The sequence below is a fragment of the Heptranchias perlo genome, chromosome 32 (assembly GCF_035084215.1).
Source record: "Heptranchias perlo isolate sHepPer1 chromosome 32, sHepPer1.hap1, whole genome shotgun sequence".
Taxonomy (NCBI): Eukaryota; Metazoa; Chordata; class Chondrichthyes; order Hexanchiformes; family Hexanchidae; genus Heptranchias; species Heptranchias perlo.
Window position 1 is genome coordinate 30928260 of NC_090356.1, and position 144179 is coordinate 31072438.

The 144179-nt window shown below is 43.2% G+C and overlaps 1 protein-coding gene across 2 annotated transcripts; it reads left to right on the forward strand.

The window, feature by feature from the left end:
* The first annotated feature begins 906 nt into the window (after window positions 1–906).
* On the forward strand, window positions 907–95576 carry zbtb40 (zinc finger and BTB domain containing 40). Of its 2 annotated transcripts, none has more exons than XM_067970689.1 (18): window positions 907–1006; window positions 4748–5564; window positions 17079–17212; window positions 22059–22257; window positions 35365–35504; window positions 37854–38046; window positions 41892–42028; window positions 45963–46161; window positions 47890–48026; window positions 54396–54567; window positions 56075–56497; window positions 58507–58713; window positions 59337–59501; window positions 61444–61658; window positions 74960–75122; window positions 79657–79743; window positions 86009–86238; window positions 91092–95576. In XM_067970689.1, exons 2-18 carry the CDS (start codon window positions 4799–4801, stop codon window positions 91293–91295), a joined length of 3771 nt encoding a protein of 1256 aa, XP_067826790.1. In that variant the 5' UTR covers window positions 907–1006; window positions 4748–4798; the 3' UTR covers window positions 91296–95576. The 2 variants fall into 2 exon arrangements, with proteins under 2 accessions (XP_067826790.1, XP_067826791.1); XM_067970690.1 differs by having other exon boundaries at window positions 86009–86226.
* The last annotated feature ends 48603 nt before the right edge of the window (window positions 95577–144179 follow it).

The following is a 144179-nucleotide window of genomic DNA, read 5'->3' on the forward strand; positions in this document are numbered from 1 at the left end:
TGACATTCAATGGCAATGTGACTTTCAAATAAAACAGTTGGACTATAACCTGGTGTTGTAAGATTCCTTATATTTGTCAACATCCTGGGGGTCACCATTGACCGGAAACTTAACTGGACCAGCACATAAATACTGTGGCTACAAGAGTAAGTCAGAGGCTGGGTATTCTGCGGCGAGTGACTCACCTCCTGACTCCCCAAAGCCTTTCCACCATCTACAAGGCACAAATCAGGAGTGTGATGGAATACTCTCCACTTGCCTGGATGAGTGCAGCTCCAACAACACTCAAGAAGCTCAACACCATCCAGGACAAAGCAGCCCACTTGATTGGCACCCCATCCACCACCCTAAACATTCACTCCCTTCACCACCGGCGCACAGTGGCTGCAGTGTGTACCATCCACAGGATGCACTGCAGCAACTCACCAAGGCTTCTTCGACAGCACCTCCCAAACCCGCGACCTCTACCACCTAGAAGGACAAGAGCAGCAGGCGCATGGGAACAACACCACCTGCACGTTCCCCTCCAAGTCACACACCAGCCCGACTGGAAATATATCGCCGTTCCGTCATTGTCACTGGGTCAAAATCCTGGAACTCCCTTCCTAACAGCACTGTGGGAGAACCTTCACCACACGGACTGCAGCGGTTCAAGAAGGCGGCTCACCATCACCTTCTCAAGGGCAATTAGGGATGGGCAATAAATGCCGGCCTCGCCAGCGACGCCCACATCCCATGAACGAGTTAAAAAAAAACACACTGTTCCTATCCCTGACACTCTGTCCCGGTCCCTCACAGCCCACCCCTGTCGTTCACACTCCTTCTTGTCTCGCTCCATCTCTCCCTGTTCCTCACACTCTCTCCGCCACGTGACTGCAGGAGGCAGTGCTTCCGGTTGGGAGGTGACTCTGACCGGAAGTGGTGTGCGGCTGTCCGCCGGCCGGCCGCCGTGAGATGCCCGGGAGCGGAGAGCTGCGGAACGGGGGTGGCGGCGGGGCCAGGTCAGGTCAGTGCGTGGCGCGGAGAGGGGCGAGGTCCCGGCGGCTCCTGTCCGTCATCGTTACCGGGGTCCGGGCCCACCTAGCCCGTAGCTATTCAACTGCGGGGTCATCACAGCCGGGCCCTCCCCGTAACCCGGTCAACAGGCCGGGCTCAGGCCCCTTGCTGAAATCAGCAGAGCCCCGGGCTCCCGCCTGGGCCTCCCCCCCAGTCCATGTGGTCCCCGGGGGCCCGGCCTCGTTTAATGAGGCCCCGGGGATGTGGTTTCCGGGCTCCCAATCGCTACATCGCCTTAAAACCCAGCTCGGGCCGGGGCCTGGGGCCTGGGTCGCTGGTGACAGGAGGCACCGTCTGCAGCATCGCGTCAGGCAGCTCCTGTAGCGGCCCTGCCCGGTAATCCTACCGGCCGGGGAGGCAGTGACTCCAGCCCCAGCCCCGGGGGTGACCCGACCCGCGTCGGTACAAAGGCTGAGGTTCGTTAGTGACCAAGTCAGACCGATACTGGATTTACCCTGGGAGACTAGGCTGTAATTATCAATCTATTATACATTTTAATAAATGGGAAATTAATGATTTGTTATGTGGTGATTCGGTACCGTGTGTTTCCCACACGTTATTTTTGATTTTTGTCTCAGCAGATTGCTGCCATTGTTGACAGTCACTTGCAAATACTGGCCTAGTTAGTTGAATCTTTGTTGCCAGGGCTAAATTTCTTTCCCTCTGTTGCACTGGTGCACCAGAAGTTGACTATGTAGTGTTCTGTATCAAGGCTGTGATGAGGTTGGGAGCCGCACAGCTCTGGCAGAACTTGAACTGAGCGCCGGTGAGGAGTTATACTGATCCTGCTTTCTTAAAAAGATTATTGGTCTATGTGCAGTTGAACTATACTTCATTTTGCAGCGATTTGATATTTCGGGTATGCAGTTTATACTAGACATTTCACAACCACAGCATTCTGTTTGACCCTGAGCTAAGCTTCCAACCTCACATCCTCTCCGTCACAAAGACCGCCCACTTGCAGCTCCATAACATCGCCTACCTCGGCCCATACCATGGTCCAACAGCCCCTGGAACTCTCATTCATGCTTCACCTTTAGATTTGATTACTCTAATGCTCTCCTGGCCTCCACTTTCTGTTATCCCCAGCTCATCCTAACTATGCTGCCCGTGTCCCACCTGCTATCACCCCTGTCCTCGGTGACCCGCATTGGCTCCTGGTCCTCCAATTTAAAAGTTTCCTCTTGTTTAAATCTCTTCATGGCCTGATACCTTCCAACCTCTGTAACTTCCTCCAGCCTTACACCCCCCTCCCTGAATGCTCTGTTCCTCTGACTCTAGTCTTTTGTGCAACCCCCCAAACTTTGCCCCACCATTGGCAGCTGTGCCTTCAGTCATCGGGGTTCCATGTACTGAAATTCCCTCCTTAAACCCCTCTCCCTTTCCTCAAAACCCACCTCTTGGACCACGCTTTTGAATCAGTGTCTGATTTTTCTTACAGTTCTGTAAAGTGTCTTGGGATGTTTTTCTAGGTTAAAGGCATTATAAAATTCAAGATGTTATTGTATATTGAAGCTAGATTTCTGTTAATCTGTAACAAGTGCCAATTTTGCACGGGTTTTGTTTGCTTTGTGTTAGGGCAGTTGAGGATTGCGCCAACATGTTAGTTTCAGAACTGTGCTTTGACCAAATTTGCAGCCGTTCCATTTCTGAAAATGTCGTATAGTCAGGGTAACACACTTTGGTGTCACATCACTTCTCTTTCTCTTCCCCCTCTCCTCCTCTCCTAAGTCCTGGTTTGATTGTATAATTGTTATAATAGAGAGTGCTCTATTCAAAGTACCTTTGAACAGAACTATCTTCACAGCATTTAAGGTCAGGTTATGAAAAGCCAATTTAAATTCAGCAAACTTCCCTGGTTTAGTTAGCAGTTGCAGCTAAACAGAGAGAATTTCTAGCAACTGAAGCAGAATTGCAAGAATTCATTTTAGGGGTTTCCCCCTCTGGCAACTATTCCCGTTGAATAGGATCTTCTGTTTTATAAAGGAATGGAGATTCTACTGAATTGCTCCATAATTACTAAACATTATAAAACAGATATAAGCACAGTGGTTTCTGTTTTTTTCCCTCTTTCGAATTGCGGTTAAAGACAAATTCTGTACAAGCTCCCTTCTGTCCCCAGAATGACATCATGAATAATCTGTGCTGCTCTTGGTCCCCGTTTTCAGTTAAGTTGTATAAAAGATTTGCTCCTGCGCTGCCTCTAATAAATGTTTTAACACAGTAGGAAAGGGTGACTGCAACACATCAGCAAGTGTACAGATGCCTCCCCTTATAACATTTTAGTAATTTTAGTTCAATTCAGTAGCAAAGACTCCCTTTTTAGTCTAAAAAGAGCACTAAATTTTGCCATTTTATTCTGTGTCACATTGTGTTTATTGAGCTTATGTAAGAGGTAAGTTTATACACTGAGTCTGAAAGAACTTCACACACTTTTGTACTTTTGCAGTCCAATGACTGATTGAAGGATGTTGCTGGTGTGTTGTTTTGTTGGTATTGGTTGAGGGAGGAATGTTGGTAAGGTACAGAACTGCCTGCACTTTCAACACCTGAACACGCAAACAGAGCCTTGGTTTAATGTCCCACCTGAAGGATGGCACCTCCGACAGTGCAGCACTCCTTCAGTACTGCAGTAGAGTTTTAGTCTAGATTATATGTTTAAATCCTAATGACCAGAAGCAAGAGTCTACCAACTGCCGAACTAACCCACCTACATGGTTACACAATTACAGTAAGCGACACTCAGTCCTGTGCCTGCACTGCAGTTGTCCATAGTTACTAAATCCTGAAATCTCAAGAGAAGCAGTGAAAATTTTGAATTACTCATAAATATCAAAACAAAAATGTTGTCCTGTAAGTTCCTTTTAACTTTTCAGAGAATCCAAATAACGGCTTCAAATTCCTAACAGGTATCTCGCTTAAAGGCATTTCATTTAAAATGGCTTAAACGCTGGCATTTCACTTCTGAAATTCTTGATGATTATACTGTGAAGTATGATTTTAATAGTGCTCAAAATGAAAGCTAGACCTGCCAGACACACACGTGCAGTGGTTCAGTGCAAGTGGGAGCGTGACTGAGCACATGCCCGTGCCTGTACCTGCTTACTGCACCGTACAAGTTGTAACATTAGCTTGTAATGGAGCAAAAGATTAGGTTATAATTTTAACTGGTTCAGTTCTGGAGGTGAATTGACACTTGCAGCAGGTAATATTGCGGGTGGACAGTTCTGGTGCAAGTGATTGCTGAATGAGAATCTGCTGTGAGTGACATCAGACAGTATTTCAATATATGTTAAACAAAAGCAAAATACTGCAGATGATGCTGGAAATCTGAAATAGAAACAAAATGCTGGAAACACTCAGAAGTCAGGGCAGCATCTGTGGAGAGAGAAACAGTATTTCAGGTCGATGTCCTTTCATCAGAACCCTGTTCACCTTCATTGCCCCAGTTCTGATGAAAGGTCATCAACCTGAAACGTTAATTCTGTTTCTCTCTCCACTGATGCTGCCTGACCTGCTAAGTGTTTCCAACATTTTCAGTTGTTATTTCAATATATGTACTCTGATAAATATTTTTGTGGTAAACTGATTTGTTATGAAATGAGAATCAATTGTATTGATGTGTCGAGAGTAGTACAATTGTACTGATGTGTCATAAGGTTCATCCAAGATTTTTCTTTATTGTTTAAAGGTAGCGTCTGGAAGAGTGTTCCTGAGGAGAAGTTTGAAGCCTTCTGACACCATGGAGTTGCCAAACTACAGTAGGCAGCTCATGCAGCAGCTGTACACCCTGAGGAAAGAGGAGCAGTTCTGTGATTGCACCTTACTCATCGGAAACACTCAATTTAGAGCGCACAAACTAGTGCTGGCCGCCTCCAGTTTGCTGTTTAAATCTCTGCTGGACAACACGGACACAATTTCCATTGACCAGGCTGTTGTCTGCCCAGAAGAGTTTGCTATTCTTTTGGAGATGGTCTATACGGGAAAAGTTCCACCAGGGAAGCACAACTTCACAAAAGTGGTTTCTGTTGCTGACAATTTGCAGATGTTTGATATTGCTGTGAGCTGCAAGAACATAGTGGCAAACCTAATGAAACACAGTGTGGCAAATGAAATGCAGGTTTCTAGACCTGCTATAGATGAAGCTGTACAGGATCTTGTTGCTCAAAGTCCAGCGGACACAAATCAGCACTGCGCAGCCCAAGAATCAGACACAAATGTGGAGTCTGCTGCTGCTATCACTGAAATAGCCGAGGCAGCAGAACAAAACCTTTTTCTAGAAGGATTAAACTGTGCTGGCGCAGTAGGCTTTGAAGACACTGGAGGTGTACTTCCCTCTGAAGAAAATATTCTGTTTGTTGATCCAAAGCAAGATGCTGAGCACCAAGAAAGTTTACCAGAAAGCAATATCGATAACATCCAGGACGTTAGTAATTCCCCAGGTTGTACTGAGGGTGAAGAGATGGTTAGTGAGCCGCCCAGCAAGAGAGGGAAGCTCACAATACCAGGTACAACACTGGTGCTTGGGTCTGAATTTATCTGTAACCAAAGTCTCCAAATGATTATCAATGAAACAATGTTCAGTGAGTTTCAGTCAGTAAAAAAACGTAGGATTTATAGGAAAAGTCTCTCAACCTCTCCCAATCAGAGATGGCAAAGAGCCCTGACATGGTTGCTAAACCAACAATAAACAGGTGTGTGGCAGGTCCTGGTTCTTGTTTAATGGTTCAGGTCAGTTCTGTAACAATATTAATATGCCCTTGTCATTTATAGTTTTATTATTGGTTGACAACTTTGGGTATGACGTGGTGACCCTGGTGCTGTTACTTATATTCTGGGAATCAGGAATGCAATATTAGTAGGCAATGTTGAAATAATTCCCCAATTAAATAAACGAAAGAGCTTGAATTTTACATCCGCAGGATGTCCTAAACATAAGAACATAAAGCCAGTGAAGTACTTGTGAGGTGTAGTTACTGTTGTAATGTCAACAAAACTTGAATTCATATAGCATCTTTAATGTAGAAAAGTGTCCCAAGGCTCTTCACTGAGGTGTAATTTAAAAAAAAATGGATGCTGAGCCAAAGGAGGAGATATTAGGAGGGGTCAGCAAAAGCTTGGTTGGTTTTAAGGAGGGTCTTGAAGGAAGAGAGGGAATTGGAGAAATGGAGGGGCTTAAGGAGGGAATTCGAGTGTAGGGCCTGGGCGGCTGACGGCATGGTGGAGTAATGTGAGGGAGGACGCACAAGAGGCTAGAGACAGTGGAACAGAGAGTTTTGGGGGAGGTTACTGAGAGAGGAAGGCATGAAAAGGATTAAAATACAAGCATGAAAATTTTAAACCTGAAGAATTGGGGGACTGGGAGCCAATGTAGGACGACAAAGGCAGGGATGATGGCTAGCAGGACTTGATGCAGTCTTGGATACAGGCAGCAGAGTTTTGGATCAATGGAAGTTTACAGAGGGTGAGGAATGGGAGAGCATCGGATGAGGGTTTCAGCACAGATGGGCTGAGGTGGGGGTGGAAGGGAGCGATGTTACAGAGGTGGAAGTAGATGGCCTTTGTCATAGAGAAGATGTGGGGTCAAATAGGACACCGAAGTTGTGAACTGTCTGAGACATGGCTGGGGAGGGGAATGGAATGAATGGCATGAATGGCATAGGTATGGAGTTTGTGGTGGGGCTGAAGACGGTTTTGATCTTCCCAGTGTTTAACTGGGAAGAGAGGAAGTATACTGCTGGATCTAATAATGGGAAATGAACCAGAACAAGTAAGAGAAGTAAGCATAGGGGAACATCTAGGCAATAACATAAGAACATAAGAAATAGAAGCAGGAGTAGGCCAATCGGCTCCTCGAGCCTGCTCCGCCATTCAATAAGATCATGGCTGATCTGATCTTAACCTCAAATCTAAATTCATGTCCAATTTCCTGCCCGCTCCCCGTAACCCCTAATTCCCTTTACTTCTAGGAAACTGTCTATTTCTGTTTTAAATTTATTTAATGATGTAGCTTCCACAGCTTCCTGGGGCAGCAAATTCCACAGAGCATCGGATGAGGGTTTCAGCGCAGATGGGCTGAGGTTGACAATAACGATCACAACATAATAAGGTTTAAGATAAAGATTGAGAAGGACATTAGTAAGACAATAACCAAAGTAATAAATTGGAAAAAATGATTTTCATGGGATGAGAATGGAACGAGGGAAAATAAACTGGAAAAGTTTACTGATAAACGAAGAACTAGAACAGCGGTGGGAAACATTTAAAACGGTGATCAGTAAAGTCCAGGAGAAATATACCTTAATAAAAAACAAGGACAAACTAGCCAGTAATGACACACCATGGATGTATAAAGAAATAAGGGCAAAATTGAAACTGAAGAGAACGGCAAATACTAAGTACGTAGACAACAAAGGAGAGAATGACAAAAGGGAATACGAAAAGGTTAGGAAAGAAGTTTTTAAAAAAAACATTTAGGAAGGCAAAGAGAAACTACTAAATTAAATTATCAAGGAACATAAAAAGAAATAGTAAAGTATTCCACAGACACACAAATAATAAAAGAAAAATCAGGATAGGGATAGGGCCACTAAGGGATACACATGAGAAATTCATAGGTAATGACAGTGAAATGGCAGAAATATTAAATAATTACTTTGCCTCAATATTTATCACGGAGACATACACGGTGGGCATGACATTAGAAGAAGATCAAAACAGATATAAAGAGATTTAAGATAGAAAGGGGGGAGATAATTGATAAACTAATCAAACTTAGAGAGGATAAAACCCCTGGCCTGGATGGATTGCATCCGTGCGTATTCAAAGAAGTTAGGGAAGAGATAGCAGAGGCAGAATTACATATATATATAAATTCATTGGAAAAGGGAATAGTGCCCGAGAATTGGCGAACAGCGAATGTGATTCCTATATTTAAAAAAGAGATAGAACAAGTCAAGGGAACTATAGACCAATCAGCTTAACATTGTAAAAGATGCAATAGAAAAACATCTAGAAACTGAAAATATAATAAAGAATAGGCAGCATGGATTTCAAAAGGGAAGGACATGCTTGACCAACCTTTTTGAATCCTTTGAAGAAGTAACACAGAGAGTAGACAAGGGTAATGCAGTAACTGTAATATATTTGGATTTTCAAAAGGCCTTCGATAAGTTACCACATAGTAGACTCGTGACTAAGGTCAGGGCATGTGGAGTCAGGGGACAGGTAGAATGGATAGCAAGCTGGCTATCAAACAGAGTAGGGATTAAAGATAGTTCTTCAGACTGACAAAAGGTGTGAAGTGGTATCCCACAAGGATTGGTGCTGGGACCACTGTTGTTCACCATTTACATAAACGATATGGACTCTGGAATCAGAACTGCAATTTCAAAATTTGCGGACGAAACCAAATTGGGGGGAGTACTTAATACCGAGGAAGACTGCAACAAAATACAGGAAGACATCAATAAACTTGCAGCATAAGTGTGTAATTGGCAAGTGAATTTCAATATAGATAAGTGTAAGGTATTACATTTTGGTAGGAAGAATAAGGGGGCCACATACTGCTTGGATAATCAGAGTCTAAAGGGGGTAGAGGGGCAGAGGAATCTGGGGGTACAAATACACAAATCACTAAAAATAGTGACGCAGGTTAATAAAGCCATTTTAAAAAAACAAGCCAAGCACTGGGGTTCATTTCTAGAGGGATAGATTTGAAAAGCAGAGAAGTTATGTTAAACTTGTATAGAACCTTGGTTAGACCACACTTGGAGTACTGTGAACAGTTCTGGTCTCCATATTATAAAAAGGATATAGAGGCACTGGAGCAGGTACAAAAAAGATTTACTAGGATGATACCAGAATTGAGAGGTTATACCTATCAGAAAAGATTGAACAGGCTGGGGCTCTTTTCTCTAGAAAAGAGAAGACTGAGGATGACCTGATAGAGGTCTTTAAAATTATGAAAGGGTTTGATAAGGTAGACGTAGAGAAGATATTTCCACTTGCAGGGGAGACCAGAACCAGGGACCGTAAATATAAGATAGTCACTAATAAATCCAATAGGGAATTCAGGATAAACTTCTTTATCCAGAGAGTGGTTAGAATGTGGAACTCACTACCACAAGGAGTAGCTGAGGTGACTAGCATAGATACATTTAAGGGGAAGCTAGATAAACACATGAGGGAGAAAGGAATAGAACAATATGCTGATGGGGTTAGATGAAGTAGGGAAGGAGGAGACTCGTGTGGTACATAAACTCCGGCATGGTCCTGTTTCTGTGCTGTACATTCTATGTAATTCTGCGTAACTGGATGAATTTGCAGCTCGGCCAAAACTGGATGTTAGAAAAGCAGACTGACCGCATAGAAGCGGTGGAGAGGTAGAGCTGGGTGTTAGCAGAATGCATGTGGAAGCTGACCCCAGTTTGCCAAGGAGCAGGGTGTAGATGAGGAAGAGGAGTGGGCCAAAGATAGAACCTTGGGGGACTCGGGTTAAGAGTGGAGGCAGGAGGAAAAGCCATTGCTGGAGATGCTGTGGCTGAGATCAAGTAGGTAAGAGTGGAAAGAAGTGAGGGCAGTCCCATGGAGCTGGACAATGGAAAGAGGTGTTGGAAGGGGATGGTGTGGTAAGCTTTGTCAGGGGCTGCTGAGCATTCAAGGAGGGATATTGCATTGTGGTAGTGGTGCCAGAGAATGTCATTTGTGACTTTGGTTAGGGCTGATTTGTGCAGCAGCGTGGAAGAGATTCTTACTAGAGTTGCGGAAGAAATGGATTTGGGATGTGACAACATGTTCAAGAACTTGAGAGAAAATGGAGCTTGGAGACGGAGTGGTAGTTTGCAAGGATGGAAGGGTCGAAGGTGGATGTTTTGAAAAGGGTGTGATGTGGTTTTTAAAGGGAGGGGAACAGTCCCTGAGGAGAGGGAAGCATTTACAATGTTAGCTATTATGGGGGCTGGGAATGGAAGTGGGTGGTCAATGATTTAGTGGGAATCGGGTCAAGGGAGCAGGTGCTGGGTCTTCTCGAGGACATGAGCACAAAGAGAGCATGGAGGTAGGGATGGGAGAGAAACTAGAGAGAGGTGAGCGTTCAGAGGAAGGTCAGGGGACCTGGGGGGAGTTTGGGCTTAGTGAGAAAAGGGAAGGGGAAGCAGCAGCATAGGCAGCTGAATGGATAGTCTTTGGTGACAAAAAAGTCCATGAGCTCCTTGCACTTTTTGGAGGCGAAGCTGGAGGGGGTGGGGGGAAAGAGAGTGTTTTAACGGGATAGTAGGTTGTGGAGTAAAGAAGCTGGGTGTTACCTCTGCTGACCAGGATGATCCTGAAGTAGTAGTCGATCTTGGCAGAGGAGAGTGAGGCCCAGTATGCCTGATGTGGTCTAGCCAAATCTAGTAATGGATGGCTATGCCAGTAGTTCGCCAGTTACGCTCAAGTCTGCAAACGTGGCAGCACATATGTGCACGGCAAGATCCCACAAACAACAATGGGATCAATTATCTGATAATTTGTTTTTAGTGGTGGTGGTTAAGGAATAAATATTGAACTCTCCTGTTTTTCTTCAACTATTGCCATGAGATCTTTTATGTCCACCTGAACCAGCAGATAGGGTTTCGGTTTGATGTCTCACCCAAAAGGTGGCACCTTCAACAATGCAGTACTGAGGGACTGCTACACTGGAGTGTCTATCCAGACTATGTGCTCAAGTCTCGAGCCAAGGCTGACCTGCGCTACCTCATTGCTCTAGCAAAGAGCTCGTGCAGATACGATGAGCCAAATGGCCTCCACTTGTGCCGTAAATTTATACGGGTTCATGGTTCTTCTAACAGGATCTTTTCTTAGGCACCGTTTTCAAAATTGTGAACCATTTTAAAATTATAAGGTCCAAAGAGAAGCTTGCCAGCTCTACGTGTGAACTGGTAAACTGGCTGGTATCATAAGTTGAGTAGACAGTACAAGGCGCATGGTTAAGATTCAGTTATTGTTGGAACTCTTAAATGCACGCTGAAGGAACTTTGCACATTACACAAGTGCAGTCAACTGGAGGAGTGCAGGTCTCCCTCTGTTGGCCATACTCTAGTTCTGTAACATCGTAGATGATGAAATGTGGGTCGATGAATGTACTGCTGGATTCAAGGAGGCTGGATTCAAGGAGGAACCCTAACCCTAACCCTAACTTTCAGGTCCCTGTGTTTCCACTAATGAGCAATTCCACAGTGGAGTCCAGTGTGACCAGCTCCCAAGTAAAACTCTCAGAGGCTGCTCTGCCCAGACAGGAACAGTAAAAATAGGCATTATAAAAGCACCTGTGTTGTGGAATGTAATACTGGATTGAGGAAGAAAAGTTAGCCCAGTAATGAGATTCTGTCCCTAAATGTTTTCACCGTGCTGTGTATAGATGTGATACTGTTGAACATGCTGAGGTATAACATCATTACTACACTGCTTGCTTTCCCCACCCTCATTCAATTAAGATACTTCTCCTTTGATCCTAACCAGCCTGTCTAAGTGCAATATTAACTATCCAGTGAACACCTAGTCAGAGTCTACAGTTAGATTCAACTGTCAGTTGGTGAAATTGTCTTTGAGTAGACAGTAATGCAAGTTTGATAATAAAGTTGAAGGATTGAGGGTTTCAGATAGGCTCGAATGACAAGTGTTCTGCAGCGATTTAATTCTCATTATTCCATGCTGTGAAATAGCATTCTGAATATCTGCAGAAAGTTCATTGTAATTCAAATAGGACCTGATCTTAAAGAGGGCTTTGCCCTACCAAATAGGGTGGAATGGTTTGATTATCCATCATTCATTGTCATTATAGGACAGTGCTATGCTTGTATGTACCAGTGTGCTGCACCATGGGATGCTAGAGTGTTGAATGCTTCTTAATGATCTTCGGCAGGATATTGAGGTCGAGTTGAGCAGACGACAGGGTGAACTAGGGTAAACTATTCCTCTCCTACCAGTAGAAATCTTTTAAAAAAATATATATTTTTGTGATAAAACTTTTTGTGTCTGATGTGTAGGTTGAGCCTGTTGTCTGCATCAGGGCTACCTTCTTCCCCATTTGCTGTTTGGATCTCTGTTTAGCAGCCCACTGTCCTCATCGTTGTTTGAATCACTGTTGAACAACTAACTGTCCGGGAGCTGTCCAGGATTGCTGATGAGCCTACTCTAGAGAAAATGTTGAAAGTGAAAAGAGAGAGAGACCGACCCTGTTGAGTGGGAGGTAGATGCAGTTACCTGCCCCTAATTAAAACATTCAATCGTGGAAGAATTTGCCTTGGAGTGTTGGCCATTAAGATGTGATATGGCAAATATCTATTTTGGCCTCTGCTTCAGAAGGGTCAATGGTACCACACTTGGCCTGTACACCCGGTGCAGACCTTGATGTTGGCTGTTAAGCAGCATGTAATCTGACTCGGCCTATCTTGGCCAGCCATTCTTGGAGGTTTTGAGGCTGATACATTAAACTAAGGCCCCGTCTGCCCCTCAGGTGGATGTAGAAGATCCCATGGCGCTATTTTGAAGAAGAACAGGGGAGTTTTCCTGGTGCCCTGGCCAATATTTATCCAATCAACATCACCACGGCAGATTATCTGGTCATTTATCTCATTGCTGTCTGTGGGACCTTGCTGTTTTCAAATTGGCTGCCATATTTGCCTACTTTACAACAGTGACTACACTTCAAAAGTACTTTGTTGGCTGTGAAGCACTTTGGGACATTCTGAGGATGAGAAGGGTGTTGTATAAATGCAGGTTCTTTCTTCTTACTGACTCAATGCCTTGTAATTTTCTGATTCAGATGGAGAGAGGGGTGAAGTGATGTGGTTTTCTGGCACTCTGATCCTTCCTGGGATGATTAATACCAAAATAGCGTTAGTTTAGGGTGTAGCCCTATGGGGTGTAGAACTGTAATGTAACTGCGGAGTGAAGTTGCTGACATTGCATTTTGGGGAGCGATGTGAGACTGTCTTGAAGAGGTAGCCACAGACTGCTCGGGCCTCACACTGACTGAGGTATAACTGCGGCTAGTGCAAAATGAACTTTAAGAAGTTCCAAGATGGTAAAATTTTAATGTGTTTCGTGATTTGTCACACTAGCTCTTCATCCATTTTAAAAAAAGTAACCAGATTTTAGATGATGGTGAACTGGACTGCATTTATGCGATTGGAGGACAGTGTCAAACTGGCAGTGTTCTGCCAGCTCTGATGTGGTATTCTATGTCAGTAGCACAATACCTTATGTGAATGAATGCCCTGTACTAGCAGACACTTTACAGTGGCTTGGTTGCATTGTACTTTCACAATCTGTATTTTCTGCTGTCCCTTTCACACATTCTTTAATTTATTGAGAAATGCCATGAAAATTCTACACTTGGCTTGAAATATGGGCTGGGGGAATTGGAAGGGAAAGAAATATCTTTCCAATACTGATGAAAATAGTTTTCAGTAAAAGTATTTTTCTTTCTGTCAGCGCTCGGATATATGCAAGTGAAAATGAACCAGTGACATTTCTGTGCTTCAGCATTCTTAACTTACCAACCTAAAGGGAACACTAAAGTCTTTTATCAATTTATAAAGAGTAAAAGGATAGGCAAAGCAAGGAGGGCTGTGGATGTTCAGTTGTTGGGTATGTTCAAGACTGAGATTGACAGATTTTTGGACACCAAGGGAATCAAGGGATGTGGGGATAGGACGATAAAGTGGAGGTAGAGGAAGAAGATCAGCCATAATCTTATTGAATGGCAGAGCAGGCTCGCAGGGCCGTATGGCCTACTCCTGTTTCTATTTCTTATGTTCTTATCACTGGTTAGGCCTCAACTGGAGTATTGTGTCCAATCCTATGCACTACACTTTAGGAAGGATGTCAAGGCCTTGGGGAGGGTGCAGAGGAGATTTACCAGAATGGTACCAGGATGAGGGACTTGTGAAGAGACTGGAGAAGCTGGGATTGTTCTCCTTAGAGCAACGATGGTTAAGGGGAGATTCAATAGAAGTGTCCAAAATTATGAAGGGATTTGATGGAGTAAATAAGGAGAAACTTGGCAGGGGGCTGGGCATCAGAATATAGCATTAAAAAGGAGAAACAAGGTGCACAAAGAATTGGGAGAGACAGATAGCACTAGAATAAGAAATAAGCCACCAACTAATTGGAAGCATATAGAGGAGCAAATTTGTAGGGAAATTAGAGAGGTGCAAAAACTATAGAGTAGTGATAATGGGGGTTTTCAACTATCCTAATATAGACTGGGATAGTAATAGTGTAAAGGGCAAAGAGGGGAAGGAATTTCTGGATTGTGTTCCGGGGAACTTTCTTGATCAGTATGTTTCCATTCCAACGAGGAAGGAGGCATTGCTGGATCTGGTTCTGGGGAATGAGGTGGGTCAAGTGAAGCAAGTGCCAGTGGGGGAACATTTAGGGAACAGTGATCATAGTATCATAAGGTTTAGATTGTTTATGGAAATGGACAAGGAGCAATCTAGAGTAAAAATAATGAATTGGTGGAGTGGGTTGAGAACGGATCTGGTCCGGGTAAATTGGAATCAAAGATTGGCAAGCAAAATTGTAATTGAACAATGGGTGGCCTTTAAAGAGGAGATGGTTTGGGTACAGTCTAGGTGCATTCCCACAAGGGGAAAAGGTAGGGCAACTAAAGTCAGAGCTCCCTGGATGATGAAAGAGATAGAGAATAAGATGAAGTAGAAAAAGGGGCCGTATGGAAGATGTCATAGAAAATAGGAATAGGAGTAGGCCATTTGGCCCTTCGAGCCTGCTCCACCATTCAATATGATCATGGCTGATCCTCTATCTCAATACCATATTCCCGATCTCTCCCCATACCCCTTGATGCCTTTTGTGTCTAGAAATCTATCTAACTCCTTCTTAAATATATTCAGTGACTTGGCCTCCACAGCCTTCTGTAGTAGAGAATTCCACAGGTTTACCACCCTCTGAGTGAAGAAATTTCTCCTCATCTCAGTCCTAAATATCCTACCCCGTATCCTGAGACTATGACCCCTTGATCTGGACCCCCTAGCCAGGGGAAATATCGGCCTTGCATCCAGTGTGTCTAGCCCTGTCAGAATTTTATATGTTTCAATGAGATCCCCTCTCATTCTTCTAAACTCGGGCGAGTCGACCCAATCTCTCCTCATATAAACTAAATGGTACAATTCTAAAGGGGATGCAGGAACAGAAGAGACCTGGGGGTAAGTGTGCACAAATCTTTGAAGGTGGCAGGACAGGTTGAGAAAGTGGTTAAAAAAGGATAGGGGATCCTAGGCTTTATAAATAGAGGCATAGAGTATAAAAGCAATGAAGTTATGTTGAACCTTTATAAAATACTGGTTCGGCCACAACTGGAGTATTGTGTCCAATTATGGGCACTGCACTTTAGGAAGGATGTGAAGGCCTTAGAGAGGATGCTGAACACATTTACTAGCATGATTCCAGGGATGAAGGACTTCAGTTACATGGATAGACTGGAGAAGCTGATGATCTCCTTAGATCAGAGAAGGTTAAGAGGAGATTCGATAGAAGTGTTTGAAATCATGAAGAGTTTAGATAAAGTAAATAAAGAGAAACTGTTCCCATTGGCAGAAGGGCCAAGAACCAGAGGACACAGATTTAAGGTGATTGGCAAAAGAACCAAAAGGCGTCATGAGGAACAGCTTTTTAATGCAGCAATTATGATCTGGAATGCGCTGCCTGAAAGGGTGGTGGAAGCAGATTCAATCGTGGCTTTCAAAAAGGAATTGGATAAATATTTGAAGGGAAAAAATTTGCAGGGCTACATGGGAATGGGACTAACTGGATTGCTCTTAAAAAGCCGGCATGGGCTCGATGGGCTGAATGGCCTCCTTCTGCTCTGTAACCATTCTATGAAACTATTTCCACTGGCAGGAGGGTCAGTAACCAGAGGACACAGATTTAAAATAATTGACAAAGGAATCAGGGGAGATGAGACTTCTTTTTAACGCAGCGAGTTGTTGTGATCTGGAATACACTGCCTGAAAAGCAGATTTAACATTAACTTCAAGATGATGAATACTGATGTTGTGTAACGGTGCAGATAGGGTACAAGATTAGGGTTGGTGTGAACTGTAAATCGAGACATGGCGCACCTGACTGGAGCAAAACGGAGCGAGATTCCTTGGAGATAATAGTCCTTCACTACTTTGGTTTGGTGCCACGTTGTGTTTGAATCCGACGCAATATGAATCTAGCCCCCTGCCAATTGCTCAGGGACCTCCTGGGCACTTCTTAAAACATACCTGACCTGAATTTAAATATTTATGGAGGATGGATTCTCCTTTCTGTGGTCTGTAAAGATTTTCATTTCTGTCTGGAGAACTCGCTGCATGTGTGTATTCAGGAACACTCAAGGCTCCGTCTTTGCAGACTATAAGATTTCCAGTTAAGACAGGAGCCAAGCAATAGAAACAATTCTGCCTGGCTGGAATCCAAAACTTTGTTCCTGGTCTAAGATCACGAGCTGCAGTGTAATAGTTTCTGTGTGTTCGAGGTTCCGTTGTTCACCTTGGGCACCCACATTGGCTGGTTAAAAGGCAACTGCAAATGCTCTTTTTTTAGCTAATCAAGTGCCAGAACTATAAAGATTGAGGTAGTTATGTCATAGTTACAACCAGGTTAGTATCTTACACATTAACACAGTGCAGTTCTCACCTGTCTGATCAGCCCTGGGATGAGGTAATTAATCAGTGGTGAGGACAAGTTAATGCACATCATGATATTGTTTTCATGAATACTTTCACTTCAAATGGCTAAATGTTAACAGGTTTAGTATTTTTTTCAAAATCTGCAAGACATTGACATGGGTCTTGAGCGGTCAGTTTTTGGAGCATTAGGTGAGTGTATACTCTATAGATTTGTTATACGTGATTACATTTACCTGCTGTGTTTGTGCCACATTTAGCTTGTGCCAAACTTAATTCAATTTTGCCATAATAACATTCAATTTCTGCAGCAGTAATGCTGTGTTTGTCTCTTTTGGGCAGAAGACCTCAGGAATCTCACAGAACAGGAGTTCCTCTTGCAGCATAAAAATGATCTTGCAGAGGCTGTCCAGGACCTACAGGCTCTAGTGGATTCTGTGACTAAATGTGATGACATCCCAATGCCAGAGAAAAAGGTATTAATCTATATTTTTTAATATCTGCTTTTTAAATGATTGATTGTTTTCTTTTCCCCATTTGCCCTCTCTTTAGGAACATCGGAACAGGAGTAGGCCATTTAGCCCCTCGAGCCTGTTCCACCATTCAATGAGATGAAGGTTGATCTGTGACCCAACTCCATATATCCACCGTAGCCCCATATCCCTTAAGACCTTTGGTTAACAAAAATCTATCAATCTCAGATTTAAAATTAACAACTGCCGTTTGCAGAAGAGAGTTCCAAACTTCTACCACCCTTTGTGTGTAGAAGTGTTTCCTAACTTCACTCCTGAAAGTCTTGGCTCTAATTTTTAGGCTATGTCCTAGACTCCCCAACCAGTGGAAATGGTTTCTCTCTATCTACCCTATCAGTTCCCCTTAATATCTTAAAAACTTTGATCAAATTACCACTTAATCTTCTAAATTCCAGGGAATACAACCCTATTTTGTGTAATCTCGCCTCGTAATTTAACCTTTGGAGTCCAGATATCATTCTAGTAAATCTATGCTGCACTCCCTCCAAGGCCAATATATCCTTTCTGCAGTACTCCAGGTGTGGTCTAACCAGGGCTTTGTATAGCTGTAGCATAACTTCTTACCCCCTTGTATTCTAGTCCTCTAGATATAAAGGCCAGTTTTCCATTAGCCTTTTTGATTATTTTCAGTACCTGTCCATGACATTTTAATGATCTATGTACATGGACCCCTAAGTCTCTTTGGACCTCCACAGTTTTGAGCTTTTCACCATTTAGAAAGTACTCTGATCTATCCTTTTTAGGTCCAAAGTGGATGACCTCACACTTATTTTATTTGTTCATGGGATGTGGGTGTCGCTGGCGAGACCAGCATTTATTGCCCATCCCTAATTGCCCTTGAGAAGGTGGTGGTGAGCCGATGCCTTGAACCGCTGTAGTCCGTGTGGTGAAGGTTCTCCCACAGTGCTGTTAGGAAGGGAGTTCCAGGATTTTGACCCAGCGATGATGAAGGAACGACGATATATTTCCAAGTTGGGATGGTGTGTGACTTGGAGGGGAACGTGCAGGTGGTGTTTGTTCCCATGTGCCTGCTGCCCTTGTCCTTCTAGGTGGTAGAGGTCGCCGGTCTGGGAGGTGCTGTCGAAGAAGCCTTGGTGAGTTGCTGCAGTGCAGGAGGGCGAGTTGCTGCATCCTGTGGATGGTACACACTGCAGCCACAGTGCGCTGGTGGTGAAGGGATTGAATGTTTAGGGTGGTGGATGGGGTGCCAATCAAGCGGACTGCTTGGTCCTGGATGGTGTCAAACTTCTTGTGTTGTTGGAGCTGCACTCATCCAGGCAAGTGGAGAGAATTCCATCACAATCCTGACTTGTGCCTTGTAGATGGTGGAAAGGCCTTGGCGAGTCGGGAGGTGAGTCATTTGCCGCAGAATACCCAGCCTCTGACCTGCTCTTGTAGCCACAGTATTTATATGGCTGATCCAGTTAAGTTTCAGGTCAATGGTGACCCCCAGGATGTTGATGGTGGGGGATTCGGCGATGGTAATGCCGTTGAATGTCAAGGGGAGGTGGTTAGACTCTCTCTTGGAGATGGTCATTGCCTGACACTTGTCTGGCGCGAATGTTACTTGCCACTTATGAGCCCAAGCCTGGATGTTGTCCAGGTCTTGCTGCATGCGGGCACGGACTGCTTCATTATCTGAAGGTTTGCGAATGGAACTGAACACCGTGCAATCATCAGCGAACATCCCCATTTCTGACCTTATGATGGAGGGAAGGTCATTGATGAAGCAGCTGAAGATGGTTGGGCCAAGGACACTGCCCTGAGGAACTCCTGCAGCAATGTCCTGGGGCTGAGATGATTGGCCTCCAACAACCACTACCATCTTCCTTTGTGCTAGGTATGACTCCAGCCACTGGAGAGTTTTCCCCCTGATTCCCATTGACTTCACTTTTACTAGGGCTCCTTGATGCCACACTCTGCCAAATGCTGCCTTGATGTCAAGGACAGTCACTGTCACCTCACCTCTGGCATTCAGCTCTTTTGTCCATGTTTGGACCAAGGCTGTAATGAGGTCTGGAGCCGAGTGGTCCTGGTGGAACCCAAACTGAGCATCGGTGAGCAGGTTATTGGTGAATAAGTGCCGCTTGATAGCACTGTCGACGACACCTTCCATTACTTTGCTGATTGGGCGTAGACTGATGGGGCAGTGATTGGCCTGATTGGATTTGTCTTGCTTTTTGTGGACTGGATATACCTGGGCAATTTTCCACATTGTCGGGTAGATGCCAGTGTTGTAGCTGTACTGGAACAGTTTGGCTAGAGGCTTGCCTACATTGAAATCCATTTGCCACAGTTTTGCCCATTCACTTAATTTATTAATATGTCTCTGTAATTTTATGTTTCCATCGACACTGCTTGCAAAGCTGCCTATCTTTGTGTCATCAGCAAACTTGGATATGTGGCTCTCTATCCCATCATCCAAGTAGTTAACAAATACAGTGAATAGTTGAGGTGCCAACACAGATCCCTGTGGGACACCACTAGTCATATCCTGCCAATTTGAGTACCTGCCCATTATCCCTACTCTGGCTCCTGCCGCTCAGCCAATTTCCTAACCAGTTCAATAATTTGCCCTTAATTCCATTAGCTTCAACATTAGCTAGCAGGCTTTTATGAGGGACTTTATCGAATGCCTTCTGGAAGTCCATATAAACAACATCCATAGACATTCCCCTGTCCACTACTTTAGTCACCTCTTCAAAAAATTCAATCAGGTTCGTTAGACATGACCTACCCATTATAAATCCATGATGGCTCTCTCTCATCAGCTGAAAATTTTTAAGGTGTTCAGTCATTCTATCCTTAATTATAGACTCTAGTAATTTCCCGACAACAGATGTTAAGCTAACTGGTCTATAATTCCCTGGTTTCCCTCTCACCGTTGTTACATAGCGGAGTGACGTGCAATTTTCCACTCTAAAGGAACGGTTCCTGAATTGAGAAAACTTTGGAAGATTATAGTTAGGGCACCTGCAAAGTTCTCCTACTTCCTTTAAAACCCAGGGTTGGAAACCATCTGGTCTTGGGTATTTGTCATTCTTTAGTAGCATTATTTTCTTCATTACTGTTAATTTGTTTACGTTAACTATGATGAGTCCCTGTCCCTGATTCAAAATTAGTATCCTTGGGGTGTCCGGCATGCTATCCTCTTCCTCTTCTGTAAATACTGACACAAAGTAATTATTTAACATGCCTGCCATTTCCTTATTTTCATTTACAATATCAGCATTATCAGTTTTTAAGGAGCCCACATTGCTCTTGACCACCCTCTTTTTCCTAATATAATTGTAAAAAATTTTTGTTGATTTTGATATCCCTTGCAAGTTTCTTTTCATACTCCCTTTTTGTAGCTCTTACTATCGGTTTTGTCACCCTTTGCTGTTCTTTGTATCTCTCCCAATCGCCAGGATCTGTGCTATTGTTTGCATTTTTGTATGCTTTTTCTTTTAGTTTTATGTTGTCCCTTATCTCACCCATGGCTTTTTTTTGGCAAGTAGGGCTCTTGCCCCTTAGGGGTATAAACTGGTTCTGTATCACGTTAAATTCTTTTTTGAATGCCTCACACTGATCTTCTGTCGTTTTACCCATTAACAGATTTGCCCAGTTTACTGTGGACAGTCTCTGTCTCTGTCTCATCTCGTTGATGTTGGCCTTTCCTAAATTTAGAATCTTAGTAGCTGTTCCTTGTTACTCTCTTTCAAACACAGCATTGAACTCGATCATATTATGATCGCTATTAGATAAATGTTCACGCACCTTTAGGCTGTTAAGTAAATCTGGCTCATTTCTCATTATTAAATCTAATATTGTCTGCCTCCTTGTTGGTTCCAGGACATATTGTTGCAGAAAGCTGTCCTGAACATGCTCAAAAAATTCACTACCTTTCTGATAGGAACTCGTCTGTTTGTCCCAATCTATATGAAAGTTAAAATCCCTCATTAAAACCACTCTGCTTTTGCTACATGCTTGTCTAATCTCTGCATTTGTACATGCTGCCACTTCACAGCTGCTACCAGGGGGCCTATACACAACTCCCACTACAGTCTTAAATCTTTTTCTGTTTCTTAATTCTATCCATAAAGTCTCCACTGCCTGCTTACCTCTCGTTATATCCTCTCTTATCATTGAAGTAATTTCATCCTTATTCACTAAGGCCACTTATCCTTCCTGTAAACTTTAAAACCTGGTATATTCAGTTCCCGGTCCTGACTGTCTTGCAGCCATGTCTCAGTAATGGATACCTGTTGTACCCTTTAAGTTGAATTTGCGCCTGCAATTTCTTCAATTTGTTCCTTATACTCTATGCGTTTGGATAAAGAACGCTTATTTGGGCCACGCACCCTAACCCATCCTTCTGCTCTAATGTTGTTTTTCTCTCACATTTCTTATTTCTCTCTCCTGATTTAATTACTTTACATCTTTCTCCACCTTCCCCTCACATGTTGATCACCTTTGCATTGAAAGATGATGCAGCCGAGATCTTAGTCTCACCCGCTGCTTCAAGTTGAAATGTGCTTTCTGCCCTCCATGGAAGAATGGAGGAAACTCCTCATATCCGAGGCTGGCAGTGTCAAGTGAGCACTGTGTAGTCAATATTTCTATCACCATAGCTGCATCACTAGGCTTCCAGTATCATGGGAGTATGACAGAAATGTACAAATGTAAATTACTTACCTGTGTAGTTCCTGTGAATAAATTTGTGGCAGTGCAAATAGTTGAGTCACCTGGAAAAGTAGTGTGGAGATTGACCCAAGTATAACTGGTGTACACCTGTGTTCTGCTTCAGGTATTCTTAGACTGCTGTAAAGAAGCAGAGAGCAGTGAAGTTTTCTGCAGATTGCTGGACAAAGTCACAGAAGAGAAGACTTTGCAACTAGAAACCCTGCTATTTGTGCTTGAACAGAGCAAAGAAGCTTACCCCAGACTGCAAACTGTGCTTCAGAATTTAAACCGAAACCTGCCCATAGAGCATTTAATATTAACTGGTGAGTCCTTGCATTAGTAACTGGTTAGTCACAGTACAGGTTCTGTACAAACCAGTAAATTGGTGTGTTAAATTGGGGGTTCTATGTATTCAGTGAATTAACCTTTGTTTTGAGTGTAGATTGTGTAATCTTTCTAAGAGAAGATTGTTCCAGAGAGGCAGTAACTCACAGGCTCATTGCATGTGTTGAAAGAAAAGGCTTGTTAACACTACAGCTTTTAATTATATTTCCTTCCTAAAGTGCGGTGCCCAGAATTAGACACAATACTCTAGCTGAGGCCTAACCAGTGATTTATAAAGGTTTATCATAATTTCCTTGCTTTTGTACTCTGCCTCTATTTGTAAAGCCAAGGATCCCATATGCTTTTTTAACAACCTTATCAACTTGTCCCGCCACTTTCAAAGATTCATATTTAATTGGAATGTGACAGCCCACTGCTCAATATAGCATGTCGAACTGCATCAGGTTATTTCTGTAACCTCCTTCAACCATCCGAGAACTCTGCGTTCCTCCAATTCTGACCTTTGGTGCATCCCCCACTTCAACTGGTGGCTATGCCTTCAGCTGCTTAGGCCCTAAGCTTTGGAATTCCCTCCCTAAACCTCTGCGCCTCTCCACCTCTCTCTCTAAGACACTCCTTAAAACCTACCTCTGACCAAGCTTTTGGTCACCTGTCCTAATGTCTCGTTTGACTTGGTGCTAATTTTTGTCTGATTATACTCCTGTGACATGCCTTAGGACGTTTTATTATGTTAAAGACGCTATATAAATGCAAGTTGTTGTCAGGAGTTAAGTTACCAGCAAAGTCTGAAGGAACAGTAATAAGCATGGGATTGTTTACTCAATCCACTGAATCGTCATCTTCTTTGATGTTTCCACAGTACCTGTGATTAAAAAATGCCACATTATACTTGCCCTAAACTATACCAGTATTCAACATTTGCATGGACTTGAACTCAGATGCTTAAATATGCCTCTGGGATCAGATATCTCTGTACTTCTTGTGGTCGATCTTCTTTTACATTTTGGACAAAATCTCTTCAGTTCCAGCATGAAGGAGGTTAGAGTGCTGGACTACCAATTTATCATGTCACTGAAGAGATTGTGCAAAAATATTTATCTCCTTTTCTTTCCTTCCCGCTCCACAAAAGTGGAAGGATTCACAGGCGTTGGCCACTCTTGAGCAAGTTGGTGTGTGTTTTCTTTGTTATTCTCCCCAGATGTGCTGGGTTGAGATGTAAAATTTGCTTTGTGAGGAAATGCCCTGATTCTGCTAAAGAATGATGCAGAATGTTGGTACATTAACAAGTTACGTCACTGCTCCATTGAGTCACTAGTTCAAATCTATAATTATACTAAAAATTTTGCCTGTGTGCGCATTTCTGTTGTCCCGCTTTTTTATGCATGCATTTTAGATCAACACTTAACATTGAACGTGCCTGTGTAATCATTTATAATTGGAATTCCCTATGTAGAGGTCCTAGTGATGCTGTAGTTGCAGTCTGTGGTCACTAGCTGGTGCTGTAGCTCTACTGTATTCTGTATCACTGTATCCCATGACACACCACAAGCAATGCCATGGGAGATTGAATAAGTCATATATGTATATATACAATATACTTCTTAAAATAACTGCTTCTTTGTATCAATGTCAATTAAAATTATGGAAAAGGAAATTAGGGAAATTGAAATAACTCATAATTTCTGCTGTTTAACAAAGTTTTCACATTTTGTAGCCAGAATAAATACTGACATTAGTAGTGCATTGGTGGTGAGTATTTCTTTTTCTTAGGACTGTGGGCTAAGTTACAGTAATAGCATATAACTAAATTTATAATTAAGTAATTAACAAAACTTTGTTAAGTAAATTAAACGAGGTTAGTACTTAGATCAAAATTATAAATAATTTGATTGACGTAATTAATTAAATAAATACTATAGATATGGCAGGGCAGGGGATGTGTTGCAGCTGCAACATGTGGGAGTTACTGGACAATCTTGTCCGGGGCGACCACATCTGCAGTAAGTGTCTGCAGCTCGAGGAACTTCGGCTCAGAGTTGAGGAACTTTGCAATACATCAGGGAGGGAGAAAGTTATCTGGACATTTCGTTCCAGGAGACAGTCACACCTCTTAGACTAAATACTTTAGATTTGGCCCGTGGTCAGGGACAGGAGAATGTGACTGCGAGTGAGGCAGGTATGGGGATCCAGGAGGTAGCTTGCAGGCGCCTCGGCCCTTGCACTTGTCTAACAGTTACGAGGTTCTTGCAAGCTGTGTGGGCGAGAGCAAGGACTGCAGGGAGGATGAGCAAACTGACCACAGCACCATGGTACAGGAGGCCATGCAAGTGGGGGGAGTAAATAGGAATGTGGTTGTAGTAAGCGACAGTATAGTTAGGGGGATAGATACTGTTCTCTGCAGCCAAAAGCGTGAGTCCCGAAGACTGTGTTGCCTACCCGGTGCCAGGGTTAAGAACATCTCTGGGCTGGAGGGGAACTTGGAGTGGGAGGGGGAGGATCCAGTTGTCATGGTCCACATAGGTACCAACGACATAGGTAAGACTAAGAAAGAGGTTCTGCTGAGAGTATGAGCAGCTAGGGACTAAATTAAGTCAGAACCACAAAGGTGGTAATCTCTGGATTATTACCTGAGCCACGAGCAAATTGGCACAGGGTGAAAAGGATCAGAGAGATGAATGCGTGGCTCAAAGATTGTTGTGGGAGAAGTGGGTTTCGATTCATGGGGCGTTAACACCAGTACTGGGGAAAGAGAGAGCTGTTCCGTCAGGACGGGTTTCGCCTGAACCAAGCTGGGACCAGTGTTCTGGCGAATCGAATAACTAGGGCTGTAGATCGGGCTTTAAACTAAATGGGGGGGTGGGGGGAGGGTTCAGGTGTGGGGGAAATTTAGAACGTTGACAAGAATGGACAAAGAAGTAGTACAGGAAAGAGATAGGGGTAATGATAACCAGAGTGTTACAGGAAGGGACAGAGCGTACAAACATAAGAGTGCACCAGCAAATGGGGACAGAGTGGGAAAAAATGGGAAAAAAACAAAATTAAAGGTTCTTTATCTGAATGCATGCAGCATTCGTAATATGATAGATGAATTGACGGCACAAATAAAAACAAATGGGTATGATCTCGTTGCCATTACAGAGATATGGTTGCAAGGTGACCAAGGCTGGGAACTGAATATTCAGGGTTATTTAACATTTCAGAAGGATAGGAAGAAAGGAAAAGGTGGTGGGGTAGCTCTGTTAATAAAGGATGAAATTAGTACAATAGTGAGAAATGATCTGGGCTCAGAAGATCAAGATGTAGAATTAATTTGGGTGGAGGTAAGAAATAGCAAGGGAAAGAAATCACTGGTGGGAGTAGTCTATAGGCCCCCTAACAGTAGCTACACTGTAGGGCGAAATATAAATCAAGAAATAATGGGGACTTGCAAAAAAGGTAATGCAATAATCATGGGCGATTTTAACTTTCATATAGATTGGACAAATCAAATCGGCAAAAGTAGCCCTAAGGAGGAGTTGATAGAGTGTATTCGAGACTGTTTCTTAGAATAATACGTTGTGGAACCAACCAGGGAACAGGCCATTTTGGATCTGGTAATGGGACAGGATTAGTTAATGACCTCAAAGTAAAGTGATCATAATATGATAGAGTTTCACATCCAATTTGAGAGTGAGGATCTTGGATCTGAAACTACTGTATTAAACCTAAATAAGGGCAATTACAATGGCATGAGGACGGAGTTGGCTAAAGTGGACTGGGAAAATAGATTAGAAAGTATGACGGTGGATAAGCAGTGGCAGACATTTAAAAAGATATTTTATGACTCTCAACAAAAGTATATCCCAGTAAGGAGGAAAGACTCCACGAGAAGGGCGTACAAACCATGGCTAACTAAGGAAGTTAAGGATGGTATCAAGTTAAAAGAAAAGGCGTTCAACGTGTCAAAGATTAGTGGTAAGCCCAAAGATTGGGAAAACATTAGAAACCAGCAAAGGAGGACTAAAAATTTAATAAAGAGGGAGAAAATAGATTATGAGAGTAAACTAGCAAGAAGTCTAAAAACTGACTAAGATCTTTTACAAGTATATAAAAAGGAAGAGAGTAGCTAAAGTAAGTGTAGGTCCCTTAGAGGATGAGACTGGGGAAATAATGGAAAACAAGGAAATAGCCGAGGCGTTGAACAGTTATTTTGTATCTGTCCTCACAGTAGAAGGCACTAAAAGCATACCAATAATAATAGATAATCAAGGGGCAAAGGGGAAGGAGGATCTAAAAACAATCTCTATCACTAGAGGAAAAAGTACTAGGCAAACTAATGGGTCTGCAGGCTGACAAGTTCCCTGGACCTGATGGCTTGCATTCGAGGGTCTTAAAAAAAAAAAGTGGCTATGGAGATAGTGGATGCATTGGTTGTAATCTTCCAAAATTCACTAGATTCTAGAAAGGTCCCAGCGGATTGGAAATCCGCAAATGTAACGCCCCTATTCAAGAAGGGAGTGAGACAGAAAGCAGGTAACTATAGACCAGTTAGCCTAACATCTGTCATTGGGAAAATGCTAGAATCAATTATTAAGGAAGTAGTAGCAGGACATTTAGAGACTCAAAATAAAATCAAGGAGAGTCAACGTGGTTTTATGAAAAGGAAATCATGTTTGGCAAATTTATTAGAGTTCTTTGAGGAAGTAATGAGCAGGGTGGATAAAGGGGAACCAGTAGATGTAGTGTATTTGGATTTCCAAAAGGCATTCAGTAAGGTGCCACATAAAAGGTTACTGCACAAGGTAAGAGCTCATGGTGTTTGGAGTAATATATTAGCATGGATAGAGGATTGGCTAACTAACAGAAAAGAGAGTCGGGATAAAGGGGTCATTTTCAGGATCGCAATCTGTAACTAGTGGGGTGCTGCAGGGATCAGTGGTGGGGCCTCAATTATTTACAATCTATATCAATGACTTGGATGAAGGAAGCGAGTGTACTTTGGCCAAATTTGCTGCTGATACAAAGGTGGAAAAGTAAGTTGTGAGGAGGACACAAAGTATCTCAAAGGGATATGGATAGGTTAAGCGAATGGGCAAAAATTTGGCAGTTGGAGTATAATGTGGGAAAATGTGAGGTCATCCACTTTGGTAGGAAGAATAAGAAAGCAAAATATATAAATGGAGAAAGACTACAGAACGCTGCGGTACGGAGGGATTTGGGTGTCCTCGTACATGAAACACAAAAAGTTAGCATACAGGTGCAGCAGGTAATTGGGAAGGCAAATGGAATATTGGCCTTTATTTCAAGGGGGATGGAGTATAAAAGCAGGGAAGTCTTGCTACAACTGTACGGGGTGCGGGTGAGACCACACCTAGAGTACTGCGTACAGTTTTGGTCCCCTTATTTAAGGAAGGATATACTTGCATTGGAGGAGGTTCAGAGAAGGTTCACCAGGTTGATTCCAGGTATGGAAGGGTTTTCATATGAGAAAAGATTGAACAGGTTGGGTCTATGCTCACTGGAGTTGAGAAGAATGAGAGGAGATTGTGTTGAAACATAAGATTCTGAGGGGGCTTGACAGGGTAAATGCTGAGAGGATGTTTCCCCTGGTAGGGGAATCCAGAACTAGGGGCATAGTCTCAGAATAAGGGGTCACCCATTTAAGATGGAGATGAGGAGAAATTTCTTCTGAGGGTTGTGAATCTTTGGAATTCTTGGCCCCAAAGAGCGGTGGAGGCTGAGTCATTGAATATATTCAAGGCTGAGTTGGACAAATTTTTGATCAGCAAGGGAGTCAAAGGATATGGGGAACAGGCGGGAAAGTGCAGTTGGGGCCAGAATCAGATCAGCCATGATCTCGGAGCAGGTGCGGGCTCGAAGGGCCGAATGGCCCACTCCTGCTCCTATCTGTTATGTTCTTATGCAATACTGTGGCAGTTTTACATTGTTATATTTTTGTACATGTCCAGTTGTTTCAGTTCACTGAAATTAGGAACATAGGAACAAGAGTAGGCCATTCAACCCCTCGTGCCTGCTCCGCCATTTGATAAGATCATGGCTGATCTGTGATTTAACTCCATATACCTGCCTTTGGCCCATATCCCTTAATACCTTTGATTGCCAAAAAGCTATTTATCTCAGATTTAAATTTAGCAATTGAGCTAGTATCAATTGCCGTTTGCGGAAGAGAGTTCCAAACTTCTACCACCCTTTGTGTGTAGAAATGTTTTCTAATCTCACTCCTGAAAGGTCTGGCTCTAATTTTTAGATTCTGCCCCCTACTCCTAGAATCCCCAACCAGCGGAAATAGTTTCTCTCTATCCACCCTATCTGTTCTCCTTAATATCTTATAAACTTCGATCAGATCACCCCATAACCTTCGAAACTCTAGAGAATACAACCCCAATTTGTGTAATCTCTCCTCGTAACTTAACCCTTGAAGTCCGGGTATCATTCTAGTAAACCTACGCTGCACCCCCTCCAAGGTCAATATGTCCTTCCGAAGGTGCGGTGCCCAGAACTGCTCACAGTACTCCAGGTGCGGTCCAATCAGGGTTTTGTAGAGCTGCAGCATAACTTCTGCCCCCTTGTACTCCAGTCCTCTTGATATAAAGGCCAGCATTCCATTAGCCTTCTTGATTATTTTCTGCACCTGTTCATGACACTTCAATGATCTATGTACCTGAACCCCTAAGTCCCTTTGGACATCCACTGTTTTTAACTTTTTACCATTTATAAAGTACCCTGTTCTATCCTTTTTTGATCCAAAGTGGATGACCTCACATTGGTCTACATTGAATTCCATTTGCCACAGTTTTGCCCATTCACCTAATCTATCAATATCCCTTTGTAATTTTATATTTTCATCTCCACTGCTTACAATGCCACCAATCTTTGTGTCATCGGCAAACTTAGATGTGAGACTTTCTATGCCTTCATCTAAGTCGTTAATAAATATTGTGAATAATTGAGGCCCCAAGACAGATCCCTGCGGGACTCCACCAGTCACATCCTGCCAATGTGAGTACCTACCCATTATCCCTACTCTCTGTCGCCTTTCGCTCAGCCAACTTCCTAACCAAGTCCATACTTTTCCCTCGATTCCACGGGCTTCTATCTTAGCTAACAGTCTCTTATGTGGGACCTTATCAAATGCCTTCTGGAAGTCCATATAAATAACATCCATTGACATTCCTCTGTCCACTACTTTAGTCACCTCTTCAAAAAATTCAATCATGTTTGTCAGGCACGACCTACCTTTCACCAATCCATGCTGGCTCTCTCTGATTAACTGAAAATTCTCGAGGTGTTCAGTCACCCTATCCTTAATTATAGACTCCAGCATTTTCCCCACAACAGATGTTAGGTTAACTGGTCTATAATTCCCTGGTTTCCCTCTCTCTCCTTTCTAAAAAAAGCGGAGTGACATGTGCAATTTTCCAATCCAGAGGGACAGTTCCTGAATCTCGAGAACTTTGAAAGATTATAGTTAGGGCATCTGCAATGTGCTCGCCTACTTCCTTTAAAACCCTTGGATGGAAACCATCTGGTCCTGGGGATTTGTCACTCTTTAGTGCTGTTATTTTCTTCATTACTGTTGCTTTACTTATATTAATTTTATCGAGTCCCTGTCCCTGATTCAATATTAGTTTTCTTGGGATTTCTTGCATGCTATCCTCTTTTTCTACTGTAAATACTGACGCAAAGTAATCGTTCAACATGTCCGCCATTTCCCCATTGTCAATGACAATATCCCCACTTTCAGTTCCTAACCACCCTCTTTTTCCTAATGTAACTATAATAGTTCTTCGTATTGGTTTTGATATCCGTTGCAAGTTTCTTTTCATACACTCTTTTTGTAGCTCTTACTATCTGTTTTGTGACCCTTTGTTGATCTTTGTATCTTTCCCATTCGCCAGGATCTGTGCCATTTTTTGCCTTTTTGTATGCCCTTTCCTTATGTCTTATACTGTCCCTTACCTCTTTAGTTGTCCATGGCTTTTTTTTGGCAAGTAGAATTCTTGCCCCTCAGGGGTATAAACCGATTCTGTATCACATTAAATGTTTCTTGAAACATTTCCCACTGATCATCAGTCGTTTTACCCATTAACAGATTTGCCCAGTTTACTGTGGACAGTCTCTGTCTCATCCCATTGAAGTCAGCCTTACCCAAGTCTAGAATCTTAGCAGCTGACTCACTTTTTTCCCCTTCAAACACTACATTGAACTTGATCATGTTATGATCGCTATTGGATAGATGTTCGCATACAGTTAAGTCATTAACTAAATCTGGTTCATTATTCATTACTAAATCTAGTATGGCTTGCCACCTTGTTGCCTCTAGGACATACTGCTGAAGAAAACTATCCCGAACACACTCAGGAAATTCACTACCTTTCTGACGGTTGCTAGTCTGCTTTTCCCAATCTATGTGAAGGTTAAAGTCCCCCATTAAGACCACTATGCCTTTCTTACACGCCTGTCTAATCTCTGCATTTATACAATCTAGCACTTCAGAGCTGCTGCTAGGGGTCCTATACACAATTCCCACTATAGTCTTAGATCCTTTCCTATTTCTCAATTCAACCTGTAAGGTCTCTGTTGGCTGCTTACCTCTCGTTATATTCTCCTTTATCATTGAAGTGATTTAATCTCTAATCACTAAGGCTACTCCTCCCCCTCTTCCATTTTCCCTATCTCTCCTGTAGTCCTTATAACCTGGTATATTTAGTTCCCAATCCTGACCATCCTGCAGCCATGTCTCCGTAATAGCTACCATGTCATACCCTCCAATTTGAATTTGAACCTGTAGTTCATTTAATTTATTCCTTATACTCCGTGCATTTGTATATAGAACTCTTAATTGGGCCACACACCCTTCCCTGACCTTCAGCTTTGATGCTGGGTTAATCGCCTTACACCTTCTAGTTTTCACTTTATCTGTAGTGTCTAAAATACACTTTCTGCTGCTCTACGCTTTTCCCTTTCACTTGTTCTTGAACGACTGTTTGTACTATTTGTATTGTAAATTTCCCCTGGGTCTTCCCCTCTCTTGCTGCTCTCAACTTTACTCCCTTCTGACTCCCCACTCAGGTTCCCATCCCCCCGCCACTCTAGTTTAAACCTTCCCCAACAGCACTAGCAAACACCCCCGCGAGGACATTGGTCCCGGTCCTGCTCGGGTGTAACCCGTCCCGCTTGTACAGGTCGCACCTTCCCCAGAACCGGTCCCAATGTCCCAGGAATCTAAATCCCTCCCTCCTACACCATCCCTGCAGCCACGCATTCATCCGGTCTATTTTCCTGTTCCTATACTCACTAGCACGTGGTACTGGTAGTAATCCTGAGATCACTACCTTTGAAGTCCTGCTTTTTAATTTATCTCTTAACTCCTTAAATTCACCTTGCAGGACCTCATCCCTTTTTTTTAACCTATGTCATTGGTACCGATATGGACCACGACTACTGGCTGTTCGCCCTCCCCCTCCAGAATGTCCTGCAGCCGCTCCACAACATCCTTGACCCTAGCACCAGGGAGGCAACATACCATCTTGGAGTCACGTTTGCGGCCACAGAAACGCCTATCTGTTCCCCTTACAATTGAATCCCCTATCACTATAGCCCTGCCATTCTTCTTCCTCCCCTCCTGTGCAGCTGAGCCACCCGTGGTGCCACAAACTTGGCTCTTGCTGCTTTCCCCTGATAAGCCATCTCCCCCAACAGTATCCAAAGTGGTATATCTGTTTGAGAGGGAGATGGCCCCAGTGGACTCCTGCTCTACCTGCCTAGTCCTTTTACTCTGTCTGGCAGTCACCCATTTCCTTTCTGCCTGCGTAATCTTTACCTGCGTTGTGACCACCTCACTGAACGTGCTATCCACAATAGTCTCAGCATCACAGATGCTCCACAGCGAATCCACCCACAGCTCCAGCTCCGAAATGCGGTTAACCAGTAGCTGCAGCTGGACACACTTCCTGCACGCGTGGTCGCCAGGGACACTAGTAGTGTCCGTGACTTCCCACATAGTGCAGGAGGAGCATATCACGGGTGAGAGTTGTGCTGCCATGACTTGCCTTAGATTTACCCTGCATTCACCTCTCAGACTCTCCTCCCGCTCTCGGTGTCTCCTTTTACACTGTGCTCACCTCTCGGACTCTCCTGCCTCACCTGTGACATTGCACAGTAGTTTTCTCTTGTTGCAGGTCTGCTGCTGCTTTTATTCGCCACTCTCAGTCTTCTGCATCTCAGGTCCACCGCCGCTCTGCGGAAAAAGTTAGGAAAAGAAAGGCAAAGCAGCACCTCCTTCCCCCACTTCACCGAACTCCCACGCTCACCAAACTCGCAGCTGATCACTCTGTGCTCCGTTGCGCTCCGTTGCAGTGTACTGGAACATTTTCTTTTGTGTAAATGAGTATTTATGCTTATGAACTTTTGGCTATTGTATGGAGGCAGTGCAGACTGTACTTTCAAATACAGGGTGAAATATTGGGTAGTATTTCAACTATTCATAATGCATATGCTCTTAACAGATCCGTGCCCAGAAAGCAGTGGGTTGGCAGACAAGTGAGAACAGTTAAGCGATGGTTTTCTTTGGTTTTAAAGTGGGTATAAAAGAAAGAAAGATAGAATAATAGATTTCCTTTTTTTCTTTTTTTTTTAAGTGGGTGTGCTTTTGATTGTTGAAATCTAATCGAAGGGTTTCTCTGCCCTGCACACCCCTTGCTTCATTTATTACATTTGAACTGGGGAAATAGTTTTCAGTTTTTGTATAGCATGTACTTTATAAAAACATCTGAGAGAATTTCTGTGAATTAAAGATAGAGGACTATAGAATGTTTCTTAATTAAGAGTATTAACAGTCATTACATTTTCAATTTGCCTGTGTAACATGGCAAAATAAAAATGAAATAGTTCTAGTAATGCCTTTTAAACTGTGCGTCTTTACAAAACTTAAGTATTTGGTGTATTAATAGTCATGTTGTTCTCACTTTGCAAACACAGAATAAATTTAAAAAGCATAGCATTTTCTACGTGCATAGAGTCATAGAGTTATACAGCACGGATAGAGGCCCTTCGGCCCATCGTGTCCGCGCCGGCCATCAGCCCTGTCTACTCTAATCCCATATTCCAGCATTTGGTCCGTAGCCTTGTATGCTATGGCATTTCAAGTGCTCATCCAAATGCTTCTTGAATGTTGTGAGGGTTCCTGCCTCCACAACCCTTTCAGGCAGTGAGTTCCAGACTCCAACCACCCTCTGGGTGAAAAAGTTCTTTCTCAAATCCCCTCTAAACCTCCCGCCTTTTACCTTGAATCTATGTCCCCTTGTTATAGAACCCTCAACGAAGGGAAAAAGCTCCTTAGTATCCATCCTATCTGTGCCCCTCATAATTTTGTACACCTCAATCATGTCCCCCCTCAGCCTCCTCTGCTCCAAGGAAAACAAACCCACTCTTCCCAGTCTCTCTTCATAGCTGAAGCGCTCCAGCCCTGGTAACATCCTGGTGAATCTCCTCTGCACCCTCTCCAAAGCGATCACATCCTTCCTGTAGTGTGGCGACCAGAACTGCACACAGTACTCCAGCTGTGGCCTAACCAGTGTTTTATACAGCTCCATCATAACCTCCTTGCTCTTATATTCTATGCCTCGGCTAATAAAGGCAAGTATCCCATATGCCTTCTTTACCACCTTATCTACCTGTTCCGCCGCCTTCAGGGATCTGTGAACTTGCACACCAAGATCCCTCTGACCCTCTGTCTTGCCTAGGGTCCTCCCATTCATTGTGTATTCCCTTGCCTTGTTCGTCCCTCCAAAGTGCATCACCTCGCACTTTTCCGGGTTAAATTCCATTTGCCACTGTTCCGCCCATCTGACCAACCCATCTATATCGTCCTGCAGACTGAGGCTATCCTCCTCGCTATTTACCACCCTACCAATTTTTGTATCATCAGCGAACTTACTGATCATACCTTTTACATTCATATCCAAGTCATTAATGTAGACCACAAACAGCAAGGGACCCAGCACCGATCCCTGTGGTACCCCACTGGCTACAGGCTTCCAGTCACAAAAACAACCTTCGACCATCACCCTCTGCCTTCTGCCACTAAGCCAGTTTTGTATCCAAAGTGCCAAGGCACCCTGGATTCCATGGGCTCGTACCTTCTTGACCAGTCTCCTGTGGGGGACTTTATCGAAGGCCTTACTGAAATCCATGTATACCACATCCACTGCGTTACCCTCATCCACACGCCTAGTCACCCCCTCAAAAAATTCAATCAAATTAGTCAGACATGATGAAAATAGGTTGATTATGAAACAGCTAAAGAAAAAAGAAAGAACTTACATTTATATAGCACCTTTCAGGATGTCCAAGGCACTTTACAGCCAATGAAGTACTTTTGAAATGTAGTCATTGTTGTAACGTAAGAAATGTTGCAGCCGATTTGTGCACAGCAAGGTCCTACAAAAAGCAATGTGATAACGACCAGATAATCTGTTTTAGTGATGTTGGTTGAGGGATAAATATTGGCCAGGACACCAGGAAGAACTCTGCTGCTCTTCGAAATAATGCTATGGGATCTTTTACACCCACCTGAGAGAGCAAAGGGGGCCTTGGTTTAACGTTTCATCCAAATCACAGGACTTCCGACAGTGCAGCACTCCCTCAGTACTGCACTGGAGTGTCAGCCTAGATTTTGTTCTCAAGTCTCTGAAGTGGAACTTGAACCCACAATCTTATGACTCAGAGGTGAGAGTGCTACCACTAACTCGAGGTGTGCATACGGTTCTACCGTGGCGGAGAGGGATACAGGTTTATGTTTCAGGCCGAGGCCATGTTGCTGTAGTATTGTGTGTAAGCCAGGCACCTGAAAGGTGGATAGAATTTCAAAGGGAGTTATTCTTAGGCCATATCCAAAAATGTCTTTGCCGCTAGTTAAGTGGGGCATTTGGAGGTAGTTGGGTGAGGGCAAAGGGATTCATATTGTGTTCGACTTGCTTATCATGAAGGAGTGACTTTTTATTTTACTCAACTTGTTGTAGATTGACTTCTGTATCTAATTTTGTATGGAGCTGAAAGACTGATGGATCGTTACTCATTTTTAGGTCGTATTGATACCGAAGATTTTCTGCTCAACCTTTACTTACACAAAGAGGAGGTTCTGGAATGTGTGACAGACTTGAGCCCTTTATTGGAATGTCTTGACTCTGCTGAAGAAACTGTTTTCAATGAGGAGGAGAAAAAGGTAAGTTAAGAGACTATTTGTTTAATCCCAACTTTAATTTTTAAAATGTTTTGCTTTCCCTCTGTGTTGACAAAGAAAGGCAGTCTACACCTACGGCCTATCCTCATCAGTAACCCGGGAGCTGATTGAAGTGACTTTCTTCCTTTAGAAATACAGAAAATTACAGCACAGAAGGAGGCCATTCAGACCATCATGTCTGTGCTGGTTCTTTGCTAGAGCAATTCAAAACTAATCCCACTCGCCTACCCCTTCCCCGTTTCCCTCTATCTACTTTTTCCTTAAAAGATACAATTATTTCTGCCTCAATTATTCCCTGTGGCAAAGTATTACATGTTCCAGCAATTCTCTGTATAAAGACATTTCTCCTAATCTTTCACCTCACTGCCTTAGCGACCATTTTTAATTAATAACCTCTTGTTACTCTCCAACAATCAGAGGGAATAGTCTTTTCCTATTCACCCTATCAAAACCTTTCATAATTTTCAAAACCTCTATTAAGTCTCCTCTTAGCCTTCTCTGCTCCAATAGAAATATGTAAGGAGTCGCACAACACCAGGTTATAGTCCAACAGCTTTATTTGAAATCACAAGCTTTCGGAGCTTTGCTCCTTCATCAGACTTCACCTGACGAAGGAGCAAAGCTCCGAAAGCTTGTGATTTCAAATAAAGCTGTTGGACTATAACCTGGTGTTGTGCGACTCCTTACATTTGTCCACCCCGTCCATCACCGGCATCTCCACATCATGGCCAATAGAAATAGTTCCAGTATCTAAAGCCTTTTCCTCATAACTATAGGTTATCATCCTGGTGAATCTATGCTGTTTACTCTCTCTGGTTTTAATGTCTTCATGTCTTCAGTAGTCTAACTATGGGCTAACCATTGCTTTGTACAAATGTAACATTGCCTGTATCAGTGTGGGTTAGGTGGTATCTTCAAAAAAGTTATCGAGACTGAGTATATTTAAATCTGCTTGATCTGAGTCATTTTCTTGAGGGTATTTATCAACCTATCTTTTTCTAATCGGGGAGGCTTTCTAACGCCTTCAAAGTCAAGCCAGATAGCTTCCATAGACTGAGTTCCCTGTGTATAGATCTGTGGGTATAAACTCATGTCTTACTCTGGTAGTGTATACTGGAGAACTAATATACCATCACTTCTGAGTGTTTTTACATCTACTTAATGTTTTCTTGCAGGAGAATTATTGAGATAATATTGTGAATGTGTGGCACATCCTATTTTGTTTTAAATAATGTTATGCTTGAAAGATTTTGCCCTGTTCATGATGTTGCTCCAAGTTCTTTCAATGACTAATTTGTAACTTGCTGACTTCATTATCATTTAATTTTCTATGTTTAGCAGATGTTTTCAAATCAAAAAATATGAATAACGCCAAGGGAAAATTTCCATTATGCTCAGTGGTCAAACGCAATCCCAGTGGCAAACATAATTTTTCAGGAAACCAGGAGAAGGTTGAATGCATGTGAATCCTATTTAAATAACATAAGCACACATACAGAAGACACATCACCTTGTGCAGGAACAATAATAAACATCTATGGCATGGAATAGTTTATGCTAATGACCTTTAAACAAACATGTTGTAAAAGGGTCCAATAAAAATAGAATAAAGTTTGATTGATTAGATAGAATTTACAACACAGAATCAGGACATTTGGTCCAACTTGTCTGTGCCAGTGTTTATGCTCCACACACACCTCCTCTCACCCTACTTCTTCTAATCCTATCTGCGTATCCTTCAATTCCTTTCTCCCTCGTGTACTTATCCAGATTCCCTTTAAAGGCATTTATGCTATTCACTTCAACTGCTCCTTGTAGTAGCGAGTTCCACATTCCAATCACTCTCTGGGTAAAGAAGTTCCTCCTGAATTCTTTATTGGATTTATTAGTGATTATCTTGTATTTATGACCTCTAGTTTTGGACTCCCCCACAAGTGGAAACATCTCTATATTTACCCTATCGAACCGCTTCATAATTTTAAAGACATCTATTAGGTCACCCCTCAGCCTTTTTTTTAAAAAAAGAGAAAAGAGCCTAGCTTGTTCAGTCTTTCTGATGGGTATAACCTCTCAGTTCTGGTATCATCCTTTTAAATCTTTTTTGCACCTTCTCCAGTCCCTCTATATCCTTTTTGTAATATGGCGACCAAAACAGTGCACAGTATCCCAAGTGTGGTCTAACTATTGGTTAAGCAGTTGGTTTGTGCTCATAAGCTAAGCATGATTTCAGCTGAATTAGACTGGGAGTGTGGTCTTCAGACAGATGTACTTTTTCCACATTTTCTCATTACCACCAAGAAATGTAGTTATGGTTAATATGTTGATGTTTAGGTGATTGTGGAATGCTGTCAGGGAGAGACAGCCAGGGGCGCCATGGCTAAGTTATTGAGGAAAGTAATTGAAGAGAGACTGCTCAGTGCTGAGACTGCACTAAATCTTCTTCGAACAATGAAAGAAGCTTACCCTGTGCTACAGTCCTTACTGAGGACCCTCGCAGCAGAACCAGCAATGACTACAAAGTCAGGTTAGTTACAAAGAGTCTCCTTAAGAGGAGAATGATAATTCAGTGAACTCTTTTTATGTATTGTAGTAAAGTGCTGAGCTGTCATAAAGTACTGTAATTAAATGATAAATTTAAAATGCATACAATAGTGCTTTGTGAGATTGAGCATAGTTTTGGGTTCTTTAATTTTTGTTACAGCCCATGATTTGTAAAAAAAAAACTAGCTTAATTCACAGAAGTCATGTCCCAGTTTAACTTTGATGTGGAGATGCCGGTGATGGACTGGGGTGGACAAATGTAAGGAATCTTACAACACCAGGTTATAGTCCAACAATTTTATTTTAAAATCACAAGCTTTCGGAGATTATCCCCTTCGTCAGGTGATTCACCTGACGAAGGGGATAATCTCCGAAAGCCAGTTTAACTTGATACAGTTGTTACAGATTCTAATAGTTTTGTCTGTGTTTGAGGGAGGGGCCAAGCCAATCAATGCAAATATAAACATCTTGTGGGATTTGTTGATAAATGTTTGACAGTTTAACAGACAGTTATTTTAAATCTGTTTAGATCTGGTCACTTTTTTGAAGGTATTTACGAACCAGTTTTGTTCAGCTAGAGGAATCTATCTGAATCTTTTGAACAGAGATAGTCAGGCCAGATAGTTTCTGTATACAGCGAGAAAAAGGAAGGAACCTCTAAATATTAATATTACTTACATATCCTAGATTAGTGTGGCAATCACAAACTTTTTTTTCCTGAACCAGCTCAACTTAATAACTATTGTAACAAATATGTTCCGTTATTGTTATTTGCTAATTCTATTACTGTTCAATAAATTTATTTGGCGGTTAAAGCCCGAGTCAAAGTCCGCAGTAGTGTTTTTCCATTGCCTTCTGAAGTCAAGTAGGATTGTGTGAGGGAGTGTGATAAAACTACTGGTTGAATTAAACTGAAGAGGGTTCTCTGTTAGATCCCTAGGCATGCTCTGGATTTACCTAGATATCTGAGCTAGTGAAAACACTTTCTGAGACAAAGAGCTAGAGTACACCCATGAGAGTAGTCTGAGACACGGAAGCCAAAAGAAATGTATGGTTAAAAAGATTGGAAACATTACTGAAGATGTAAAGTAACCACTGAGCAGAAAACTGATGTAAGCAACAAGGAAAGTAATAAGGGTAAAGAGAAGAACTTTCCTTAGATATAAATCAGCAGTGGAACCAAGAACAGAGATGACTACAAGATTGAAGAGGTTAAGAAACTGGATAGGCAAACTAAAATAGTAAACCAGATGAAGATTGCAGTAACTATAAAACACAACATGAAAGAGTTTTATAACTAAATTCAAAGTAACCAGGCACTAAAGGAAACTATAGGACTTCTGAATCCCAAGGGTGACATGCTATCGATTGACCAAGAAATGCTAAACAACTTAAGTGTATTTGCAAATCACGAGCTTCTGTCCCAAATACAGAAGTGGAATTTTCAGGGAAAAGTATTAGAATGATGGGAATTACAAATAAAGAAGTGATGGCACTAGCCTGAGGCACTAAAAGTGAAGGGACCAGGCCAGAATGGATACTAAAAAAAAAGTAGTAATGAAATCAGGCACAATCTAGCAAGTGTCTTTGGGGTATCATTGGAATCAAGAGTGGTGCCTGAGGATTGAAGAAGGGCAAACTTCATGTTAATTTATAAAAAGAAGCATGAAGATAATCTTGGGAACAACAGGTTGGTGAGCCTGACCACTGTAGCAGTTAAAACATTCAAAAGCGTTCTGAAGAAGGGGAAATGAGACAGCTAGAGAAATCCAAATAATAAGAGTGAGTCAGCACGGCTAAATGGGAGGGAGATTATGCCTTACAAACCTATTTGAGTTAATCATAGAAATAACAAATTTAGTGGACGGGGAACTCAGACTTTAATAATTTAGAATTTTTGACAGTATCGCAAAAGAGATTGGTCTACAAAGTTGGAAAGCACAGAATGGGGAAACCTCTGAAGTGGATCAGAAATTGGCTGAATCAGAGGAAATTAAAGGAAAGAGGTGACTAGCACTGTGCATCAGGGATCAATGCTCAGGCTGTTGTTTCTTGATACCAATCTGTGGAAACTAGGGAAGTTTCCAAATAACATGGAACTATTGGACCATATACAGAGGGAATTAAATAGTCTTGGAAGTTGGACTGAGAAGTGGCAGATGTTTAATATATGTAACTACTACAAAGTGATGAGACTGGGTAAGGGGGGAAAATACGGTGAATATAATCTAAATATTATTAAACTACAAGACAAAGCACAGGAGAGAAATCAGAGGTACTGCTAGATTACTCACTGAAAAAATCATCACAGTGCCAGCAGTAAAGAAAGCAAACTGTATCTGGATGTGTATAACCAGAGATAGAGCAAACATCCTAGAAGTGGTGATGAACTTGTACAAATAACACTGGTCCTGCCCCACCTGGTCACCATATTACAGTGGGGACATCCATATCCATGCACTGCAGCAAAGGGCAACTAACTCGTTGCTGCAAAACAGAGGCTCCAGAAACTGGGCATGTTACACTGGAGAAAAGAGGGCTCGGGGAGTTAAGCAAGACGATAAGATATAGATATAGAGGTATGAACCATGATACATTTGACACAACAGCAAGGGAGAGACCAACTGAAGCACAGCATGTGGAAGGTGAACAGATGGTTTAGATTTAACTATTTCACACAGAGGATGCTGAATTTATGGAACCCAAGGCCTGGGAAGGCAGTGGAGTAGAGTGGATGGTGTCGGCAAACCTGAGGGGATTGCTTAGATATTTGGTATTTGAGGAGTATGGGCGAGAGAGTAGTTAATTCTTTTTACTTTGGGAGAAGTTCAACAGCCCACACCGTTTTTTTCTGTTCCTTACATTCTGGTTCCCATCTCACCCATTCTATTTCTCTGACATGTTCTAACTTTTAATGTGTTTGATGCTGATAAAATGTTATACTCAATCTGAGTAGAGGGTGCCAGATCTTCTTAAGTACAATCCGATTTTTGCCATTGAACTGTGGCTGCGAAGACTATAGATTTGCTCTCTACTTGTTATTTTGTCGTTCATCCTGGTGAAGAATAGTAAATCGATATATAGCAATTACATTTGTTTTCTAGGGCGATGCATGTCTTATTTGCTGATATTGTGATACATGTTCACAATTCTACAGTTTTCTATGTAAATTAATAGGTTGTGATGATTTTGACAATACAATTTAATTCCACTTTTGGCCAATTGAGCAGTTTTTCTTTATATGTAAAGACTGGAGGAGAGCCAAAGGAAATATATTAGGGATAGATATGTTATATGTGCAAAGTTATATCACTGCAACTTCTGCTTTTCCCCCAATACCTCAAATTTAAACTTCTCATCCTGGCTTTAAATCTCTATAGCCTCACTCTTCTCTATCTGTAACCTCCTCCAGCACCGCAATCATCCAAACTCGCCATTCCTCTGACTGCAGCCTCTTGTACATCCCCCTTCCCTTTGCTCCACCATTGGTGGCCATGCCTTCTGCCGCCTAGGTTCCACGCTGTGGAATTCCTTCCTTTAGCCCTTTCATCTCTCTACCCTCTTCTCCTTTAGAACCTTCCTTAAAACCTATCTCTTTAGTCCAAACTTTTAGTCACTTCTCAGCCACAATCTTTCCTACTTTGTCTCTCTTTGGTGTCTCTCCTGTAAAGCACCATGGGGCATTTTTCTACTTTAAAGGCACTATATAAATGCAAGTTGTTATTGTTTTATTGTCTTAGTAACATTGGTAGATGGGAGATTAGTCTAAAGAAAAAAAAGTGAAGAAGAAAGTTTTGGGCTGGTAAAAGTATTTAAATTTCTCAACAGAAATGAAGAACTCAGAAGATTATGGGTTTGACTTGCTGAGGCGATATCAAGAGAATATCGTTGATGCAGTAACTGAGCTCCAACCCCTGCACAATATCCTGTCTGTTGCTGAGGATATATCAGATGGGGAAAAAGAGGTATGAAATACATTTCTTTTTATATGATCAATTATGATATGGTGTGGCTTAGAATTTTATATTCTTGGTATATTGGTAGATATGGTTCTGCTGCATTTTGGCTTGCAATATAATCTATCTTAGTGAGACAGAGCCACTTTTGTTTCACTCTTCAATCCCATTTGCCCAACTGCCAACAGCTGGAGTGTGTTGTAGGCATTTAAATAAATGACTTGGCTTGTGTGTATTGTAGTGTCTAGAGTTGATGACAATGTAACAAGGTAAATGCATGGAATGAGACTGTAGGAAACAGAACATAGTCACAAGTCAAATAGGAAACATTTTTTATTGCATCTTTTTATGTGAGTTTAAGTATTGAAAGTTAACAATGAGCTTTGTTTAGCTGTATCTTACAGCAATAAAGAGTTCATTTTTATTTTGTGAACTAACGTGTCCAGAGAATGTCCACAATTACTATGACAGGCAATCTCTCTAGATAGGAATAGGCAGGTTCTATGATATACCAGTCAGGACAGAAGCTTTGTGTTAAGGGATAATCAATTTTGTGGTCCCTGGTAGGATATTTCTACAGCCACAGAAATGCAATCAATTGTGAGAGGGTGTCAAAAGCAAACTGATTGCCAGTAGCCTGAAGATGACTGTTCATGCTAAGGGCCAGAAATGGTTAATATCTGAAAAGCCTCAACATTGAGAAGAATCTGTTTTATCATTCAAATGGACCTACTTGAACATTAAAGAAATGACAGACGTAATGGGCTAGCAGCTCTGGAGTCCTTAGTCCCCTTTTGCAGGTGAGGCAGCCAAGAGGGACTACATGGAGCCATCACCTATCTAACCTTTCATAAAAAAACTCAGTTCAAAAACTTCTTTTAAAAAGGACTAGGATTTCTGACTCTTGTTTAAGAACAATTTATTTTAAAAACATTTTTTTTATCAGTATTTATTTTGTGTGGGTGCTTCATCTAGTGTACAGATTCAGACAAAATAGACAAACGTTTGTATATGGCTGTGATCTGTTTCAATATAGACTCAGTCATTTCATCCAGACACCTGAATGATAAGATGAACGATAGAGGCACAGAATTGTGCGATAAGCTTCTGCTTTTTGGACCTTTGCCGTAGGAGATTCACAGTAGCAGCTTCAGTTATACATGTTGTATAAATCACGTATTGTCCTGCTGTGATTATTATGCTTCTGTGCAATTATCTTGTAAATATGTTTTGGTCAGAGCATAATGATCTGATGCTCTGGTATTTACTGCCCCTTGGAATGTGCAGGAGAGCATGGTGGAAATCTCCTGTGATCTCTGCTGTGTAATATGGTATTTAGAAGTCTTGTGGTATGGAATTTCAGAGCGTCGGAGACTCAGTCTCCCTGTGGAAATTTTCTCTTTGCTGTGAACACAAATAGTGTTGGGAGAATGCCTGAATCACAACACGGACTTCGTTGGGTGAAAACACAACATCTAAGTCCATTCAGGCTAATTTGGTGGCACAAAACCAAGGCAATATTATGAATAATGTGGGAATAAAACAGGAGCAGTGTGCTTGATGCAGATTAATGATTAGCTCCAGTTTTTACATGGTTGGTTGTTTTAACTGTTAAGATTGTATTGCTGTGGTCCTGCATAGCTCTGCACAGGTCAGGATAACCTGACCAGCACAAGATTTATGTACTAATTAGAACTGATAGAAAAACAACCTATTATAAGAACATAAATAGGAGCAGGAGTAGGCCACATGGCCCCTCGAGCCTGCTCTGCTATTCAATAACTTCATGGCTCATCTTCTACCTCAAGTCCACTTTCTCGCCTGATCCTCATATCCCTTGATTCCTCTAGTGTCCAAAAATCTGTCAATCTCAGACTGGAATGTACTCAACAACTGAGCATCCACAGCCCTCTGTGGTAGAGAATTCCAAAGATTCACAATCCTCTGAGTGAAAAATGTTTTCCTCATCTCGGTCCTAAATGGCCGACCCCAAATCTGATTATAGAACTCACCCCAGAAATATCTCCAGGATCTCCTTGCGGATCCCAGTTTGAAAATCAGTAATCCAAGGAACAGTTTGTGAAAACAAAATACAGACTAAAGGTTGTTCTTCTATTTTGAGTATTTAATTTACAGTGCTAGGCTCCACACAGAGCCATTTTCTCCTCCACTCCTTACCGCAGAAAAAACTGTTGTGACACAGGATGTCATAATGTTAAGAAGGGTACGGTAATTTAGTGGCTATGGTACTAGCAATCCAAAGGTTGAGTTCAGTTCCGTCATGGCAAGTTGTTTGTGGGATAGCACCATGACAATGAAAACTGCTGGATTGCCATAAAAACCCAACTAGTGCACTGATGTCCTCCAGGGAAAGGAACCTGCCACCCCTACCTGGTCTGGCCTACATGTGGCTCCATTCCTAAAGCTCTCATGACCACTAGAGGTGGGCAATAATTGCTGTCTTGCCAGGGCAGCCCACACCCCAAGAACAGATTAAATAAAAAGCTGATATGTATCTGTTCCTGTTCCTTGCATTTTGTGTATGTTCTGCTACAATGTGCTTCCCAGTTATTTGTGTTTTGTGTTCTCTGAAAAATATTACCCATATTATCGCTTTAATACTGCTCAGTATGTTGATAGAAGTGGTACTCCTAAATATTGTGCAGAATTGTCAACAGGATTTCAGTAAAGCATAATGATGGCATCAGTGCCTGGTTGTGTTTCACAGTCTGCTGTTGTATGCAAGTCCTTTTGAAAAATGTGGAAGCTTTATTTTGCGTTTATATATTGATTCTCCACTGTATTTAAATAGAGAGTGTACTGTTTTTATCAGTGTGTACGACTAGTACTTAAAACCGTTAGAAGGACATCATCCTTTCAAATAATTCCGCAGTAAAATTAATTCAGCCCTGTGGCTTCCAAAAAATGTGGGGTTCCCTGTACAGTGTTTAACACCTGCTAAAAAGGCAATAATTAATGTGCAACATAATACAACATGTTTCTTCAATTTCAATATTCTTAGCATAAGCCAAAGTTACTCCATATCTCGCTACACATTGGGTTGGGGCTCACAGTACCAAAAAGATGGGTGACTGCTATAAGGCTCCTGCTTACCTCAGCTAATCATGAATGCACAGTAGTTAATATCCTGCCATTACTGTGTGTGTGTCTGGTTGATTACTCTTATCAATGTGTGTCTATAATGAATGTTTTTACCTGGCTAATGAATATAATTTGTCTTTTTGTTTTTGTATATGCCAGGGGTGATCTGCTAGATAAATGTATGTCTATCTTGTTAGTATTACAGTTTAAAGTTGTTTTGTTTTAAATGTACAGTAACAATGGTAGAATGCTCTTTTGTACATTTTTTGATTCGTTTGTATCTATTTTCCATATTGTTCATTTAACGTTTGATGACATTCACAGAATGCTTTAAAGTTGTGACAGGAGGATATTGTTTTCTAAAGGGGCTGACCAGGATTTCATATACTTTGCTTTTTCTAACCCATTACATTACCTCACCATTTTCAGTAGAAGTTTCTGCATTTTAAAAAAAATTGTGCGAATTCCAAAGATAGAACCAGTAACGTATGTATACTTTTAATTCAACTTCAGTGAAAGTGTGCCTTGTTTTAAATGGATTCATTTTTGGTGAAGTTCTGTTCTGCTTCTACAATGGATTCTCTATGAGCAAAGTACAGCTGGCGAGTTGGGGCAGTAAATTGCCATTGTTTTTTTACTAATCTTCATTAAATGCTAGGCACAGTAACTCCGGCAGTGCAGTGCCAACTTTTTTGTTGCTTTGGTTGCTATGGTGCGATACACAGCAGCCAGTCAAAATGCAACACACACTCACTCGTGAATTCTGCAACTTCTTCACTGTTGTGAGGAGGTGTTACATGATTTAAAATCATATAATTTTTAACATATTTGTTCCTGACAGAGAATCAAAGATCTTATTAAAGAGAAAGATGTGGTGGATTGCGTCAGTAATTTGATGGAAGCAGTGTTAGAGAAGCAAACGCTGGCATCACTCACTGTCTGGAAGCTGCTCATCCGGATAAAAGAGGGTGTGCCAAAGCTGTGCGCCCTACTAGATGAACTCCAAAAGGAACCTGAAGCTCTCCGGCTCATTTTATCTGGTGAGGCTTCCAATTAGCAGCACTAGAATTAGTGCTTCAGCTAATGAAATAATACATCTAATGCAAGGAGAAGAGGTGGCTCCTGAGTGCTTTCTTTTTCTGTTTTAAAAAGAGCTGGCGCGTTGAGATCAGGGTGATTAACGGTTATAGTGATCAATTATTGGCTGAAGTGTTAAGATTTTTGTTTTCTAATGGGACCGTGCGGTTTGGGAGCATGTAGCTAATGTAGCACATGGCATTTCCCCTAAAAACTCCTATAGGAAGCTTGCATGAAGGAGACGCAGTGTCATATTTACCAGAGGAAACCCATTGCCAGTCCCTTAGAATTCTTCGATCAAAATTAACAGAAATGAATAAAGCAGGAATAAAGAGAAGATTTTTTGGTGGCTTTTTTAATAAAAGTGTTATGAATGATAACATTCTGCCTTTTCTGCTTATATAATTTTGGGTAGTTTCTACCTCCACAATTGTGCATGTGGTGCAAAAATTCCTGGTAAAGCCATGGATTCCACTTTGAACCCACTTCCATTGATATTAGCGCTACATTGGAGTGGACATTGGTGTTGCTGTTTATATCTACTGACACAAGTCTAACAAGCCAGCCAAGAAAGCAGTCATCTGTAGGTAGGTACAAACTGTGGTAGCTGGTGTATGCACCTGTGGGTAGGTATAACCTGTGCTAGTCAGGCTACAATAATTCAGTACACAACTACCTACTGTAAGAGTGGTTGGGGTCCCAGTGGGTGTGGCCATTACAATGGAGTTACATTGAATAATGCTGCCCTCAGAAATTCAGGCTCATGGCTATAAATTAATAATAAACGTTCTAGCGAAAGCTTGTCCAAGGTTCATTTAAACTTGTATAGAACCTTGGTTAAACCACACAGAGTACTGTGCTCCGATCTGGTCTCCATATTACAAAAAGGATATAGAGGCCCTGGAGAAGGTGCAAAAAAGCTTTACAAGGATGATGCCAGAACTGAGAGGTTATCACTATCAGGAAAGATTGAACAAGCTGGGGCTCTTTTCTCTAGAAAAGAGAAGACTAAGAGGTGACCTGATGGAGGTCTTCAAAATTATGAAGGGGTTTGATAAGGTGAATGTAGAGAAGGTGTTTCTACATGTGGGGGAATCCAAAACTAAGGGTCATAAATATAAGATAGTCACTATAAATCCAATAAGGAATTAAGGAGACACTTCTTTACCCAGAGAGTGGTTAGAATGTGGAACTTGCTACCATGTGGAGTAGTTGAGGCAAATAGCATAGACCTGTTGGGCCAAATGGCCTGTTTCTGTTCTGTAATTTCTATGTAATTCTATGCGGATGTGTTTCATGAACATTATTTATATTGTAGATTTTGCATTGAATCTGGTATTGACACTGGTGTAAATTCTCCTGATTTAAAACTATGCTGGTGAATATCAATCATCATCATAATCATCATCATCATCAGCTTCCCTGTTGGCTTTGCGGAATTATTTGCATCTGAAGTAAGTGTGACAGTTCCCACGAGTACCGGTTCGCCCCATTTACACTGTGGGGTGGTTTCAACAACAATAGGAGAACTGTGGATGTGCACCGAGATGTAGATGCAAAGTTTTTCAGAAGCCATGAATGTGATTTTAAAACCCTTGTGCGTATGCAAGTGTTACACGTAATGCAGTTAATTCAAAGTTTGAGTATTTGGCTGTAGGTGCGGACTGACAATTCTTTTTGATCTTTTCCAGTGAGCGATGAGGAGAGTAAAGCCTTAGATGTTTTGAAAAGACATAGACAGCTGATCACCGATGCAATTGATGATATCAGTCCACTGCTGGACTGTTTGTTGCCTGGCGTAGAGAATCTTCCTGCTGAAACAATAGAGGTACTTTATTTCCACACTTTCAGTACCTTGACACAAAAGTTTAATGTGCAGGCAACTTCATGTAATAAAAATGAAATGCAATCCTGAATCTTAACACAGTATGCTGCAACATTCTATGTTATAGTGTACTTATATCGTTAGAAGGAAGTAATATATCAATAATATAAAAATACTGCAGATGCTTCAATTCTGAAATAAAAACAGAAAATACTGGAAATACTCAGCAGGTCAGGCAGCATCTGTGGAGAGTGGAAGGCAGGGTTATTGTTTCAGGTCTATGACCCTTCGTTACAAAATGAACAGCTTATAAGGAGGAACAGAGCCAGGGAAAAGGGGGTCGGGAGAAAGAAAGAGAGAGTGTGGTCTGTGATTAGGTGGAGGATAGGAGATAATTAAATCACAGAAGTGATACCTATAGTAAGTATCCAGTCCTCCTCTGTTCCTGCAGATAATGAGATTGATAACTCTATGGGTATTGCAGGTGCAAACCATTGACTGCCGCAGAACATTTGAGAGGGACTGTTGTACCCCCCCACCCCACACCCAATTTACATTTTTAAATGGAGTTTCCCTCCTCCTAATTTTCTCCCCTTTTTCCTCCTCCTTTTCTGAAGATGGGGACTGTTGCTGAGGGTACAGTTCCATGGGCATTGAAGGTTATTCCTCATGTATGAGTCCAGACCTCAAGTGTTGGCAGCCTGTTTGGCAATCGGTGCATCACAGCTGAGCCTAATTCTGTCCTTGTATAATTCAAGTTATGTAATTTAACCCCTAGTTTTACAACTTATGGCATGTTATATAATTTAACAGCAGTTATATAATTTAACGCCAGTTTATACAACTTAACCCCTAAATATATAGTGTAACCCATAGTTATACAGTTTCACTTGTCATTTAAGAACATAAGAAATAGGAGTAGGCCAATCGGCCCCTCGAGCCTGCTCCACCATTCAATAAGATCATGGCTGATCTGATCCTAACCTCAAATCTAAATTCATGTCCAATTTCCTGCCTGCTCCCCGTAACCCCTAATTCCCTTTACTTCTAGGAAACTGTCTATTTCTGTTTTAAATTTATTTAATGATGTAGCTTCCACAGCTTCCCGGGGCAGCAAATTCCACAGACCCACTACCCTCTGAGTGAAGAAATTTCTCCTCATCTCAGTTTTGAAAGAGCAGCCCCTTATTCTAAGATTATGCCCCCTAGTTCTAGTTTCACCCATCCTTGGGAACATCCTTACCGCATCCACCCGATCAAGCCCTTCACAATCTTATATGTTTCAATAAGATCGCCTCTCATTCTTCTGAACTCCAATGAGTAGAGTCCCAATCTACTCAACCTCTCCTCATATGTCCACCCCCTCATCCCCGGGATTAACCGAGTGAACCTTCTTTGTACTGCCTCGAGAGCAAGTATGTCAATTTTGCCATTGATTATTTAGGCAGGTGTAATAGTGTGAGGTTACCGGAACTCTTTTTATGGTTCTAAGCTATTTATTGCATTTTTAAAATACTGTGCTATTTTTCAACATCTTATCCCAAACACCACCATGTGGTGGAATGCAAAATTAAACTAAACTTTAGTAACGGATCCCCAGCTGCCTGTACGGCACCAGTGATGTAACTTCACAACACTCCACTCTACACATGAACAAACAGCAAAACATTGCGGGTCCTGGAAATCTGAAACAGAAGCAGAAAAGGCTGGAACGAATCAGCAGGTCTGGCAGCATCTGTGGAGAGAACACAAATCGATGTTTTGGACACTTTATCAGAGCTGGAAGATATTACAGATGAACAGCATTTAAAAAAGAACAGAGCAAGGGGGAAGACACAATGACCACCCACACAGGAAAAGAAATAGAATGGCTAAGAAGTGCTAAGGTGAAAGACAGGAGGTGGTTAAATGGCAGAAGTGATATGTGCATGAGAAAAAAGGAGGCATAATGAGAGAAATAAAAGGCGCATACACAGTGTGTGACTAGCAAATGGGGTTGTGGCAAGTAGAAAAACTGGCAAAACAGAGCAGCAGGCCTTAGTGGCACAGGAGTCTGGTGGAAGAAAAAAGCAGGTGGACACACCAGCACAGTTCCCACCAAAGCACCGACCTGCTCCCTACCTCTGTCCCGGAAATGGCGGCATCTACTGCCAGAGAGAAAGTGGGAGCTATAGTTCAGTAGAAACATGAGGTACTCATTGTGTGTTTTTTTTTCCCCCTTCCCTCGTTCTGTTCCTTTTTAAATGCTGTTCATCTGTAGTATCTTCAGTTTGTGAGGAGGGGTCCTGTACCCGAAATATTGACTTGTGTTCCCTCGACAGGTGCTGCCTGAGCTGCTGAGTGTTTCCAGCACTTTTTTACTTTTGTTTCACTTTTCACATGACATTCACTGCCTTTAAACCTCATTCACTGTTTCAAAATCTTGCTGAGTTTTGTTTTAAATGTAAACCACTTGTGCACTTGAATTCATGATTTAAATTTCACTCCAAAATTAAATATAGAGAAGGTAGTCCCAAATATGTGAACTTTTTGCGGTGAAGAGAATTACATAAATGATAGACACTCTCACTGAAACAATTAATTTCTCCCAATATCGATTTGAAGTGACCAGGTCAAACCCTGTGGTGTTGCTTCCGAGGTGCAGAACACGATTGATCCAAATCAGAAGCACCTTACGGCCTGTTCACCAATGCAATCCTTCACAGCTCTCTGTGCAAACTCTCCCAGGCTTCGAGGCCAGTGTAATCACTATCGGGGAAATTCAGAGTGCTCCTGATGTCTCATTCCTCCTAGCCCTGAAAATAACTTCAGAGCCCCATCTCTGCTCCATGGCTCAAAGGGGTTCTCTTATGGCTGGTGCCCTTTTTAGTCACATTATTATCACTCCCCTTCTGCTGCTGATTGGTGGATCTGGCCATGGTTTGGACACTCTTGCTGTAGCCCTTGCAGAATAGAAGTGTGCACCATGGTGTACGTGGGCCTATGCCCATACCTGTGATCACACAATATGCTGTATTAAAGAGATAAAGGCACTCCCTGCAGAAGTATCTACAATATAAAATATTTCTACCTTGTATACTTCAAAAGTTTATTTTTATTTATTAAAAATCTAAATCTTGGGGGTGAAATGATGTTGCACAATATTGCTGTGGGAATGCATTTGAGTGAAATTTCTTTGTCCACTATTTTAATGTAGACGTTAACCTACTTATTTTAAATGGGTGCCTTGTTAAAATGGCAGACAGGTAGATTCTTCCAGCCACAAGCTCCCCACGCTGCTGGAATGTGTAGGCCTAGCCACGCTCTCGAGGGGTGGGAGGAAATGATCACCTGAGGGACAGCCTCCCCCTACGAGGTTTTGTGATGTTTTGGCACTGTGACATCATATGACCTTTTCCCAGTCTGGTTCTCTATATAAGGCATGCCCCAGCAAAGATTGTGAGGATAGCTAGGGTGGGGCTGCAGTATGTGGAGGATACCTTTTAGAAGAAAGACAAAGACTCCATCAAAGATAGGTATCTGTGATGTGTGTGTGCGTGCACACGTTTCCTTCAACTCTCATCCTTATCCTCCACACAGTGCTGGACAGTACCTCACTCATTTTAGACTGGGGAGGGAGCTGGGGAAGGGGGGGTGTGGGAGGTTCTTTCAGGGAGGTAGGGAACCCTACTTTTAGGATACAGAAGTCAAAGTTGCAAGTATCCCTTGCTAAATCTAGGCAATAGTGTTTAGTAGAAGTGTGCAGGTTACTCCAGACAGCTGCACAACAAATAGTATTGATGCCAACTTGTACATGAGATGCCCAAGGTGACTGGCTGGGATGAGCCTTCACCAAACTAAAAAGAGAGTTCTTTCCACCAAGGCAGTAACGATACTGAATGCATTCCACAAGCCACTGAGTAAACAGTAATGTAGTAACTGGCTCACCCTGTATCTTGGACCAAAAGACATGGAAAACTGATTGGATTATCATAAGGAACTGGAATGGTTGACTAGGAGTCGAGAGCTTCAGGTCATCGGTGACATGCATTTGCTTGTCAAGTTCTGATCTGTGAAGAGGAAGGTAAAAGTGTGGCCTATCATTTAAGAGGAACTAGGATTCCACGTTGGGCAAGAGCTTGGGGTGGGTCTGCATGTCCACATGCTTCAAATAGCAGACTTAATAATGTTCTAATAATCGCCCTTCGAGCTAAAATCAGAACCAATAGCAGTACTGTTTTAAGATGAGAAATTTAAGTTCACAAGTGCTCATGGGTTTGAATGAGAGAAGCAACAAACAAGTTAAAACCAAATTTAAGTCCCAACTAGATATTAGCAGAGCGAACGGGATTCAAGTGCTCAGTGTCCCATATAAAACAGAAAATTAGTGTAAGTTCCAATCAACCTGGGAATTACTCCTTTGAACAAAAACAAAGACTCTGCCGAAAGTAGATGATCTTTTCATACAAAAGATACATATTCATATGGTGCGTAGGAACAGGAGTAGGCCATTCAGCCCCTCGAGCCTGTTCCGCCATTCAGTCAGATCATGGCTGATGTGTATCTTAACTCCATCTACCTGCCTTGGTTCCATAACCCTTAATACTCTTTCAAAGAGCCGGCACAGGCATGATGGGCCGAATGGCACCTTCCCCCCCCCGACCCGTGCTGCACCCACTATGATACCCTTGCCTAACAAAAACCTATCAATCTCAGTTTTGAAATTTTCAATCGACCCCCAGCCGTACCAGCTTTTTGAAGGCGAATTTTCCAGATTTCCACTACCCTTTGTGTAAAGGAGTGCTTCCTGACATCCCCCCTGAACGGCCTAGCTCTAATTTTGGGGTTATGCCCCCTTGTTCTGGAGTCTCCCACCAGAAGAAATAGTTTCTCTCTCTCTACCCTATCAAATCCTTTAATCATCTTAAATACCACAATTAGTTCACCACAATTAGATCACCCCTCAATCTTCTATACTCCAGGCAATACAAGCCTAGTCAATGCAATCTGTCCTCATAACCCTTTTAGCCCCGGTATCATTCTGGTGAATCTGCGTTACACCCCCTCCAAGACCAATATATCCTTGAGGTGTAGTGCCCAGAACTGAACGCAGTACTCCAGATGGAGTCTAACCAGAGCTTTATATAACTGCAACATAACTTCCACCCCTTTGTATTCCACCCCCCTTGAGATAAAGGCCAACATTCTATTAGCCCTTTAAATTATTTTTTGCACCTGTCCACTAGCTTTCAGTGATTTCTGTACACAGAACACTAAATCTCTCTGCTCCTCCACAGTTCGCAGCCTCTCACCATTTAGAAAATATTCCGATCTATCTTTCTTTCTTAGGTCCAAAGTGAATGACCTCACACTTCCCTACATGGTAACATTACCCAGTGTGATTTCACCCCATTTGTGTTTGGTTAGTAAAATTCTAAATGTTACAAATATTGATTGATTCCTGTTAGTTCGATCCACTATCACAGGTACCGAGTGTTTTAGGTGAGTGCCCCTGCGCCATCACAGGTACCGAGGGCTTTAGGTGTGTGTCCCTGCGCCATCACAGGTACCGAGGGCTTTAGGTGTGTGTCCCTGCGCCATCACAGGTACCGAGGGCTTTAGGTGTGTGTCCCTGCGCCATCACAGGTACCGAGGGCTTTAGGTGTGTGTCCCTGCGCCATCACAGGTACCGAGGGCTTTAGGTGTGTGTCCCTGCGCCATCACAGGTACCGAGGGCTTTAGGTGAGTGCCCCAGCGCCATCACAGGTACCGAGGGCTTTAGCTTAAGTGGAAGTCCTTCCATTCACGAACAATCGGCTACTGGGATGTGGGTTCAAGTCCGTGATCTATCTGTGCCACAATGAGTGGAGGGAAGGTGCTTCTGTACAGGGAGGGAAATTTAGGGAGAATGCAGATCACTCGTTCACCTGACTGAAGATGCAGGGAGGCAAATAAAACAGAGGGGGAGAAAAATAATGTATTCTCCCCCAAAAAAACATTATCGGGGGTAAGTTGGGCTTATGTAGTACAATAACATGGAGGCTGTGATCACAGTATCCGTAACATAAAATTAAAGTGTTGCCATGTAATAAATATCAGTTCCTAAGTGCAATCTAATGAGAGAAAAGTAATACATCTGTACCAAGTGTTTATAATAGTTCTGGCTGGTTCAGCTTGAATCTGGTTGTAAAAGGGTACCTGGAGCTCCTGGTTTAGGGAGGAAGTGGCTGTGGAGAATATTATTGATCTGATGGGCAATCGTTCAGGGATTTGACTTGTTTGTCATAGATTGGGATTATTTCTAACGTGTAGAATTTAACATTGCCCTAAAGGAACTCATCTTATAAATTCTATTGTATCATTTGGATGGTTTATATTTCTTCCTACTGTCAGATTTTGAAGAGCTGCTGTTACAAGGAGACTGCTGGTCAGTCATTAGAAAGCATTCTGGGTAAAATTCTAGAAGAGCGACTCATTCCTGCCCTGACGTTCTGTAGACTCTTGCATATGATCAGTGAGACCCATCCGTCCCTTGAATTGGTAATAAAGGCAATGGAGCATGCAGGTAACCGTTCAATGAAGGGTTTAAGTATATAGTTTATGGGCATGGGTACAAGAAGCATTTTAAAGTGTTGTCCTCTGGTATTAGAACACTAACTTTTGGTTCTTCTAACAGTACATTTGCCTGCTTTGCACCAGTACTCTCAAAAATACATAGAATATTTCAAGTATTACGTGGTTTGTGATTCAAGATAATTTTCAGGCGTTCCCCACTTTTTGAAGCAGTTATTTGCACCTTCACAAAGTTGGATTGCTGACTTTGAGGGAATTGTGCTGACTTTCTATGTTGTGTTTCTGTATAATTCTGCATGAGGTCTAGACTGCTTCCTTTTTTTTTCTAAACCCTTGACTTATGGTTCCAATGTATTTTCTAACTCTCGGCCTGAGCCAATTCATGTAGTGAACCTGCTAAAGGTTTAAAACTAGCATTAGAGAAAGCTGATGCTGATCCACAAAGCTTGGTATTTGCAGTATTTTGTTCAGCGGTAACCAATGAATCTGTTGGCTAGGTCGTGATTGTATGAGACGCACAATCTTGTGAGCTGAAGAGACTACAAGTAAGAAAGGTGAAAGTAACCATCCCCTCTGCCCTTATCTGGAAACCTGCTCTCTTGCATGCAGTTTGGATCCATGTCCTTTCAGCACTAACTTCTATTAGAGAGGAGGGATAGTCAAATTCTTTTTCTGATTTCAAACCCAGTTCCCAGGAGGAAAGCACTGGTGCCCAATGCACCACCAAGTCACCTAATAAATGCTTTAGTGAAGTGATAGAAAGCTTAAAATATATAGAAAATTGTCCAACAATCATAGCTTTAAAATAAAGAAAAATACAAAATTGATGTGTATAAGTTTATTCTGATATAATTGATGTTATCAATTTGAGGGATGTATGTGCTTCAGAATAGAACACTTTGGCACTCTTTGGTTAATGTAGCTTGCCAGGATACGGAGTAAAGTTCCCTCTTCTGTTAGAGAAATGTACTTCAGCCCTGCTGCCTGTTGTACCAGTCTGGCTTTTTCCAATTCCTGTACCAACCCCTGAATGAATCCACAAGTTTATGGCCAACTTCTGAACAGTTTTGTGCGGTGAATTCGCACCCACTAGGAACAGCATTGAGATGGTCTAAATTATTTTCATCCAACACCTTTACAGCCAGTAAAGGGAGAAAGTTTTACATTTCATTAGGTTGGACAGGACCTAAGCCCTGGTCCCAGAGGTGAAAGGACTGTGATCTGTTAAACTGCTCCCTAGTCCCCTAACCTGCAGCAGCTTTTCATGAAAAATCATTATTTTATGAAGCTGTACCTGCAAGTTTAAACTTGCAGATCTTTTTAAAGTTTGCATATTGCCTTTATACAGACTGCAGTAATTTAATGTTGAGGCTTTTTCAGATGAAGTGATATTTTTATAAATCTGCATTGCAATATTCAGGATTAGCAATTCATAGAATTTCTCTTGCAAATGTAGAATTTGAAGCCTGTAAACGGAAATTCTTTTCAAAATGTTTCAGGACTAATGAAAGAAACAGTGAGTGACCTGGAAGAGGATCAGAAAGAGGATCCGATGGATCAGGAAGACAGAAGTGAAGAAGATGCAGAGCATCCAGAGGGCACAGGCCATGTCAAAGAAGGGGGCAGCGACCCAACGACAGATCAGAAGAAAGTGAAACGCAAGTCCGGAGCCAAGCCGACCTTCGTCTGCAGCGCTTGCGACAAGACTTTCACGTTTAAATGTCGCCTTGAGCTGCACCTCACCCGCTGCCGCAGTATTGGTCAGCTTAAAGCCGTTATCTGTGAGGAATGCGGAGAGACCAAGACTTCCCAGAAGGATCTAGAAAAGCACAAAGTGGAAGTGCACGATGCACCAAAGGGGAAGAAGAGGCGGTTGCCCGTGACTTGTGACATCTGTGGGAAATCCTTTGCTCACCAATCAGGTTAGAAAACAGCTTCCGGCAGTTCTTTTATACAGTTAGTTCTATCAGCAGTAACGCACCAGTTAAACGGCATGCTTGAACTCCTAAAAGATGAAATGGAAGAAGATAAAGTAGTTGAAATAGTGAATGAATATTTCCTAGAAGCATTTACTGGAGAGGATGCTACTAACTATCCGGTTTCTACAGTGTACACAAAATCTTGGAAGATTTTGAAGTCATTGTGGCAGTGCTATTAAGTTAGGAGAACTTGGGACTAACAATTCACCTGGGCAGTTAATACATATCCTAGGATGCTGTATGAGACTTGGGGAGGAGGCATGTGGGGGACAGGCTGTTGCCTTGGAGAAATCGCTGCACATTGATGAAGCTCCGCAGCACTGGATCCAAACAAACGTAGCGGTAATATTGAAAAAGGTACCAAAAGAAAGAAAGACTTGCATTTATTTCGCGCCTTTCATGACCTCAGGACATCCCAAAGCGCTTTATAGCCAATGAAGTACTTTTGGAGTGAAGTCACTGTTGTAATGTAGGAAATACAGCAGCCAATTTGTGCACAGCAAGTTCCTACAAACAGCAACGTTATAATGACCAGATAATCTGTTTTTAGTTGTTGGTTAAGGGATAAATATTATAAATGAGCCTCATTTAACAGCTCTCCTCCCCTTTGCAGTTACTTTAGTAGATGAGCAGCTAGCAGTCTGTAGCTTTATTTTGTTCCACTTTAGCTGCGGAAGCAAGGAAGTCATTATTTACCTCATCTGCTATTGGAATTGGCCTATAGATCTAAAGTATCGCACGTAGATTACAAAAGAAGTGGCAAACAATCTATCAGACAGAGTAGTACAAACAAAACAAGAGTTCACATTAGGGTTGGATGCTGTCGTGAGTAGGTTAGGAAGTGTGAGCACTGATGGGCTGCATGGCCTTTTCTCAACCCTGACTTCTCTTGTATTTAACCTGCATCAAATCCACCCCCAGAAGGTGGATTAAAACCTGTCAATAACAAAAACCCACATATATAGGAACTGTTGAATAGTTGGACTTCAGTTTGTACCACAGAATTACCCCTCATGTTGCAAAATCCCTCTAGTTAAGGAGGAAAAGAGCCTGAGGCAAAAATTAAAACATAAATACACTTGAAATGTTTGGAAATATCTGTCCAGTTGTAAAGGTTATGTAATGTATAGTTTCATTATGACAAACTCAGCTGCTTTTCACATCCATTGTGCCTGCAGCACTAATTCTTGCACAAATTTTCTCAAAAATTAATCATTATTGTCCTCTATAAGAATACTGCCCCTTTTAGCCTAGGAAAGGTTGAGTGATGGGGTGGGACACTGAGAAGAAAATGAAGGCAGAGTTGAACTTGATAGGATGCTGTTATTAAAATATTTAATGTAGGAAAATGTAATCTAATGGCAAGGTGAGAGGGAAAAGTGTTAAAAGCGGTATCCTCTATATAAAAGAAATAGTAAATGCCGCATGAGAGTAACGTAATATATGGTAATCCCCAAATAACCCATCATATTGAACTTTATTTGTTCTTGGGAGGTAGGCGACACTAGCAGGCACTATTTATTGCCCATCCCTATTTGTCCCGAGGGCATTAAGAGTCAACCACATGGTATAGAACTGGAGTCACGTAGGCCAGACCAGGTAAGGGTAGCAGGTTCCCTTCCCCGAAGGACTTTTGTGACAATCTGGCAGCTTTCCTGGTCCTTTACTGATGCCAGCCCACAAATCACCAGATTTTTAGAATTCAGTTTCACAGCTTGCCATGGCGGGATTTGAACTCATAACCTCGTGGTTGTTCTCCCAGTACCATAACCACGAGGCTACTGTACCCTACAGAAGAGCTGAACAGTGGCAGTTCTAAAGTCACTTTATATTGGCTAATAACTCTGTGCACCCTCCCCTGATTTACAGACAATGAGATTTGTCCCTAGCTGCTCTGTGTATGTGTTTAATCTTTATACCTTTGTTTTAATACAGTCCATCTCTCTCTGCAGGAATGCAGTATCATAAACGCTCCGATCACTTCGATGAGAAACCTTTCTCTTGTAATGAATGTGGGGCAAAGTTTGCAGCAAATTCCACCCTAAAGAACCACATGAGGCTCCACACTGGAGAGAAACCATTCTTCTGCAAACATTGTGATATGACGTTCATGCAGGCTGCTGCCCTGGCCTATCACATGAAGAAAAAACATTCAGAAGGTATGTCGTCTACCTCCCAAGAACAAATAAAGTTCAATACGATGGGTTATTTGGGGATTACCATATATTACATTACTCTCATGGGGCATTTACTATTTTTTTATGTAGAGTATAATACCGCTTATAACACTTTTCCCTCTCACCTTGCCATTAGATTACATTTTCTTAGTGATATCACTTCAACGTAAAATCGTCATAACATTTTTTAATGGTACAATAGTTTATTTGAAGTTGTGCCTGTGATTCTCTGCTTTGGGCCTCCGTTCCACTGCTTTGCAGCAGTACTAAGTGAGAACCAAGAGTCTCCCACAAGGAGATAGAGGAAAATCATAGGGAGAGTCATCCTGGATCAACGCTCAGAGTCTTGTGACTGGTTTCAGAGTGGTAAGAAGAAGCCTGGGTGCACATCTCTAGGTTGGTAGCGTTGGACGTAATTCACCGTCTGTTTTTTAAAAACAAAACTTTCCTGAGGAATGAGGGTACATTTAACTCCCATGGTTCTGTTTTTTTGCCTTTGTTTGGAACAGCCAGTTTTGTAATTTGCCAGGAACCATTGTGTTCTGGAGTCTGTTTCATGGCTTTTTAAACCCCTTTAACCTCTTGCACCTTTTGCATTTCTATAGGAAAAATGTACGGGTGTCAGTACTGTGATGCAGTGTTTGCCCAGTCAATTGAGTTGACCCGACATGTCCGGACCCATACCGGGGACAAGCCGTATGTCTGCCGGGAATGTGGCAAAGGATTCAGCCAAGCCAATGGGCTCTCCATGCACCTGCGCTCCTTTCACAGTGAGTATCAATGTAACAATGACACAATCCTCTCGGTGCTATGCTCCAACACTGTTTGAAAGCTGCTGCACCTCGCCTCACTGCTTTGTTTTTCATGTGCCACCTTAAGTAATGCCATGATAAATCAGAATGCCCTAAGTGCCTTTCACATCATCTGAAATCTCTCAGGCAGTAATAAATTTGGTTGATTTTCAGGTGGCATTTGATAAAATTTGTTATTATCTTCTGAAGAAGATGAATGCACATGGAATTAATAACATTATCTGATGGAATCGAAAAATGAAGGAAGCCAGAATCTGGTGCTAAGTGAGAAAAGCTCTAGCTGGAGACATTGACTAGTGCAGCTCTGCAGGGATCTGTCTGCAGTTCACACTGATGATAAATTGCTACGGAACTGCCATGATGATGCTCACAGTTCGTCAGTGGATAACTTATAAAGACAGGACTATTACACCATGAAACTCACAGTGTATAGCTTTGCTCACAGACAAAATAAAATGGTGTCACTTCCAGCACTGTTTCTCTGCTTGTTTTCAGCTCTAATTCTTTTTGAGTGGCACTCTGCCTTTCTGTTTCTTTTTCTTTCTCTCTGGCTTTTTTCATTTCCATCTGTAGCTCTTTTCTTTTTCTTACTCTCACTCTTTCTCTACATTGTCCCCAGTGGACACGGCCTAGCTGGTGTGCAACTTACCAATATTCCTGGCCTTTCTGGTGCTTCCTTGGACGAATATATTTGTTTCACTACAGAATGGGCATTCAGGTAACTGAGGATTCTGCTGTCAGCAGAGTGCACTTCCATCGATCTAAAAGATGTGTCAGCGGATCAGACTTTTTCTGGCTTTAAATTCCTTGCTCATGTGGGATGCAACAAAGGTCATTTGGGAAAATCCGGTGAACACTGGATCAATGGCAGCAATATCTGACAAGTTTTGAAGGGTTTAGAGGAAGCCATATTTTTACAGCCCACTGTTGACTCTCCATTACTCTTCAGTGTGTAATTGAGATGTGAGAAACCTCACACATAAAGTAAGATGTCTGTACCTGCTGAAACACAATCTGTGGATAATTGGGTTTACACTTGGGGCACTCATACACACAGTGTCAAAAGTAAGTAGTAAAGTTCATAATGAACAGACTGTTACAAATAGAGATTTTTGTCCTAATTTTGGTTGTTTTTAAAAAAAAAACTTGGCAACTATTCAAAATTCTTGAGGTTACAATGGTGGAACAGAGACAGTCAGGCTATGAGAAAACAGGAAGAGAGTTTTTGATGAGTTAACTAAGATATGGCCAAGCTCTGTAATTAGATGGGTGTTAGAACAAAGTTTGTTTTATCACTTCCCTCAGAAGTTCATAATATTGCCATTGGAAACTTTACATAATCTGACAGAGGTACATTGTGATGAACAGCTGAGTTCCTGGCCTGTTAGTTTTGTGCCGTCTAGTGTGTTGCTCATGTTGGAATGGAGTGTATTTCAGAGACTATAAATTAACTCCTTGAAATTAGTTGAGCAAGCAAAGTGCCATTGTTAATTGTATCGTATGAATGTATTGTCACACTTGGCTAGGAGGACATTTTCAAAGCATGCTTTATAAACCAGCAAGTTTTTCTGCTGGTTCATATAGCATGTTTTATAATTGTAATTGGATGGTGATTGCATTTTGACTTTTTAAAAAATCATTAATGATATTGAAAACCCTTGACTTGTACGATAAACCCGATGTGCTGTAAAATGATCTAAATGCTCAACTGTTAAACCACGGCAACTCCGATCAAGAAATGCTATCTCTCCAAATCGATGGGCATTTTGAACAATTGATTAACGGTGCCTACACCTCTCTTGTAAATTAAGCAACTATTCCTAAATTGGGACCATATATTTTGGTACCAGATTAGTAGTGTAGACTGATGTAAATAAGAGGTATTTCCTGATCTTTGCAGATGTGGAAGACCCGTATGACTGTCAGAAGTGTCGGATGAGTTTTCCAACTCCAGAGGAGCACAAGAAGCACATCCAGGAAGTGCATCCTCCCGAGTACAATCCATGTGACATTTGTGGCAAGAACTTTAGTGCACCATCCCTTCTCGAAAGGCACATGGTCACACATATTGGTGGGAAACCATACAACTGTGAAATTTGTGACAAAGCCTACCAGGTAGGAAATTTGGACAAAGATTCTCAGAGCCACACATTGAATCATGTTCCAACTTTTGGAGTTTGCATATGTTTTGATCATTTATAATAACAGTGGTCTGGAAAGTTACTATAGATAAGATATATCCAAATTAAATCATGTCACATTATGTTTACCAACATAAGATTGCTTTGTTCCAAAAGGCCTTTTTAGTTTCCTTCGTATGGCAAAAAGTCCAAACCTATTCAATTAAATGACCACTGATTCAGGCATTAAAATTACTGTCCACAAATCGATTGAGTGCGCAGATCCAAAATGCGTAGTTGGAGATCTGATCTGTCAGTTCTGCTAAAATATTTTTTTAAAGGAAGGAGTACAGTTGTGAAAATGGGCTCTTGATGGTTCAGTGAGTAAATGTATCTTGTAATACCGAGGCTACTTGATCTAGGAGGCAGTTTTCATTCCTGGCCTATGTTGAGTCGACCATTCTGGGGATGATGGTGGGAAATGGAGGTTGGCCTCAACAGCCCTTGAACTAGGGAGAGCAAAAATTGGCCAATTGTGGTTTCTATGCAGTCCACCTTCACCGCAAGTGTGTACGTAGGAGCATTTGAGTATAGAGGATTTGAGTACAGGAGCAGGGATGTCTTACTGCAGTTGTACAGGGCCTTGGTGAGACCACACCTGGAGTATTGTGTGCAATTTTGGTCTCCTTACCGAAGAAAGGATATACTTGCCATAGAGGGAGTGCAGCGAAGGTTCACCAGACTGATTCCTGGGATGGCAGGATTGTCATATGAGAAAAGATTGGGTTGACTTGGTCTGTATTCACCCGAGTTTAGAAGAATGAGAGGGGTTCTCATTGAAACATATAAAATTCTGACAGGGCTAGACAGACTGGATGTGGGGAGGATGCTTCCCCTGGCGAGGGGTGTCCAGAACGAGGGGTCACAGACTCAGGATAACCGGGTAGGACATTTAGGACTGAGATGAGAAGAAATTTCTTCACTCAGAGGGTGGCGAGCCTGTGGAATTCTCTACCACAGGAAGCTGTGGAGGCCAAGTCACTGAATATATTTAAGAAGGAGATAGATGGATTTCTAGACACAAAAGGCATCAAGGGGTATGGGGAAAGAGCGGGAATATGGTATTGAGATAAAGGATCAGCCATGATCATATTGAATGGCGGAGCAGGCTCGAAGGGCCGAATGGCCTGCTCCTGCTCCTCTTTTCTATGTTTATGCCCCCTAGTTCTGGTCTCCCCCGTAAGTGGAAACATCTCCTCTACGTCTACCCTATCAAACCCTTTCATAATCTTAATGACCTCGATCAGGTCACCCTTCAGTCTTCTCTTTTCCAGAAGGCAGAGGGTGATGGTCGAAGGTTGTTTTTGTGACTGGAAGCCTGTGGCCAGTGGGGTACCACAGGGATCGGTGCTGGGTCCCTTGCTGTTTGTGGTCTACATTAATGACTTGGATATGAATGTAAAAGGTATGATCAGTAAGTTCGTTGATGATACAAAAATTGGTAGGGTGGTAAATAGCGAGGAGGATAGCCTCAGTCTGCAGGACGATATAGATGGGTTGGTCAGATGGGCGGAACAGTGGCAAATGGAATTTAACCCGGAAAAGTGCGAGGTGATGCACTTTGGAGGGACTAACAAGGCAAGGGAATACACAATGAATGGGAGGACCCTAGGCAAGACAGAGGGTCAGAGGGATCTTGGTGTGCAAGTTCACAGATCCCTGAAGGCGGCGGAACAGGTAGATAAGGTGGTAAAGAAGGCATATGGGATACTTGCCTTTATTAGCCGAGGCATAGAATATAAGAGCAAGGAGGTTATGATGGAGCTGTATAAAACACTGGTTAGGCCACAGCTGGAGTACTGTGTGCAGTTCTGGTCGCCACACTACAGGAAGGATGTGATCGCTTTGGAGAGGGTGCAGAGGAGATTCACCAGGATGTTACCAGGGCTGGAGCGCTTCAGCTATGAAGAGAGACTGGGAAGAGTGGGTTTGTTTTCCTTGGAGCAGAGGAGGCTGAGGGGGGACATGATTGAGGTGTACAAAATTATGAGGGGCACAGATAGGATGGATACTAAGGAGCTTTTTCCCTTTGTTGAGGGTTCTATAACAAGGGGACATAGATTCAAGGTAAAAGGCGGGAGGTTTAGAGGGGATTTGAGAAAGAACTTTTTCACCCAGAGGGTGGTTGGAGTCTGGAACTCACTGCCTGAAAGGGTTGTGGAGGCAGGAACCCTCACAACATTCAAGAAGCATTTGGATGAGCACTTGAAATGCCATAGCATACAAGGCTACGGACCAAATGCTGGAATATGGGATTAGAGTAGACAGGGCTTGATGGCCGGCGCGGACACGATGGGCCGAAGGGCCTCTATCCGTGCTGTATAACTCTATGACTCTATGACTCTAAAAGAGCCATAGCCTGTTCAGTCTTTTCTGATAGGTATAATCTCTCAGTTCTGGTATCATCCTAGTAAATCTTTTTTTGCACCTTCTTCAGTGCTTCTATATCCTTTTTATGATATGGAGACCAGAACTGTTCACAGTACTCCCAAGCGCGGTCTAACCAAGGTTCTATACAAGTTTAACATAACTTCTCTGCTTTTCAAATCAAAACCACCCACTGAGTGAAGAAATTTCTCCTCAACTCAGTCCTAAACGTCCTACCCTGTATCCTGAGACTGTGACCCCTCGTTCTAGACCCCCCAGCCAGGGGAAACATCCTCCCTGCATCCAGTCTCTCTAGCCCTGTCAGAATTTTATACATTTCAATGAGATCCCCTCATTCTTCTAAACTCTAGTGACTATAGGCCTAGTCAACCCAATCTCTCCTCTTACGACAGTCATGTCAACCTAGGAATTAGTCTGGTGAATCTTCGCTGCACTCCCTCTATGGCAAGTATGTCCTTTCTTGGGTAAGGAGACCAAAACTGCACGCAATACTCCAGGTGTAGTCCCACCAAGGCCCTGTATAACTGCAGTAAGACATCCTTGCTCCTGTACTCAAATCCTCTTGCAATGAAGGCCAACATACCATTTGCCTTCCTAACTGTTTGCTGCACCTGCATGTTTGCTTTCAGTGACAGGTGTACAAGGACACCCAGGTCCCTTTGTATATCAACATTTCCCAATCTATCACCATTTAAATAATACTCTGCCTTTCTGTTTTTTCTTCCAAAGTGGATAACTTCACATTTATCCACATTATACTGCGTCTGGCCATGTATTTGCCCACTCACTCAACTTATCTAAATCGCCCTGAAGCCTCTTTGCATCCTCCTCACAACTCACAATCCCACCTAGTTTTGTGTCGTCAGCAAACTTGGAAATATTACATTTGTTTCCCTCATCCAAATCATTGATATATATTGTGAATAGCTGGAGCCCAAGCACTGATCCCTGCGGTACCCCACTAGTCACCGCCTGCCACCCTGAAAAAGACCCATTTATTCCTACTCTCTGTTTCCTGTCTGATAACCAATTTTCAATCCATGCCAGTATATTACCCCCAATCCCATGTGCTTTAATTTTGCACACCAACCTTTTATATGAGACTTTATCAAAAGCCTTCTGAAAATCCAAATAAACCACATCCACTGGTTCTCCCTTATCGATTCTACCAGTTACATCCTCAAAAAAAAATTCCAGTACATTTGTCAAACATGATTTCCCTTTCATAAATCCATAAATATAAGATAGTCACTAATAAATCCAATACGGAATTCAGGATAATCTTCTTTACCCAGATAGTGGTTAGAATGTGGAACCCGTTACCACAAAGAGTAGTTGGGGCGACTAGCATAGATACATTTAAGGGAAAGCTAGATAAACATATAAGGGAGAAAAGAATAGAAGGATATGTTGATGGAGTTAGATGAAGAAGGATGGGAGGAGGCTCGTGTGGAGCATAAACACCGGCATGGACCTGTTGGGTCAAATGGCCTGTTTTTGTGCTATACATTCTATGTAATTAGGAACATAGGAACAGGAGTAGGCCATTCAGCCCCTCGTGCCTGCTCCGCCATTTAATAGGATCATGGCTGATCTGTGATCTAACTCCATATACCTGCCTTTGGCCCATATCCCTTAATACCTTTGGTTGCCAAAAAGCTTATCTATCTCACATTTAAATTTAGCAATTGAGCTAGTATCAATTGCCGTTTGTGGAAGAGAGTTCCAAACTTCTACCACCCTTTGTGTGTAGAAATGTTTTCTAATCTCACTCCTGAAAGGTCTAGCTCTAATTTTTAGACTGTGCCCCCTACTCCTAGAATCCCCAACCAGCAGAAATAGTTTCTCTCTATCCACCCTATCTGTTCCCCTTAATATCTTATAAACTTTAATCAGATCGCCCCTTAACCTTCGAAACTCCAGAGAATACAACCCCAATTTGTGTAATCTCTCCTCGTAACTTAACCCTTGAAGTCCGGGTATCATTCTAGTAAACCTACGCTGCACTCCTCCAAGGCCAATATGTCCTTCCGAAGGTGCGGTGCCCAGAACTGCTCACAGTACTCCAGGTGCAGTCTAACCAAGGTTTTGTATAGCTGCAGCATAGCTTCTGCCCCCTTGTACTCTAGTCCTCTTGATATAAAGGCCAGCATTCCATTAGCCTTCTTGATTATTTTCTGCACCTGTTCATGACACTTCAATGATCTATGTACCTGTACCCCTAAGTCCCTTTGGACATCCACTGTTTTTAACTTTTTACCATTTAGAAAGTACCCTGTTCTATCCTTTTTTGATCCAAAGTGGATGACCTCACATTTGTCGACATTGAATTCCATTTGCCACAGTTTTGCCCATTCACCTAATCTATCAATATTGCTTTGTAATTTTATGTTTTCATCTCCACTGCTTATAATGCCACCAATCTTTGTGTCATCGGCAAACCTAGATATGAGACTTTCTATGCCTTCATCTAAGTCGTTAATAAATATTGTGAATAATTGAGGCCCCAAGACACATCCCTGCGGGACTCCACTAGTCACATCCTGCCAATGTGAGTACCTACCCATTATCCCTACTCTCTGTCGCCTTTCGCTCAGCCAACTTCCTAACCAAGTCCGTGCTTTTCGCTTGATTCCACGGGCTTCTATCTTAGCTAACAGTCTCTTATGTGGGACCTTATCAAATGCCTTCTGGAAGTCCATATAAATAACATCCATTGACATTCCCCTGACCACTACTTTAGTCATCTCTTCAAAAAATTCAATCATGTTTGTCAGGCACGACCTACCTTTCACAAATCCATGCTGGCTCTCTCTGATTAACTGAAAATTCTCGAGGTGTCTAGTCACTTTATCCTTAATTATAGACTCCAGCATTTTCCCCACAACAGATGTTAGGCTAACTAGCCTATAATTCCTTGGTTTCCCCCTCTCTCCTTTCTTAAAAAGCAGAGTGACGTGCAATTCTAAAGGCAACACCTCCATGATCCACTGCTCCCTCAGTACTGCACTGTAATGTCTGCTAGATTATGTGCTGAATTCCTGGAGTGGGTCTTGAACCTTCTGACTAATTCAAAAGCCTTCATAAACTAAGCATGTCACTGTGTGTGACAAGTCCTCTTGTAAGATGCCCCCTATAAATGCTTGAAGTTTGATTACCACTTAGAGGTAATATCCATATTGCAATTTTCTTTCTCATCAGTGAAGGAGCAGCACTGAGGTCATGCTATCCATGCCAATGGGTCTTCCATATTCAAACAGACAAACCCAGCAGAATGCTCAGACTCAGCCTCACGCCTGACCTGCTCTCTATCTGAGAAACGGAGAGCGGCAGTCCAGCAGATCGATGTTGGAGGGTGCAATAGGGGCCTTCCACAGCATTGATAGTGGGCTGGGTTTAGGAATGCAATTGTTGTACTTGGAACTAGCCTGGAAGAGTGGAAGACCAGTGTGGGGAGTCCAGGAGAGTTAGAAGCAAAAAGTTTAACATGGTGAAGTCTCGATGTGTTGAAAATTTTCGCTGAGCCAGTTGGATTTCACATCGGAACACTGCTGTACCACAATCTTTCATAGGTTTTTATATTCACTTTTTAAAAACCTATATTATTTGTTCAACCTGCACATCCACCTGATCAATGTCATCTTAGGGAGTGGGAACAGCTATGACATTGTTCCTATTAAGAAACTAAAACCATTCTAAACCAACAATAAACTGCAGATACTGGAAACCTGAAACAAAAACACAAGATGCTAGATACACTCCATGGGTCAGGCAGCATCCGTGGAGAGGACAGACAAGTTAACACTTCAGGTGTGGACCCTTTATCAAAACCCGTCCTGACCCAATCTCGATTTGGTGCCCTGTTGTATATAAGTTAAGTGGCAAGATGCTATTTCACCCATGAAGCATTTAAGGTCTGGCTGGTCTCACTCCAGCCACAGCCTGGATTGCTGCAGCTTCTATTCTCCAAGAGCTTCATATCTAAGTTCATTATGCTGCCAGGATTGTGCCCAATGCATGCTGGGGTGAGATTGAAAGGCCTTCTAAAACTTGAGCTAAGGTAGGTCACGACAGAGAGATCCTCTGGATTTCCTATCACACGTTTTGGATCAGTTTTGGGTTTACTTGGTAGATCGAAGCAGTTATTAATCTGTTTTGGCATATTCAACAGTTAGTTGCTTGGCACTCAAAGCTTGTACGCTGTCAACAGTCGGGAGCTTTGATTTTTTTCCTAAGAGAGATGCCTCTTAGATGGGTGGTAGGGCCCTATGTGTGACTAATTCAGATCCCAAAACATCTTCCATAAGGCACCACTCTCTTGAACTCCAGCCAAGGGATACTTAAAAAGACTGTTAATACTGAACATAGGAACAGGAGTAGGCCAATTAGCCCCTCGAGCCTGTTCCAGCATTCAATGAGATCATGGCTATCTGTGATCTAACTCCATGTACCTGCCATAGCCCCATATCACTTAATACCTTTGGCTAACAAAAATCTATCCATCTCAGATTTAAAATTAACAATTGAGCTTGCAAAAACTGCTGTCTGCAGAAGAGAGTTCCAAACTTCTACCACCCTTTGCGTGTAGAAGTGTTTCTTAACTTCACTCCTGAAAGTCCTGGCTTTAATTTTTAGGCTATGTCCTCTAGTCCTAGACTCTTCAACCAGTGAAAATAGTTTCTCTCTATCTACCCTATCAGTTCCCCTTAATATCTTAAAAACTTCGATCAAATCACTCCTTAATTTTCTAATTTCCAGGGAATACAACCCTAGTTTGTGTAATCTTGCCTCGTAATTTAACCCTTGGAGTCGAGATATCATTCTAGTAAATATACACTGCACTCCCTCCAAGGCCGATATATCCATCCTATGTTGCGGTGCCCAGAACCGAAACAGTACTCCAGGTGTGGTCTAACCAGGGCTTTATATAGCCGATTCTGCCCCTTGTATTCTAGTCCTCCAGATATAAAGGGCAGCATTCCATTAGCCTTTTTGATTATTTTCTGTACCTGTTCATGACATTTTAATGATCTATATACATGGCCCCCTAGATCACTTTGGACCTCCACAGTTTTGAGCTTTTCACCATTTAGAAAGTACTCTGATCTATCTTTTTAGGTCCAAAGTGGATGACCTCACACTTGCCTACATTGAAATCCATTTGTCACAGCATTGCCTATTCACTTAATCTATTACTATCTCTCTGTAATTTTATGCCTCCATCTACACTGCTTACAATGCTGCCTGTCTTTGTGGTAAACTTGGATATGTGGCTTTCTATCCTGTCATCTAAGTCTCGTTAATAAATACTAGTTGAGGCCCCAACACACATTCCCGTGGTTTACCACTAGACACATCCTGCCAATTTGAGCACCTGTCCATTACCCCTACTCTCTGTCTCCTGCCTCTCAGCCAGTTTCCTAATCAGGTCAATAATTTGCCCTCAATTCCATGAGCTTCAACTGTAGCTAACAGTCTCTTAGAATCGTAGAAGGTTACGGCACAGAAGGAAGTCATTCGGCCTATCGTGTCCATGTTGGCCGATAAAGAACTTTGCAGCGCTTGGTCCGTAGCCCTGTAGGTTACGGCACTTCAAGTGCTCATCCAAGTACTTTTTAAATGTGTTGAGGGTTTCTGCCTCTACCACCCATTCAAGCAGTGAGTTCCAGACCCCTACCATCGTCTAGGTGAAAAAAAATTCTCCTCAGCTCCTCTCTAATCCTTCTACCAATTACTTTAAATCTATGCCCCCTGGTCACTGACCCCTCTGCTAAGGAAATAGGTCCTCCCTATCCACTCTTTCTAGTCCTGGGATAGTTTTATATACCTCAATTAAATCTCTCCTCAGCCTCCTTTGTTCCAAAGAAAACAACCCCAGCCTATTCAAACTTTTCTCATAGCTAAAATTCTCCAGCCCTGGCAACATCCTCATAAATCTCCTCTGTACCCCCTCTAGTGCAATCACATCTTTCCTGTAATGTAGTGACCAGAACTGTATGCAGTACTCAAGTTGTGGCCTAACCAATGTTTTATACAGTTCTAGCATAACCTCCCTGCTCTTATATTCTGTGCCTCAGCTAATAAAGGCAAGTATCCCGTATGCCTTTTTAACCACCTTATTTATCTGTCCTGCTACCTTCAGGGATCTGTGGACACACACTCCAAGGTCCTTTTGTTCCTCTACACCTCTCAGTATCCTCCCATTTATTGTGTATTCCCTTGCCTTGTTTGCCCTCCCCAAATGTATTACCTCATATTTCTCTGGATTGAATTCCATTTGTCACTTTTCTGCCCACCTGACCAGTCCATTGTTATCTTCCTGCAGTCTACAGCTTTCCTCCTCACTATCAATCACACGGCCAATTTTTGTATCATCTGCAAACTTCTTAATAAAGTCCCCCACATTCAAGTCCAAATCATTAATATGTACCACAAAAAGCAAGGGACCTAGTACTGAGCCTTGCGGGACCCCTCTGGAAACAGCCTTCCAGTCGCAAAAACACCCGTCAACCATTACCCTTTGCTTCCTAACACTGAGCCAATTTTGGATCCAACTAGCCACTTTTGCTTGGATTCCATGGGACTTATGAGGGACTTATCCCAATCTTAGGAGGGTCTTTATTGAATGCTTTCTGGAAGTCCATATAAACAACATCCATAGACATTCCCCTGTCCTCTACTTTAGTCACCTCTTCAAAAAAAATTCAATCAGGTTCGTCAGGCATGACCTACCTTTTACAAATCCATACTGGCTCTCTGATCAGCTGAAAAATTTCAAGGTGTTTAGTCACTGTATTCTTAATTATAGACTCTAGTAATTTCCCGACAACAGATGTTAGGCTAAGTGGTCTATAATTCCCTGGTTTCCCCCTCTCACCTTTTTAAATACCAGAGTAATGTGCAATTTTTAAATCTAAAGGAATGGTTCCTGAAGCAAGAGAACGCTGGAAGATTATGGTTAGGGCATCTGCTATGTTATCACCTACTTCCTTTAAAACCCTGGGATGGAAACCATCTGGTCCTGGGGATTTGTCACTCTTTAGTGCCATTATTTTCTTCATTGCTATTAATTTGCTTACATCAATTATGATGTGGATTTCATATTTCATTTCACATCGTTCACCTGACGAAGGGGGAAGCCTCCGAAAGCTTGTGAATTTAAAATAAAATTGCTGGACTATAACTTGGTGTTGTAAAATTGTTTACAATACATCAATTATGGTGAGACCCCTTGCCTGATTAATAATTAGTACCCTTGGGGTGTCCGGTATGTGCAATCCAATTCCTCTACTATAAATACTGAAATAAAGTAATTATTTAATATCTTCGCCATTTCCTTTTTTTCATTTACAATATCACCTATATCAGTTTTTAAGGGGATCCCATTGCTCTTAACCACCCTCTTTTTCTTAATATAATTATAAAAAAATGTTGTGTTGATTTTGATATCCCTTGCAAGTTTCTTTTCATACTCCCCTTTTATAGCTCTTACTGTATGTTTTGTCACTGTTTGCTGTCCTTTGTATCTCTCCCAGCCTCCAGGATCTGTGCTATTTTTTTCATTTTTGTAGGCTTTTTCTTTTAGTTTTATGTTGTCCCTTACCTCTTTTGTCGTCCATGGCTTTTTTTGACAAGTAGAGCTCTTGCCCCTTAGGAGTATAAACTGGTTTTTGTATCACATTATATTCTTTTTTGAGCACCTCACACCGATCTTCTGTCGTTTTTCCCATTAACAGATTTGCCCAGTTTACTGTGGGCAGTCTCGGTCTCATCGGCTGTGCCTAAGTTTAGAATCTTAGTAGCTTGTACGGGTTTCTCCCTTTCAAACACAACGTTGAACTTGATTATATTATGATCGCTATTAGATAAATGTTCAAGCACCATTAGGCTGTTAAGTAAATCTGGCTCATTACTCATTATTAAATCTAATATGGCCTGCCCCCTTGTTGGTTTCAGGACATATTGTTGCAGAAAGTTGTCCTGAACACATTAAAGAGATTCGCTACCTTTCTGACATGAGCTCGTCTGCTTATCCCAATCTATGTGAAAGTTAAAATCCCCCATTAAAACCACTCTGTCTTTGCTACATGCTTGTTTAATCTCTGCATTCATATATCCTGCCACTTCACAGCTGCTACCAGGGTCCTATACACAATATCACTTTTATCAGTTTTTAAGGGGCCCACATTGCTATTAACCACCCAATTTTCCTAAATGTCCCACTACAGCCTTAAATCCTTTTCTATTTCTTAATTCTACCCATAAAGTCTCCACTGCTTGCTTACCTCTCATTATATCTTCTCTTATCAATGAAGTAATTTAATCCTTAATCACTAAGACTACTCCTCCCCTGCGGAAGGACATATTGGCCTTGGAGGGAGTGCAGCGTAGGTTTACTAAAATGATACCCGGACTTCAAGGGTTAAGTTACGAGGAGAGATTACACAAATTGGGGTTGTATTCTCTAGAGTTTAGAAGGTTAAGGGGTGATCTGATTAAAGTTTATAAGATATTAAGGGGAACAGATAGGGTGGATAGAGAGAAACTATTTCCGCTGGTTGGGGATTTTAGGAGTAGGGGGCAAAGTCTAAAAATTAGAGCCAGACCTTTCAGGAGCGAGATTAGAAAACATTTCTTTATACAAATCATAGAAGTTTACAACATGGAAACTGGCCCTTCGGCCCAACATGTCCATGTCGCCCAATTTATACCACTAAGCTAGTCCCAATTGCCTGCACTTGGCCCATATCCCTCTATACCCATCTTACCCATGTAACTGTCCAAATGCTTTTTAAAAGACAAAATTGTACCCGCCTCTACTACTGCCTCTGGCAGCTCGTTCCAGACACTCACCACCCTTTGAGTGAAAAAATTGCCCCTCTGGACCCTTTTGTATCTCTCCCCTCTCACCTTAAATCTATGTCCCCTCGTTATAGACTCCCCTACCTTTGGGAAAATATTTTGACTATCTACCTTATCTATGCCCCTCATTATTTTATAGACTTGTATAAGATCACCCCTCAACCTCCTACTCTCCAGGGAAAAAAGTCCCAGTCTATCTAACCTCTCCCTATAAGTCAAACCATCAAGTCCCGGCAGCATCCTAGTAAATCTTTTCTGCACTCTTTCTAGTTTAATAATATCCTTTCTATAATAGGGTGACCTTTCTATAAAGGATTGTAGAAGTTTGGAACTCTCTTCCGCAAACGGCAATTGATACTAGCTCAATTGCTAAATTTAAATGTGAGATAGATAGCTTTTTGGCAACCAAAGGTATTAAGGGATATGGGCCAAAGGCGGGTATATGGAGTTAGATCACAGATCAGCCATGATCATATCAAATGGCGGAGCAGGCACGAGGGGCTGAATGGCCTACTCCTGTTCCTATGTTCCCCTCTACCAGTTTCCCTATCCTTCCTGTAGACCTTATAACCTGGTATATTCAGTTCCCAGTCCTGACTGTCTTGCAGCCATGTCTCAGTAATGGCTACCATATCGTTCCCTCTAATTTAATTTGCGCCTGCAATTCATTCAATTTGTTCCTTATACACCGTGAATTTGTATAAAGAACGCTTATTTGGACCACGCACCCTAACCTGTCCTTCTGCTCTAATATTGTTTTTCTCTCTCATTTCTTATTTCTCTCTCTTAATTTAATTACTTTACATCTTCTAGTTTTCCCTTTACTTGTTGTACCTAAAGAATAATTTCTGACTATTACTCTATTCTCTTCCTTTTCGTCTGTTTTAGAATTATTATTTATACTACCTTTTCTACCTGAGCCCTCCCCCCATTTACTTGTTTAAAGTCCTTGTGACCACTCTATATATCCTTTCTGTTAGGACCCTGGTCCCAGCCCAGTGCAAGTGGAGCTCGTCCCAACGTTACAGTACCTCCTGTCCCAGTACTGGTACCAGTGGCCCATGAAGTGGAACCTCTCTTTCCCACACCACCCCTTCAGCCACATGTTCACCTCCCTAATCTACTCATCCCTATTCCAATTGACCTACGCTTGTTTATAATCCAGAGATTATAACCCTTGAAGTCCTGTTTTTTAATTTAGCTCCTCGTTGCTGGCACACTCTGAACAGGACCTCTTGCCTACTCTTTCCTATGTTGGTTGCAACAACTGGATCCTCCCCCTCCCTCTCCACTATCCATTCAAGCTGGTTTGAGATGTCCCTCACTCTGGTAACAGGTAGACAAATGCAGTCATTTTGCTTAATGTTCTCTGCTGATGGCCCTGGAGTTATCTTTGTTTTCTGACATGAGGATTCTTCCATTCAAAGACTGAAGCAGCAGAAATCTTAATTTTCTTAACTATAAGAGGAGAATTTGATGATTCCACCTCAAAGTACTCACAAAGGTGGGTGAACTAAGCCACAGTTGGCTTAATGTGCAACATGGTTCAAAGTTAGGACATAGTTACTTCATGATTCATTCTTTATACAGTACTTCTAATAGTGGGAATTGATACTAAACATATTCCACAATACTGTAATTGCCAAGTCAGCGGCCAGGAGACGAGCAAAGAAAATTAGAAGAAAATTTGAGAGGAGGAACATGGTTCTATGATCTCTCTACTGTTCTCCTTGAGCTGTAGTTAAATTCCGTTACGGTGTGAAATTCAGATTATTTCCCAGTATAGATTTTAATCAAATTTCTTTACAAACTGATAAATATTTGGAATAACCGACCAGGTAAGTAAAATTAAAGATAGGACTGTTCAAAAGTGAGGATGGGTGAGCTGGAGCCCTAGAGGACGGAGCTCCGATAGGCCAAATGGCCCTCTCTCTTTCTTGGCCTTTCTCATGTTCTGATGTGTGCTTTTTGCGATCTCTTATGCAGCAACTGTCTGGACTGTGGTATCATAATCGTACCCATCACCCCGACATCTTCGCAGCACAGAATCACCGCTCTCCAAAGTTTGCTTCTCTGGTGTGCTCGGCATGTGAGAAGTCCTTTGCTAGCATAACCACTCTAAATAAGCACATGAAGTCTGACCATTCAGGTAACTTCTTTTTTCTGGTTGTTGCAACATCACTCGATCTTATTGCGTATTCATGTGGTTTAGTACTGAGCTTATATGGAGGAGGAAGGCGCCCTTGGTTTGACCCCTGGTCTGGGGTGCTAATTGACACCTGAAGACAGTGATGATTTGGGCTAGGTGGGTTGCTATAGCTGGTCTGAATATGCCAGGTTAGGTTGCAGCAAAATCATTCTTGCACTTGATTGAAGCAGAGATGTGTGTGTGTATGGATGTCAGATAAGCATATGTTAGGGTTCAGCTACAACAGCTTCACTGTTGAATAACTTGTGATCTCACACTGTAGACTTCCGTGAGAAATATGCCACTTGATAGAATGATATAGCACCGAAGGAGGCCATTCGGACCATTGTGCCTGTGCCGGTTCTTTAAAAGAGCCCCCCCTCCCCGATCTTTCCCCATAGCCCTACAAATTTTCCCCCTTCAAGTATTTATCCAATTCTCTTTTGAAAGTGATTATTGAATCTGCTTCCACCACCCTTTCAGGCAGTGCGTACCAGATCATAACTCGCTGCGTAAAATTTTTCTTCCCTCATGTCGCCTCTGGTTCTTTTGCCAATTGCTTTAAATCTGTGTCCTCTGGTTACTGACCCTTCTGCCACTGGAAACAGTTTCTCCTTATTTACTCCATTAAAACTCTTCATGATTTTGAACACCTCTCTCAAATCTCCCCTTAACCTTCTCTGCGCTAAGGAGAACAACCACAGTCTCTCCACGTAACTGTGAAGTCTTTCATCCCTGTTACCATTCTAGTAAATCTCCTCTGCACCCTCTCTCAGGCCTTGACATCCTTCCTAAAGTGCGGTGCCCAGAATTGGACACAATGCTCCAGCTGGTGTTTAACCAGTTTTTTTTTAATATAAGGTTTAGCATAACATCCTTGTTTTTGTACTCTGCCTCTATTTATAAATTGTAAACAATTTTACAACACCAAGTTATAGTCCAGCAATTTTATTTTAAATTCACAAGCTTTCGGAGGCTTCCTCCTTCCTCAGGTGAACGTTCACCTGAGGAAGGAGGAAGCCTCCGAAAGCTTGTGAATTTAAAATAAAATTGCTGGACTATAACTTGGTGTTGTAAAATTGTTTACAATTGTCAACCCCAGTCCATCACCGGCATCTCCACATCATGGCTTCTATTTATAAAGCCACAGATTCTGTTTGCCTTTTTAACAACCTTCTCAACTTGTCCTGCCACCTTCAAAGACTTCTGTACATACAGCCCCAGGTCTCTCTGTTCCTGCACCCCCTTTAAAATTGTACCATTTTGTTTATATTGCTTCTTCTCATTCGTCCTATCAAAATTAATCACTTCACACTTCTCTGCGTTAAATTTCATCTGCCGTGTGTCTGCCCATTTCACCAGTCTGTCCATGTCCTAGAGTCTGTTACTATCTTCCACACTGTTTACTACATTTCCAAACTTTGAAATTATGCCCTGAATACCCAAGTCCAGGTCATTAATGTATATCAAAAAGAGCAGTGGTCCTAATACCAACTACTGGGGGACACCACTGTATACTTCCCTCCTGTCTGACAAACAACCGCTTACTACTACTCTCAGCTTTCTGCCCCTTAGCCACTTGCGTATCCACGCTGCCACTGTCCCTTTAATCCTGTGGACTTCAATTTTGCCAACAGGTCTATTATGTGGTACTTTATCAAACACCTTTTGAAAGTCCATATATCCAACATCAAATGCACTACCCTCATCAACCTTCTCCTTTACTTCATCAAAGAACTCAATCAAGTTAGTCAAACATGATTTGCCTTTAACAAATCCGTGCTGAGTTTCATTTATTAACACGTATGTTTCCATGTGCTGATTAATTTTGTCCCAGATTATTGTCTCTAAAAGTTTCCCTACCACTGACATTAGGCTGACTGGCCTGTAGTTGCCGGGTTTACCCTTCTACCCTTTTTTGAATAGGGGTGTAACATTTGCAATCCTCCAGTCCTCTGGCATCACTCCCATATCTAAGGAGGATTGCAAGACTATGGTTAGAGCCTCTGCAATTTCCACCCATACTTCCCTCAGTAACCTAGGATGCATCCCATCCGGACCCGGTGACTTTTCTACTTTGATCGCTGCCAACCTATTAAGTACCTCCACTTTATCTATTTTTATCCTATTCCAATTTCTCTACTGTCTCTTCCTTTACTATGACATTGACAGCATCCTTTTCTTTAGTGAAGACAGATGCAAAGTACTCATTTAGTACAAATGTAAGGAGTCTTACAACACCAGGTTATAGTCCAACAGCTTTATTTGAAATCACAAGCTTTCGGAGCTTTCCTCCTTCGTCACCTGACGAAGGAGGAAAGCTCCGAAAGCTTGTGATTTCAAATAAAGCTGTTGGACTATAACCTGGTGTTGTAAGACTCCTTACATTTGCTCTCCCCAGTCCATCACTGGCATCTCCACCTCATTTAGTACGTCAGCCATGCCATCTGCCGTCGTAAGAAAATCTCCTTTTTGGTCCGTAATCGGCCCTATCCATCCTTTGACTACCCTTTTATTATTTATATGTTTGTTTTGGGTTCTCTTTTATGTTATGTGCTAATCTATTATATGCTCTCTTTGTCCCTCTTATTTCCTTTTTCAGTTCTCTGTACTTTTTGTATTCAGCTTGGTTCTCTACTGAATTATGAGCCTGACATTTATCATAAGCCTCCTTTTTCTGTATCGTTTTAACCTCTCTATCTTTAGTCATCCAGGGAGCTCTAGCTTTGGATGCCCTTCCTTTCCCCCTCGCGGGAATGTGTCTAGCCTGTACCCAAACTATCTCCTTTTTGAAGGCTTCCCATTGCTCATTTACAGTTTTACCTGCCAATCTTTGATTCCAATCCACCTGGGCCAGATCCCTTTTCAACTCAATGAAATTAGCCCTCCTCCAGTTGAGTATTTTCACATTTGACTTTTCTTTGTCCTTTTCCATAACTATTCTAAACCTAATAATATTGTGATCACTATTTCCCAAATGCTCTTTCACTGAAACATGCTCCACTTCATTCCTCAGAACTAGATCCAGCACTGCTTCCTTCCTCATTGGGCTGGAATCAAGAAAGTTCTCTTGTACACATTTCAGGAATTCCTCCCCCTCTGCCCTTTACACTGCTATTTTCTCAGTCTATATTTGGACAATTATCACTACTCTAAAGTTCTTGCTTCTTTCTGCAATTGCATGCAAATTTGCTTCTCTATCTCCTTCCCACTATTTGATGGCCTTTAGAATGCACCCAGCAGTGTAATAGCTCCTCTATTGTTCCTTAATTCTAACCAAATAGATTCTGTCTTTGAACCCTCAAGTACATCATCCATCTCTAGTGCTGTAAGTGTATTTGATCAATACTGCCAACCCCCTCCTTTTTTTCCTTCCCTCTCTTTCCTGAATACATTATAGTCAGGAATATTAAGTGCCCATTCTGCCCCTTGTTTGAGCCAATTTTCTCTTATTACCACTACATTATAATCTGAGCGGGAACTTGGAGGGGAAACATCCCTTTTTCTTGGTCTCTTTAGACTGTAGTTTAGTATCAAATCAAAGTATGACTTTGCAGTTTGAACCCAGATTTTTTCCCAGCGTAGACTTCATGAAATTTGGTTCAAATTGAGGAACAGTAGAGGAGCTATTACGCTACTTGGCTTATTTTTTAGACCACCAAATAGTGGGAATGAGATAGAGGAGCAAATTTGCTTGCAAATTGCAAAAAGATGCAAAAATTTTAGAGTTGTGATAATGGGAGACTACAATTATCCTATAAGTGTACTGTTTTGGCTGTAAAGTACAATACATTGAATTTATTTTCAGTTGTAGCTTCTTCCCTGCCCTTTCCCCCTATAGCTATAGCTGTTAATGCCCTGTTTCTGGACCTCTCTTTATACTGGAGGGAATGCAATAAACTCTTCCAGGGTAATGATTAATGGTAAACTGACTGATGAGAGGCAGGGTGTGTGAGCTGGAATACGAGTTGCCTTTCATTGTTTGTAAATATTGCAAATGTACTTGCTATATAAATGTAGGTGTAATTGTTGTTAACTCCATGTGCTATTTTCAAAATGTCAGTGATTTGAATCGTAGCTCCATACTGGCTCTGCAGTGCGGTTTGGAGATTGTATCTCACTGTAATTTGTCCAACATGTTCTGACTGACTGCCAATGTTGGAAGAGTGCAAATTCAGTCCAGATCAGTTGTTACCCTGTACATAATTCTCTTATTTAAAAAGTGGTACATATTGGGCTGTGATTTCCCACATCTGCACTTGCCAGCCTGTGATATTCCCATCATTAAAGTGAATGGGTGGAAAATCACAGGCTGGTGATGGCAGAAGTGGAAAACCCCGACCATTAGCTCTTAAACCTACCAGTTAATATTAAACTGCATTCAATATAGAATGCATCAATAGTAGCAACTTAAAATATAATATCAGTGATTATCATTTAATTCTAACTCCACCAGCCTTTTCTGTTGATGAAATATTGCACATTATTCTCTCAGATATCAAGATGTTGGAGTGTGAGAACTGTAAAGACACCTTTGCCACACAAACATTGTTGCACATGCACATGAAGTCCAAACACTCAGGTAAGTGAAGCTGTAACCTGGGTCGAGTTAATCCAGTTGGAATTCACATAAAGGGACAAGTCCTCTGATTTTGGATCTTTGGACCTTTGAGTGAACGTTTCTGTACTGCTCTTCGTGCTATTTATTGCAATGCGACTTTGTGATATTGCAGCATGACATTTTATGTTTCATGTCAATCCAATTGTTGCCATGTTAAGAAACCAAAGAATATTTTTTATTGCCATACAACCTTGTACCTGTTTGAGTTTTTGCGCTCCAGATTGCAATGGGTCCAATCTTCAATTAGTACAAGTTGGTTTTCTGTGGTGCTGCTAATAGATAGGATAGTAGCATGCTCCTCATCCAGTTAGATCAATAAACCTGCCCCATGCTTACCACAATCACTTAAGCAAATAAATCTGTGGCTGTTCGATAGTTATGTAAGTAAACAAATGTGCCACTTGTGCATCATACATATCAAGAAACACACAACAGATGACGTGAAATAGAATATACACACATTATATATTATAATTATAATATAACCCTCCGAGATCTCTGCGCTCTAATTCTGGCCTTTTGCGCATCTTCGATTTTCATCACTCCACCTTTAACAGCTGTGCCTTCAGCTGCCTAGGCTCTAAGCTCTGGAATTCCCTCCCTAATCCTCTCCGCCCCTCTATATTTCTCCTCCTTTAAGTCGGTCCTTTAAACATACCTCTTTGACCAAGCTTTTGTTCACCTGAACTAATATCTCTTTACGTGGCTCGTTGTCAAATTTTGTTCGATAATTGCTCCTGCGAATTGTCTTGGGACGTTTGACTCACTATATAAATGTGAGTTGTTGTAGGATTGCGTAAATATATGCAATTATATATAAATTTAAATGCTTCAAATGATATATCAAATTATAAACACATTTGAAATATAAATACATATACATTTCTAAATATGTAAAGTTGTGATTTTATAAGCATATTTGAGCATGTGTGGAATATATTTACAATATACTTTAAGATAAATACATGGGATTGATTTGGAGCCCATAGGTCACCCAAGAGACTATAAGCTGGGCTGAGGCTCATGCTAGGCCCCAGATGAGATCTGCCTAGTACGGGTGCAGATTCAGTGATTGGGGGAAGTGGAAAGTATGGTTAAAAATAAAATTAATTTGGACTGGTGTGGGCGCAGTGAATCAGAGAGGATGCTCTAGGCTGGGACTTACTGTGTGTAAAAAAAAAATACCCTGGGGTGATGGAAGCGACGGGTTGGGCTGGCGGGTGGAGTACAAGGCTGACCTCTTGTAAAGCTGGATCTCTTATTGAGGTCTGGCGTGGCCGAGTGTGGGGTTGAAGTTTGGACTAAGAGTGAGTGATAGGGAGGGAAATTTCAATAATAGTGTGGGAGCCAAATCAAAATAAAATTAAAAATAAATTGCAAACTGGTGCGATGACACCAAGCACTACTTCCAAGGGCATGGATGATTGATCTGTGGAATCACATTGGATCACTGGAGGAGTGCATCTAAGTGAAGGCATACAACGCAGTTCCCATGGGCCAGTTAGATCGCAAAAAGGGAACACTTGCTCAGTTTTTTAAATATAGATTCTTCATTGTTTCCCATGCACAACAGCAGAGTCAACACAGATTCCCACTGAGGAGGGTAGTGAATATTTTGAGCACCGGTGGTGCTACTAATGATAACGAGAGGTTTGTCCCATTGTTCTACACCCTATTCTAAGAAAAAGGCACACTTCTGGCATCTATTCTTTTCACCGTGCCAAGTTAAACTATACTGCTGAAGCCTCCCATGTTAATGACGTTGTCATGGTGGAGCTTATTTGATCATACTTTTTCTTTGAAAGGTGAAAGATACTTCCAGGATTGAGGTACTTCCTCAGGGCAGGTGTATCCTCCTTTTGAAAGCTATTCTGCGTGCCCGTTTTTGCTCTTGTCAGAGCATGGTTACATGCAGTAACTGCTTCAATCTTAGAAAAACCATCTCACAATGTGAAAAGCTATCCTAAAGTAGCAAATTGCTTCTCAAGAGAAATCCCAGGAACTTTAAATTGAGTCTGTTGACTCAACTGGTATCCTTTGTTAGCTCTGCTGGAACATCTTGCAGTGGGAAGTCCAGAATTTTCTGTAGTCCTGTATCCTTTAATTCTAGGGCTTGCATTGACTCAATACAAGTGGAGGTCGAGCAAAGTGTGTTTGTGATTGGCATCCAAGGTTTCAGAATTTGATATCGAGCAACTCTGACATTAATAAGGAGTCGGTACCTTGAAAAAAATTGAGTAACAGAGAAAATTTGTTGTGGCCAACAAGTTCATTCCTTATTGAGGCATCAACCCCATGTGCCCACCTTTTCACCAAATACCTCAAAGCAGACTTGGGTCTACTGGTTCTTTGGCATTGCAACACTTGATGCTGACATTTAGTCAGTTTCAGTGCCTTGTGTGTGACCTAATGGCATGCAGGCTTGGAACAGAATGTGGTGCCAAGGCTTCGACATTGGTTGTCATGGTGACTACTTTTCAAGGAAACTGTTCATCTTTGGAGCTATTCTGTGTTCCTCTTTGGTTTATGAGGCGACAGATGTTGTAACGATATCCAGTACCAGTGACTCTCACATAGCGCATTGTGAACTGCCTAACTCTGTTGGGGGAGGGGCATAATGTGAAATCCTCTTTTGAGCAGCCAACAGTTGTTTCTTAAGGTTTTTTGCCTTAACATCAGTACCACCAGCTTTCTACATGTGGCAGCAAACTCCTTACTTGGCACATGGCAAGCACATGGGTGCAAACTGGCGTTGTACCAGTCGAAGGCCATTACTACTTCCAGTGACTTTTCCCTTCCTCACTCGCCATTCTGTGAACCTGTTTGAAAAGAACAGGAAGACTAGATTCCAAAACTGTGGACTGAAGGCCAATCAGTGGTTGAGCCTGCTCTACGTGGTGCTTTGACATAAGAGCATTACACCAGGAAGTTTAGGATTAGAAAAACCACCTTTGACCACCAAGCCTTTCTATAGATTACATAATCTACCCATCACAAAGTCTGCCTCACCTATTTAATCTGCTGAAGCAAAGTTCTACATAAAAACTCGTTTTAAAATTAATTGAGCAGAAATCCAGAATATTTGTCCATCCTTCCATCTCCTCTGGACAACATTCCCTGTCCCAATGCACAGCGATCTCTACCAACCCCACTCCCAGCTAGACATTTATTTAACATTCCTTTTTAAACAGCTAATTGTCTCAGCATCAACTGCTTTTGCTTGGAGTCTTTTACGTATCCATAATGAGTGGGGGATGTTTCCGGAAATTTCTTGTCTCACTTGAGACTTGTTAATTTTAAACCTTGTCCTCAAGTTCTTTGCTGAGAGTAAAGTCAAATAGCTGGCATACATCTGTTATCTTTGCTCCTCAGCATTTTAAGATCTGGATTATGTCACCCCCTTAATCTTTTTTCCAGTGAAAATAAGTTCAGCTCTCTGAGTCTCTACTCGTTGCTTGGAACCCTATATCCCGGAATCTTTTGCTACTTTCATTTGAACTCAGTCTAAAACAAATATGATCAAAACTGATTAGAAGGGAGGATAGAGAGAGTAGGATTTAAAAGCAGTTTCGTAGAGTGGTTGGGAGTGGGTAGCAGTGTCCCGCAGGGTTCTGTTCTGGGACCACCTCTGCTCACTGTATATCAATAATTTGGCATAGTAAATAATTCTGAGGACGAAAGGAAGCTGCAAGGGGATATTGATGGAATTATAGGTGGAATGGGCAAAAAAATGGCAGATGGAATTCAATGCCAATAAATGTGAGTTGGTAGCATTTTGGTTTTAGAAAAATGTAATTATACCTTCGGGAAAACTGATGAGGAAGAGCGAGGGATTTGGGAGTTCAGGTTCACAAGATATTAAAAGCAGCATCTCAAGTGGATAAGGCCACAAAAAAAGCTAATGGAATACTTGGTTTAGTGGCAAAAAGTACAGAGTAGAGTATAAAAGTCAATCTGCAATGGTGAATCTATATAAAACCTTAGTATGACTACAGTTGGAGTACTATTTGAGTTTTGGGTTCCAGACTATAGAAAGGGTGTTGAGGCAATAGAGAAGGTACAGTGCAGATTCACCAGGACACTGCCTGGTATGTGGAAACACAAATATGAAGAAAGACCCGAGACATTGGGGCTGTTTTCATTAGAACAGAGGAGATTAAGGGGTGATTTGATGGGAATGGGGCAGAGAAGACCAAAAGGAAGACAGTTTCTAGTGATTGAGGGTCTAGAGCAAAGGGACATGAATATACGATTAAATAAGAGATTTAGAACAGGGAGCAGGAGAAACGTTTTCACAGAGGGTTGTGAGGCTGTGGAATGCACCGCCAGAGTTAGTGATTGGAGCAGAGACCATGCCAACTTTCAAGAATAGGTTAGAATCACACAGCACAGGAGGAGACCATTCGGCCCATCATGCCTTTGCCAGATCTTTGAAAGAGCTATCCAATTAGTCCCACTTCTCTGCTCTGTCTCCATAGCACTGCAAATTTCTCCTTTACAAGTATATATCCAATTCCCATTTGAAAGTTACTATTGAATCTTCTTCCACCACCCATTCAAGTAGTGCATTCCAGATCATCTGACTTGCTGCATTAAAAAAAAATTTCCTCATTTCCCCCCTGGATTTTTTGCCAATTATCTTAAATCTGTGTCCTCTGGTTACTGACCCTCCTACCAGTGGAAACTTTCTCCCCATCTACTCTATCAAAACCCCTCATAATTTTGAAGACCTCTGTTAAATCTTCCCTTAACCTTTTCTGCTCTAAGGAAATATCTAAGGTTAGATAGTTGTTGAAGGAAAGGGGAATAAAGAGATACGAGAAAAGAGCAGGTACATGGGATTAGGTCTATTTCTCGTGTGGAGGATAAACACCGACATGGCTGTTGGGCCGAACGGCCTGCTTCCGTGTGTAATTCTACGTGGACCTAAAAGTCTTAATCTACTCCATTGTGAAGTCAAAGTTCAAGATGGTATCTGCACCTAAACTAATTCAGGTGATGCATCCAGAGATTGGCTTGCAGCCATGGATCTCAAAATATCTAGACTTTCGGACTGGAATTCGTATGTCTTACACAAAATTATTAAAATTTCATGTGAAGCAGGTTCATTACTGATACAAAATTCTTGCATTGGCATTCAAAGTGTCTGCCAGCTGTGGTAGATTTTCTCAGACTGACAGCTACATGTGGAGCTGCAGTTAAATGACTCGCTTTTAGAGCTCCCTCTCAGGACTCTGTTCAGTAGTTGTCCAGCAGGTGGAAATTTCCTTGTACATCAAGAAAAGTCCCAGCTGCAGTCAGTCCAGATTCTACCACTCATTGGGAGCCTACAGTACTACTTGGAATAATTATGTTTGCATGTCAAGGTTAAACAAATGAGGAAGAATATTATATTACTCTATAGATGTCAATCTTCACATACAAAACTCTCTCCCTTTCTGCCCCCCTCCCCCAGTTCTGTTCCTGGTCTATTATTGCTTGGTGGTGCTGCTACAAATCCTTGTACATGTTTGCCTTTTGTTTCTATTGGGGTGTCTATACTTGTGCTTGCAGTCAAAGAATTAAGGGTGTGATTCAGAAGCAGTCTTAGACAGTGAGGTGGTGAGGAACAGCTCATCAAAATATCTGCACAGTAGGGCAGAATTTAAGTTCTGGTGTTGGATATTTTTTCCCCAAATGGATGACTGTATGCTCAGCATGGAGATTAAACCACATTCGAAACATTAAAGATGGCCATGCCTGCAGTAGGTAATCTGACATTGCTCATAATTGCCACCTTCAAGCCAAGAATATGTTTGATTCCAAAAACATTCTTTGATATTAGCTTAAAGGGGCAAATTAGCTCTCAAAAAAAATCTATGGACCCCTCCCCCCCCCTGATATTTTGGTACAGTAATCAATGCTATGCATGTACTTTGATAACAGGAATGTGGTGTGCGTCCTCATCAGGATCTCATCCAGTGGAATTAATAAAGCTGTTGTTTTAAGTACCTGACTTCGAACAAAATTTATGGTGCAACTGCAGTTGAATATCATTAGATTGGCATATACAGTAGATCTGGTTATACCATAAATTCACCAACTCTGTGGTGCTTCACTGTAATGCAGATGTGTTTATTTGTAGAGAAACACAACAAATAAAATTTAATTTGCTATATTATCGCTTCAAATTGACTTGTGCTCAGTGTTTCAACAGACTTGCAATAAATGTGGAATTTTCTTATAGGAACCCATCCATTTAAATGTTCGTACTGCCCGTCAACATTCAGATTTCCCGGAGCTTTGCATCATCATTTGAGCACAGAACATTTAACTTATCAAACCAGCAGTTTTCTGTGTGGGGACTGTGCCCAGCTGTTCAACTCCCAGCAGGAGTTAGAAGAACATCAGAGGAACAAGCATGCTGGAATACTGTTCGCTAATGTTCAGGAAGCAGCCCAAATGGTAAACGTTCAGGCAGGTATCGGGACTAGCAATAATGCTCTGTTGGGTGTTGAAGTGTTAAATGCTTACCTTGCCCTTTAAGTGTGAGTGGGGGGAAAAACTGTCCGTCTTTTTTAAAAATAGCAACTGTTAAGAATAGTAGTTGTGAATGAAGCCTTTTATTCATTTTTAATTCAACATTTATAGTAATTCATTGATTTCAGTATAAAATGATCTGTCCTATTCACTGGAATGGCACAGGGAAAAGGTGTTAGTGATCAAGTACTTTGCAATGGTCCAAAAAATTTACTGCAAAACTAGAAGCAGCAGTGGTAAACAATACTGATGCTCACCTTTGGTCTAGACATCCCTCCATACTCTGCTTTATCCTTTATCTTGTATATTACATCTGTACTTGTTGAGTAGACAGCAAGCAAAAATATTGAAACAATGGAACTGTTTAGAAACTCTACATTTTCTTTCATGGGGAAAGAGGATCTTTTTAAAATCCAACGTTACATCATATTTATAACTTGTCGAATTTCTGGTTTTCGTTTCTTGCACTTCCTTTCTTGCTCCCAGCTTACCTTGTTCCCACTTCGACTGCACTGTTGTTTAGTCAGTCACATTCTCATTCCCTTCTCGCTGTACATCTCCCACCATCTGCTCCGTAAATGACTGCTACAGAATATTACTCCAACTGTGCTAGTGCCATGAAAATGTTTTTAAAGGTTTTTCAGTCACTGGGAATACAAATTCTGCGTTTAACAAGTTTCTTTATGCCCACCACAGTCTCTCTCTCCCTCAAATCGCTTGTTTTCCTTCACACACTTTTTTCCTGTGTTTACTAAAGAAATAAATTAATTTTATTTGGTTTTCCTTTCTGCTTCGGCTTCCTCTCCAGGCCAATATTAGCGACAAAATGGCCTGTACCTGTCCAGTTTGTACACTGTTCGTCACTCCTGTTCCACCCTGCTTTACTCCAAAAAAGCGAGGTTGTACCATGAATTAAAAATAATGGAGTTATTTTAACTCTCGTATCACCCCGGCGATTTAGGGAGGGTGAAAATTGGCCAGGGTTTCTGCTCCTGATCACTACCCAACTCAGCTGTACTTACCCCTGCGTCAAATGGCCTGCTGACACTTGAAGTTCATGCATGAAAAGTGGGCAGTTGGGTGAGTTGTCGGAGGACGTCTGGATTTTTGGAACTGCACCCCTAGCAAGGAGAGAGCACCCATGAGAGACAAAGTAAAGGGAGAAAATTGGCAAAATGTTAGCCACTGTCCAATTTTCAAGGATTAACATAGAAACATAGAAAATAGGAGCAAGAGTAGGCCCTTCGGGCCTGCTCTGCCATTCAAAACGATCATGGCTGATCGTCTAACTCAGTACCCTGTTCCCGCTTTTTCCCCATATCCCTTGATCCCTTTAGCATTAAGAAATATACCTATCTCCTTCTTGAATATATTTAATGACTTGGCCTCCACTGCCTTCTGTGGTAGAGCATTCCACAGGTTCACCACCCTCTGAGTGAAGAAATTTCTCCTCATCTCGGTTCTAAATGGCATACCCCATATCCTGAGACTCTGACCCCTGGTTCTGGACTCCCCAGCCATCGGGAACAACATCTTTGCATCTAGTCTGTCTCGTCCTGCTAGAATTTTGTTTCGATGAGATCACCTCTCATTCTTCTAAACTCTAGTGAATATAGGCCTAGTCGACCCAGTCTCTCCTCATATGTCAGTCCTGCCATCCCAGGAATCAGTCTGGTAAACCTTTGTTGCACTCCCTCCATGGCAAGGACATCCTTCCTCAGATAAGGAGCCCAAAACTGCACACAATACTCCAGATGTGGTCTCACCAAGGCCCTGTACAACTGCAGTAAGACATCTCTAGAATTTAGTAAACGTCAAAAATTACTAGTTAAAGTTCTTCTAATGTTCATAATTGCAAATTGTTCACACTGAGCCATTTATTTTATGAGGAGTTTACCTATTTCTGACATGTCAGAAATAGGTTGGATTTTTGTAAAACATCCCTGGTAATTTACACACTGAGCAAATTAGTTTTTGTTCTGAGAAATCTGTTTTCCGACTTGGACAGCTTTCTGTCCTTTTCCTTGATATGGATGGATATCGAATAACCAATAGCTCTGCTTTCCTCTGATTTTTAAGTGGACTAATGCCTTTTTCTCCACCACTATATTCCTCAATGTTTCTTTTAGCTGCTGTATTTTTAACCTGCTTTTACCTGTCTTTCCTGATGTACTAAATCACACTGCCTACTAGGCCCCTTCAATATTTTAAAATCTTTCTGTTTATCTCTAATACTTCTTTACATCCCTAGTTAATTAAATTGACCTGCATTGTCCTTTAATCAGTTTTGATTTGCTAGAATGAATTTTGAATGTCTTAACAACATTTCCTTAAATACTTCCTACTTTTCTACTGTACATTTCCCAACTATTGTGTGCTAATGAACTTTTTGACCAAACTTGAAGTCAGCTTGGTTAAAGACTATTACATTTATACCAGTCTACTTTTTGCACCCTCTTGAATTCTATTATGATCTTGAATGATCCACTGCCTTTACATTAAATGCTGTATCTGGGTCATTACTGAAGCTGACATCCAGAAATGCCTCAGACAACGATGGCTGTTTGATAAATTTGAGCGAGGCATCAGTCCTGCACCATCTTTGAAAACATGCATTGCCCCTCAGTGTTTTGTCTGTTATTTTCTCATAATTAAGATTCTTTTTACTCACTTTCCTTTTCTGTGAAAACATCTCCCCTCGTCCCTCTTCACCTGCTCAGAAGTACAACAGCAGCACACTCCTTTAAATAACCGTACCTCAGATCACACCATCCCTAGTGCTTCAGTCAGGCTGGTGTTATCATTCATTTGGATGCAATGCCTTCTTTCATCTATATTGCCTTTCCAAAAGCTGCTTTGTTGTCCTGTCCCTTCTGTAAACTCCATATTCTAGCATTTTACCATGTCAGTTTCCTGCTTTGACCAGCTCTCTGCCATTCAAATTACATTGTACTTTTTCCCCCAACACATGTTTCCAATTCTGCAAACTTGTTTCATATGCTGCTAGTAATCAGCTGATGTTCTACTCAACTAAAATTCCGCTCGACAGCACAGGAGTAAGTTTAAGGAGGATTGTTTTAAAATCAGCTGCTGCTCTTAACACCATCTCTGTAACCAGTGGGCCATGGCTGCATAGGAGGAGCATTCTTTCTGGCCCCCTCAACAAGCTATGACACCTGGAGTGGACCAGTGGCAAATCAAATCATCATCAACTGTTCCAGTAGAGCAACAGAGGAGATTACTAATAAGGAACCTCGATTATCTGCCACATCCTATTATGTGCAGACGGGACCGTTCATTGTGGTGGACGATCGAAGTTCCACTGTATTTTGGGTTTCATAGCCACAGTATTGGTGGCGTATTTTTGAACGCCAAAAATGAATGGTCTTTTTATAGTTTGTATATAGCAGTGCAGTATTAAATACGGTGTACTCAAGACTTCAGCCTTTCTTCAGTCAACCAAGCACTTTGTTCCTGCTCCTCCTTTAAATCGAGTCATCTGGCCTGGCTCCACTTTTGTGGAAGCCTTTTCTTTTCTCCCCGTACTTCATGCCCGCACATAGAGACGACGCAAGGATTTCATCAGTGGTAACTGCCTCAGATCACTGGCACCTAGCACAGGCCCCCATTGGGTACAGAGCTCAGTGTATTGAAGAGCAGACTAACGGGGAGAAACACCAGCAAAGAACACGTATTCAGAATAATTGAAGGAATTTATTTTCCTTAATTGCTAGTCGATTTTAAGCAATGCTTTATATTCAAAAGAGCAGTTATCATTTATAAATATGTACAGTGCTATTCTGATAATGGTATTTAATGAGAGTTTTATTAAACCAATTATTCAAAGTAAATTTCATTCGAATCCTGCAGTGCATAGTACTATAACATACATGCCATCATGCTGTTTTTATTTAAGACTGTTGAATGGGATTTATTTTGGAATAAGACAAATGCTAATACACAAAGCAGGAGCAGGACTGCGGGTTCTTCGTGGGCTTGGTTGCCTATTAAATCATAAACCCACCTCAACTGTAGACTGTAACTATGAGGCAGGACGGACATTTTTTACTGAATTTGAATATTTTTTTCTTGGGCGTGAAGAATTTGTGTGGGAAGGAAAACTGGGTGATGCATGCTAATCTTTCACTTGTGGAGCGAAGGGCAATTCTCAGGCCTGGTGCATGGCAATCCACAGCATAACATGGTACGAATCGCCGTCTCGGTCACATGTACCAGAGCGATAAGTGGTTGTGGGTGTTTGAAATGTGGCATTGGTGTGGGTGTGGTTGGGGATATTGCAAAAGAAGATGCAAGAAATAAATGAGTGTTTTGGGTGAAATTCATGGAAGAATGGGTCAATTGAACGACACATCTGAGCATCTTAAATTTTACATGCAAAAGTTGAAACAGTTTAATATAGTATTGAAATAAAAACAGAAAATACTGGAAACAATCAGCGGGTTAGACAGCATACGTGGAGAGTGGAAGGCAGGGTTAATGTTTCAGATCTCTGACCTTTCATCAGAACAGGAAGATGTTACAGATGGACGGGGTCAGAGACAGGCTCTTTGTTCCTCCGTATAAACTGTTCATTTGAACCAGATGTTACAGATGAAGTGTCATAGACCTGAAACATTAACCCTGCCTTTCTCTACACATGCTGCCTGATCTGAGTGTTGCCAGCATTTTCTGCTTTTGTTTCTGATTTCCAGTATCTGTAGTATTTTGCTTTTAGTTTATAATGCAGTATTGAGTTTTGTCACACTGGGTACTTTGTTTTTTAAATTTAGGTTATCCAAGCATCTGAACAAATGACCACCACAGAACAGGTCATATCGCTGGAGGAGACTCAGCTCAGCAGTGTCACATCGCAGGTGTTTGTGGCACTGCCTGACTCCCACAACAGTTCCTCAGGACCCCATGAAATTGTGGCTCTGAATGTGGATGACTTACTAGATGGGACTGTGACACTCATCTGTGGAGAGACCCCATGAAAATCAGAGGATTTAAAAATAGATAACGTTCTAAACACATCCCCTAAGGCTTTCAGTAATATGAAGAGAACATTTTTCTTTACAATCTAATTTATGGTCACAGATCATATCAACTTTGTCTCATTTAAGCGCTTTGTTTCCACAACGATTTTAATATGAGTTTAGAAACTTAATACAAATACCTAGTAACTGTCATGAACATTTGTCGTGACATAGTGCCCTTTTTTAAAACGAAAGTTGTTGAGCTGCATTGTATCCAGCGGTAACAACACTGGATGATCCGTTTCAACCTAGTACCTCATACCTTTCATACGATCACAGATTCTTAAACAATTGCTGAGGATATTGGAGAATTTTCCCTGATGGCTGAATGAATGTCGAACCTTACAGACCAGGATGACCCCAGGTTCGGTCAATGGTCCGCGCAGAGGTAGCTCAGCACAGTGGTAGAGCCACCAAATCAGTTTCAGCATTCCCATGGTAGGGAGGGGGAATAATCAACCAGGGCTCTTGGCATGCTGGAAAGGTGTGTTGAATGCCCTTGGGCACTGGCTGCCCTCTGATATCGCAGCCATGTAAGTGTATTCTGGTGTGTATCATGGCCTCAGATAGCAGAAAAAGGGGAGAATAAAGAATACATATTCATTTTCCTGATTAACAAGATGGATTTGAACAGTGTACAAGAATTACTGTGCATTATTCAGGATGGCTTGTGTTATTGCTCGCGGCTGGTTTATAAAAGTGGTACAGAACAGGGACCAGATTTCAGATTGATATTTACAACTGAATAAATGAAGGGCAGATCCAAACTGGATTTAAGAATATATTGATGAATCACCAACTGTCAACTTGTCTCACACAGTTCTTTAAAACCAGTTTTGACAGATCAGTCCTATATCTATAAAATAACTGGCTGCATGTCTTTGCCATTTTGCATCTATCCAGTAAAATGAAGAGGAATCTCACTGCCATTTGCACTAGTGAAATAGACTCCCTGTACTACTCCAGTTTTGGATCCATCTTAGGCTGCAGTTACATTTCCAGACTTGCAGCACAGATTCATTGCTTGTACATTGATACCTGCATCCCATTACTTAGAAAAAGGAACAGATTCCCAGTGCAGATCCTTTAATTCCTTCGATTTGATCACATTCTTCCAAATTCTGATTTCAGTTGGAAGTAATCCTTCTGTAGAAGTCACCTTCTACTCCAGATTGAGTGTGAATTTCATTACAGTGTTGAGCACTTGTGAGAGAGAGAGAATCCACTTCAGGTTTGCTTATTATAGAATGTCGGTTTACATCTTTAACCTGTCAAACATTTCTAGTTTCCTTTAGTAACCAGCCAGTATATTCACAATTAGATGCTGTTAATTGTTCCGAATAGCATTTTAAATATTTTAATTTAAAGCTAGCTAATGAGGAGAACGCTTGGGATTTGATTTGAATGTATCTGTGTGTAAAGTTGTGATTAAACATTACTTCCAGATTAGTAATATTCACCTTACAGGTGGCAAAGGATGAGCTCCAGGTTAGATTTAAACATTTCAGATCAGTTGTAGTTCTAACTGCTGGAGTGAAATCCAACTGAGTGATCAGATGGGGTCGGTATCTATCCGTTCATTGGTCATTGTATATGGATCTCGTTTATGTTCTTAAATACAAGGACCATCTGCTTCTGAACACTACATGTACTTAGTTCTTTGTTACATCCAGCCAAGCTAGTTCAATTATAAACTGGTCCTGAAGAACATAAGAAAGGTCATGGATAAGAAGAGATAGTCCAGCCCTTCAAAGCTGATCCTTCTGGTGCCCTAACTCCCCATCACAGCATCCAACTGTATTTTCAGTGTCCTTAATGTTTAAGTGTCTAAAATACTGGCAGATTATTCCAAACATTTCTCACAATTTGAGTAAAGAAGGTCTTCCTAATATATCTGTCATAAATTTGCTTTTCACTAATTTAAATGAATGTCCTGTGATTTAATGTTTCTGACTTGCTTTATAGTTTCCTTATTTATATCATTTCACATACCTCAATGAATGCTCTCCCCTTCACCTGTTTCTATCTGACTATAGTACCTGAGCTTCTCTTATCTTTCCTCATCCCCTGAGTTGCTTTTCTGCACACTTCCTAACAAGTTTTTTAATGGTGTTGTGCCCAGGACTGCAGGCTTGGTCTGACCAAGCTATTGTAAAGCATTAGTATAACTTCATAATCTCACATGATCAGTGTACTGTACAGATAAGGGAGAAAGAGTGGATGAGATTATCATATTGGATGTAATGTCGAAATGCAAAGCACTAGAGAAGGAAGAGTATAGCCAATATCTGCAAATTTAAATGGTATTTTTTTCAATACTGCAGACAGATGGGATTTCTCCAAATTAGAATGACTAAGGATAGCTGGGAAGCAATACAGAAGAGAGTCTAATCCCAGATATTAGAGGAAACAGCTTGTGATGAACTTAGGACTCCTTAGTTTCAACCTTACAGGGTCACCAAAAAGAGAGTGTGAACCGAAACAATGTTCTCAAATACACCAATGTAGCAGGACAAGCGGGCGCAGTTCAGGGATGTGAAGGGCAGACGGCAGGAAGAGTAATCAACAACTGGAAGGATTTGCTATGGCCAGGACACTGGATTAGTTTAAGGAACTGGATGCTGTAATGGAAAGGGAGGCTTGGAACTGTGGAAGGATGAGACCAAATGGGATGAAGGACCTTCTTCGTGGAGTCTGTGTTGATTTATCTTCTTTCTGAAGGTTGAGTCTGAAATGGAATAGAATTTGGTCATTTCTCATCCAGTTCTCAGCAGACACTCTCCTTAATCCTTCAATATTTGAGCTGCCTTTTTCACAGTGAAAGAATAGTGTGTGTAGGAAGTGGAAATGGATCACTGCAGGGATGCTGATCTGATGTTTGAATTGAAATATGTTGATATAATAGGAGAGCTGTGTTGAGTTATTGACATTTCTTGGCTGACATGCTGACAGCTTGTCTAAAGAAGATTTTTCTCAAAACCAGTTTTACTAACTCAACTTTAATGGACTCTCCTATTCCATCATATCCCACTTCTGCATTTTACTGGTGCCACGCTTGGGTACACTGGGCAAAGGGAGAAAATGATTCATTTCCTCTGTACTGCCATTTGTCACTTTTATGAGCAGATTTACATCAAATGTGTGCACAATTCAAAAGCTAGATACCCCATTCAGTACTTAAATGGTTAAATAATCTGAAATTTAGGAGGTGTCTTGTCCAGTTAATTTAGAATATTAAATAATAACTTAATGGAGTCGACTGAATTTACAACCCATGAAGTGGGTGCTATTGGATGTGATACTGGAAGGCTAATCGAAAAGACAAGTCTGTAATGATGTCATGGAATAATATTTAATTGTGACAGGCAATTATAACTGGAGTTGTAAGTTTATACAGCCTTTCAACTATCTGAACCAAAAGTGCTATCATTGGACAAAGTAATGCAATTTCATCTGTCTTCTCCATTAACCTTATGAAACCAGAGAATATTGATATAACTTAAAGGGAGAGATTGCTTTTTATAGCCTGAACTATTAAAATATCTTGGCACCCTCAGAATGCTTGCCAACACTTCCTCGGTCATAAGACCACTGGGAGTTTGTTTCTTTTTTCTGTTCCATAGCATAGCAGAAATGGTGATTTTTGCAATAGAAAAAAACTAAGGACTCCCAAGGACATGGTTGCAAGAGTGGGTAACCAATAGATTCACCACCTGAGAATTCATTTATATTGTAACCTGAAAAGTTTTCTCACTGTAGCCTTGAAATAAGTGGTGGGATTTTAAATACAAGTTTATTTTTGGAAAAAATAGGAGAAATAAATATCCTTCATAATGAAGGGGGGCAAGAAATCTGGCAACAGCAACTTGCTAATTTTGTTCTTGTTTTGTTTTTTAAAATTATATTCTAGTGACCAAGGTAACAATAGCTGGCTTGCATTAAATGCTCATTGCAAACAATGGCCATTGTTATAGCATGTTGGTCATTGTGACTAATTTTTTTAACTGGAGTTTTCCACCATGGCCCTTTTTGTGGGTTATTATTTTAGAATATTTCAGCTGCATCAGAGAAAAAAAACTCCAGAAAAGATGGAAACAGAAACTACACAACAGGTTGTGAATTCTAGACAATATTGCACGTTTAGAACTGACTTGCTCTTTTCAAAACCTAGCCTGTGAGAACTATGCAGAATGTTTCTTAAAATGTACAATATGAATAAAAATATTGATTCGCATCTAATGTATTGATTTCTGTAAGATTTATTAAGCTTTTCATATTGAATCTGCAAAATATCTTCTGCACTGTTTCATCTCCACACTGAGGCCTCACCCCCTCCTGGTTGTCCAGTATTAGATTTAATTACAGTAGGTGTACTTTGAGAAATTGTTTAATAGAATTAATCCCTATATCCAATTGACCATATCTTCCTTAACTGCAAACAAAAAAGATGAGATAAGAATCTGTTCTAGTTCGTTGATCATCCACATTAACTGAATGGGCCGCCATTCAAATGGCGAAAGCCCACTGAGGCACTGCCCGTTCTAATAATTTACTGCCATATAGGTGAGGTGAGAGTGACTGCCCTTGACATCAAGGCAGCATTTGACCGAGTGTGGCACCAAGGAGCCCTAGTAAAATTGAAGTCAATGGGAATCGGGGAAAACTCTCCAGTGGCTGGAGTCATACCTAGCACAAAGGAAGATGGTTGTGGTTGTTGGAGGCCAATCATCTCAGCCCCAGGGCATTGCTGCAGGAGTTCCTCAGGGCAGTGTCCCAGGCCCAACCATCTTCAGCTGCTTCATCAATGACCTTCCCTCCATCATAAGGTCAGAAATGGGGGTGTTCGCTGATGATTGCACGGTGTTCAGTTCCATTCGCAACCCCTCAAATAATGAAGCAGTCCAAGCCCGCATGCAGCAAGACCTGGACAACATCCAGGCTTGGGCTCATAAGTGGCAAGTAACATTCGCGCCAGACAAGTGCCAGGCAATGACCATCTCCAACAAGAGAGAGTCTAACCACCTCCCCTTGACATCAACGGCATTATCATAGCCGAATCCTCCACCATCAACATCCTGGGGGTCACCATTGACCAGAAACTTAACTGGACCAGCCACATAAATACTGTGGCTACAAGAGCAGGTCAGAGGCTGGGTATTCTGCGGCGAGTGACTCATCTCTTGATTCCCCAAAGCCTTTCCACCATCTACACGGCACAAGTCAGGAGTGTGATGGAATACTCTCCACTTGCTTGGATGAGTGCAGCTCCAACAACACTCAAGAAGCTCAACACCATCCAGGACAAAACAGCCCGCTTGATTGGCACCCCATCCACCACCCTAAACATTCACTCCCTTCACCACCGGCGCACTGTGGCTGCAGTGTGTACCATCCATAGGGTGCACTGCAGCAACTCGCCAAGGCTTCTTCGATAGTACCTCCCAAACCCGCGACCTCTACCACCTAGAAGGACAAGAGCAGCAGGTATATGGGAACAACACCATCTGCACATTCCCCTCCAAGTCACACACCAGCCCGACTTGGAAATATATTGCCGTTCCTTCATCGTCGCTGGGTCAAAATCCTGGAAGTCCCTTTCTAACAGCACTGTGGGAGAACTTTCACCACACGGACTGCAGCGGTTCAAGAAGGCGGCTCACCACCACCTTCTCAAGGGCAATTAGGGATGGGCAATAAATGCTGACTCACCAGCGACGCCCACATCCCATGAACGAATAAAAAAACATGTTTGAGGGTGCGTTCTTTCCCAGCTTCGGGTATATAATGGTAAATTCACCAATCTCCACAGCCAGCAGGAAGCTGCTCTCAAAGGGAGCCCCCACTCCAACCTGCCTGGTCGCTGGGAGTGTAGGATTGGGAAATTTGCCCTTTAAGTTGTTTTCCCAGAAATGCTTCTTGCTTCCATTTCTCCTGACATCAGCAGGACTTTGTTCTGTTAGCAAACCCATAATGAGTTTCTTCCACTACACTAATCTGGCCCTTTCATTGTTTGGGATATCTCCTACAGTTGTTTGCAAAGTCACTGTAAAGTTGTCACTTTTTTTTTAACATTGGCTTCAGATGCTGTGTTGTCACCAATGCCTGTGTCGAGTTTAAGAACAGATTTTCATGTCATTGAGGCTCCTGCATTAAAAGGTGAATTAACTTTATCGGTTGAATCACCTTTTGATGTCAGAGCCTAGAAGCAAGGACCATAAATCTCCTTTCTGATGACATTCTACAAGGCTGAGTAGCTCTAGGGTGCAAGCTGCAAGTACCTGACCTTCGATTATTCACTCTCAAAATGAAATGGTACATGCATGGTCGTCTTGCATTGTACAATTCCTGGGGATGCACAGAATGTACTAAACTGATCAGCAGGGCTAGTTGTGAACACTTAACATTAGAAAGAGATCTTGAATGAATTTATAGCATTGCTTGATGCACCACAAAAGAGCTCAGGATCAAAGACGGAACCAAGCATGGGGCCCTAAGCTAGTTCCGAAGAAATTTAAAAAATAAAACTACCAACCAGATCTTGTTTCACCTTCTGCTTAAAAGTTGAGAGGAAGGCATAAGATCCTTCTGGCTTTGGCTCACACTATCTGTAGCATTTAGTTGTTTATCAGCAACTTTGCTTCAGTATGCTCCAGCACCAGGACACAGGTCATGATAAAAGTGACCAAGATGCTGCAATCGACCCAGTGTATTGTGCAAGGATAAACTGGCATCAAATAGAACTACCTCCACCATCAAGGTTAAATCAGCTGTGGAATATGCTGTAGCAGTCAGGACAGTACCAAATGAAGCCTAAGCACATGCCAGCAGTTCTGAGAACTATCTGCCATGCTTCCGCCTCTTCAACATTTTGCAGGTGTGGTACTGCAGCGGAAAAGACCGGGGCATCCATGAATTGTAGACTTGAGAGTTGCATTTTGTTTAAGGAGATCAAATTAGAATAACGAAAGAAACTGTATATCTGCCTTTCACTTTGTGTCTTTTTCCATCTCATTGGTATTTGGAATTAGAATCTGTCTCACAAGTGGAAGTTATTTGCATTAACCTTTTCCAACTGTCAACAAAACATGAGATAATTAGTGGAATTCAAAATTCAACTTTTTTTGAAAATTGAAGTAACATTAAATGAAAATAGACACCCTCTCACCTCTCCCCTTCCCCCTCAGTTTAATACACTATAAGGTTTATAGTACTTAATGCCACAAAAGGTTTGTAATTTGAACACTGCCATCTCTTTATCTCCCTCACACGCACACACTTTCTGGTTTATATAAAAAATATATAAAATAAAGGATATATCCCCTTGGATTGGCAGAGGTCTTTGAAAGAGCCATCCACTCTCCTGCTTTTTCCCCATAGCCCTGCAATTTTTTCATTTTCAAGTATTTATCCAATTCCCTTTTGAAAGTTACTATTGAATCTGCTTCCATCACCCTTTCAGGCAGATTCCAGATCATAATTTAAAATAAAGTTCTCCATCCTGGTCCTTTTGCCTATTATCTTATATTGCAGTCCTCTGGTTACCGACCTTTCTGCCAGTAGTGACAGTTCTTCCCTATCTACTCTATCAAAACCCTTTATGGTTTTGAACACCTCTATTAAATCTCCTCATAACCTTCTTTGCTCTAAGGAGAACAACCCCAGCTTCTCCAGTCTCTCCACATAACTGAAGTCCCTCATCCCTGGTGCCATTCTAGTAAATCTCCTCTGCACCCTCTTCAAGGCCTTAACATTCTTCCTAAAGTGCGGTGCCCAGAATTGGACACGACACTCCAGCTGAGGCTTAACCAGTGATTTATGAAGGTTTAGCATAACTTCCTTGCTTTTGTACTCTATGCCTCTGTTTATAAAACCCATGATCCCATCTGTCTTTTCAACTGCCTTCTCAACTTGTCTTGCCACCTTCAAAGATTTATGATGTGGAGATGCCGGTGATGTTCACCTGAGGAAGGAGGAAGCCTCCGAAAGCTTGTGAATTTAAAATAAAATTGCTGGACTATAACTTGGTGTTGTAAAATTGTTTACAATTGTCAAAGATTTATGTATGTGAACCCCCAGCTCTCTTTGTTTCTGCCCGCCCTTTAAAATCGTACCATTTTGTTTATATTGCCTCTCATTCTTCCTTCCAAAATGCATCCGAAATATATAGCCAATAAATTATTTTTGAAGTAAAATCACTGTTGTTACGTGGGCAAATGCAGCAGCCAATTTGTGCATCGCAAGGTCCCACTAACAGTAAGTGAATGAATGACCAGCGATATTGTTTGAGGGAGGAATGTTAGCCAGGATGCTAGGGGAAAACTCTGCTTGTCTTCAAGTAAAGCCCAAGGATCTTTTCCATCTGCCTGAGCTAGCACAGGGGCCTTGATTTAGCACTTTATTCAGAAGACAGCATCTCTGATAGTGCAGCACTCCCTCAGTACTGCACTAAGACATCTGCCTAGATTAGGTGCTGAAATCCATGGTGGGAATTGAACCCATAACCTTCTGACTCACATGAGAATGCCACCAGCTCAGCCAAGTTGCCACACATACTGTTTGGCTGATTTATAGTCTATGTCACTGACTAGTGAACTGCCTTCGGAAGTGGAGACAGATTGTGCGAGGGCACAGTAAGTCGAAATGTGGTTCTCTGTCCAGCCTCTTGGCTCGCTACAAATTACCTAGACATTGGGCAGGTACAGATACACTCCAGGTCACAGGGAGGGAGGCTCACCTACAGGAGTGGGCTGAGTAAAACCCCAAATTGATGAGACCCTTTTTGCATAGCGTCCAAGGACTGTTCTATGAGGGGAGCATATTGGGCTGGATTTTGCGGGGGGAGGGGGGGGCATCTTGGGATGTGCACCGTTAGACTTTTTCCTACATCCTTCAGCTCGAAGATATTTTGTCCTGGAAGTTGCTGGAAGTGTAAACTGATAACCTTAGTGAACAATGGGACCAACAGTCCAGCTCCGTAACCAATGAGATTTAAGGATTGGGAAAAAAAAGAGGAACAACGGAGCTGGAGGGTGAATTAGAGTCAAATCAGGTACAGAAAGAGAAATAATGAGAGGGAAAGAAAGATTGGATTAAGAGAGAGAGAGAAAAAGGAGACAGAAAGGAAAAGTAAGAATACATTTTAAATGTTTTTTTTAAAATTTCTTAAGAAGAATTTACTACATGCAGGAATGAGACTGAAGCACTTCAATAGTTTCCTTTCTGTGTCAGAGAGGTTGATTGGCATTGCATTAACAATTATCACACCATTTAAAGGGCACTTAAGTACCAGCTTTAACTTTCTGCCGTGAGTTTAATTCGAGTTTAATATGCAAATTCAGCAAGCTCTTAAAAATAACAGGGTGGTTGAGGGCGAGATGCGGTTTTCATGAGGCTAACGGTGGAGCAGCGTAAATCGGCCAGCAACTAGTAGCGATTCACAGTTCACGGGGTATCTCTTCCTTGCTACAAGTTGCTGGACGATTTACACATTAATAACGGCGAACGCCATTAAACTCACCGTTATTTTGGCAGCAAATTATGGGCCGTTATATTCTTCTGTCGTTTTACTTTTGAAATATCACAAAAAGTCAGGACTGAAAATTCAGTTGAGTTTTGTGTAATTTGCACTGCTTTATTGGAAAGGTTACTTCTTTCAGTGTACAGCGTTAATACCTGAAGTCACAGCCAATCCCTAATGGCTGCTATTGTATTGACAGAATAACTATTGCTTTCTTGGAAAGTGCTCAGTGTCCATAAATCTCCTTCAACAAGTCAATATTTCCTTGGTGTGAAATAACTAGAAGAATTATTGTCCTCAAATGATTAATAACATTCCGCCCAATAACGCTAGTCAACAGATATTAAACGTTAAGATGCTCCTCTTTCTCAGGTATGACAGGCGTCACTAGACTGCAATGGTTAATCATGTTAATGCTGTAATACTTTAATCGAGTGTTTATCTCCAGCCCTGATGAATTACCATTGTGCTTCTGCTGTGGAAGTTGTCAGATCACCTGCTCTAAGTGGAGCAAACAAACACCTGTAGTAAGTACAAAGAAGGAATAATTGCTTTCCGTGAAATATTATAGCATTTGATGAATTCATTTTGTGAGAGACAGCTGCATTATTTTAGCAAAGTATGCAGCTTAGTTTGTAGTTAATCTGCACTCCCACCAGACTGGCAGTACTAATTCTGTCTGTGTATTCACGTAGGGACAGAAACTCAAACTTGCTTTTCTCATTAAACACCTGGATGACCTGTTTTACGCATGGAACAATAGGTTTATAGATAGGAAACAGCCTCCTAAGGTAAGATTGTTTTATGGCCTCTCAAGAAATAGTTTCCTTAATAGCAGACTTGCTATTTAATTATGTTTTATTACTGATTTATAAACACAGTGGCTCTGTTATTCCCATAACGTGCAAGCAGCAACTCTGCTGTCTCACTGTGCCTTTCTATCATGAGAGATCTCTGTCTTCACACCACTCATCCAACACTTCACATCACAGTTATTTAGGGCTGCACATTCATAGCCAGACTCTATGGTTCTGTAACTACTCTTAGGTATAAATATGCCATAACCCGCAAACACTATTGTACAAAATAGACATTACAAAGGCAGCAGCAGTATCCAAAACATTCCACGACATTTATAAATTGCTGGCACTTTCCTTTCTGAGCTATGGGACCATTTAAATTCCTTTTATTTTATTTCAGCCTTGTAACTTGCACTCAGCAGCTGTGGATGTGTTTGCTAAATACAGTCTTTTCTTATTTGATGGATTTTTATTAAAAAAAGGGGTTGTTACCTGGCTGGATTTGCCTTATTTGCAGTTGTAAATTTTCCTTTTATTACTCTTACTCCTCTTCCAATTAACAAAACGCATTCGAGATAAAGAAGGAAAGACTTGCATTTATATAGCGCCTTTCACGACCTCAGGATGTCCCAAAGCGCTTTACAGCCAATGAAGTATTTTTGAAGCGTAGTCACTGTTGTAATGTAGGAAATGTTAGGAGATGTTAAATTGACTAAATATAAATGTACAGTCACAATGAATTGAACTACTGAGTTTTTTTTAATGTCTCAAGCACACTCAATAGCAAACTAATAAAGCATCCAGAGTATTCCTATTGTTTGCTCCCTTACAATGTACGGAGATGAATTTTCATCTCCACCATACAGACAACAATCAGGCGAAGTGGATCGCCAGCCTATAATAGAACCCACCCGATCTTCATTCCATTAAAATCAGAGTGAATCAATTCCCTTTGAATTACATGGTTCATTTGAAATCTCTCTGATCCGGATATTTATGAACTTGTCTTTTCTCATTAGAATAATTGAAGCTGTGTCTTATGTTCAGGACATCACAGATAGGAGCCAGTTTCAAAGTAGAAACGCAGCTTTGCTGTGGCTTTTTAAAAAAGGTTACCTGAATCCATTGATAAATTCACTACCATATAACACACATTCTTCTCTAGTGTGTTATCATAGTTATATACACATCATCGACAGTACCACTGCAGGAAACAGTAACTTCCATTCCGATGTACCTCATTCCATTACTGATCTGAAAGAGCAACAAAAAGGACTTGCATTTATATAGCACCTTTCACATCCTCAGGACATCTCAAAGTGTTTCACAGCCAATGAATTGCTTTTGCTGAGGTGTTTTCATCGTTGTAATGTAGGAAACACAGCAGCTAATTTGCGGAAGCAAGGTGCCACAAACAGCAATGAGATAATGACCAGATAATTTGTTTTAGTAATGTTGGTTGAGAGATGAATGTTGACCAGGACACTGGGAGAACTCCCCTGCTGCTCCCCTGGATCTTTTACATCCACCCGAGAGGGGAGTCTGAGCCTAGGTTTAACATCTCATCCAAAAGACAGCACCTCCGACAGTGCAGCACTCCACCAGTACTGCATTGAAGTGTCAGTCTGGATTATATGTTTAAGTCCTGGAGCGGGCCTTGAATCCATGATCTTCATGACTTAGAGGCGAGAGTGGTACCACTGAGCCAAGCTGACACTTGGGTAATTTTAAGCCAATCTGCCCGGTGGGAAACCTGATCTGATCAGTCACCGTTTGTACATCCTGTCCAATTTTACATTCCATTGACTTCAGAATCAGACAGGGTGTAAAACGGGTGGCCGATCTTTTTCCCATTGGGCAGGTTAGGTTAAAATTGTCCCCTTAATATATTGGCCACCTTGGAATAATATATCTGGATGTTAGCCTAGAAAGGACTATAGGTGATATAACGGTGTGGATCAGATATAGCGCATGGGCATTTAATGTACTAGTAGGACGTTCCTTTGCCCACTGTTTATCACAGGTGTTAAACCATTTATTTTATCACCTCTGCTAAAATAGCAAGCAATTCACTAGTATCCTGATAGTAATTTTTTGGATATAGCGTAAAGAAAATGTGTATTAAGAGTGAAATATGAATTTGTATTTCCTGGATTTGGTGGCCACAGTTCTGTGTTATTTTATCCTTCCACTCATTACTTCAATGCAAGGACTATAGGAAATAAGGCAGATGAGCTGAGGGCACAGATAGACATGTGGCAGTATGATATCTTTGCTATTACTGAAACATAGCTTAAAGAACATAAGAAATAGGAGCAGGAGTAGGCCATATGGCCCCTCGAGCCTGCTCCGCCATTCAATCAGATCATGGCAGGACTGGCAGCTCAATATCCCTGGTTACAGGGTTTTCAGACGTGATAGAGAGGGGGATAAAAAAGGAGGGGGGGGTAGCAATTTTGGTTAAGGAAACAATTACAGTTGTGAGGAGGGATGATATTTTAGAAGGAGCATCAAATGAGGCCTTATGGGTTGAGCTAAAGAACAAAAAAAGGGGGAGTCACACTACTGGGAGTGTACTATAGACCCCCAAACAGTCAGAGGGAGCTAGAGGAGCAAATATGTCGGCAAATTTCTGAGAAGTGCAAGAACAATAGGGCAGTGATAGTAGAGGATTTCAACTACCCTAATATTAGTTGGGATACAAACAGTGTGAATGGTATAGAGGACGCAGAATTCTTAAATTGCATACAGGAGAATTTTTTAGCCAGTATATAGCAAACCCGACGAGAGGGAGGGGCAGTTCTGGATTTAGTTCTAGGAAATAAAGAGGGGCAGGTGAAAGAAGTAGCAGTGGGAGAGCATTTGGTGGTAGTGATCATAATACAGTTAGTTTTAGCATAGTTATGGAAAAGGACAAAGACAGAGCAGAAGTGATTTAGCAGAAGTAAACAGGAAACAGCTACTTGAAGGTAAATCAGTGTCAGAGCAGTGGGAGACATTGAAAGGGGTGATTCAAGGGGTTCAGAGTAAACATGTTCCCACAAACAAAAAGGGAGGGGCTGCCAAATCTAGAGCCCCCTGGATGTCAGGGTAAGATAAGGCAGAAAAAGAATGCCTATGATCGACACCGGGAACTCAATACTACGGAAAGCTTAGAGCAGTATACAAAGTGCAGGGGTGACGTTAAAAAGGAAATTAGGAAAGTAAAGAGAGGGCATGAAAAAATATTAGCAGGTAAAATCAAAGAAAACCCAAAGATGTTTTATAAATACATTAAGAGCAAGAGGATAACTAAAGAAAGAGTAGGGTCTGTTAGAGACCAAAAAGGTAAACTATGTGTGGAGGTGGAAGATGTGGGTATGGTTCTTAATGAATACTTTGCATCTGTCTTCACAAAGGAGAGGGAAGATGCAGGGATTGAAGTTAAGGAGGAGGAGTGTGAAATATTGGATGGGTTAAACGTAGTGAGAGAGGAAATATTAAGGGGATTAGCATCTTTGAAAGTGGATAAATCACCAGGGCCGGATGAAATGTATCCCAGGCTGTTAAAAGAAGCCAGGGAGGAAACAACGGAGGCTTTAACAATCATTTTCCAAACTTCACTGGATACAGGCGTAGTGCCGGAGGATTGGAGGACTGCTAACGTCGTACCGTTGTTTAAAAACGGAGTGAAGGATAGACGGAGTAATTACAGGCCAGTCAGCCTAACCTCGGTGGTAGGCAAATTACTGGAATTAATTCTGAGGGACAGGATAAACTGTCACTTAGAAAGGCACGGACTAATCAAGGACAGTCAGCACGGATTTGTTAATGGGAGGTCATGTCTGACTAACTTGAAGAGGTGACAAGGAGGATCGATGAGGGTAGCGTAATTGATGTAGTCTACATGGATTTTAGCAAGGCTCTCGACAAGGTATGGCAGATAGGTCAAAAAACTAAAAGTATTCGATCCAAGGGAATGTGGCAAATTGGATCCAAAATTGGCTCAGTGGCAGAAAGCAAAGGGTAATGGTTGACGGGTGTTTTTGCGACTGGAAGGCTGTTTCCAGTGGGGTGCCACAGGGCTCGGTACTAGGTCTTTTGCTATTTGTGGTATACATTGTGGTTGATAGTGTGGAGGAAAGCTGTAGACTGCAGGAAGATATCAATGGACTGGTCAGATAGACAGAAAAGTGACAAATGGAGTTCAATCCAGAGAAGTGTGAGGTAATACATTTGGGGAGGGCAAACAAGACAAGGGAATACACAATAAATGGGAGGATACTGAGAGGTATAGAGGAAGTGAGGGACCTTGGAGTGCATGTCCACTGATCCCTGAAGGTAGCTGGACAGGTAGACAAGGTGGTTGAGAAGGCATATGGAATACTTTCCTTTATTAGCCAAGGCATAGAATATAAAAGCAGGGATGTTATGCTGGAACTGTATAAAACATTGGTTAGGCCACAGCTTGAGTACTGCGCACAGTTCTGGTCACCACGTTACAGGAAGGATGTAATTGCACTAGAGAGGGTGCAGAGGAGATTTACGAGGATATTGCCAGGACTGGAGAATTTTAGCTATGATGACAGATTAGATAGGCTGGGGTTGTTTTCCTTGAAACAGAGGAGGCTGAGGGGTGATTTGATTGAAGTGTACAAAATTATGAGGGGCCTAGATAGAGAGGATAGGAAGGACCTATTTCCCTTAGCGGAGGGGTCAATAACCAGGGGGCATAGATTTAAAGTGATTGGTAGAAGGATTTGAGCGGAAATGAGGAAAAATTTTTTCACCCAGAGTGTGGTGGGGGTCTGGAACTCACTGCCTGAGAGGGCGGTAGAGGCAGAAACCCTCAACTCATTTAAAAAATACCTGGATGTGCACCTGAAGAGCCGTGCCCTGCAGGGCTGCTGACCAAATGCGGGAAAGTGGGATTAGGCTGGGTGGCTCATTTCTCAGCCGGCGCGGACACAACGGGCCGAATGGCCTCCTACTGTTCCGTAAATTTTCTATGATTCCATTCTAGGAGATTAATAGGAGTCCAGTGCTAAGAGTATCTCCTGGGCTAAATATTTAGGTAAAACCTACACAGAGCATTGGGGGGGCTCCCAGTGTTAGAACATTACAATGGTGACTACACTTCAAAAGTACTTCATTGGCTTTTAAAGCGCTTTGGGATGTCCAGATGTCGTGAAAGGCGCTATAGAAATTCAAGTTCTTTTTTTCTTTCTTCCTTAGAAATAACCTTGTAAAACTAGAGATCCTTTAAAATGATCGAGATCCTGTAACATAAATCCAATACTTAGCAGGTGTTCCATTTTGTCTTACACCATGAGAGAGTATTTTCAACATCAAGCAGAATCAGAAAATTTTCACATCAGCTGATCACAGAACGATCAATTAAAAAGAAAATGTGCAAACGTTTGTGTTACAAAGGATAATGTTCGCCCTGAAGTGAATTGGAGATACCAGTCCAATCGTGGTTAATGAATGTCACCTTGTTTAGATTACTGGTTTCCAATTCACTTGCAGGTGTCTAGTTTTCTTAATTTTGTCTCATGTAAATTAAATTTGTGGGGGGAGTTTTTAATCAGGAATATGCAAAAGGAAATTGTCTTAATAGCACTGCATTGCAACAGTTCAGGGGTACAATATTACATTTCACCACCAGGTGACAGCAACGTGTCACCAATAGATTTTAAAGCAGCTGGAAAATTTGGACTTAAAACCCCGTTCGCACGAGGTCATGTTGTAATAAGCCATCAATTTTGTGACACTTCAAACTCAGGATTTATAATATATGATTAAAATAATTATAATCATGATAACTGTGGTAAAAAAAACGTTGACTATATTTGGACTTTTTGCTCAATTTTGAATAAGTAAAATACAAATCTGAAGTGTTAAAATTGCAGGGTGTCAGAACGACATGGCACTGATTCTTGCGCACAGTCCTCAGCACAGGTGAAACTGATGTACAACTTTAAAGAGGTCTACCAGCTTGGTGAGAATCGCTCATGATTTGAGTAGATTTTCCAGATTGTGTATACGAGACGATCATGAGACCACTCACTGCCTTCCCCACTGAGTGTAAGATGAAGAACAGAAAAAGGCAATTCAGCTCACTCCATCCTCTCTTTGGCTCAGGACAAGCTTGGGGTCCGTCTCTCAGGAGTTATTTTGGTCAGCAAGGCGTTTCAAGCACATGGAATCCATCACCACTCAACCAAGGCTCTGAGAAGTCCATATACCTAGAGTTTCCATTTGTCTGAGCTGAAGTGTGCACTCTCTCCTCTTAGGGACACGTTTCACTGACCTTAACCCAGACAACTTTGGAACAGGTTCCCAGTGGTTAAGGTTTACAGATCCCATTGAGCATTTGGGGTTTTACTAGGTAAAACGGTGCAGGTTACCAGTACATAGCACTAGTAAGCTTCCTGCTGTTTGTCCAGCCAGGATCACCCTACTTGTTTGGACATTGAGTCGCAGTGGTCAGTAAAGTGGAGTAGGAAGAGCCCGAGTGACGGCCCTACCCATCAGCGAGCCAGTCGGGCTGATTGATCGTCACATGGAACAATGTCCTGCCGGCTGAGGTAGTGAATATACTGCATCTGCCGCAGAAGATCACCTTGGTTCCAATCTCCCTTCATCATCAGATGTGTCTGCTTGGAGCCAACTTGGTCCCAAGGAGATCCTGCTTACCTTCACCCTCCCTAGGTCACTAGTTGGTCATTAGACAAACTGTTGTGGGTTTGGCTCTTTTCCCAGTGGACTGGAGGTACCAGGAATTCCCCCAAGCAGCAATAACCTAAATAGAATTAATGACTTTGATATAACTGATATTGATCCCAGAGGGCTAAGAGAGACAAGGGAGGAGATTTGTGGTGATGAACATTGGAGATTCCAGTGTACTGGAAAAGACTAATGCGGACCCACTTTTTAAGAAGTATGGCAAAATAGATGCTGTCAACTACCAACCTGTCTTACTTCAACCCTGGGTAAAATAATGGAATCAATTATCAGGAGTAAAGCTGAGAACCCAGCAGTTACTTGTTACAGAGTTATGGTGGGGGGGGGAGGCACGGAGAGAGTACTGAGTGAGCTGCCCCAGGGCTCAGGGCCAAGACCACTGCTGTCTCTAATTTACATCAACGGATTAGATTCGGAAACACAATGTAATTTGGTTAAATTTGCAAACGGTCTTAGTTGGTTCTGAGGAGGCAGCTGGAGAAATAGAGAATGATTTAAGAACATAAGAAATAGGAGCAGGAGTAGGCCAATCGGCCCCTCGAGCCTGCTCCGCCATTCAATAAGATCATGGCTGATCCGATCCTAACCTCAAATCTAAATTCATGTCCAATTTCCTGCCCGCTCCCCGTAACCCCTAAGTTTGGACAAAATTTGTAAATGGGCAGAACAATGTCAGATTAAATTTAATACAGACAGGAGTAAAATACCACAAAATGAGCAAGACACGTGCTCCATGAGCGCCCAAGACCAATTTATACACCATGGGCTTTCCAGACCTGAAAGAAAGAGACTGAGAGGTGATCTTATCGGGGAATATAAGATAGTGAATGGATTGGAAAAGGTGAATCTGGAATATTGCTTCAAACTAAATTGCAAGAGTAGGACAAGGGGCTCAGATTGAAACTAGTAAAAGGCAACTTTAGGACTGATGTCAGAAAATTCTTCTTCAAACAAGGGGGTTGATTGTCACAAGAAAATCGGTGTTAATGGGGGGGGTTTAAGGGCCTATAATGAGGGGTAAGGGCCTATGACGGGGGGTAAGGGCCTATGACGGGGTAACCCCAGCCACTGGAACTTTCACAGAGGCTGATCGCTGTGCGGCCGAATCAGCTGCTTGAAACAGGAAAATCAGGGTCCCAGTGATCCCAGTGAAGATCCCGAGAGATTCTAAGGGCAATGTGGGCGGAGCTTGTGACTCAAACACTCCGCCCATCATTAGTGGCGTCCAATCAGGACACGGCCAGAAACATTAACAATGATTCTTTGTGGAGCTGGAAGAAGCCGGAGAGATTCCCCCCCACCCCGGGATCCATGGGTCACCGCCTGCCCGGACTCACCCTCCCCCGAACACCCACCTCCCTCCGGAACCCCCTGTGAACACACCCCCTCCCCGGCCTCACCCCCCCCGAACACCCTTCCCCCCCGAACATCCCCCCGTCCCGGACTCACCCTCCCCAGAAACCCCCCCCCCCCAACACTCCCTCCCCATAAACACCACCCGCCCCACCCCGAGCACCCCCTGCCCAGACTCACCCTTCCCGAACACCCCCCCCAACACCTCCCCTGGCCTCACCCCCCCGCCCGGACTCCCCCTCCCCCGAAACCCCCCCCAATACCCCCTCCCCGTACACACAACTCTCCACCCCCGTCCTCACTCCCCCCTGAACACCCCTCTGCCCAGACTCGCCCTCCCCGAACAACCCCTCCCCCCGAACACCCCCCCCAACACCTCTCCCGAAACCCCCCCCCCATACAAACATGCCCCCACCCCCGGCCTCACCCCTCCCCGAACACCCCTGATTGCCCCCCCCCCCCCCCCCCCCGGGGCCTCTACCGGTTTCCCAGCGTTCGACATTCCTGCGGCCAAAGTCTGCATCAGGACCCCTATTTGTCGTCCGCAGCTCGCCTGCCAAATTTAATTGAGGCCGAGGACACTTCACCATCGGAACGGGCAGCTGACCAGAAGTTCAGATTGAGCCCAAGGAATGATCAAGGCATTGAATGAATGTTTAGGTATTGCGATGAAGGTTAAAAACCCGGAAATCATTTAGGAGATAAGTAGATGCTACAGGGGAGGAGTGTAGCGTCTTTCTGGATCAATGAATTGAGATCATCCATATTAATCTTATAAATTCCTCCCAAACAGAAAGTGACCAACACAGCTCACTGTAAAGTGAGTGAGGGAATTGCAATCAACGTTCTATCAGTAAGAACACACAAGGGCTGGAGATCAGAATCCAGCAGCAACTGCTTGTCCATCTGTAACCTAATCCATTAACACCTGGATCTACGTGTGTTCACAGCTGGCCCCTGATTTGCCTCCAGCTGCAGTTTTCTCATGAGCTCTACGTCAGCGATCTGTCCTCAGTGCGGTGGGCGGACCCAGGCAGGGCAGCTGGTGACGTGTGTAGGGTTTCTCAGGCGCATAAACGTTGGACTCTCTCACCGCCTGAGACGGGCACTGGAGACGTGCCCTTGGTGGAAAGTCTGCCACCAACCCTGTGCTAATCGGATGCCCTCCCACTGACCCCACAAATGCCAGTGGGGTACTAGAGGGCATTGGCGGGCACAATCCTGGTATAACTGCTGGAATCCAGAGCCCCGTGCATTTTCAGAGCCCCGTTTTTTTAAGGAAATGTATACTTCCAAAGTAAAGGCCAGAAAATGACCTTGAGGAAGACACCACTTCTTCTGGATTATAACATTACAATGAAGCTCCTGCCTATTTCCGGTGGGACTTATTGGTGCCTACGGAATCCATCCCAGAAATACACATAATTAGAGGAAATCCAGTATCAATGACCTCCGCCCATTTCTCCACCCCATTATGCTTAGTGTGCACCCCATTTATTGGGTGTAATGAAGACAAATAGCAGGTCCCAGATCTCAGCAATAGACAGAACAACACAACTCAAGTACGCAACAGTTCAACAATGCAAGAGTACTGGACAACCCAACAGCACAATGGAGCAACAGTGTGAGACACTGAATCTTAAATCCTAAATTGATTTGTAATAGTCTTAATAGACGCCAAACTGATGGGAAGCTCGACCCTATCCAGGGCAAAGAGAGTCCGCTTGATCGACACTCCATCTACCACCTTAAACATCTACTCCCTCCACCACCGGCGCACTGTGGCTGCAGTGTATACTATCCACAGGATTCTTCGACAGCACTTCCCAAACCCACGACTTCCACCATCATCTAGAAGGACAAGGGCTGCAGGTGCATTGGAACACCATCACCTCCAAGTTCCCCTCCAAGTCACACACCATCCTGACTTGGACATATATCGCCGTTCCTTCATCGTCGCTGGGTCAAAATCCTGGAACTCCCGATCTAACAGCACTGTGGGAGAACCTTCACCACACGGACTGCAGCGGTTCAAGAAGGCGGCTCACCACCAACTTCTCAAGGGAGACTAGGGATGGGCAATAAATGCCGGCCTTGCCAGCGATGCCTATATCCTGAGAAAAAGTTGTTGAAATGGGTCAGTCATTATCACAATCTTCATTTCGCTCTGAAAGGGTGGGCCAGTGACTTGTGGCGACCCCTCTGCTCCTGAGCTGGCTGCATGGAATCATATGAGAGTATCTTAGGGTGACCCACCATGCTGTCTAGCCTTCCATCTGTTGAGGAACCCTGATCTCCACTCAGTGTCACTCAGAATCTCACACAGTTCAGAGGTTCAGTTACAACCCATATTCAATGACTCCATGACGTATTAAACTGTGCTCCCTTGAAATCAATTAAACTGCAAAACAGTATAATTGCCATTAACATACTTCTTATATTTTTATCTATTTCCGTTGCTTTGTTGAACCTTTGTGCTTAAATAGTGATCTGATTGGAGAACTGGGTGGAAGAATTACTGAACCTAATACTACGAGAGCTGAACTAGCTTTTACTGTTAAAATGAGACGATCTCAAAGCACCTGAGATTAATTAGAGTTTTCAACTGAGGTTATTCCAATTTTCTCACACTATCAGAATCAATAATTGCTCTGGAACATTCTTCAGGAGGAGTTTGTGAATACCTTAAAATACAAACAAATAGGAATGCAAGATAAACAAAGGTCTGCATTTCTTGTCCTGTCTGATTCATGTTTATATAAACAAGATGTACAGGGATGCTACAGCGTCCATCCATCCATTCACCCACCCATCCACCCACCCACCCACCCATCCACCCATCCACCCATCCATCCATTCACCCACCATCCACCCATCCACCCATCCACCCACTCATCCACCCACCCATCCACCCACCCACCCATCCACCCATCCATCCATCCACCCATCCATCCACCCACCCATCCACCCACCCAACCATCCACCCACCCACCCATCCACCCATCCACCCACCCATCCACCCACCCACCCATCCACCCACCCATCCATCCACCCATCCACCCACCCACTCATCCACCCACCCATCCATCCACCCACCCACCCACCCATCCATCCACCCACCCATCCACCCATCCATCCACCCATCCACCCACCCACCAATCCACCCACCCATCCACCCACCCACCCATCCACCCATCCACCACCCACACCATCCACCCCCATCCACCCATCCACCCACCCCCATCCACCCACCAACCATCCACCCCACCCATCCACCCACCCACCCATCACCACCCATCCCACCCACCCACCCATCCATCCACCCATCCACCCACCCATCCATCCACACATCCACCCACCCACCCATCCACCCATCCACCCACCCATCCATCCACCCATCCACCCACCCATCCATCCACACATCCACCCACCCACCCATCCATCCACCCCCCCCCCCACCCCCCACCCCCCCCATCCCCCCACCCCACCCCCCCCCACCCCCCACCCCCCCCCACCACCCCTCCACCACCCCCCCCCCACCCACCCCTCCCCCCCCCACCCCCACCCTCCCACCCACCCTCCACCCCCATCCTCCACCCCATGCCCCCAAACCATCCCCCACCCCACCACCAACCCCTCCACCCCCATCCTACCCACCCCCCCACCCCCATCCCTCCCCACCCCACCACCCCCCCTCCCACCCCCCCCCCCCTCCACCCCCCCTCCACCCCCACCCACCACCCACCCCTCCCCCCACCCCCCTCCATCCCCCACCCATCCCCCCACCCATCCACCCCCCCACCCATCCACCCCTCCACCACCCACCCCTCCCACCATCCCCCCCATCCCACCCACCCAACCACCCCCCCCAACACCCACCCTCCCACCCACCCACCACCCCACCCACCCTCCACCCCCCTCCACCCACCCATCCATCCACCCCCACCCAGCCACCCCTCCATCCATCCCCACCCATCCATCCACCCACCCTCCACCCTCCATCCCCCCCACCATCCCCACCCCCCATCCACCCATCCACCACCCACCCATCCATCCACCCACCCATCCACCCACCATCCACCCCCCTCCATCCACCCACCATCCACCCACCATCCACCACCCTCCCATCCACCCACCCATCCAACCACCCATCCACCCACCCATCCATCCACCCACCCATCCACCCATCCATCCACCCACCCATCCATCCACCCACCCATCCACCCATCCATCCACCCACCCATCCATCCACCCACCCATCCATCCACCCACCCATCCACCCATCCATCCACCCACCCATCCACCCACCCATCCATCCACCCATCCACCCACCCATCCATCCATCCACCCACCCATCCCTCCATCCACCCACCCACCCATCCACCCATCCACCCACCCACCCATCCATCCACCCATCCATCCATCCACCCACCCATCCATCCACCCACCCACCCACCCATCCATCCACACATCCACCCACCCATCCATCCACCCACCCATCCACCCATCCATCCACCCACCCATCCATCCACCCACCCATCCACCCATCCATCCACCCACCCACCCATCCACCCACCCACCCATCCACCCATCCATCCACCCACCCATCCATCCACCCACCCATCCACCCATCCATCCACCCATCCACCCATCCATCCACCCATCCACCCATCCATCCACCCACCCACCCATCCACCCATCCACCCACCCACCCATCCATCCATCCACCCACCCATCCATCCATCCACCACCCATCCATCCACCCACCCATCCACCCACCCACCCACCCATCCACCCACCCATCCATCCACCCATCCACCCACCCACCCATCCACCCACCCACCCATCCACCCACCCATCCACCCATCCACCCATCCACCCATCCACCCACCCACCCATCCATCCACCCATCCACCCACCCACCCATCCACCCACCCACCCATCCACCCATCCACCCACCCATCCATCCACCCACCCACCCATGCACCCACCCATCCATCCACCCATCCACCCACCCACCCATCCACCCACCCATCCACCCACCCATCCATCCACCCACCCATCCATCCACTCACCCACCCATCCACCCACCCATCCATCCACCCATCCACCCACCCACCCATCCACCCACCCATCCATCCAGCCATCCACCCACCCACCCATCCACCCATCCATCCATCCACCCACCCATCCATTCACCCACCCACCCACCCATCCACCCACCCATCCACCCATCCACCCATCCACCCACCCACCCATCCATCCACCCACCCATCCACCCACCCATCCACCCATCCACCCACCCACCCATCCATTCACCCACCCACCCACCCATCCACCCACCCATCCATCCAACCATCCACCCACCCACCCATGCACCCACCCATCCATCCACCCATCCACCCACCCACCCATCCACCCACCCATCCACCCACCCATCCACCCATCCACCCACCCATCCATCCACCCACCCATCCACCCACCCATCCACCCATCCACCCACCCACCCATCCATTCACCCACCCACCCACCCACCCACCCACCCATGCACCCACCCATCCATCCACCCATCCACCCACCCACCCATCCACCCACCCATCCACCCACCCACCCATCCACCCACCCTTCCATCCACCCATCCACCCACCCACCCATCCACCCATCCATCCATCCACCCACCCATCCATCCATCCACCCACCCACCCATCCACCCACCCATCCACCCACCCATCCATCCACCCACCCATCCATCCACTCACCCACCCATCCACCCATCCATCCATCCACCCACCCACCCATCCATCCACCCACCCATCCACCCACCCATCCATCCACCCACCCATCCACCCACCCACCCATCCACCCACCCATCCACACATCCATCCACCCACCCACCCACCCACCCATCCATCCACCCACCCACCCATCCATCCACCCACCCATCCACCCACCCATCCATCCACCCACCCATCCACCCACCCACCCATCCACCCACCCATCCACACATCCATCCACCCACCCACCCACCCACCCATCCACCCACCCACCCATCCACCCACCCATCCACACATCCATCCACCCACCCACCCACCCACCCATCCATCCACCCATCCATTCACCCATCAACCCACCCACCCATCCATCCACCCACCCATCCACCCACCCATCCATCCACCCACCCATCCACCCACCCATCCACACATTCATCCACCCACCCATCCACCCACCCACCCATCCACCCACCCATCCACCCACCCATCCACACATTCATCCACCCACCCATCCACCCATCCATCCATCCACCCACCCATCCACCCATCCATCCACCCACCCACCCATCCACCCACCCACCCACCCATCCACCCACCCACCCATCCATCCACCCATCCATCCATCCATCCATCCACCCATCCACCCACCCACCCATCCATCCATCCATCCACCCACCCACCCACCCACCCACCCATCCATCCACCCATCCACCCACCCACCCATCCATCCATCCACCCACCCACCTACCCACCCACCCATCCATCCATCCATCCACCCACCCACCCACCCACCCATCCATCCACCCATCCATCCATCCATCCACCCACCCACCCATCCACCCACCCACCCACCCATCCACCCATCCACCCACCCACCCACCCATCCATCCATCCACCCACCCATCCATCCACCCACCCACCCACCCATCCATCCATCCACCCACCCACCCACCTACCCACCCACCCATCCATCCATCCATCCACCCACCCACCCACCCACCCATCCATCCACCCATCCACCCATCCACCCACCCATCCATCCATCCACCCACCCACCCATCCACCCACCCACCCACCCACCCACCCATCCACCCACCCACCCATCCATCCATCCATCCATCCACCCATCCACCCATCCACCCACCCACCCATCCATCCACCCATCCATCCATCCACCCACCCATCCATCCACCCATCCACCCACCCACCCACCCACCCATCCACCCACCCACCCATCCATCCACCCATCCATCCACCCACCCACCCATCCATCCACCCACCCATCCATACAAAGCAAAAGTAACATAATTCACAACAGAACCATTAAATGTCCCCACTTTCTGTTGGAAATCTCTCCAACTATGTTTCCCTCCAGAGGCCTGCCCCTATTCGGAATTTTGGGAGTGCTACAAAATGTGAACAGCGTCCAAATCCCGTGGTCCCTTCACATTAACCGGTCGGTGCCCGAACCACGGACAACCCTGCTGCTTCGAGAGGGCGAGTCAAAGGTCATCAGGTCTGAGGTTTAAGGTGAGCCATTTATTTTAACAATTTTTCAACAGGAAGTGGGTCCACTGCGTAAACAGTAATCGATCCCTCTGGGATCTCTCTCTGGGATCGATCACCACTGGATTGTGCACAGCTGGAGCCTTCGCCCAGCCCAGATCTGCCTACCACTGCTCTCAGCCGATTTATTTCCCTCTGGGCCTATCATGTGAGCACCTGCTGAGATTCCCGGGATTGTCCAAAAATTGCCTCGGACTCACCCCCAGAGTGCTGGCGGAACACCACTGGTGTGGGAGGAAGCTCCCCCTTCCCTCCTCCTCCTCCTCCTCCCCGTCTCCCTCCCCCTTCCCCCATCCCACCCCCTGCCTCCCCCTTCCCCCCTTCTGCCCAGCTGCAATTGGTTTTGTCCCATTGTCCATGCTGGACTCACCCTGTAATTGCGCGATCCATATCATGCAATTTCTCCCCTATCATGTTCAATGTGTGTGTACATATGCTCGACTGTCTGTCATTAACTGAACTTTATAGGGTTAGACCACAGGTTAACCAGTATTTTAATTATTTTCTCACTCTATTGCAGGTTTCCATTCACTCATCACTCTCTCGCAGACAGAACACAGGGAGTCTGCTTTCAAATCTCTGCCACTATGTAATGGGCTGTTTGGAGTTGCACAGAAGTGACCTTCAGTTTCCCCTCCCAATGAGAAACACCAGACCGTCACAGTGCGATGGTTTGATGGTTCAGCAAAGACTGTCCACCTTCCCTGTGACTAACAGTAGGACCCACAATGTAGCTTCTTAAACTGACCATATCTCATTATCTTATCACTTTGCTTCAGTGCGTAGTATGCTTGCCAGCTGAGTCAGAAGGTTGTGGGTTCAAGTCTCACTCCAGAGACTTGAGCACATTATCTAGGCTAACACTTCAGTGCAGTAATGAGGGAGTGCTGCACTGTCACAGATGTGGTCCTTCAGAAGAGATGCTAAACTGAGGCCCTGTCCGTCTACTTAAGAGGGCATTAAAGATCCCATGGCACTATTTCAAAAAGAGCGGGAGCTTTCTCTCCTGGTGTCATAGCCAACATTTATCCCTCAACCAACACCACTAAAACAGATAATCTGGTCATTTATCTCATTGCTGTTTGTAGGATCTATACTTCAAAAGTTTGTTATTGGCAATGAAGCAATTTGGGTCATCTTGAGGTTGTGAAAAGTCTCATATAAATGAAAATAAAGAACTAATCTACAATGAGAACCAGTTTATGATGCTTTTAGAAGGTTGTAATATTGGATTTATTGCATCAGGAGTAGGATCCCTGGCTGATTTGCTACCCATCCTTCAGCCAAGGTACTGAGGCCAATTAGAGTGCTGCTACTGCTGCTGTACTTGATATCTACCAGCTTAGCATAGGCGAGGGATTGAACTCGGAAAAGAACTGTCATAAATACTGTTAGTAATTGTTATTCTACTTCTGACCTATAAGGGCCACTGTTTTCCCATATCCTCTCCATCGTACAAACTGCCTACTTTCACCTCCGTAACATTGCCTGTCTCCGCCCCTGCCTCAGCCCATCTGTTGCTGAAACCCTCATCCATGCTTTTGTTACCTCCAGACTCGACTATTCCAATGCTCTCCTGGCCGACTTCCCATCTTCCACCCTTCATAAACTTCACCTCATCCTAAACTCTGTTGCCCATATCCTAACTCGCACCAAGTCCCGTTCACCCATCACCCCTGTGCTTGCTGACCTACTTTGGCTCCTGGTCTGGCAACGCCTCAATTGTAAAATTCTCTTTGGAAGAGTGACCATAACACGATAGAATTCCTCATTAAGATGGAAAGTGAAGTCGTCCAATCCGAAACTAGGGTCCTAAATCTAAACAAAGGAAACTACAATGGTATGAGGAGTGAGTTGGCTATGATAGATTGGGAAGCTTCATTAAAAGGCATGATGGTGGATAGGCAATGGCGAACATTTAAGGAATGAATGCATGAATTGCAACAGTTATACATTCCTTTCTGGGGCAAAAACACAAAAGGAAAAGCTGCCCAACCATGGCTAACAAAAGAAATTAAGGGTAGCATTAGATCCAAAGAGGAGTCATATAAAGTTGCCAGAAAAAGTAGCAAGCCTGAGGATTGGGAGCAGTTTAGAATTCAGCAAAAAAGGACCAAGAGATTGATTAAGAGGGGAAAATAGTATGAGAGTAAGAGAGTAAACTTACAAGGAACATAACTTACAAAAGAGTATGAGAGTAAACTTACAAGGAACATAAAAGCAAACTGTAAAAGCTTCTACAAGTATGTAAAAAGAAAAAGATTAGTGAAGACAAATGTAAGTCCCTTACAGTCAGAAATGGGAGAATTTATAATGGGGAACAAGGTAATGGCAGAGCAATTAAACAAATACTTCGGGGGAAAAATTGGATAGGGCCTGTTTTTGGGTGGGAATAGCATGATCTGCTATTACCCCATGCCCAATGGCCCCTGCGTAGGCAGGACCAGACTTTCGTCAGGCCTGAGGACTTACCTGCAACCTGCGTTGGTAATCAGCGTTAAATGAGGATTCCATGCAACCTGAACTTTCCACCAGCCGGGGAAGCTCCAATTTCTTAAAAGCAGGCTGTCTGTTAGAAATCTCTTAAAGGGACTGGTACATGTTATTTGCTGAATATAACAGCCTGCTATCTGCACGGAGTCTGAACGGAGATCAGACATCGCACACGTAAAGTATAGATGCATGTAAAGTATAGATGCAGGTTCCATCCCTATGATGAGTTATGTTAAAACATTGAATAAAGGTTGCGCACCACTAAATCCCACAACCTCCAATCTGCCGATCTGAAAGTCCATGCACCAAGGTTCTCTGCTGATGCACCAGAGGCCTTGGTGCAAGAGGTGGACAGAAGGAGGGACATCCTATATCCGGAGGGTGGTGGGGAGGAGGGGTCAAGAAACCCTCCAGACATATACCCAAAAGGCAGTGGGAGGCAGTAGGGGTTTAAGTCAATGCCAGACGCACAGCACCATGAACATGGATGCAGTGCAGGAAGAAGTTCAATGCTTTGACATGAGTGGTCAAGGTGAGTGAGGTCAACTGTCAAGTGGCGTCTCCTACCAACTGCACCATTGGCCGCATCCACTGCTCCACGCACTACACCCATCCCCCATCCCACACATACCAACAAACTCTTTCCATCAGTACACAACTCTGCCAATCCGATGCTTCCTCTCACCCTCGCACATTACCATTGTTGCAAGCCGCCCACCCAGAACTCACAGGCCACACAAACTGGCTATTCAACCATGACAGGCACAGGGGGGCATGATTAAGAAATTTGCGGATGACACAAAGATAGGCCGTGTGGTTGATAGTGAGGAGGAAAGCTGTAGACTGCAGGAAGATATCAATGGACTGGTCAGATGGGCAGAAAAGTGGCAAATGGAGTTCAATCCGGAGAAGTGTGAGGTAATGCATTTGGGGAGAGCAAACAAGGCAAGGGAGTACACAATAAATGGGAGGATATTGAGAGGTGTAGAGGAAGTGAGGGACCTTGGAGTGCATGTCCACAGATCCCTGAAGGTAGCTGGACAGGTAGATTAGGTGGTTAAAAAGGCATACGGAATACTTTATTCGCCGAGGCATAGAATATAAGAGCAGGGAGGTTATGCTGGAACTGTATAAAACATTGGTTAGGCCACAGCTTGAGTACTGCGCACAGTTCTGGTCACCACATTACAGGAAAGATGTAATTGCACTAGAGAGGGGACAGAGGAGATTTACGAGGATGTTGCCAGGACTGGAGAACTTTAGCTATGATGACTGATTGGATAGGCTGGGGTTGTTTTCCTTGGAACAGAGGAGGCTGAGGGGTGATTTGATTGAGGTGTACAAAATTATGAGGGGCCTGGATAGAGAGGATAGGAAAGACCTATTTCCCTTAGCAGAGGGCATAGATTTAAAGTGATTGGTGGAAGGATTAGAGCAGAAATGAGGAAAAACATTTTCACCCAGAGGGTGGTGGGGGTCTGGAACTCACTGCCTGAGAGGGTGGTAGAGGCAGAAACCCTCAAATCATTAAAAAAATACCTGGATGTGCACCTGAAGAGCCGTGACCTGCAGGGCTACAGATCAAATGCGATAAAGTGGGATTAGGCTGGATGGCTCGTTCCTCAGCCGGGGCGGACAAGATGGGCTGAATGGCCTCCTTCTGTGCTGTAAATTTTCTATGATTCTATGATTCTATTGATCACCCAGACACACGTCCCGCTTTCTTGTAGGAGAAGGTAGCGCATATCAGGAGGCAGCAAGTGGCAGTGATATTCAGCCCTTCGAGCCTGTTCTGCCAGTCAATGAGATCATGGTTGACATATACCTGCCTTCGCCCCATATCCCTTAATACCCTTGGTTCACAGAAATCTATCAATCTCAGATTTAGAATTCACAAGTGAGCTGGCATCAACTGCTGTCTGCAGAAGAGCGTTCCAAATATCTCCCACCCTTTGCGTGTAGAAACATTTCCTCACTTCACTCCTGCATGAACTGGCTCTAAATGTTAGGCTATGTCCCCTAGAACTAGTATTCAAGTATAAAAGACCTTCAAAAACAGTTACAAATATCTGGGCAATTGGAAGCAATAATCCAGCCACTAACCTATAAATCCTGCATGGTCCCTTTAAATAGCGCTGGTGGGGGTCCTCCAGGCACTCTAAGACACATTCACATGGTCGGAGTTAAGACTGCATTGAGTTGAGCGTTAAGTCCCAAAATGGTGTCTATCAACTTTAAATCAGCGTTGCACACTGATGGTATGCATTTTCTCCCTACTTTACATGATTCCAGCGTTCGTTATCTGCGCCTGCACTTGCTCCTATACTAAGATGGCGTCCGGCGCTCGTCACGCTGGAAAAGTGTGTGCGCAGCCAAGATGACACCTTGGCACTTCAGGAGGCCGCGTAGAGCCGAAACAATGGGTGCTACACGGCCCAATTTAGCGCCCATTGGTTCTGTCTTCACGGAAGAGGACACAAATAAATTCCCAGAAATGCTAGGGAACCAAGGGTCTAGTGAGAAGGAGGAATTAAAGGAAATTAGTATTCGTAAAAAAAATAGTGCTGGAGAAATTAATGGGACTGAAAGCCGGTAAATCCCCAGGGCCGGATAATCTGCATCCCAGAGTACTAAAAGAGGTAGCCATGGAAATAGTGGATGCATTAGTTGTCATCTTCCAAAATTCTATAGATTATGGAACAGTTCCTGTAGATTGGAGGGTGGCAAATGTAATCCCACTATTTAAAAAAGGAGGGAGAGAGAAAACAGGGAACTACAGACCGGTTAGCCGAACATCAGTACTAGGGAAAATACTAGAGACTATTATAAAGGATGTGATAACAGGACCCTTAGAAAATATCAACGGGATTAGGCTAGTCAACATGGATTTATGAAAGGGAAATCGTGTTTGACAAATCTACTGGAGTTTTTTGAGGATGTAATTGGTAGAATAGATAAGGGAGAACCAGTGGATGTGATGTATTTGGATTTTCAGAAGGCCTTTGATAAAGTCCCACATAAGAGGTTAGTGTGCAAAATTAAAGCACATGGGATTGGGGGGAATATACTGGCATGGATTGAAAATTGGTTAACAGACAGGAAACAGAGAGTAGGAAAAAATGGATCTTTTTCGGGGTGGCAGGCCGTGACTAGTGGGATATCGCAGGGATCAGTGCTTGGGCTCCAGCTAGTCACAATATATATCAATGATTTAGGTGAGGGAAACAAATGTAATATTTCCAAGTTTGCTGATGACACAAAACTAGGTGGGATTGTGAGTTGTGAGGAGGATGCAAAGAGGCTTCAAGGCGATTTAGACAAGTTGAGTGAGTGGGCAAATACATGGCAGATGCAGTATAATGTGGATAAATGTGAAGTTATCCACTTCGGAAGGAAAAGCAGAAAGGCAGAGTATTATTTAAATGGTGATAGATTGGGAAATGTTGATGTACAAAGGGACCTGGGTGTCCTTGTACACCAGTCACTGAAAGCAAACATGCAGATGCAGCAAGCAGTTAGGAAGGCAAATGGTATGTTGGCCTCCATTGCAAGAGGATTTGAGTACAGGAGCAAGGATGTCTTACTGCAGTTATACAGGGCTTTGGTGAGATCACACCTGGAGTATTGTGTGCAGTTTTGGTCTCCTTACCTAAAAAAGGATAAACTTGCCATAGAGGGAGTGCAGCGAAGGTTCACCAAACTGATTCCTGATACAGGACTGTCATATGAGGAGAGATTGGGTCGACTCGGCCTGTATTCACTCGAGTTTAGAAGAATGAGAGGGGATCTCATTGAAACATATAAAATTCTGACAGGGCTAGACAGACTGGATGCAGGGAGGATGTTTCCCATGGCTGGGGGGTCCAGAACGAGGGGTCACAGTCTCAGGATACGGGGTGGGACATTTACACTGTGATGAGGAGAAATTTCTTCACTTAGAGGGTGGTGAACCTGTGGAATTCTCAACCACAGAAGGCTGTGGAGGCCAAGTCACTGAATATATTTAAGAAGGAGCTAGATAGATTTCTAGACACAGATGGCATCAAGGAATATGGGGAGAGAGTAGGAATATTTTATTGAGATAAAGGATCAGCCATGATCATATTGAATGGAGGAGCAGGCTCAAAGGGCCGAATGGCCTACTCCTGCTCCTATATTCAATTCCCTCCATGGCCTCGCCCCTCCCTATCTTTGTAACCTTCTTTAGCCATACAGCCCTCCATGAAATCTGCATTCCTCCAACTCTGGCCTCTTGCACATCGTCCCTCCATTGGTGGCCGTGCCTTCAGCTGTCTAGAGTTTAAGCTCTGGAATTCCCTCCCTAAACTTCTCCACCTCTCCACCTCTCCTCTTTTAAGATGCTCTTTAAAACCTACCTCTTTGACCAAGCTTTTGGTCACCTGTTCAAATTTCTCCTTTTTTGGCTCGGTGTCAATTTTTGTCTGATTACGCTCCTGTGAAGCGCCTTGGGACATTTTACTATGTTAAAGGCACTATATAAATGCAAGTTGTTGTTTCCTGACTTGAGAAGACACTCAACCATGTGTGTTTCCATGGCAATTTTCATTTCCGGAAATCAGTAAAATTTCAGCTCCTCGATCTGCCTTAATTAAAATCGCTCAGGGTGTGTGGTTATTGGTGTCGAAGAGTTAATGAAAATGTAGATGTGAGGCTTCGGTTTTGTACTTTCTCACTCAGTCAACACAAAGAACTTCATTGTTTAAAACGTTAGTCATTTGATGCTCAGTCAAATGCTGGACAATCAATATTAAGAAATATGTTGGACTAACACAAGTCCTTTAAATAAACAATCTGTTTCCATGTTCCCAGGGCTGCCATTTTAAAACAGGACTCTCACAGTAAGACCACTCCAGCATGCAATCAGTAACCTGTACTGTTAGACCTGTATAATCATTTTGAGAGATAAATTAGAAGTTAACTGCTTTTGTTGGTGAGAGAAGTTTTGACATTGTTCTGAAGCCAGAGGTTTCCAAGCATCTGGGGATCTGCAAACTTCCCTCAACAACCACCTGTAATTGTCCTCAGGATGTGACCTTCAAGGAATAGGCTATATTGAACACCTTAGCAGCAGAATACTACATTGTGCATCACTTGGTATAAAATAGTGAATAATCTGATGTACTGTGAGCAATGAATCATAGAATCATACATCACAGAAGGAGGCCATTGAGCCCATCATGCCTGTGCTGGCTCTTTGAAAGAGCCAACCTACTATACCTACTCCCCTGCTCTTCCCCATAGCCCTGCACACTTTTCCTTTTCAAGTATTTATCCAATTCCCTTTTGAATCTGCTTCCACACCCTTTCAGGCAGTGTATTCTAGATCATAACAACTCGCTTTGTAACAAATATTTCTCCTCATCTCCCCTCTGGTTCTTTTGCCAATTAGCTTAAATCTGTGTCCTCTGATTATTGACCCTTCTGGCACTGGAAACAGTTTCTCTTTATTTACCCTATCAAAATCCCTCATAATTTTGAACACCTCCATTAAATCTCTTCTTAACCTTCTCTGTTCTGTCGAGAACAACCCCATCTTCTTCAGGCTCTTCACATAACTGAAGTCCCTCATCCATTAGTGTTACTGGAATTGCTAAGGGTGTCCGTTCTAGTGACGTACTTTAGTTTAAGAAGCTTTAGTTAGACTGAAGTCTTCATGAAAAAGTGTGAGGCATATTTTAAAAATCCATTCAAACGTACTGTGCACTGATATAAATCACATGACTGCGACACTTGAGTGTGACGCTTTACTGATGTAAAAATCTTCAGCCCTCCCTTTCAACGGACAAATTAACAGGATCCTTATCAAACACTTTTTTTTGAAGACATCTTGTTTATGAGTGTTACAATGATTGTTTCAAAATACAATGCTTAAAATTCTCTGCATTCTGACTGTTAACAAGAGGTGAATTTATGGATGTTAATGTATTCATTTCTTCAACAATCCGACACAGTCAGAATGGGGTGAGCGGCCTCTTCCTGTGCCGAGATTTTTTTGATTCTATATAGTATGGCTCTATAGCACAAAAAAAACCCCAATCTTAATGAAACTTTGCAACAAACCGTTCCTTTAGTGGCGTGACAATTTGATGTCATGTGAGGTAATTAGGAACCCATCATTTTAAGAACATCTTCGATCTCATAAAATTAAAACTCAGCTCATGTTGGAAGCATTAATTCGCAGAGTCGCCCTGCTAAACGTCAGGGGACTTAAGTGAGGAAATTATTCCCTTTTTTTAACCTGTAATAAAACAAGAGTTTAAACTATCAATTTATTAAAACAAATTGCTTGAATAACGAGAAACATGAACCAACTTATGTTAAGAGAATTGAATTTCTGTTGAACAAAGAAACAATGCAATTGTCAATGGGAGATGTGAGCAGTGAGAAATATTGCCGAGTCTCCTTAATCTTGTTCCGTTAGTAAATAAACTTATTAACAAAAGTCAGGGCAATAATTGATACTTGTATCATTGACGGGCAGACATAATGGGATTTTTCTTTTGTTTTGTGGAAAGGTTTGAATATTCTTCACAAATCTAATTTCTTTGCATAAAGCAATTAATTCTCCAGTAATATAATATAATTAGACCTGATTAATGTGACAGGTGTATTTCTGTCATTCCACATTTGGCTTTTTAAGGACTGTACTCCTGCTGGATATAGATGGGTGTCATTCTGACATTGAAGCCTGGATTTTGTTCCAGATGGGCAGTATATGAGTTTATCACTGCCAGTTAAAAAACATCTGTACTATATAAGGGCCAATAAAGGGAGAATGTGTCACCAATTGGGAATTTCTATGCTTGGTCAAAACCAAGTTTCCGTTGAATTTCATCAGTTTGTCTCATCCATCTCATGTTCAACTGGGCAGGAATCCCAATCACAAATCTTGCCAATTAAACCAATTATTGGAGGGAGATGATGTCTACTTATAAACTCAACCCAACTCTTCACCATTTCATGTGTGCAGAATTTAAACTGAATGAAACTCAGCCTAAATATCCCACAATTTGCAAAGATAGGTGGAAAAATATTTGACTCTCAAGTATTATGTAACATTTGGAAGAGAATGCTTTCTTCTCTCTATGGATCATTGGATGAGGAAGACAATGATTCTGGTAAACATCATTGGGTGTCCAATTTTACTCTGATTTATCTCTGACTTACTCTGGTTATTGCAGTGCATTATGCAAAGAACTTGCATTTATATAGCACCTTTGATGTCCTCAGGATGACCCAAGGTTCTTCATAGCCGATGAAGTACTTTTGAAGTGTAGTCACTGTAGTAATGTAGGCAAACGCAGCAGCCAATATGTGCACAGCAAGATCCCACAAACAGCAACAAGATAAATGACCAGATAATCTATTTTACTGGTGTTGATTGAGGGATAAATGTTGTCCACAACACCAGGAGAACTCCCCTGCTCTTGCAATAGTGCTGTGGGATCTTTCACATCTATCTGAGAGGCCAGGAGGGGTCTTAGTTTAGCATTGCATCCGAAAGACGGCACCTCCGACAGTGTGGCACTCCTTCAGTAATGCACTGTGGTGGCAAGAACGCTGTTGCAGATTGTGCTCATGAAAATGTATTGCTGTGAGAAGTGATGTACTTGAATGGGTGAAATGCTCCCATTCACATCACATCCCAGACTGACGTGGGAATGAAGGCAGCACTCACAGGGTATAAGAAGACCATGTGGTACAGTTGATATCAAAAACTGTGCAACAGCCGCAACTCAGACACTCTAACAAGATGGAGCCATAAAGCAGCTTGTACTCTTCTCATTTAAGGTAAAGAGATACAAGACAAAGAAATGGACAATACAAGGTCTCCATCCCTTAATGGTTCTTTGCAAATTCCCACCATGGTGCCTCTGCCTTCCTCTTGATAGCCTCAGAAGGATTGGTGCTCTGGGAGCATGCTCCCTGAGATGTACTCCTGGTACCCTTAGAAGTTTGACCAGAAACAAAGGAAATCAAAAACATATCTCTCAAAATTAATTAAAGGTTCCAATCACGCATATGCTTAAAGACACTGAAATTGTCAGCGGGTCCATGAGTGTCAACAGTTTCCAACTGTTTGGTGTGTGATATAAACTCATTTGTCACCTAGTTGTAAAATCTGATTGACCATTTTCCTGAAAAAAGCAAGCAAGTACACAAGGTTGCAATTAAAACATTAGCATAATAATTCCTTCACTGCTCATCCAATAGACAGTTAGACTCTGTGGTCCTGAAATCCTGGGATCTGGTAGAAAGTGTACAAATATTCTCTATTAATATTCTCTATTAATATTCTCTATTATCATTCTCTACTAACATTCTCTCAATATTCTCTATTCATCATAAACAAGAGTTGCAAAAGGATTGGAAAACATTCTCTCTTTAGACCAGATGCGAAGTATTTTCCCATGAGGAAGTGATCAGGAAATACATGGGCAAGTCTCCTACAATCACACACTGGCCTTGTGTTGGGGGATGGTGCAGGCTGGAAGGGAGGCTTAAGGAAACTGACACCACTTGAGTGGTAAACCATAACTATCAATGCTGGCACCATTGGTAGAATAGCTTTACTGGTGAGCACCAAATAAAACCACTGGAAAATGAAGAGGTAACATTCCCTGACCAGTAGGAAATTTCAGCCGATATACTTTAATCTCTCGCCTGCCAAATAATCAGTAGTGTGAGGGTATCCGTGCAATGTTTAATACACACAGGATGAGCAATAGTAAATCTGTCCCTTATTTCACATTATGTTCCAGTTTAATCCAATCTTCCTGAATGGTGCATGCAACAGAACATGCATATTTGGTAGCATCAGATATCAATACAATTGAAATACTCATTAATCTATATTAGCAGATTGTATCTGTTCTTTAATCATGTCCACCCCTTTTCAGAGAGCTGATTGGTGCATGGGAATCATGTTATTGGTCACATGGTTAGCTTGGGCCAATCAAGGTGACACAACCTGATTGCAAAGCAGCCATGTTTAAATTGGGCCCTTTTGCTGCTCCCAGTCACAAGCATCAGATTTATCCCTTGCCCCCTTTGAAGGAAAGTAAGAGACTAAATTTCTCCACCCAGTCAGTTTAAGTACCCTGGAGTAGCTACTCCCTGGCCATAGCCCCTCTTCTTCATTCTCAGAGGCTGCTGCCTTCCCCGTGCACCATACCTGAGTTCTCCACTTGGCAGAAACAGTGGCACTAAATCTGCTTTAATTTTTTCTTTATAAATTCAATGGAAAGATACTGAAGGATTTGGATGAACAGAGCGACCTAGGGCTCCAAATACATAATTCCCTGAAAGTGCAAGTGGAGGTAGATAAAGCCATAAAAAAGGCCAACAGCATTTGGGTTTTATAAACAGGGGCAAAAGTAAAGTAGTAATGATAAGTTTAGACAAAACATTTTTTACGCCAAAGTTAGAGTTAAAATCGCTCAGGCATCACGTTGCCAATATCAGGGGCATTTGGCGCTTGCCCCTTCCTGCCCCACCCCCACCCGAGCCGCCCAAATCCCACTTCCAGGTAAAATTCCCCCTTGAGTACACCAGTAAACTCAAACAGTTTCTGGCACTGAGAGTGAGTGGGACACAGGTCTTTGTTATCTGTGAGCACTGTGTTATATGTAATAATGGAGCTGTGTAATATCCACCTCGAAGGACCAGCATTATAAAACGATGAGCTATAAATCCATCTCGGGCAGAAGCCCACAACGGGCAATAGCGAATCGGACGCCTGTTTCACACTCCGCCCAACGAAAACAAAACTGGGCGGAGGTGCAAAACGGGTTACGGTTCACTACCGCCTGAGACCACTTTATATCTCAATGTATCCGTTAGATCACTGTGTTATATAATAACAGCACCGTGTAATACATAGTATAAAAGGTTCACCTTTAAAAGTCAAAGTAAGAGGAAAAACAGAAAGACTTATATTTATATAGCACCTTTCATGACCTCAGGACATCCCAAAGCTCTTTTACAGCCATTGAAATACTTTTTGAAGAGTACTCATTTTGTAATGTAAGAAATGTGGTAGCCAATTTGTGCACAGCAAGGTCCCACAAACAGCAATGCAATAATGACTAGATAATCTGTTTTAGTGATGTTGGTTGAGGGATAAATATTGGCCAGGGCACCAAGGAGAACTCCCCTGCTCTTCTTTGAAATAGTTTTTCTTATATCCACCTGAGAGGACAGGCAGGGCCTCAGTTTAACATCTCATCTGAAAAACAGCACCTACTGACAGTACCACACTCTCTCAACATTACACTAGAATATCAGCCTAGATTTTGTGCTTAAGTCTCTGGAGTGGGACTTGAACCCACAACCTTCATAACTCAGCAGCAAGAATACCACCCACTGAGCCAAGGCTGACATCTACTACCCGATCACAGTGAGCAAAGGTCGGGGAGATCCATTAAACTGCTGGAGACTGCCATGCATTTTATAACAGTATAAAAGATGATGGAGAGAGTGGTCTAGCCTTTGGTGGGGAATGCTTCATTTATTTCAGATCTCCAGAGTGCAGCATAACACAGAGACTGATAGATGGCAGGGAGTTTGTTGTAAGACTGTGAAGGATTCCTGGGAACTGCCTGTTCAAACCCCTTAAGCTTTCATTTCACTGTTTATGACGGTCTCTCAGATTCTCGGTTTCTTTTACATCCTCAATTACGTCGTTTTTCATTTTTATTTTGATACACCCATCCTGCAATCTGAATCATTTTTACATTACAGCATCAAACCTGAAATATGGAGCAATGTAGCAAAATGGTTCAAATATAGAGCGTACTATTCAGTTGTGTTGTTATGTTGCTTTTTAAAATAATATTCAGCGCACAAAATATTCTACTGTGGTTTATAATTTGTATGTCAGTGTACAGTAAATGAGCACACATTCACTTGAAAGCAGAGCATCAGAGAAGCTGCAGAATGTCACTTTTGTATCACTCATGTGAGAAAAGTGACCTAGAAAACAAATAGTTTTGTTTTTGGGGTGGAAATTGTCAAGCGTGAAATAGCCGAGATTGTTCCTTTAGAATTCTCATCAACGTTATGCAGGAAATCCACACACACGCAATTTACATTGTTCATTTATACTGGGTAATAATGCAATGCTTCAGAGCACAGATTCCCTGAATCGGTCATGATGGCATCACCAGAGACGCTGCATTGATACCATCAGAATCACAGCTTGTGGAGATTAGCTTGAGAAGCACAGTGGAGACAGAAGGGTAGAAATGACTGTTGGTGATAACAAACCAGCATTTAATGCCTTTGTGTGACACCCCACTGTTAAATGGGTTGACACGTACAGTAAAATAATGGATAGAGGAACGCACCATGAACATATTCAGTGTTCTTCTGATAATATCTCAGCAGCCATTACTATCCTGTTGTTTTTCCCATTTTCCCTCCCTCTTCTCCACAAGATGTTGACTCATTTGCAGAATACAGTTCTTCTGGTACATGCCTTCTGTTAACTCCCCAAGTAGTAAACCTAGACAGTGACAGTTGGCAGGCTATTTGATTGTGAAGGCTTCACAGCTGAGCCCGATCCTATCCTCATCTATCCTGCACACCCACATACTTGTTAGCAGGAATCATTGGATTGGTAATCCTTGCTGCTATCTCTCTCCAGCTCAAGAGACACTGAAAGAAGTTGTTGTCCCAACACAGGCCCAGCTGCGACTGACCAACTCAACACACGTCAAGGATTAAACTTCAGACCATCCTTGTCAATGTAGCTCAGTCCTTATAGGGTCTCAACAGTTCCCGGTGAATTTTAGCACTGTGAGGCTGGTTCATGGACCTAGGCCTTAAATTTGTCTTTTTTTTGTTGACCCATTGTTGGGTCAGTGCAGTAGGATTAACACCTCCATCTGGCTTGTGCTACCTTTCAGCTGGGAGTCCTTTATGTGTCACTGAGTGTGACACACTTCATGGCATTGTCAGGATAAAAAACACAGCGAGGCTTAGAATTATCCAGAATTACATAGAATTTTACAGCATGGAAACAGGCCATTCGGCCCGACAGGTCCATGCCAGTTTTTATGCTCCACACGAACCTCCGCCAACCCTTCTTCATCTCACCCTATCAACATATCCTTTTGGTCTTTTCTCCCTCATGTACTTATCTAGCTTCCCCTTAAATGCACCTACGCTATTCACCTCAACTACTCTGTGTGGTAGTGAGTTCCACATTCTCACCACTCTCTGGGTAAAGAAGTTCCTCCTGAATTCCTTAATGGGTTTATTAGTGATTATCATATTTATGGCCCCTAGTTTTGGACTGCCCTATGAGTGGAAACATTTTCTCTGCGTCTACCCTAGCAAACCCCTTCATAATTTTAAAAACCTCTATCAGGTCACCCCTTAGCTTCACAACAGAGAGAGAGATAGACTAAATCAAGGCCTTCCTAATTATTGGCCAGGACACTGGGGAGAACTCCCCTGCTGTTCTTCAAAATGGTACCATGGGATCTTTTACATGCACCTGAGAGGGCAGAAGGGGCCTCAGTTTAAACATCTCATTTGAAAGACAGCACCCCTGACAGTGCAGCAGTCCCTCAGTACTGCACTGGATTTTGTGTTCAAGTCTCTGGGAGTGGGACTTGAACCTATAACCCTCTGACTCAGGCTAGAGTGTTACCCACTGAACCACAGCTAACAAGGGATTGTGGGAGTCTTAAAGAGTATGAAATCTTTGCAGGGACAGAAAACCATGCGGCTGTACTGGTTTCCGTTGTATGTCTTCCATTTGTTATGAATGGTTTTATTCCAGTAATACTGTAAATGTAGTCTATCTCACCAGATTGCAGATAGAATGGGTGATTAAATGAGGAGTGTGTCACTCTTTTAGCTTTTGCTTGATCCTCAATTTAACAAGACAGTGCACATATCAAGAACAATGTTTCAAAGGCGTTACAAATCTGCCAAGTCTTATAAATGTAAATTTAATGTACCTTGTTATTCCAGAGGGTACATTTTCTTTAATACTTTAATAAAAATTATATTAAAATATTTAGGGAATTGATTCCCTCGTGCGACCAGTCCTGACTACCTCCAATCAGCAATATTAGCAATTCTATCACCGCCCGCACTAAGTAATTAAAGCATCAGGATCCTCTCAACCACGGGGAATTTCAAACTTCCAAATTAGGATATTTTACATTAAATTTGAAATGGAGTAATGGGGAAAAAGTCATTTATTTCACACAAATTAATGTTGCATTGTGTCACATTTTTCCATCAGTTCATTATGATGAAATAATATATTATTAAAACCCTCTAATACAAAACTATTAACCGTTAGACTGCAGAAATCAGTTTGAATACAAAGTAGTAATCCACCAAAATCAGGTGAAGAATCAATCACATTATTACTCCATCTGTAGTGCAATAATTAATATATGTGTAAAGTTTGACCAAAATAGATTTACACAGTAACTTTTATATTCATTCAGCACAATTACTGATTAACATATTGTTACAAGTTTCGGGGTTTGCCTTAGATATTATCTTGGGCACAGCAGTTGACGTTGCTCACTCCCATAAATGGTCTGATTGCCTTGTGTTCAGGAGTGTGCCCATACTGCGCAATTCACTTTCTCACCAGCCAAGAGTGGTGAGAATGTGAAACTCGCTACCACATGGAGTGGTCGAGGCGATTAGCATAGATGCATTTAAGGGGAAGCTAGATAAGTACACGAGGGATAAAGGAATAGAAGGATATGTTGATAGGGTGAGATGAAGTAAGGTGGGAGAAGGCTTATGTGGAGCACAAACACCAGCATAGACATGTTGAGCCAAATGGCCTGTTACTGTGCTGTAAAATTCTATGTCATTATATTTAATTTATCCATATAAAAGCATAACCATGGGGTGTAACAATAGGACCTGCTTGTGATTTGAAGTAGACATTGTGCCTTTCACACATGCCTTTGTGTGAGCTTCTCCAATCTTTTTGAAGGCGACTAAAACACTTGTTGAGATGAGGCCAGGTGTGAATCATTAAGCTGCTTTTTTTCAAAGATAACAAGTGAACATACAGAGTAACAGTCAAAACAAATTCCACTTACTTTTCTCAATCTCACTTCTCTTTAACAGCTACTACTTTCACTTGTGTATATATGTCCTTGCTCCTCCTTGACTTGCCTTCGTCATCTCCTTTAAGTCATTGCACCTTCTGATGCAAGATCGTGATCGTGTACATGGCACAGACAGAGTTCAGCCTGTCTGTGATGTATTGACATGTTTTTCAACTTCTTTGCATGCAAGGGAGCTTCCCTTTCCCCTTCAAAATTGTGTTTCCTTTGCACTATTACAATATTTACAACAACAACAACTTGCATTTATATAGCACCTTTAACGTAGTAAAACATCCCAAGGTGCTTCACAGGAGCGATTATCAAACAAAATTTGTCACCGAGCCACATAAGGAGATATTAGGACAAGTGACCAAAAACTTGGTCAAAGAGGTAGGTTTTAAGGAGTGTCTTAAAGGAGGAGAGAGGGGTAGAGAGGTGGAGAGGTTTAGGGAGGGAATTCCAGAGATTAGGGCCTAGGCAGCTGAAGGCACGGTCGCCAATGGTGGAGCATTTAAAATCAGGGATGCAAGAGCCAAGAATTGGAGGAGTGCAGAGATCGCGGAGGGTTGTAGGGCTGGAGGAGGTTACAGAGATAGGGAAGGGCGAGGCCATGGAGGGATTTGAAAACAAAGATGAGAATTTTAAAATTGGGGCGTTCCCGGACCGGGAGCCAATGTAGGTCAGCGAGCACAGGGGTGATGGGTGAACGGGACTTGGTGCAAGTTAGGAAACGGGCAGTGGAGTTTTGGATGAGCTCAAGTTTATGGAGGGTGGAAGTTTGCCAGCATTCAGGACCATGTCTCTAAATCAGCCTGTTCTCTACCAGTATTCAGAGATTTTCTCCAACAATTGTGCATGCTAAGTTATCGAGCCTTTCGTCATTTATAATCAGACGCATTTAAAGGGTCCATCACCTCTAGGGTGACTAGGGTCCATCAGGATTAATTGCTGCTTTTTGTCGCTGTGTTTGAAATCCATCCCATTCCGCAATTTTGTTATCATTTCATTAATTTTAGTAAGTTTCTCTCCTGATTTTAGTGAAGGACCCTGGTGACTATACAATCACTGTGTGTCTTTTTTTTATTCATTCATGGGATGTGGGCGTCGCTGGCAAGGCCAGCATTTATTACCCATCCCTAATTGCCCTTGAGAAGGTGGTGGTGAGCCGCCTTCTTGAACCGCTGCAGTCCGTGTGGTGAAGGTTCGCCCACAGTGCTGTTAGGCAGGGAGTTCCAGGATTTTGACCCAGCGACGATGAAGGAACGGCGATATATTTCCAAGTCGGGATGGTGTGTGATTTGGAGGGGAACGTGCAGGTGGTGTTGTTCCCATGTCCCTGCTGCTCTTGTCCTTCTAGGTGGTAGAGGTCGCGGGTTTGGGAGGTGCTGTCGAAGAAGCCTTGGCGAGTTGCTGCAGTGCATCCTGTGGATGATACACACTGCAGCCACTGTGCGCCGGTGGTGGAGGGAGTGAATGTTTAGGGTGGTGGATGGGGTACCGATCATTTCTGGTAATGTTGGAATCTGTAGAGGTGAGCTTTGGGTAGAATTTGGGTAGAATTTTCAAAGTTCCATTAGAAATAGGCCAATTTTCCTGCGTTAGGAATTTTTAGCTGATTGGGATTCAAATTATCTGTAACTTTAAGTGAAACAATAAGAACAGCCTAATTACCCAGGGTGAAGGGGTAATTAGGCTGTTCTTATTGATGCATCCTACGCATGCACAAAGCCTCCAGACTGCAATGTGTTAGAGCAGTCTCCATACGTTCAAGCCTCTGCTGTGAGTAGCTGGAAGAATACCTGACAGGAGAATTGGGTGCCGAAATGAAATCCTATATTGACTGTCGTTCGAGCTGCTGCTCCCTTTCGAAAGCTGGTTTTGGTCACCTCGAGGATGGAGCATCGATCATCTTAATGGTGTGCTTCAATAAAAATACAAGTTGGTTTTTGCTCCATGTGCCTGATCTTCCTGCTGGCCCTGAGGGGCTCTGAGTCCATGGCCTCCAGTTTCCCTAACCGTCTTGGAGGTCCATGTGCTCAATGCCACCATTTCCCTAGCAGTCTGGAACCTGGATTCCTGGGCTACCCTTGTGCACGGTTTGTTGTTTGTATTTGGAGCCGACTATCTCCATTTAACTCTAAGCTCAAAAGGAAAACAAATGTTGTCTCTTGATATATTACACCTCCACATCAACACAAGAAGATAGGGCTATTGCTGGCCTGATAGACTGCATTCATTGTCAAAATACCATGAGGTTATCTTTTTGACCTTGACCTCTTGGAAAGGAGCCTTGCTCGATAAGAGGATGGGCTGGATTCTCCTGCCTGGGGCAGAGTTTCGGCTGGGTGGGACTTCCACCAACCCCTCCGAAGCTGCCCGACCCCTGATTCTTTTCCCTGGGCCAGGAGTCATTACAGATACTCAGTGCACTCTCTCTTGGTGACAGGAACCTCGTGCCTGGCTGTAAATTCCCAACAATGCCTTAGTGGGACCGCCGTTGCAGCATCAGGAGAGGCGGCCAGATGTTTAAAGGGGCAGAAGAGCCCCCAAGGCCGGCAAATTGGCAGCCATGTAGTTCTCGGCAGAGATGGAGGACAACAAAGGAAGGCTGGTGTGGGCCATACTGGAGGCTGCTACAAGGCCGTCTCCCTCCATGGGGGACCTCGGAGCAGTTACCGCCATTTCCCGCCACCTTCCACATTGTGATCCCGGGAAACGACAGTAACTGGGATGGCTACCAGCAAAATCTGCCGGGGATCTGGGCAACTCTTGGGCCTTTGCAAGCATCGGGTGAGGAAAGAGCAGCCATTGGAGGGAGGAAATTAAAGAACAGGGCGGTTAGCCTCACCGTTAACATTTGCGCTCATTCTCGGGCGATGTCCCTCCCCATTTCGAGCAGGACCTTGGAGCAGAATCCAACGCCACATATAACTTCAGGGATATTTTCTGGCAGTTATTTTAAATGGTTGAAAAATAGTGAGTCGGGTGTTCATGAATTTCCTCAGGCAAGGGTCTCGCCTGGATTGCAGGGTCAAAAAATAACCCCTGTATATGGAATTGTTCCTTCATCGTCACTGGGTCAAAATCCTGGAATTCCCTACCTGACACCACCAGGAGGCTTGCTCCTCCAGGCTTCACATAAACAACCAGGGCCCACTGTCACAACAAGCCCTCCCCTGAACAGACCCCCTCACCCAAACAGACCCCTCTCCCCCGAACACCCCCCCAAACAGACCCCCCCACCCAAACAGACCCCTCTCCCCCGAACACCCCCCCGAATAGACCCCCCTCCCCTGAACAGACCCCCCTCCCCCGAACATCCCCCCAAACAGACCCCCTCACCCAAACAGACCCCTCTCCCCCGAACACCCCCCCGAATAGACCCCCCTCCCCTGAACAGACCCCCCTCCCCCGAACATCCCCCCAAACAGACCCCCTCACCCAAACAGACCCCCCCTCCCCCGAACAGACCCCCCTCCCCCGAACAGATCCCCCTCCCCCGAACAGACCCCCCTCCCCCAAACAGACCCCTCTCCCCCAAACAGATCACCCCTCCCCCAAACAGATCCCCCTCCCCCGAACAGACCCCCCTCCCCCGAACAGACCCCTCTCCCCCGAACAGACCCCTCTCCCCCAAACAGATCACCCCTCCCCCAAACAGATCCCCCTCCCTCAAACAGACCCCTCTCCCCCAAACAGATCACCCCTCCCCCAAACAGATCCCCCTCCCCCTCCCCCAAACAGACCCCTCTCCCCCGAACAGAACCCTCTCCCACAAACAGACCCCTCTGAACAGACCCCCCTCCCTCGAACAACCCCTGAACAGGCCCCCCTCCCCCAAACAGACCCCCCCGAACAGACTCCCCTCCCCTGCACGCCCCCCCCGAACAGATCCCCTTCCCCTGAACCGATCCCCCCACCCCCGAACAGACCCGCCTCCCCCGAACACAGCCCCTGAACAGACCCCCCACCCCGAATAGACCCCGCTCCCCCAAACCCCCCCTGAACAGATCCCCCTCCCCTGAACAGACCCCCTCCCCTGAATAGACCCCTCTCCCGAGAACAGCCCCCCCGAACAGACCCTCTCTCCCCCGAACAGAGCCCTCTCCCCCTAACGGACACCCCTCCCCCGAGCAGACCCACCTCCTGAGAACAGACTTTCCTTCCGAGGACAGACACCTCTCCCGAGAAAAGACCTCCCCTCCTGAGAACAGACACCCCCTCCTGGGGTGGGTGACGGGGAGGTGTGATTGTACAGAGTGACTTCCGGTGAGGAGGGGGTTAAATATAATCAGGATATCACAGGAAGTGATGATTAATCTGCAACTTCACAGCAGCAGCTAACGGTGGTGTTACCACAGTTGATGCACAGCTCGGAAATGATCCAATGCTACATTAGAGAAATCATCTGTACGTTTACTGACACCAGATGCGTTTACAATAGTCCTCAGCTAATTAGAACCTATTTAATCCTCACTCATACTGAGGCAATCCTGCATGCCTACAAACTCACTGAAGTTTTGATAAATCTCATATTCCACCAGGAGAGGCAATTTAATACAGTCGGGAGTGCAACTGAAAAAACCAGAATAAAAGTGGTTAAGATGATTTATAAAAGATCGGTAATGTTCAACAGTGGCACTTAATACCGTGTCAGCACTCATGGGAACAAGGTATGATGATCAGCCATAGCATGTAGTTCCTACGCACACTACAATGAATTGCCAGTGTAATAAAGCCGTGTTGGTACAATTTAACCCATGCTGTGTTGATGTTGATATTGGTGTAGACATCTGATAACTGCAGGAGACACACCGGGTGTTAAATAACAATGTTAATTGCAGCTATTCATCATTATTAATGATGTGTTCTGCAAAGGAGACAAAGAACAATTAGTGTTGCACAAAGTGTGCACAGAGAAAAACTACCTATTACCATTTCCACTGGGTGAAAGGTGCAATGTGGTTTGAAGTTAAGAACCAAGAGGGTTAAATTCGATAACCCCCAAATCTGGGCTTGGGGTCCTGGTGCGCGATTAACCCGCGCCCGGTTGTTGCGATGCAGGCAGCACATGAGATTCGTGCTGCCTGGTGATTTACCTGATTCCGGCGAGCAGCCAGGCCTGGCTGCGCTGTTGAATGGCTGCTCACCAGCCGGGGGCCCAGATAGCGCCTGAGTGGCTCGCACCACTTAAAGGTATCCTCTTATTTACAAAATATAAGTTATGGGTCCGCGCAGAGTCTGAATGGAGATCAGGCATCGCACACGTAATTCACAGATGCAGGTTCTAGTCCCTATGGTTACAAACTGCTGAGTTATGTCAAAACATTGAATAAAGGTTGCGCACTACTAAATCCCACATCCAGAACTCACCAAACTGCCAATCTGAGTTTGTACCAGGCCTGCGAGTGTGCGTGCACCAAGGTTCTCTGATGATGCACTAGAGACCTTGGTGCAAGAGGTGTACATTTCTGGAGCTAAATTGACTAACTGTGGATTCAAAGAATCCCTCCAGCAGGTTCTGTTGTTCTGTTTGTTTTGTTTGTTGTTGTGCACTATACTTCAATTTGATGGGAAAATTTCCTCACCATTTTTGGCATATTTTCAGGGCATAATCATGCAAATAATTTTTTGTGGCAGGAAAATGGGATAGAAACTGTTTTCCACCATTAAATCATGCCTTTTGGCCCTTCCTCCTGCCTCTTTCAAATATATGGTAATAAGGGCCTGCTTTTACACTCGCAGTGCACTCAGGGTAACTTCAGCTGAGAATTATAAGGTGCGACTACTCCCAGCATCAGCTGAGACCAGCAGAATTGAGGAGTTTCTGTGCCCAAACAGTTTGGAGGGTTTCACTAGCGATTTCTGCAGCTGGGAAATTCTTACAGCAGTAACGTTTTGTCATTTTGCCTACACAGACCTGGACTTGCTTCTGTCAGGATCAGTCCAGCGCTAGATTTTCGACCTCGCACCCCTGCCCTCCCCCCCCCCCCTACCATCTGCAGTCAGATCTTCTCAGGAGCAGGTATGGCATTCCCTACGGGCGTACCCTTGTATGTCCAGGTGGAGGATGCAGCCCACAATATATATCACCCCCGCGCATAGCATATACAGGCATCACACATCGTATGGGGACCTTACTGAGAAGATGTGCATAAAAAAAATGGAATTCACCAAAGAGGCAGTAGGGAAGATTTGCCACCTGCTGCATGAGGACCTGCAGCTACAGTTAGTTGTCTGCACTGCTCTCTCTCTGACTGTGACGGTGAACATCGCCCTCAACTTTTATGGCACTGGCTCATTTCAGGCAGTCACAGGAGAGCTCTGTAATATCAGCCAGGCTGCAGTACAGGCCTAAGAACATAAGAAATAGGAACAGGAATAGGCCATATGGCCCCTCGAACCTGCATTGCCATTCAATAAGATCATGGCTGATCTTCTACCTCAACTCCACTTTCCTGCCCTATTCCCATATCCCGTGATTCCTCTAGTGTCCAAAAATCTGGCAATCTTAGTCTTGAATATACTCAACGACTGAGCATCTACAGCCCTCTGGGGTGGAGAATTCCAAAGATTCACAACCCTCTGAGTGAAAAATGTTTTCCTCATCTCGGTCCTAAATGGCTGACCCTTATCTTAAGTATGACACCTAGTTCTAGACTCTCCAGCCAGGGGAAAACAGCCTCACAGCATTTACCCTGTCAAGCCCTCTAAGAATTTTATACATTTCAATGAGATCACCTCTCATTCTTCTAAACTCAGAGAATATAGGCCCATTCTACTCAATCTCTCCTCATAGGACAACCCTCTCATCCCAAGAATCAATGTAGTGAACCTTCATTGCACCCCCTCTAAGGCAAGTATATCCTTCCTTAGGTAAGCAGACCAAAACTGTACACAGTACTCCAGGTGTGGTCTCATCAGAGCCCTATATAATTGCAGCAAGACTTCCTTACTCTTAACATTCGCACCAGACAAGTGCTTGGCAATGACCATCTCCAACAAGAGAGAGTCTAACCACCTCCCCTTGACATTCAACGGCATTACCATCACTGAATCCCCCACCATCAACATCCTGGGGGTCACCATTGACCAGAAACTTAACTGGACCAGCCATATAAATACTGTGGCTACAAGAGAGAGCCAGCATGGATTTGTGAAAGGTAGGTCGTGCCTGACAAACCTGATTGAATTTTTTGAAGGGATGACTAAAGTAGTGGACAGGGGAATGTCAATGGATGTTATTTATATGGACGTCCAGAAGGATTTGATAAGGTCCCACATAAGAGACTGTTAGCTAAGATAGAAGCCCATGGAATCGAGGGAAAAGTACGGACTTGGTTAGGAAGTTGGCTGAGCGAAAGGCGACAGAAAGTAGGGATAATGGGTCGGTACTCACATTGGCAGGATGTGACTAGTGGAGTCCCGCAGGGATCTGTCTTGGGGCCTCAATTATTCACAATATTTATTAACGACTTAGATGAAGGCATAGAAAGTCTCACATCTAAGTTTGCCGATGACACAAAGATTGGTGGCATTGTAAGCAGTGTACATGAAAACATAAAATTACAAAGGGATATTGATAGATTAGGTGAATGGGCAAAACTGTGGCAAATGGAATTCAATGTAGACCAATGTGAGGTCATCCACTTTGGATCAAAAAAGGATAGAACAGGGTACTTTCTAAATGGTAAAAAGTTAAAAACAGTGGATGTCCAAAGGGACTTAGGGGTTCAGGTACATAGATCATTGAAGTGTCATGAACAGATGCAGAAAATAATCAAGAAGGCTAATGGAATGCTGGCCTTTATATCTAAAGGACTAGATTACAAGGAGGCAGAAGTTATGCTGCAGCTATACAAAACCCTGGTTAGACCGCACCTGGAGTACTGTGAGCAGTTCTGGGCACCGCACCTTCAGAAGGACATATTGGCCTTGGAGGGAGTGCAGCGTAGGTTTACTAGAATGATACCCGGACTTCAAGGGTTAAGTTACAAGGAGAGATTACACAAATTGGGGTTGTATTCTCTGGAGTTTCGAAGGTTAAGGGGTGATCTGATCGAAGTTTATAAGATATTAAGGGAAACAGATAGGGTGGATAGAGAGAAACTATTTCTGCTGGTTGGGGATTCTAGGAGTAGGGGGCACAGTCTAAAAATTAGAGCCAGACCTTTCAGGAGCGAGATTAGAAAACATTTCTACACACAAAGGGCTATAGAAGTTTGGAATTCTCTTCCGCAAACGACAATTGATACTAGCTCAATTGCTAAATTTAAATCTGAGATAGATAGCTTTTTGGCAACTAAAGGTATTAGGGGATATGGGCCAAAGGCAGGTATATGGAGTTAGATCACAGATCAGCCATGATCTTATCAAATGACGGAGCAGGCACGAGGGGCTGAATGGCCTACTCCTGTTCCTATGTTCCTATGTTCCTAACTACTCCATGTGGTAGTGAGTTCGACATTCTCATCACTCTCTGAATAAAGAAGTTCCTCATGAGTTCCCTATTGGATTTATTAGTGATTATGTTATATTTATGGCCCCTAGTTTTGGACTCCCCCACAAGTGGAAACATCTTCTCTACGTCTACTCGATCAAACCCCATTGTAATTTTAAAGACTTCTACCAGGTCATCTCTCAGTCTTCCCTGTTCTGGAGAAAAGAGCCCTGGTATGTTTAGTCTTTCCAAATAATTGTACCCTATCTGTTCTGGTATTGTCCTTGTAGATCTTTTTTGAACTTTCCCTAGTGCTTCTATATCCTTTTTGTAATAAGGAGACCAGAACTTTACACAGTACTTATAATGAAGTCCAAAGAGACCAGGAGCCAACCTATTCTTTCCTAACACTTGCCTCTCCTGGATGGCTGCATGTGATTTGTATCAATTAGTGTTAATTGTATTCAGGTGAGTGTAATGTGGATCTCTGTGAATAAAGGCTTGGAAGCAACTGAAGACCAGGCTCTAGTATTCCATCCTTCACCACCTGGCTATCCAATTTATTTCAGCACGTGCCTTTATTTCTCCTGTTCTAGTGCTTCTCCTGGTTGAAACCTGAGGGCCAGGATTGCAGGAGGCGCTAATGCTCTACGAAAGCTTCATGGGATGGAGGTGGCCCTCATGGCAGTGTAATGGTTAGTCAGAGATCTGTACTATTGGGCCTGCTGTCACAACTTACCTTGAGAATCGGAGGCTCCATCTGCACTAATTGTTTGTAAAAGGGAGGGATGATCAACACCGTCTGCAGATGGGGATATGTGGGCAGGCTGAGGGCATCTCTTGTGCAGCCTGACCTGTCTTGCATCTCTCCATTGATTCTCTTCTTGTCAGATTGGGGGATTCCCATTGGGAAACCCATTAATAGCAGTTATGTGCTGGGGGGAAGAAAATAACAACCAGCACAAAATTTCCTGAGAACTGAAGTGCCTGCAGCAATAGAAACAAATAAAAGGAAGAACGAATATTCTTACTAGGGTTGTTAAACTTATTTCGGTGCACAGGTCAGTACACAGCAACCTTGGATGCCAATTTATATGGCCATGATTTGGGAAGTGACATGGCCTCACTTAAAGATGCATCATTTGAATTATTATAATGAAGCTCTCGCTTTGCTCAATCCCCGACCCTCTGGAAATAGACATCAGTTGCACAAGAAATAAAAATAATGGGAGAACAGGAAATGTGTTGCTGCTCCAAATGTGGGAGCTTGTGGACATATTTGTCCAGGGTGACTAGATCTGCGGTAAGTGTCTGCGGCTCGAGGAACTTCGGCTCCGAGTTGAGGAGCTGGAGTCCGAGCTGCGGAATTGCGAGACATCAGGAAGGGAGAAAGCTACCTGGACCTTTTGCTCCAGGAGGCAGCCACACCCCTTAGATTAAATACTTTAGAATTGACACGTGGCCAGGGACAGGAGGGTGTGACTGCGAGTGAGGCAGGTACGGGGATCCAGGAGGTAGTATTGCAGGAGCCTCAGTCCCTGCGCTTGTCCAATAGATTTGAGGTTCTTGCAACCCTTGTGGATGAGTGCGGGGACTGCAGAGAGGACGAGCAAACTGGCCACGGCACCGTGGTACAGGAAGCCATTCAAGTGGGGGGAGTAATAAGGAAGGTGGCTGTAGTAGGCGACAGTATAGTTAGGGGGATAGACACTGTTCTCTGCAGCCAGGAGCATGAGTCCCAAAGGCTGTGTTGCCTACCCGGTGCCAGGGTTAAGGACATCTCCTCCGGGCTGGAGAAGAACTTGGAGTGGGAGGGGGAGGATCCATTTGGAGTGGTCCATGTAGGTAGCAACGACTAAGAATATGGTTCTGCTGAGAGAGTTTGAGCAGCTAGGGACTAAATTATAAAGCAGAACCACAAAGGTAATAATCTCTGGATTATTACCTGAGCCATGAGCAAATTGGCACAGGGTAAATCAGATCAGAGCGATGAATGCGTGGCTCAAAGATAGGTGTGGGAGAAGTGGGTTTCGATTCATGGGGCACTGGCACTAGTATT

Excerpts from the sequence above, each read along its gene's own strand:
- zbtb40 (XM_067970689.1), top strand. The coding sequence starts at position 4,799 with ATGGAGTTGCCAAACTACAGTAGGCAGCTCATGCAGCAGCTGTACACC. Across the intron at positions 42,029-45,962 it reads TATCAGATGGGGAAAAAGAG|AGAATCAAAGATCTTATTAA; the intron begins GTATGAAATACA and ends TGTTCCTGACAG. Across the intron at positions 46,162-47,889 it reads TCTCCGGCTCATTTTATCTG|TGAGCGATGAGGAGAGTAAA; the intron begins GTGAGGCTTCCA and ends GATCTTTTCCAG.